General features: G+C 41.4%; 2 protein-coding genes across 3 annotated transcripts; both read right to left on the reverse strand.

Annotated features, from left to right (window-relative positions):
* Positions 1–6,679: 6,679 nt before the first annotated feature.
* On the reverse strand, positions 6,680–18,584 carry ZFP69B (ZFP69 zinc finger protein B). The gene is made up of 6 exons (XM_036102861.2): positions 18,477–18,584; positions 17,575–17,989; positions 14,906–14,991; positions 13,037–13,163; positions 12,679–12,774; positions 6,680–8,805 (listed from the first exon to the last, which is right to left on the reverse strand). The coding sequence occupies exons 2-6, from the start codon at positions 17,699–17,701 to the stop codon at positions 7,637–7,639; spliced, it is 1,605 nt and encodes a 534-aa protein (XP_035958754.1). The 5' UTR covers positions 17,702–17,989; positions 18,477–18,584; the 3' UTR covers positions 6,680–7,636.
* A 25,101-nt stretch (positions 18,585–43,685) lies between these two features.
* On the reverse strand, positions 43,686–90,679 carry SMAP2 (small ArfGAP2). 2 transcript variants are annotated; one of them, XM_078073325.1, is made up of 13 exons: positions 90,158–90,678; positions 83,053–83,157; positions 81,177–81,249; positions 80,702–80,805; positions 60,073–60,206; positions 58,708–58,793; positions 57,647–57,725; positions 54,310–54,396; positions 53,211–53,292; positions 52,083–52,192; positions 51,129–51,294; positions 50,354–50,670; positions 43,686–45,070 (listed from the first exon to the last, which is right to left on the reverse strand). In XM_078073325.1, the coding sequence occupies exons 6-13, from the start codon at positions 58,788–58,790 to the stop codon at positions 44,945–44,947; spliced, it is 1,050 nt and encodes a 349-aa protein (XP_077929451.1). In that variant the 5' UTR covers positions 58,791–58,793; positions 60,073–60,206; positions 80,702–80,805; positions 81,177–81,249; positions 83,053–83,157; positions 90,158–90,678; the 3' UTR covers positions 43,686–44,944. The 2 variants fall into 2 exon arrangements, with proteins under 2 accessions (XP_077929451.1, XP_035958767.1); XM_036102874.2 differs by lacking the exons at positions 80,702–80,805; positions 81,177–81,249; positions 83,053–83,157 and having other exon boundaries at positions 90,158–90,679.
* Positions 90,680–110,701: the final 20,022 nt, after the last annotated feature.

Consider the following 110,701-nt stretch of genomic DNA (forward strand, 5'->3'; position numbering starts at 1 on the left):
TAGATAATGTTAAACAAATTCAACCCAGTACAGTTGAAGATCTAATTGGCTTTATTGATTCATGAATGGGGTAGCATCCCATCTAGCAAGTAGAGGGGAGCACTAGGGAGGGAGTTGTATAAAATAGAAGGTTTTTATAGGAGGGAGGGTGTGGCGAGGAAGTTGCTAGCAAAGGAAAAGAAAGGATTGTTTCAGGTAAGGTCACCTTCTCTTAAGGGTTAGAGCTGGGGGTCTGATTAGGTGGATTACCTCATTTACCTTTGGGGGATGGAGAGGGCCCATGTGACATATTAGCTTAGTGGTGCCAGATCACAAAATTCCCGGTTGACTTGTTAAAGACTATTTCTGGGGGTGGTTGGAATTCTAATTAGCTTAGCTATTAAGCCCCAGTTTAATGACTTGGCCTAGGTGGCCCCATTTTGAGCCTGTGGTTTTCTTTTTAATGATAAAAAATAGAGAAATTAGTAACACCCCAGATGATGGTAAGGGTTATGAGGGAACAGTGTGTGGAAATGGGATAATGAAGACTTTCTCTTTCTGATAATAGTGGGGCTAGGATATTTCTATCAACTCACCTCAGAAAACAATAAAATTAAAAACTGAAGTCTGGGGTTGCCTGGGTGGCTCAGTTGATTAAGCATCTAACTCTTGGTTTTGACTCAGGTCATGATTTCAGGGTTGGGAGATCGAGCCCCACATCAGGCATAGAATCTGCTTGAGACTCTCTCTCATTGTCTCTCTCTCTCCCTCTCAGAAAAAAAAAAGGAAAAAAAGTCTGGAATATATATTTTTAATGTTCTTAAAGGAGTGCATTAGTTTGCTAGGACTGTCACAACAAAATACCACAGACCGGGTGGCTTTAAACAACAGACATTTATTTTCTCACAGTTCTGGAGGCTAGAAGTCCAGGATCCAGGTGTCAGCAGAGATAGGGAAACTGAAGGGACTCCATTTTAGAAAGTCTCCATCTCTGCTGTTTCCTTGCTAGGCCCCATTTACTCGTGTTCTGTCTTTCACCTTGCATCTGAGTAAACCAAGGAAGCTCTATGTTCCCACTCCAAAGGGGAAGCAAGAAAGTTAATAATTCCCTGAGTTTCATCCTCGGCTCCCACATACCTGATTACATCTAAGAAGAACTGGATCCTGAGCTCCAGGACATTAGCTTTGAACAAACCTCCGCCAACACTGGCATCCATACCCTCTATCTTCAGTGATTTATAGAATAACAGCTATTGTTCACTGACACCTTTAATCAGACCTGGATTCCTAAAGGAACACATATCCTGGACCTCTTTCCAATATAAACACCTAACACCAAGCAACATAGAGATTCGCTTCTCCTTTTATGAGTCTCCCAGACACTCTGTCTAATATACTCTATCACTTACACTATTCAATATACTCTGCTCTCACTTCCTCCTGGCTTGAGCTTGATTTCTATCCTGTGCAAAGCAGAGGACCCTCTTGGCTGGTCCTGCGGGACCCCCTCTGGGTCCTCAGACCAGGCCTGCCTACGTCAGCAGAGTTGGTTTCTCCTGAGGCCTTACTGCTTGGCTGCAAATGGCTGCCTCATTCTATGTCCTCACATGGTCTTTCCTCTGTGTGCTTGCAGGCCCCTGGTGTCTCTCTGTGTGTCCAAATTTCCTCTTCTTATAAGGACACCGGTCAGGTTGGATTAGAGCATACCCTAATGACTCGTTTTCTCTTAATCACTTCTTTAAAGTGATTAATAAATTTAATCAGTCACATTCTAAGGTACTAGAGGTTAGGGTTTCAACATATGAATTTGGCAAGGACAGGGGAGGACACAATTCTGCCCGTAACAAAGTGTCTAAGAGAGGGCAAAAAAGAGAAAGTCAGGATCCAGGAGGTAATCCAACTTGTAAAATGCTTTTTTGCCCTGAGGAAAGGTGTTAACTACATATGTATATGCAGTGGAGGACGTTTGCAGCTGCATAACTAAAAGCTGGGTAGGGAGAGAAGGGAGGACATGACTGTTGTAACGGTCAGTGAAGAAGTGATATGGCATTGGTACAAGTGGGTTGGAAGAATTTTTCAAACTGGGTACTAGAGTGTGTCCACTGGAAAGAAATACATCCAAAAATTGTGTGTGTGTGTGGTAAAACACATAACATAAAATTTACCATCTTAACCACTTTTAAGTGTATAGTTCCATAGCATTAACTATATTCACATTGTGAAACAGACCTCCAGAACTTTTTCAGATTTTTGAAAATTTGAAACTCTATACCCATTAAACAAGAACTCCACCTGTCACCCTCCCTCTAGTCCCTGGGAATGGCCATTCTACTGTTTCTATGAATTTGACTACTTTTGATACTTTATATAAATGGAATCATATGATGTTGTCTTTTTAAAAGATTTTTTATTTTAGAGAAAGACAGAGAATGTGGTGAGTGGAGGGGGGAGGAGCAGAGGGGGAGGGAGAGGGAGAAAAAATCACAAGCAGACTCCCCACTGAGCATGGAGCCCAATGCAGGGCTCAATCCCACGACCCCGAGATCATGACCTGAGCAAAAAACAAGAGTCAGATGCTTAACCATCTGAGCCACCCAGGCGCCCCACAATGTCTTTTTAAATCAACATTTTAACATTGGTATATCTGGGTTCTGTCATATTTGTATTCTTTATACATGTCTGTGATTTCATAAATGAGCATTTACTTTTTTTATCACAAGCAGAGAAGCCATAAAATGCAATATTAATAGTTTCTGGGTTTGAGTGGTTATGTGTACCTGGCATAATAAACCTGTTGTGTAGCGTCTATTAAAAGTGCCTCTTGACAGATGAAAAAGTAAGATTAAGTTTGACTAAGATCACAAAGCTAGGGGTGGTAGAGTTGGAATTTGAATACATATTTTTATGATTCCTGAATGCAAACTCTTTATCACTCTGTTATGAAGGCTTAGGATCTGAGCACAACCTAATATTCAGTGAAAAAAAATTGCAGTTCCAAAAGCAGCTAAACCATGATCCTAATTATGTAAAAGCACACACAAAGAAGACTCAAAATAACAAAAATAATCCTCTATGTTATCCCTGTAATGAAGGAGGGTGAAACATTATTTTAGCTCTACAGTAATACTGCTGTACTGAATTGTCCAGGTTGGTGCTCCCCGCCAACCTCCAAACACCACCCACAAGTATTACATTTTCAATATTCTGAGAAAATTAGTGAAACCTGTAACCAAAGTGTTAATGGGACTAATTGTAGCTGCAGACTAATAAGTGCAACTGCAAATTTTTACCCTTTTTGTTTGCCTTTAAATTTCCCAGACTCTCCTGGGAGAGGCAGATTTGAGATCTGCCCTCCCGTCTCCTCATTTTGCCGCCTCTAGAATAACCCCTTTCCTTGCTGCATACTCAATGCCTGATTGTCTTTGCTATCCATTAGGTGGATGAACTTGGGTTAGGTTACAAATTTGGGGAGGAGCTCTTTGTGCATGGTTCGTTGGCCTCAGCCTGTAACAGGAGTCCGGTGGTGAGTCTTAGCTGCTGCCTAGACTCTTTGTCCTGGGGACCATCCCCAGCCCCTCCCCCCCATTGGGTGCCTCCTGCTCAATTTAACTCTTGTGGCAAGGAAACAGTTTTGGGTTTGGTTTGGACAGAGATCTCTGGATGAGTTTCATATGGAGAGCATGTGAGCTTCTTTCTTTCTCCTGTTTGGTTTAGATCTTAGATTTCTTCTTCCCATTCAGATGCCTCCAAATAGGGGGTTTTGGTTCTCTTAGCTTCCTTTTCTAAAAAGTTGATGAGGAAGTTGTTTGGTTGAGTTGGGGAAGCCCAGGCTTTGGGGAGGAATCAATGCTCACAGAGGTTGGGCTTCATTTGGTTTGTTTGTTGCTGCATCTTCTGGTATCTTTGGATAAAACTGGCTATGTTCTCACTGGAAAATGGGAAATGGCAATTTGATCCCCCCATGCAGCCCTTTGGGCTGTATTTTCCAAAACTGGACAATCATTTTTTGTAATGCTGCTTGGCCACAACACAGAGAAAAATGACCAATGAATGGATCCATACATTATAATACCATCTTGCCATTAGATTTGTTTTGTAAAAAGGAGACATTTGGAAATTGGGCCTTTAAGATTTTGCTCGCATCTTGTTTGTGTACTTTTGTGTCCATGAATATTATAAATGTGAGATATTTTCTCTACCCCAGGGTGGTATTGCTAAAATTAATTTATAAAAGAGCTCTATTTAGTTGGTTTAAAGTAAGTGCTTGTAGGAGTTGGGTATTCTAAAACTCAAAGATAGAAACTAACCCAAATGTTTTATAAGTTCACATGATCTTGGAAAATATTCAGTATTAAAGCTAATTTAAGGTTGTTGGCTTAATCAAATGGACATGTCTTTAGAATTATCAGCATTATATATAAAACTTTCACTCTGCTTATGTTTACTGGAATTCAAATAAGTTCATGTTATCTCCATTGCAAAATTTGTCAGGAAAGGGGAAAAAAAAAACCTTAGAGCTTTGATGCCTCATGAAGTTTTATGGGTGACCTGAGAACAAACAAGCAGATGTGATGCAAGAAAAGTGAGACTGGTTATTTAAAGAGAGAAAACTTAGGACAAAATCTGGATGTAAAAAGTAAAGTTGTATGTTTGTGAGAAGGGAATCTGGAAAGGAATTTTGCACGGGGTCAGGACTAAGATTGTGGTGATTAATATGTAAAAAAAAGTTTATTAGGGAGTGATCAACACGCGGAAAAGAGAAGGGAGAGTAGGAGAGCAAGATGAGGCAGAAGTTGAGCAGTCATACAATATCGACAGGAGCCTTCATTGACTCTGAGGAGTTCTAAAAGTTGGATTACCCTTCAGAACCATCCTAAATTGGGGCAAAAGGGCTGGACTTTTATAATAGTCATTGGATGTAACAACCTGGGCAGAGGGTATGCCCTTTGACAAGGCAGCTGTCTTCAGTTAAGGCAGCCTCTGATGGTGTGTGAGTTGAGGACTATGGGCTACATTCCCTGCAGCACAGAGTCCTTCATTCCTAATGGGGATTCTGGTCAGCACGTCACAGCACCCACCACGAAAACTCAGATCCGTGCAGCACCCTGCACGTCCTTGTCTCAGTAAGTATATATCAACATGGGAGATGACAGGGAGGAAAAAGGAAGGTCTGCATGATTTTTTAAAAAGTTCATCTTGTTGGGGCACCTGGGTGGCTCAGCCGGTTAAGCATCTGCCTTCGGCTCAGGTCATGGTCTCAGGGTCCTGGGATGGGGCACCGGGTGAGGCTCCCTGCTCAGTGGGAGCCTGCTTCTCCCTCTCCCTCTGCCCCTCCACTCCTGCTCTCTTTCTCCAATAAATAAATAAAAATCTTTAAAAAAAATTCATCTTGTTGGAATGAGTTTTTTTTTTTTTAAGATTTTATTTATTTGACAGAGAGATACACAGCGAGAGAGGGAACACAAGCAGGGGGAGTGGGAGAGGGAGAAGCAGGCCTCCCACCGAGCAGGGAGCCTGATGCGGGGCTCGATCCCAGGACCCTGGGATCATGACCTGAGCCGAAGGCAGACACTTAACGACTGAGCCACCCAGGCGCCCCGAAATAAATGAGTTTTAATATTGGAAGTACACTAGTATAAGATTGGAATTTGGTTTTTCTGTTAAAATGGTAGTTTTCTTAGGTTATTAGTTTAAGTTGTAAACAAAGATTATTCTATATCTTTAATCAGCCTAGAAAAACAAAGTTTCTAAGTTTTGTCTTTAAAATGGAATCTTCTCAACATTAAGCTAAATTTTATTAGCAATGATGTAATCCTCTGCATTTGCCTTTAGAATCTTATTGCCACCTTGGCTAATAGATAATTATTTTTAATTTTTTTTAAAGATTTGAGAGAGAGAGAGAGAGAAGGGGCAGGCAGAGGGAGAGGGAGAGAGAACCTCACGTAGACTCCCTACTGAGCATGGAGCCTGACACAGGGCTCCATCTCATGACCCTGAGGTCATGACCTCACCTGAAAGCAAAAGTCGACGCTCAACCAACTGAGCCACTCAAGCGCCTACTAAGTTGTTAAATGATCTATAATCTTACTTAGGCATGTACTTGAAAATCTTCTGATATTTCAGATAAAATTCCCAAAATTCAACTTCTAAATGAAGTCTTTTTGACTAATTAGGCTTATTTGGTATGTCAAGTCACATGGGAAACATTGTCAAATAAGTGATGATAAACCTCCTCAGGTTATATTTTATAGTTGAATGCTAGAACTCTTCCAGAAATTATATAAAATTTCTAAGGTTTTAATATGACATTATAGCAGGACACATCAAAAGTTCCAGCAAAGCAGGGGCGCCTGGGTGGCTCAGTTGTTAGGCGTCTGCCTTCGGCTCAGGTCATGTTCCCAGGGTCCTGGGATCGAGCCCCGCATCGGGCTCCCTGCTCCGCGGGAAGCCTGCTTCTCCCCCTCCCACTCCCCCTGCTTGTGTTCCCTCTCTTGCTGTGTCTCTCTCTGTAAAATAAATAAATAAAATCTTTAAAAAAAAAGTTCCAGCAAAGCAGATTTAAAAAAAAAAGAACAACCCTATATGACCAATCACTATTCTTGCTGTGCTTGCTCGGGGGCGAGAGGGGGACGGTTATTTATGTGCTGTACAGCAGGAATGGTAAACTGCAGCTCTCAGGCTAAAAGCAACCAAACACCAATTTTTTGCATGAAGTTTATTGTTTATTGGAACAGAGCTACACCCATTCATTTAGGTCAGTGGTTTTCAAGTACTTCATGAGTACAATCTTAACCCCCAGGGCACATCTAGCAACATCTGGAGACATTTTTGGTTGTTACGGGGCGGGAGGGGAACTATTGGCATCTGTTACTGGCAACTTGTGGCCAGAGATACTGCTAACCCCACTGTTGTGCACAGGACAGCTGCCTAAAACATCTGGCCCAAAATATCAGCAGTGCCAAGGCTGAGATACCCTGGTTTATAGGTTTCTCTGGATGTTTTTGCACTAACATTGTAGAGTTGAGCGGTCTGACAGAGCTCATATGACCCACAATACCTAACATGCTTACCATCTGGCCCTTTATGGAAAGTTTGCCAATTCTCTACAAGAAACCATAAAATATACTTAAGTTATTTCCTGTGTAGTAGGTTATCTATCAATTCTAGAAAGCTTCAACATTATTTCTTCTAGAAATGAGCCAACCAATATTTTTTTATACCTCTTCTAGCCATTTAAAGGTCTATAGTAAAAAATTATACTTTATATTTTATTCTGATTTAAGGGATATTTAAAACAGTGATTCTCAAAAGCCAATCCAAGTATCAGTAACTTTCCATGATGAACTTTTCACTGGCCCATAATGAAATGAGAAAAATAAAGACAAATTTTGGAGATTTTTATAAAGCTAACTTAATTCAATGTTAAGTGTTATTCCTAATGATTACATCCTTCCTATATTTAAAAATATTAAAATGCCCTTTCTTTTCTGAATCAATGTTGGTAAAAGGTAGTTTCTTTAATATGGCAAAACTGATAGTTGTAACATTGGATCAAGTCGTTAAAAAAATTCATTGCTTCTTGAAATCCAAAAGTCAGAAGACCTCTGATTTAGAGGCTTTTGTTCCATTATGAGGATTCTTTGATGTTGAACATATGTCACATATCATTGCTGAAGGTATTTCTTAAGTGTGTTTTGCAATGTCTAATAAGTGATGAACTACAGCTGAAGGCTTTTCCACATTCATTACAATCGTAAGGTTTTTCTCCAGTATGAATTCTCTGATGTTTAGCAAAGGATGAATCATGCCTAAAGGCTTTCCCACAATGACTGCATTCATAAGGTTTCACTCCCGTGTGGACTCTCTGATGAATAGAAAGATGAATTCTCTGGCTAAAGGCTTTCCCACATTCCTTACATTTATATGGTCTTTCCCCAGTATGAGTTCTCTGGTGTTGAGTTAGGTACGTGCTATGGCTGAAGGTTTTACTGCATACATTACAAATGTAGGGTTTCACACCCGTATGAATAATCTCATGTTGCCTAAGGTGTCTAATCTGGAAAAATGCTTTTCCACAGTCTTTGCAGGTGAAAGGTTTATCTCTAACATGAGTTCTCAGATGCTGGATCAGCCCAATGCTCTGGCTGAATGCTTTCTCACATATGCCACATTCATAGGGCTTCTCCCCAGTATGGATTCTAACATGTTGAGTAAGAGATGAGGGATGTCTGAAGGTTTTCCCACATTCCTTACATTCATAGGGTTTCTCACCAGTATGGATTCTCTGATGTGGAATAAGGGATGAACTTTGGCTAAAGGCTTTTCCACATTCTTTACATCGGAAAGGTTTCTCTCCAGTATGAATTCTCATGTGTTCTGTAAGATGAATGAGCTGTTTGAAGATTTTTTCACAAATATTACATTCAAAAGTTTTCATTCTTGTATAACTCCTTGAATGATTGATCAAATCTAAATTGTATCTACTTCTCTTTCTAGACATACCATATTTATGGTCTTTTTTTCTTGGAGGACCTTCTGGTCCAGGAATAACTTTTGAGCTCACATTAATACTTTTCTCAAATCTGTTAGATTCTCGGCCTCTCTCCTGGGTGAGTGTTTTCTCATGGGTCAAGGGGATTTGCCCCTCACCCATTCCTTGGTTTTCCTGGTGGCTTTCTAACTTATCACATTTGGAGACTCTTCCCAATGTGGAATATAAAGTGCTTCCTCTCGTGGACTGTTCCTTCATTAGGCCATGGTGTAATTCTTCCCCTGAAATATCATTCTTTAAGGTTGACTCCCTGGTTTCTGTTTTATTCTCCAAGTCTGAAAGAAATCCCAAAATACAAATGACCCACATTCAGTGCACTTTATTTTTTTTTAAAGATTTTATTTATTTATTTGACAGAGAGAGAAATAGCGAGAGCAGGAACACAAGTGGGGGGGTGGGAGAGGGAGAAGCAGACTCCCCACTGAGCAGGGAGCCTGATGCGGGGCTCGATCCCAGGACCCTGGGACCATGACCTGAGCTGAAGGCAGATGCTTAATGACTGAGCCACCCAGACGCCCCTTCAGTCCCTTCAGTGCACTTTAAAAAATAAATGGCCATAGAGGGGGAAAATGAACATGTACTAAGCATAGCAACCTTGGACTATCTTCAAATGTAGTTCTGCCCCCTTTAAAGCTAATATAAAAGGAAATGAAGAAATGGTCAAAAGAAAGAAGCTTTTAGAGTATGGAAGGGGACTTCCAGGAATTGGGAGGAGTTCATCCATGTGATTTCCAGAAGGAAGTGCGCTAAGAAGAGAGCATTGTTGTAAGGGTAAATATCAAGAGATAAGATTAAGGAACACAGGATTATAGTGCCATATCATCTCAAGTCCATATTTCTATGACAAAATTTTCTCTATTAAAATAAGTTTTTTCGGGGTGCCTAGGTGACTCAGTTGGTTAAGCGACTGCCTTCGGCTCAGGTCATGATCCTGGAGTCCCGGGATCGAGTCCCACATCGGGCTCCCTGCTCAGCTGGGAGTCTGCTTCTCCCTCTAACCCTCCCCCCTCTCATGCTCTCTCTCTCATTCTCTTTCTCAAATAAATAAATAAAATCTTTAAAAAAAAAAGTTTTTTTCAAGTATTTATCTCATACTTTCTACACATTAAAATAAAACATTAAATAATATAGGAGAATAGCCTCTCTCAATCTCATCTCCATTCCCTTAGTCTCTTAGGATTTTGGAATACATCCATTTAGATATTCCCAACAGTATGTATATGTGAATGTGTACATTTATGTATGTATGGTCACAAATATACATTTGCACAAAAAAGGATATATATAGTTCTGCATCTGTTTTGTTTTTTATTCAACTATATCTCATGGGCCCCCTTCTGTCTGTACATTTAGATTTATCTCATTCTTTTTAACAAGTGCAATGCATCCCACTGCATTCCACTGGTGGGCGTATCATAATTTGACTTTTCTTTACTGAAAAATATTTAGGTTGTCTCCAGTTTTTCATGTTATCATTATGCAAACATTTGTTTACACTCCTGTCAATATTTCATAGGATTTACTAAAGAGGAATTACTGGGTTCTGGATATGTGTGCTCTCAGTAGACGTGGGTGCCCGTAGAGGAAGAATCTCTACAGGGAATAAGGAGTCACTTAACTTTTCAGGGTAAGAACAAGAAAAATGTCATATTTCAAGAGGTCAAATCTGACAGTAACATTCAAAATGATTCAGAAAAATAATAAAACATCAAAAATACAACTAAAAATCATAGTAATAGACATGAAATGATGGGAACTTGGCTTGGCACTGCGTCAACAAAGATGAAGAGGAGAAGAAGGGGCACCTGGGTGGTTCAGTCGGTTAAGCATTTGCTTTCGGCTCAGGTCATGATCCCAGGGTCCTAGGATTAAGTCCTGCATCAGACTCCTTGCTCAGCTGGGAGCCTGCTTCTCCCTCTGCCTGCTTGTGCTCTTTCTCCCCCTCTCTCTCTGACAAATAAATAAATAAATAAATAAAATCTTTAAAAACAGGGGTGCCGGGGTGGCTCAGTTGGTTAAGCGTCTGCCTTTAGCTCAGGTCATGATCCCAGGGTCCTGGGATCGAGGCCCGCATCGGGCTCCCTGCTCAGCGGGAAGCCTGCTTCTCCCTCTCCATCTGCCTGCCGCTTCCCCTACTTGTGCTCTCTTTCTCTGTGTCAAATAAATAAATAAAATCTTTAAAAAAAATAACAAATAAAAATAATTTTAAAAAAGAAGAGGAAAAGTGGATCTACTAGCAGGTAATATCAGAGAAGCATGAGAAATGAGGTAGCACTGAGAGTAGAAAAACATGATACATTCTTGCTGATACCATGATTTTTGTTCTTTGAGACTAAAAGAATAGGAGGAGTCAGGATGAGAAATTTGCTTGGGAGAGAAGACGGTCTCTGTTTTCAGATGTATTGGGTTTGAAGTGACAACAGTGCATCTAGACAGAGATGTCCTAAATACCAGGGGTATGTGGGAATAGAGTTCATATGGATGTATGAGACAAAGATGAAAATATGGAAAATATAGGTGTCAAGGAACAAGTGAAACCATCACAATGCACTTGTGGGCATTTGTGCGGATATAAAACAGCAGCGTAAAAGACAGAGGCCCCTCAGGGATTGTGGCAGACACTGTTGGATATTCACCAAAATCTGTTCTTCCCATTTCTGGACACGCAGCTACACTATATTTCCCAATCTTCATTTTGATTTGAGTTAAGGGACAAAGGTTTCTCCCATAAGTGACTCAAGAGTGAAAGTCACGTGAACCACTCCAGGCTGGCCCATTAAAGCTCCCAGATGGGATTCCTGCGTGCTCTTATCCTGCTGCTGGCTATCCTTAGATGAGGAGCAGGTCCTAGGGGATGGTGCAGCCACCGTGTGGGAGAAATCTCAATCCCAGATCCGCTAGGTGGAAAAGAACTGGCCATTGGCCTAACCAGTTCCCCTAGACCAGCGTATGAGCAAGAAATTCCTATTCCATTTGAGCCACATTTTAAAGTCTATCTGCTATAGTCGTTTAGCCTATCCTAACAGAGGTGGAAATGATGTATCTGCATTAAAAAGAATATTGATGGGGCACCTGGGTGGCTCAGTCGTTGAGCGTCTGCCTTCAGCTCAGGTCATGGGCCCAGGGTCCTGGGATCGAGTCCCACATCAGGCTCCCTGCTCCGTGGGAAGCCTGCTTCTCCCTCTCCCATTCCCCCTGCTTGTGTCCCCTCTCTCGCTGTGTCTCTCTCTGTCGAATAAATGAATAAAATCTTTAAAAAAAAAAAAAAAAGGATACTGATGAGAAGCACTGAAAAGGCAATAAGAGAGATAGAGGAGATAAAAATTATTAAACTGGCTGGTGGAGGAAAGGACAGATACCAAGAAGGTGGTGAGGTCTATGAACCTAATGCCGCTGTGTAGAATAGCGCCGTAAGAACACAAACTGTGGAGTCAGGAGGATTCGAATTCAAATACCAACTCCACCAACCAGTAGCTAAGTGATGCTGGACAAATTTCTTAACCTGTGAGTCTTCTTTTCCTCCTCTGTAAGATGTGGCTAACGTAGGCACAGGACTCACAGAGGCCACCTGGATGAACAGCTGTCGTTATTACTGTTCTTAGATGAAGAAGGCTGTTAAAAGCTGTTTGATTTGGTAAGAAGGAATTCTGTGGGGATTTCTCACAGAGTCCTAAGTTATCTGAAATAAAAAGTTAAACTATACAAGTTAAAAAGAAAATCAGAATTGAAACTATGATTACAGAGTAAGATTCAGGAAAAAATTTTAAAAGGAATCGTGAGAGTGAGATCCATGATAAAATGACATGAGAATCTGGTGAAAGGTGCTGTCCTTAATGAGACGAGACCCATGAATACCTGAATGGACAGGAGAAAGAAGCTATGATCAGGGCAAGGTTTGGAATACTGGAGAAAGCAAGAAAATCATGAAAGTCAGGTCAGGAGAATTAGTCAAGAAAACTAACCCTGATGAGAAAGGCATCTCTTTCCCCAATACTCCAGAGAAACTAATGAGAAGAGGCAAATGCAGGTGGTAATCAGGTTTCTCGTGGGTCCCATCCAGATAGCATGGTCTCCCCCACAGCCTGGAGAAGGCTTCAAGTGGAGCTCTCCAGTAAACATGACAAAGGCCCCAACTGCCTTGCTCTTACCTGAACTTGGACTTCCTGAAATCTCTCTCTCGATCAGCCATGGCTCTTCTCCTTTCTCCAGCTGGGAAATCACACCAGGTTTGGAGAGCTGATATCCTGCTCATGAAGAAGAAAACACTGCATGTGCTGAGGTCAAAGAGCCATCCCAAGAATTTAAAGATAGTTCTTTGGTATTCAGGCCTGCTGAGGGGTAGAGTAGAAAGACCAGGGCAGAAAAGACCACAGCTATCCTGACTTGCTGTTTAGAGGGAACTAGAAAGCTCTATCATAACCCAAAGCCCAAGCATAGCACTTCGGTTAGAAATAAAGATTTTCTTCCAACAGGCAGGTTCTGGTTGTAAGGGGAACTCATCCTTACCCACGGAGACCAGGTTCCCATAGTTCTCCAGCATCACCTCCCGGTATAGATTCCGGTGAGCAGGGGCCAGTTGCCCCCACTCCTCCTGGGTGAAGTCCACAGATATGTCCTTGAAGGTCAATAGTCCCTAGAATATCAAATATGTTCCTTTTCAGTTCTAATACTGCCTACATGCTAAGAGATTCTAGCCAAGTCTACTTGGACACTCTCTTGAAAATTGGTTGGCTGACTCTGCAGGAGGTTACAAACAACGCAGAAAGCATATAAGTTGTCTTTTGCAACTTATCATTTGGCTGAAGGAGAAATACTCATGAAATATTAAAGAAGGTCTCAGAGCAGTATACAATAATTTGGATTAAGGACAATAAAGATCAGGAATATTTGAGGAAAGGGAGAGTTCAGAGAAGACAGGGACCTTTGTCAGGCTGAGAGAATTGGTTAAAATGAGAACATTTCAGCATAGGTAAAATACCATTAGCTGGGTATTAGTAAGAAAAGTACGTGAGAACAGCACATTCCTGGAGGGAGCATGAATTCTGCCTAGTAAGGAAGATTTGACCAAAGCAGATACCATGTTGTGAAGTACAAGAGCCTGTCATGTATGATCCACACAAATTAAATAACCATTTTATGATTATTTTTAAAAATATTACCAAATGCAAAGAGAACCCAGAAGCCAGAAGGTTAAGATAGTAACACATTCCTTAAGTATAAAGATGACTCTAATGCTTTTTATGTATTATAAATAAGTCTGGAAGGCATTTCAGGCCTATTGGGCTGGCAATAGCATCCACATTTAACCCATTAGAAAACTGAATTTGAGGAATGTTAAAGATATGGGATTAAACCCTATACCATGTTATTTTGGAAACTAAGATCACTCCACTATAAAAGTCTTCTGTTCTCTAAGAATATCTCCTTCTATATTGATTTTCTGATTACTCTATTTTCTGAGTTTCCCTATGATTTGGGGGTTTGATAGCACAGAGCTTTGCCTGCTGCCAATGGTTTTCTGATTAGCTCATTTATGATACACAGACACTATTAAACTGCTCTTGGAAGTTTTCCTTTCTTTTCTGGTCAGCCTATTTAGTGTGTGCCCTTCATGACCTGCCAGTAACTACTCTACTCATTTCCTTTTTCATCTACAATTCTGCTCCAAAATATGACCAGTAATCCTCTCTTAAAGGTCATTAATGAAATGCATTACATCTCCAAGAATGTCAGAACCGCATTCTGTTAATTTTTAAATGTTGCTTAAAAAGTTTTACATATAAAACTAATGATGTGCTATATTGAATTTAAGTTAAAAAAAAAAATGTTTTACAATGTTTGTCTTTCCCCTAGATGACACTGTGAGGTTTCAGGGCAAGAACTACATTACATACTTTTACACACACACATACACACACAACCCAGGACAATTTTTATTTTTTATTTTTACTTTTTCAAATTTTTATTTAAATTCTAGTTAGAATATAGAATATAGTGTAATATTGGTTTCAGGAGTAGAATTTAGTGATTCATCACTTACATATAACACCCAGTGCTCATCATAACAAGTGTACTCCTTAATACCCATCACCCATTTAGCCCATCCCCCACGATTTTTAAATGTGTTGGATAAATGGCCAGAGGTTTGTCTGAAACAAGAAGGTTCCTCAGGAACCTTCTATTATGGTGAACCTCCTATTATGAGGAACCATCTACTATTGGTGGGAAAATTACCAGTGAAATGAATCAATGTGGCCTGGTTTAGAACAGGCTAAGAAAATCCAACCCAGCAAGTTAAACCAAAGAAAATCAAAGTCCAGGGCTCTTAAAATCTGAGAAACAAGTTCAAGCAAGTGACAGGAAACTCCAACCCACCTGAGATTCCACTGTCGAGGGCCTAGAGGTGACTTCATCCTCGAGACTTTCTCCCTGGGTCTCATCAACATCCTGAGAGAGCAAAACTGAGAAAGGAGAAGAGCCATGAGGTTTACATCTCCCCAAACAGAAAAACAGCTTGCAGACCTGCTGAACACGGCTCCTCTCTCAAAACATTCACAGAGAGGGACACTTAGAGCAACTCAGCGCAGACTGGAGCCTCCTTAATGAAAAGGAGCTACAGGGCACTGCTTAGGGCATTAATACTCCCCAATGGTCAACACTGGTCCAGAAGCACAGATCTACTGGGCCACTCCTCTGTTCAAAAATCCTCAAAGCTTCCCCACTGATAAGAAAGAAAAATCCAAATACCTGCCCATGGATTTCAAGATCCTCCACAACCAGTCCATCGTTGCTTCTCTACCCTCCTTCATCCACTGGACTCACCCACCCACATAGCCCCAGTCACCCTTCTTTGAACATACCTCCTAGTCGGTGAAAAACTGAGATATCCTTCTGGACCGGTTCAGGTGAAGTTTTCCCAAACACTCTTAATGAGAAGAAAGCTTCTTCTTCCCTGTACTCTTCCAAAGCTTGTTTTTATCTCTGCTTAGATATCGATCTCAGACTGCCTCCTGTTATATTTATTTATATAATTATCTCCCTCAGTTGAATATTAGTATGAATATATGGGTAGCAACTATCTGGTTCATTTTTTTTTCTATCTGCTAAACTGTTAAGCATAACACCCTGCCAGGTTGCTAGAATTCCAATACTGGCTGAATTTAGGTATTAAAAATATGAACTAGGAATTAAGGCAAATAAATTGTTGTCCTTATATTTTTTCCCAACTTTTTATCATTAATATTGAACACCCATATATCCACCACCTATATTCAATGATTGTTAACGTCTGCCATATTTGCTTCATCTATCGATATATTTTTTGAACCTTTTCAAAGTTGCAGACATCATGATACTTCATCTCTAATTACTTCAAATTAGGATCTTCTTCATAATCCTAATACCATTTATCACACCTAAGCAAGTTAACAATTCATATTCAGATTTCCTCAACTCTTCTCAAACTGTCTTTTATTCTGGATTTATTCCAACCCAGGAGCCAACCACGGTTCACACATTCAAAGTGGTTGTTATTTGTAGTCTCTCTAGAATAGTACTTCCCTCTTTTTTCTTGACGTTGGCTTCTTAAGAAACCAACAGTCTGTGCTAGGGTTTACCTTACTTGTCAATCCCCTGTATTTTCTTTAAGCCAGAAATTCAGCCTTTAAGCTCAATTTAGGACCAGGTTAAATATTTTGGCAGGAATTCTTCATGAGTGATACTAATGTGCTTTTTATTACACTACCCAGAAAACACAAAATGTGAGGTTATCCCATCATTGACACACTTGGTTAAGAGAGTGACCACCACGGGCACCTGGGTGGCTCAGATGGTTAAGCATTTGCCTTTGGCTCAGGTCATGATCCCAGGGTCCTGGGATCAAGCCCCACTCCTCACTCCTGCTCAGTGAGGAGTCTGCTTCTTCCTCTCCCTCCTAAGTAAATAAATAAAATCTCAAAAAAAAAAAAAAGAAAAAGAAAAAGACAGTGACCACCAGATATCGCCACTGGAAAAGAATGTTCTTTCCTTAGCATTTAGCAAGTAATTTATGGGAGCAATACTTTGGCACCCTGTAAATACCCTGCCCCATTAGCTTTTCAATTATTTCACTTATAGTAAAATAGTTTATCATTCCTTCTACTCTTTTTATTGGCAGATATTTTCTGTAAAAAGCTTTCCCTCAGCAATTGCAAATAATCTAAAACGCAAGGTAAATGCATTCTTCGTTCCCATAATAATTTATTTCCAAAGTAAGAAATCAGTGTATGAATCACCACCACTGTTGGTAAATGAGTCTTTCCCCTTTCTCTATTTTTTTTTTTTTAAGATTTTATTTATTTGTTTGACAGACAGAGACACAGCGAGAGAGGGAACACAAGCAGGGGGAGTGGGAGAGGGAGAAGCAGGCTTCCCACAGAGCAGGGAGCCCAATGCAGGGCTCGATCCCAGGACCCTGGGATCATGACCTGAGCCGAAGGCAGACCCTTAACGACTGAGCCACCCAGGCGCCCCTCCCCTTTCTTTATTTTAAGTGTCATCATGAACTTATGGAATTTTATTTATTCAAGGTGTTACAATCAATCTGGATACTTAATAGTCCTAAGTTTGTCCAAACCTGCCATCCTGCTGGTACATGTCCATTAGTCTCTGGACTCTTCCTTGCTTTCTAGCACAAGATACTCCAGGCTCACCTGTGCTTTCCCTGCTGCCTTCTACTTCTGACCTAGCCACCTAGTGCCTGGACAGGTCTCTCATTTGATTCAAATTTCCTCACTGTAAAATAAAGAAAATCAGGCAAGTCTTCCTTGCCCCACATGGGGAAAATGAAAAGAAATAACATATACAGTCATGATACTTAGATATCGGGTTCAAGTTGAACCTACAGTATTATTCAGGAAAATTCCAGGCCAGGAGCCATAATCAAGAATCAAGAGACGTTTTACCCAATTGCCTCCCCAAGGGATGCTTCCGCTCAGCTGTCTACCTTCCTTCTCATACTAGAGGACGCTGCTTTTCCTCCTTCCCGCCAACCAGCCTATTCTCACCTTCTCCTTCAAACATCTTAGTCACATCCTCCCACAGAGGCGCCCCCTCCTTGGCCTTCTTTGGATGGCGCAACTTCACCCAGGTGCTGGCCTCCATGGGCAGGGTGATGAGTAGCTGCTGTAGCATGATGACTTCAGCACTCCTTTATGGGGCTCTCTGTCTCAGCCCACAAAGCAGAAGGTCCTATTTGGCTTGGCCACTTTGATAAGCAAACTGCTGGAAACTCGGGCTTCCCAGTTGTGCTGGAGTCCTCCACTCTGGCGCACCTGGGAACATACAGTACCAAAATCCGGAGTCTGGACCTTTTAAATGTCTAGGCTCGCAAGGAACATCTCGTCTTGAGCGCTGTCTCCTTAGCAAGCAGCTGGAGGCTCCAGGTTTCTAAGCAGCCACCTCTACAGCCCCCTGGTGATACTGGACAGAAAACATTAGTCAGCAAAAGGATCTAGAAAGTTCAGTCGCACAGTCAGAATTCTAGAACTTACACCAATAGTGATTATTTTTTACAAAAGGTACATGAAGACGGTGGATATACACAGCCCACGCGGTCCAAACCACGGTACTGGTGTCATGGAACACAAAGAGATGAATAAAGCCCAGTTCTTTGTTGTGGGTAGTACTCTGTTTAAACTAGTCTTGAGATTTGAAATCCCAAAGGCGCTGGGCTTGAACCCCAGCTCCTTCGCTTCGCTTGGCCGTGGCAAATCACGGAACCCCTGCAATCCCGTCTCCTCCTCCCGCAACGGAGAGAATAAACCTTTCTCCAGGCCTGGACCTCGCGGGCTTTGTCTGAGCGCGACCCCGGGCCGCCGGGCGCACCACGCGCCACGGGGGCCCGCAGGCGGGGCGGAGCCGGCGCTTCCCGTCGCCCCGCCCCAGACCCGGCGCAGCCCCCGCTCACCCCGCTGGCCGGCTCGCCCCGCTCGCCCTCGCCCCCTCGCCCGGCGGCCGGCAGCCCTCCACGCAGCGCCGAGATGCTCCCACGTAGCGCAGCCGTGGCCGGTGCGCCTGCGCGGCAGCGGCCTCCGCGCGTGGTTCCCAGCGTCCTCCGGGGCAGCCTCCGGCTCGCGGCGCTTCCCGGCATGCTCGCCGGGAGGCCCTGTCACTCCGTCACTCCGTCACTCCGGGCTCGCTGCTGCGCCGGATCCCAACCAGGGGGGATGCAGCCCCACTCCTGCGGAAGGAGACGGAGCCGGTGCTCTTGTCCCCACCCAATCTACTGAATAGAGCCGTCTCCCTTCTGCCGGCAAGAGGCAAGTGAATGTTTCCCTGGGGAGATTGGAAACCCTTGACAAAAGGGAAACATCTCTGTCACCTTTTTGTCCAAACAACATTGCTCTAAACGAATCCATAGCACTTTTACTTCATATGTACGTGGAAAAGACTGAAAATGGAATGGAATCCTGTGTTTTATTAAAAGACTACCATGATCACGTCGTTTTTGTGCTAGCATTTAATAAATTCTTATGTTAATTGCTTTCCTTGTATTTCTGAAATGCCAGAAAATACACAAAAGCAAGATAATTATTACCTAGAATCTCATCAAGCAGAGATAAGCATCGCTAACATTTGGTGCAGACTTACCTACACAACCACCCCCCCCACCGCACACACACCCCATGTTTTCTTCATGCATTTTTATGTATTCTCTACAAAAATGATTATACTGTAATGCACTTTTATTGGTGGGTTTTGTCTCAACAGAATAGGAGTACATCATTCTTTTTTTTTTTTTTTTTAAGATTTTATTTATTTATTTGACAGAGAGACACAGCAGGAGAGGGAACATAAGCAGGGGGAGTGGGAGAGGGAGAAGCAGGCTTCCAGCCGAGCAGGGAGCCTGATGCAGGGCTCTATCCCAGGATCCTGAGATCATGACCTGAGCTGAAGGCAGACGCCCAACCAACTGAGCCACCCAGGCGTCCCCAAGTACATCATTCTAAATACACTTCTACATCAATAGCTTACAAAAACTTTAGAAAACAGAATGAAACTATGTACTTGCTAGCTGCTGTGGACTGAATCTTTGTGTCTCCCCGCCCACCTCTGCAATTTCATATGTTGAAGCCCTAACCCCCTATTGTAGCTGTATTTGAAGTGAGGGAGTAATTATGATTAAATAAAGCCATAAGGTGGAGCCCTGGTCCCATAGGATTAGTGTCCTTGTAAGAAGAGACACCAGAGGTCTCACTCACTCTCTGAAGGTGCAGGCAATGAGGAAAAATCATGTGAGGATTTAGCAAGAAGGTGCCATCTACATGCCAGGAAGAGTTCTCATGCTAAACTGACCCTGCCAGACCTTGATCTGGAACTTCTAGCCTCACAAATGTGAGAAAATAAATTTCTGTTGTTTAAGCCACCCGGTCTATGATATTTAGTTATAACAGCCCAAGGAGATTAATGCACTTGGCATACAGTATTTACACAGCATGAGGCTTTGTTCTCAGTGCATTACATATTTTAACCTGTTTAATCCTTTAATACCCTCTGAGGCAATTCCCAGTTTGCAGATAAGAAAACAGGTTTGGAAAAATTAAGTAACTTGCCCTGCAATATACACTCTGCAGGTGGTGAATCCAGGCAGTCTATGCTCCCATTCACTGCCTAACAAAAACACTGCATGAAATAGAGTAAAATGTTGGGGTAGGTAGTGATACATGGATGCACACTGTAAAATTACTTCAACTTTTCTGTATGTTTGAATATTTTCATAATAAAATGTTAGAAAATATAGCTAAGAATAAACAAGAATTATGTGGGACATTATAAATAAAACTACAAAAGTTACTGATTTAAATAGAATAGTGACAAGCACCACATTCATGGATTGAAATAGAGCATTCTACATATGTCACTTTTCCTCCACGTTAATGCTCCTCCACTAAATCTCAACTTTTCTTTCTACTCAATTAAATGACTCTAAAGTTAACTTGGAATGGTAGGTATTCTAGAATGGCCAATAAAATTGTGCAACAATAATAAAGTCAGACTTGCCCTACCAAGATGATATAAGATATTATATTATAGAGGGACAATAATCAAGATAAAACTAGTGCCAAAATACACTCATAAATTAGTGAAATGATTTTGGAAGCCCAAAACCAGACTTGATAATTTATTTAAATTTAATATATTATAAAAGTGACATTTCAGGGACTCCTGGGTGGCTCAGTTGGTAAAGGGTCTGCCTTCAGCTCAGGTCATGATGCCAGGGTCCTGGGATGAGCCCTGTGCCAGGCTCCTTGCTTAGTGGGGAGTCTGCTTTTCCCTCTCCCTCTGCCTCTCTCCCTGCTTGTGCTCTCTCTCACACACTCTCTCTCTCTAATAAATGAAAAATAAAATCTTACAAAAAAGTGACATTTCAAATTGGTGGGGTAATGATGGATTGTTCAGTAAAAGGCATTAGGTCATTAGTTAGCCATTTGGGGGAATTGTATTAGTCTGCTTGGGCTGCTACAACAAAATACTATAGACGGATGACTTAAACAGCAGAAAAAAATTTTAAAAGATTATATTCATTTATTTGTCAGAGAGAGGGAGCACAAACAGGGGGGCAGCAGGCAGAGGGAGAAACAGGCTCCCCGCTGAGCAAGGAGCCCGATGCAGGACTCCATCCCAGAACCCTGGGATCATGACCTGAGCCAAAGGCAGATGCTTAACCGACTGAGCCACCCAGGCATTCCTAAACAGCAGAAATTTGTTCTCTCACAGTTTTGGAGGTTGGGAAGTCCAAAGTCAAGGTGCTGGCAACGTAGGTTGCAATCTGAGGCCTCTTCTCTTGCTTTGTAGGTGGGTGCCTTCTCACTGTGTGCTCACATGACCTCTTTTTGTGTGCGTATGGGAAGAGAGAAGGAGCTCTTTGGTATTTCTTCTAATAAAGACACTAATCCTATCCTTATGACCTCATTTAACCTTAAATACTTCCATAAAGGCCCTATCTCCAAATACAGTCACTTTGGGGTTTCAACATGAATTTGAATTTGGCTGGGACACCAAACACTGTCTATAACAGGAACAAATCAAATGGGGTTTCTACTACACATGTTATGTATCATGTGATTTCGGGAAAGTTAAGCTTTGCTTTAAAACAAAAGCAAAGCTATTGAAATACTCAAAGAAAGGTGACTCTATACATAGTTTTGTGAGTAAGCCTCTTTTATTTGCAAGTAACAAGTTCACCAGAATTGCTTTCTAAGTTAAAAGGATGATGGTTGTGGTGGTGGTGGTGGTGATAATAATTGGAAGGATTCCGGAGTGTCTTTGGAAATCCAAGGAAGAAGTGATTAGCCCAGTCTGTGGAAGGTTAGAGACCAGTGTATCTGGTTGGTGCCCAAGGGATGCCCTCTACACTCTACACCACCACCCTTAATATGGTTCAGTTTTAGTAACTCCAAGTGTCTGATGCTCAATTCAAAATTCTAGATCTTGGCAATATCATTTAATTAGTGAGCTGTGACCAGGTGGGCAAGCAGTGTCCTAGTAGACCTGGTTTCTGGGCACTCACCCCCATGAGTAGGGGGCAGTTCTCAACAAAGGAGAAGTGTTCCAGACTGAAAAAAAATATGTATGTTCCTTGAATCATTTAATGACACAAGAAACTTTAATGCTAAAACATGATTTTTTAAGTACAAAAAAGAACAAATAAATAAATTTATGACTATTCAAATGTTCTAAGTAAAATATTAGCAAATAGAATCAACAATGCATTAAAGACATAATATATATGACCAAGCAAGGTCAAGAGCAAAACCATATGATCATGTCAATAGTCAATGAAAAAGGCATTAATAATCTTTAGCAGTCATTACTAATATACCTTTATTTGTTTAACAAGTAGTTATAGAGCACTTACTCTTTGTCAACTATTGTTCTAATTAATATACTGAAAACTCAAGGTAAAATAGGAATAGAAGGAAACTACTTGAATATAAAAAAAGACTATTTACAAAAGACCATAGCAAATAGTATTCTAAAATGATGCAACACTAAAACCATTTTGATTAAAATCAGAAAATTGCCAGCACATTATTTTTTAACATTGTCTTGGAGGATTATCAAATACAATAATATAAGGAAGCTAGCAAAAATATTGGAAAAGAACAGTTAGAGCTATAAATATCCTTTTGCTGATAATATGATACATGATAGACCATCTAGAAAAACCTAAGTCTTGAATAAAAACTACTAAAATAAATAGACTTTCATGTGAGGGACTTGCCTTGTAAGAAATACACAGAAAACAAATATCTTTCTCGCTCTAGAAATGAGCATCTAGGGGTACCCGGATGGCTCCGTTGGTTAAGCAACTGACTCTTGATTTCGGCTCAGGTCATGATCTCAGGGGCCTGGGATAGAGCCCCGCATTGGGCTCCGTGCTCAGGTAAAGTCTGCTTGTCCCTCCCCTTCTGCTCCTCCCTCCTGCTCATGTTCTCTCTCTCTCTCAAATAAATTAATAAAATCTTTTTTTTTTTAAAGAAAGTAATGAGCATCTAGAATGAAATGTAGATGAAAGCAGTGAAAACAAACATTATTAAAAGCCATAAAACAAGATTTGAATAAATGTAAAAAAGTATATTACACTTGAGGGACATTTGCTATCATAATGGTCAAGTAATATAAAACTTCATTGCAATTCCTATTAGGATTCCAACAGAGTTTCACTTTGATTTCTGAATTAGATAAAAAGATCTTAAGATTCATATGCAAGAATAAGGTCCATGAAGAGACAAAAATTCTCTTTTTTGGAAAGAGAAAAGGAAAAGAACAGTGATGGAGGACTTGCCTTCCAGATATTACAACATACTGAAAAGTTGTTACAGCCATGTAATTATGATACTGATGAGAAATGACAAAGAAAACCAACGTGAAAGACTAGGGAATCCAAAAATAGGTTCTGGTTTATATAAGATTTTAGTAAATGACAAATATGGTAGTTTAATAAATGAAGCTTATAGAATTTTAGTATTTAGCATCTGAAAGTAAATAAAAATGGATCTCTATCTTAACCCATATTAAGAAATAATGCCAGTTGCATTAAACGCTTACATGTAAAAACAGAACAAAAATCTTACAAGAAAAAAAAATCTTGCAAGAAAATCCAAGAAAGTAGATACATAATCTAACAGTGGGAGAAATGCTTTTAACCAAGTCTGGGAACCTAATTAACATGCTTGACTATATAAAAATTAAAAAGCTTTGTAAGCAAAAGATGCCTGAAACAAAGTCAATATGACACAAAATATATTTGTAATGCAGATGGCAGACACAACAGGTCTTTGATTGACTCTAAAATACCATTTATGTTAAAATACACCATTATGTATGTACCACTAATACAGAAAAATCCTGCTATTAAATTAATGCACAATGCTTTCTTTAGCTTAGAATTTTATGTTACACTTAATGAAAGAGCTCTTTAGATTACTTTTACACATCGATTTTTATCACATCTCATGCTGCTGGGTTTCTATGCCTTTATGAACATGACAGTTTTTTCATTGTAATGCCAAGTCACTCTGTAACTATTAGGACAGTTAAAATAGTAATTAAACTCAACACATCTAGTACCAACAGTGCACATAGCTGATGCCTGGGCAATCACAGTCAATGACAACAATATCTCAACTGCTGATTTCAGATTAGCTTCAGCCACGTAAAAGGGGTGGGAGCAGAGGGAGAAAAAATAACCCCACAGGACAATGGGCAAAGGATATAATTAGATAAATCAGAGAAGAGAAATCCAAATAGCAAGCATATGAAAAATAGCCAAACATGGAAATTAAAAGTCATAATGAGATACCACTTTATACCCAAATTGGTCAAAAATAAGAAGTATAACAGCTATTGCAAATGGGACTGTAGAGAGAGAACATTCCCATACATTGCTAATAGAAGTGTGTACCAGGGCGCCTGAGTGGCTCAGGCGGTTAAGCGTCGGACTCTTGATTTTGGCTCAGGTCATGATCTCAGGGTCCTGGGATCAAGCCCCACATGGGAGTCTGCTTGAAGATTCTTTCCTTCTCCCTCTTCCGTTCCCTCTGCCCCTTCCCCTGCTCATGCATTCTCTCTCTCTCTCAAATAAATAAATTTTTTTTTTAAAAGTATGCACCAGCCTTTTGGAAATCAATCTGTCAATATCTCTTAAAATAAAAAATATATACTTCTTTTGACAAAGCATTCCTGCTCCCCAGGATCTATCCCTTGGAAACAAAAGCACTGTTACAAAGGACAACAGTAGGAGGGTGGTTACTGCAGAACTGTTTCCCAAGAGTACAGAAACTGCTGAATAAATCATGATACACCCACACACCAAGGCCCTGTAAAAGAATTAGAGCTATACATCACTTGGCAGGATTTCTGTGGGATTTTTTTAAAAGATTTATTTATTTGAGAGAGAGCATGAGTGCATGTGCGAACAAGGTGGGGGGCACGGAGGAAGAGGTAGAGAGAGAATCTCAAGCAGACTCTCTACTGAGTGTGGAGCCCCCTTCAGGGCTCGATTCCAGGACCCTGAGATCATGACATAAGCCAAAATCAAGAGTTGGCCACTTTACCGACTGAGCCACCCACGCACCCCTCCATGAGATATTTTTAAGTGAGAAAGTATTAGATAAAGCCATATGAGCTTCCTGGCATGTAATCAGTTTTAACATACAAAAAGGCAATTTCATATGATTAAGCTTAATAATTATCCCATAAATATGTAGTCGTGTGTGTGTGTGTATATGCACATATATACATATGCATACACAATAATGAGGGTTATCTGAATATAGAGTATAGAGAAAAATATATACTAGGTTGTTAACACATACAAATGAAACAAAAAGAATATAACGTGATCTAAAAGAAGGCTATTATAACACTGAGCTTGAACTGCGGATTTATGCCAAATGATGTTAGCTGTATCCTCTTGAAGCTCTCAAATCCCTTTTTTATTTCAAAAAATGTATTCAACAAGAGAACGATTTGTCTACTGTAAATAGGAAAGCAGCAATGCCATAAAATATGATAAAAATATTAAATCCAAGAAATTAAACTTTTAAATATTTTTGCTTTAAGATCGTATTTATTTACTTGAGAGAGAGAGAATGAGCATGAGCGGGGGGCAGGGGCAGAGAGAGAGGGAGAAGCAGACTCCCACTGAGCAGGGAGCCAGATGTGGGGTTCGATCCCAAGACGACAGGATCACGGCCTGAGCCGAAGGCAGACACCCAACGACTGAGCCACCTAGAAGAAATTAAACTTTTAAATAAAACAATTACTAAATCCAGTCAACTTTAAAAAAAATATATTTTTTTAAGATTTTATTTAATTGTCAGAGAGAGAGCACAAACAAGCAAGGGGAGCTGCAGGCAGAGGGAGAAGCAGGCTCCCTGCTGAGCAGGGAGCCTGATGCAGGACTCAATGCCAGGACCCCGGGATCATGACCTGAGCCAAAGGCAGACACTTAACCAACTGAGCCACCCAGGCGTCCCCTAAATCCAGTCAATTTTTAAAGTACATATCTGAAAATAAATTTCTCAATGCAAGAACAGAATTGTTTATCAATGTAAAAGGGGAGAGAGATTTAGGTTGATGTCACTTACTTGAAAAAATGAAAGAAAGAAAGAAATGGGCTTCTATATTAATAAGAAGTTTCTGTTTTTCCATTTTGATATAAGCCAGCCCTGGAAATCCATGCATAGTGTATGAGGGCAAGATACTTAACTGTATTCTCTGATGGAGCTAGAAACTCACCAAAATAATCAGAAATTTTTGTTTAATAAACTTATTTCAATAGTACATCTAATTCAATATCTAGAATACATTCTTCAAAATATATCCAGTTATTTGCTTATGTCTACAAAGATGTTGGGGAAAGGGCTCCTCATCTAGTCATCTCCACCATTAGATTCAGAAAACCCTTATGAAGACATTTTATCAAGTCTTTCAAATGTCTTTTCATAATCTTCAAAATATAGACCCAGGGAGTAGTTCAGATGAGTTAATAACCGTATCATCCAAAGAAAAGGTCCCAGTTCACCATTTGAAAGAGGCATGCCCCCCAACTCCAGTTACACAATATTGAATTTAATGCACTCGATCCCTCAGTTGGAAAACAGGTTTAAACCTTGCCTTGCGGGACTGAATTTAGATTGTTCACGTTGTCAACATTTTGAAAGAGAAAAAGAAGTAATTCAGCCAGCAAAATCGAGTTTATTCAGAATAGCAGAGAAATTGCAATTCAGGATAAGCAAACGGTGGTGCACCACAGGCAGGTCTCAAGAACAAAGGAGGAGAGCATCCTTTTAAAGAGGAAAGAAGGAAGTTGGGAGGGGCTGTTTTGAACCAAAGCTCTTTGAAGGAAAATGAGAGTTCAGGTGGTGGTAGCTTCTCAGTGGCTTGCAGGAGGTGGAAGTCGTGGTGGCCTCTCACAGGCTGTTGCCAGGCACCAGCTGCCGGCTGAGTGTTGCCCTTCTTCCTGTTGGGTTATGCAAACTGTGACTAGTGATGCTCAAGTGAGAGCCCTCCCTTCGTGGCTTCCCAACTCCGATTTTGAGTTAGGTTTCCTTCACACATTATCACAGAGTGATAAATATATCTTGAGCTGGTGCCTCTTAGGCACATGCTCTCACAACGTATATGTGTTCCAGAAAGACGAAGTCATTTTATCATCGTGAAGAGACAAATGGGGGTTCTTCTGTGGGAAAACCAATGAGCTTCTGAATGAAACAGAAGCTGTTTTGAAATCATTGCCCATCTCTTCATGGAACTGAGAAAAAGGGAGAATTCAGTGACCCACTCTCATATGACTATCGTAACAGCTTCAGGAGGTACTTGTCATACATGTTCATCCCCAGGTTCTCCTTGTGCATAAACAGTATATTTTATTCAAGACACCACAACTGCTCATATTTTCATTACAGTTTTCATTCTTATCTCTTAGAAATACCTTTTTTTTTTTCTTTACCACTGATTTATGATTGGGTCAAAAGGAAATTAATGTTATCAATAAGGAGTCAAGCCCAATTCCAATTTACAATGATATAGCCTTCTACACATTTTCTGTAACAAACGATTGTCAACTTCCAGCAGAAGAATGCTGAAGAGAATGAAGAAGAAATCCAGGCTAGCACTCATAATCATCTCTACTATCCATGCTTTCCAAGCATTTTGGATGGAAAATGTATTTACAGTAGCTAATGCTGTCTGTGTTCTGTGCATATCCTTCAGACTTTCCAGTGTGCTCCAGTGGATGGCAGCTGCCAGGGTCTGCACCTCTATGCCTGAGACTGGGCTGCCTCCAATGTCCAGGGATTAATACTGACTACCCTCCCACCACCCCAACCACCAGCCCTCAGCCAGTGACTCTTGACGTTGGCCCAGTCTGCTCACCACTAGGTGGCATAATTCTGAGGTTTGTATTTTGCAGTTTCCCAGAGTTTTGGTGAGACTAAGCTCTTTTCTCCAACAGTGGTAACTAGCTGAACAGTATGTGCTTTACTGGCTGTCTTCCTTTGCCTGTCTTATTTCCCCCACTTCCTGACTGGTATTTCCTGTGTTTCCCAAATACACTACTTGCACTCCATCCTTGTCTCAGAGTCGGCTTCGGAGAGAACCCAGATCAGTCATTGAAAGCGTGAACAATGATCCTGTCAGTTACACAGTCCTTGTAAGGTGAGTTATCATGCCTTACCAGGCTGCATTACCCTCATCCCAAGCAATAACCTTGAAATTGCAATTTTCAGTACCAGTTCTAATTCTTCTAGTACACATTAAAAATGGATACATAGACAATTCATCAAGCTATACATTTATAATTTGTATACTTTCCTATATGTAGGATACACTTTAATTCAACAGTTAAAAAGATAAATATGTAACAATTAAAATTGTGTTTCAAAATCACAGTCACCCCTGGCTCTGAGCTTCTGCTTCCAGTGAATTCATTCAGCTTATAAGTCATCTTGCCACTCCACTTAAATAATCCAGAATTTTGCTGGAGTCCTTCTTTCTTTTCAGGGAACAACCTTCACTAACACATGAGAGTAAACAGAAGTTATTCTTTCTTCTCTGATCTTCTCTGGAACAATCTCCAGAGTTGTTGTTTTTTTGTTTTTTTTAAGATTTTATTTATTTATTTGACAGAGAGAGAGACACAGCGAGAGAGGGAACACAAGCAGGGGGAGTGGGAGAGGGAGAAGCAGGCTTCCCGCCAAGCCGGGAGCCTAATGCGGGGCTTGATCCCAGGACCCTGGTATCATGACCTGAGCCGAAGGCAGACGCTTAATGACTGAGCCACCCAGGTGCCCCAATCTCCAGAGTTATGTTTGCAGCTACTGGTTTCACTAGAGGTGGGTCCTCACAGCTAATGCCCCTTCTCCATCCTTGGAAACAATGGGACAGAACAAAGCCATCTTCATCTTGCTTTCCTTAAGCCCCCACAAAGTGAATAAACCAGACACTATAGTTTTGTGACACTTTTTATGGAAGAATCAGGGAAATTCAGAACTCAATTTGTAATTAACTTGAACTGTCTTAAAGAGAAAGTACTTGACAACATGGGACTTCTCAAGGACTGTGGTCACAACTCCCATCCCACAGGTACCCTTTGCTTTGAGGCTCTAAGTCTGCAATTCCCTCCCCTGGGAAAACAAGATACCTTCACAAAAAAAGGGTCTCATCCCCTGGCCTTTCTGCCTTCCCAGTCTTTGTCTTGTGGTCTTACGTCTAAATAACGGGAACAGATGCAATGCATGTATTTGGCTACACTCCCTCACAAGATCCCATCATAACACAGAGAAAGGGATTTGAAACCAAAGCCATAAACTCACAGGGACAAACTGAATGAAGAAGAGAAAAACAACAATAAATTTCGGAAACTAGAAAATGGATGGATGAATGATGACAGACTTATGAGTTCTGAAAAGGCTGGATCTGAGGCAAGCGGTGGAGAAGGCCAAGAAGCAATCCAATTTAACAGTGTGGAATCCCAAAAAGCAAAGCAATGGGTTGCCTGGGGTAACCTCTGAACATGGGGAGTGAAAGTGATCTAAAAAAAGAATACTGATTGCAAATCTATTGCAGAAGCAGTTAGATTTCCAGCACCCCTACACTATCTAGTCAAGTGACTATCCTTTTACTTCTCTGCAGGAGCCTGAAAGAGTAGTCTCAGGAGAGGATAAAACAAAAGGGTCTCTGACCTGAAGGACACCAGGCACATTTGAGGCAATGAAAGAGGAAATGGGGCAAGGATAAATGAAAATGTACACATTGAACTTGAGACTCCCAACCTTCTTTCCAGAATGTTTCCACCCAAGTCTATATTCCCTGGGCAACAAATTAGAAAAAAAAGAAAAGTCTCCAGTGATTCCAATCGGCCTATGAGAAAACAATCTAAGTGTATTGACATTGGGGGTTCCCCAAGGATATGGCCCAGGCAGACCACCACCCAGTTCATGATGGGCAGCTCTGGTCTCATGGCACCTAGATCTCATGATCTGGGATTCAATCTGCACCAGGGCCAGGTGGGGAAATATTTACTTGCCAAAGAGGACATAGCTTCAAAAACCATAGTTGCTTCCTTGGTGGTTCTTTAATTGGGGCTGTAAGAGTCTCCATAAGATATCCTGATCTGCTACTGATGTAAGGGATCATAAGGGCTGAGGGCAGAGCTGCCCGTAGCCTGAACTAGAAGAAACCCCTCTTATTCTGGGCTCTACTTGAAGTAGGCTGCTTTTCAGGTCAGTCCAATAATTGGCTGGGCCAACACACCCATCTACAATATATGTGCTTAACAAATCCAAAGAGACTCACCAAGTACTGCACTTCTCTTTTAATACAGAGGGTAGAGAGTTCAGGACTTTAAAGGAATTATCCCAACATGCTAAAATAATTCAGTAATGTGGCTGGATTCCCTATAGATTGGATTATGGTACAGATTGTCTTTTACTTCCTGCTTAAAACAACAAGAATCACTTACAATCTTTCATAGTTTCCATGAATCAAGAATTTAGACAGGGCACAGTGCAGACAGTTTGCCTTTGCTCTATGACATTGGGAGCCTAACTGAAAAACTCAAAGGCAAAAAGTTGGAGTCTGAAGGTTTATTCATTACCAAATATGGTGGCTGAGTTTGAAGAGCAAGAATCCTGAGGTGGACGGGGAATGGTAAGCCATATTTCCCTTTCATAACCTAGCCTCGGAGGTCACACTGGGTCATATCTGCTGCATTCTATTGGTCAAGGTAGTTATAAAGGTCTACTCATTCAAGGGGAGAGAAAATGACCTCACCTTTCAATGGAAGAATGCTAATGTCACCTTATAAGATGAACATGTGTGATGGGATATGCATTGGGGAGCCATCTCTGGAAAATATAATCTATCATAGTGATGCAGTCAAAGCCTCTATAGACTAATTTGGCATAGATCTAAGAGCTGGCCTATTCTCCAGATGGGATGGTAAACTCATACTGCTGTTCTATCGGGTGTCACCAAATTGCTTCTGATATTTTTTCAAAAATATACAATAGGGATAGATGCTCCCTCCCAAATTATCATGGTAATAGTTGTCTATCAGGTGTCATGCACTATCCTGATTTGATTCAATAAGGAAATGACTTCCGGAATAGCAGCTGCAATAGGTATCACTCAGTTTGGAGCTGTTAGTATGATTAAGTTAACGATAATCTACTGTCATTCTCCCAAACCCATCCATCTGCTGCACCAGCTAGACTGACAAGTTAAATGGACATGTGATGGAAATCAGCACTGCTGCATCTGTTATGTCTCTCTGGTAACACTAATCCCTACAATTCCCCCAGAGATGTAGTACTGTTACTGATTCATTAGTTTGGCAGAGAAGAGCTCTAGGAGCTTCCTCTTCTCCATTCATTTCTTTTTTTTTTTAATTTTATTTTATTATGTTATGTTAATCACCATACAATACATCATTAGTTTTTGATGTGGTGATCCACGATTCATTGTTTTCGTATAACACCCAGTGCTCCATGCAGTATGTGCCCTCCTTAATACCCATCACCAGGCTAACCCATCCCCCCACCCCCCTCCCCTCTAAAACCCTCAGTTTGTTTCTCAGAGTCCATAGTCTCTCATGGTTCATTTCTTCCCCCAATTTCCCCCCCTTCATTTTCCCCTTCCTTCTCCTAATGTCCTCCATGCTATTCCTTATGTTCCACAAACCATATGATAATTGACTTTCTCTGCTTGACGTATTTCACTTAGCATAATCTCCTCCAGTCCCATCCATGTTGATGTAAAAGTTGGGTATTCATCCTTTCTGATGGCTGAATAATATTCCATTGTATATATGGACCACATCTTCTTTATCCATTCATCTGTTGAAGGGCATCTCGGCTCTTTCCACAGTTTGGCTATTGCGGACATTGCTGCTATGAACATTGGGGTGCATACAGCCCTTCTTTTCACTACATCTGTGTCTTTGGGGTAAATACCCAGGAGTGCAATTGCTGGGTCATAGGGTAGCTCTATTTTTAAATTTTTGAGGAACCTCCACACTGTTTTCCAAAGTGGCTGTACCAACTTGCATTCCCACCAACAGTGTAAGAGGGTTCCCCTTTCTCCACAACCTCTCCAACATTTGTTGTTTCTTTCCCTGTCCATTTTTGCCATTCTAACTGGTGTAAGGTGGTATCTCAATGTGGTTTTGATTTGAATTTCCCTGATGGCTAATGATGATGAACATTTTTTCGTGTGTCTGTTAGCCATTTGTATGTCTTCTTCAGAGAAGTGTCTGTTCATGTCTTCTGCCCATTTTTTGACTTGATTATTTGTTTTTTGGGTGTTGAGTTTGAGAAGTTCTTTATAGATCTTGGACACCAGCCCTTCATCTGTAGTGTCATTTGCAAATATCTTCTCCCATTCTGTGGGTTGCCTCTTTGTTTTGTTGACTGTTTCCTTTGCTGTGCAGAAGCTTTTTGTCTGGATGAAGTCTCAAAAGTTCATTTTTGCTTTTGTTTCACTAGCTTTGGAGATGTGTCTTGAAAGAAGTTGCTGTGGCTGATGTCAAAGAGGTTATTGCCTATGTTCTCCTCTAGGATTTTGATGGATTCCTGTCTCACATTGAGGTCTTTCATCCATTTTGAGTTTATCTTTGTGTATGGTGTTAGAGAATGGTCGAGTTTCATTCTTTTGCATGTGGCTGTCCAATTTTCCCAGCACCATTTATTGAAGACTGTCTTTTTTCCATCGCATGTTTTTTCCTGCTTTGTCGAAGATTATTTGACCATAGAGTTGAGGGTCCATATCTGGGTTCTCTATTCTGTTCCATTGGTCTATATGTCTGTTTTTGTGCCAGTACCATGCTGTCTTGGTGATCATTGCTTTGTAATATAGCTTGAAATCGGGCAACGTGATGCCTCCAACTTTGTTTTTCTTTTTCAACATTTCCTTGGCAATTCGGGGTCTTTTCTGATTCCATACAAATTTTAGGATTGTTTGTTCCAGCACTTTGAAAAATGTCATTGGAATTTTGATCGGGATGGCATTGAAGGTATAGATTGCTCTGGGTAGCATAGACATTTTAACAATGTTTATTCTTCCGATCCATGAGCATGGAATATTTTTCCATCTTTTTGTGTCTTCTTCAATTTCTTTCATGAGTGTTCTGTAGTTCCTAGAGTATAGATCCTTTACCTCTTTGGTTAGGTTTATTCTGAGGTATCTTATGATTTTTGGTGCTATTGTAAATGGAATTGTTTCTCTAATTTCTCTTTCTACAGTTGCATTGTTAGTGTATAAGAAAGCAACTGATTTCTGTGCATTGATTTTGTATCCTGCCACATTACTGAATTGCTGTATGAGTTCTAGTAATTTGGGAGTGGAGTCTTTTGGATTTTCCACATAAAGTATCATGCCATCTGCAAAGAGAGAGAGTTTGACTTCTTCTTTGCCAATTTGAATACCTTTTATTTCTTTTTGTTGTCTGATTGCTGTTGCTAGGACTTCTAGTACTATGTTGAACAATAGTGGCGAGAGTGGGCATCCTTGATGTGTTCCTGATCTTAAGGGAAAGGCTCTCAGCTTTTCCCCATTGAGGATGATATTCACTGTGGGTTTTTCATAGATGGATTTTATGAACTTGAGGAATGTTCCCTCTATCCCTATACTCTGAAGAGTTTTAATCAGGAAAGGATGCTGTATTTTGTCAAATGCTTTTTCTGCATCAACTGAGAGGACCATATGGTTCTTCTCTCTCCTCTTATTAATGTGTTCTATCATATTGCTTGATTTGCAAATGTTGAACCACTCTTGCATCCTGGGGATAAATCCCACTTGGTCATGGTGGATGATCTTTTTAATGTATTGTTGGATCCTATTAGCTAGGATTCTGTTGAGGATTTTGGAGTCCATATTCATCAGGGATATCAGTCTGAAATTCTCCTTTTTGATGGGGTCTTTGCCTGGTTTGGGGATTAAGGTAATGCTGGCCTCATAGAATGAGTGTGGAAGCTTTCCTTCTGTTTCTATTTTTTGAAACAGCTTCAAGAGAATAGGTATTATTTCTTCTTTGAATGTTTGGCAGAATTCCCCAGGGAATCCATCAGGCCCTGGACTCTTGTTTTTTGGGAGGTTTTTGATCACTGCTTCAATCTTGTTACTGGTTATTGGCCTATTCAGGTTGTCAATTTCTTCCTGTTTCAATCAGTTTATAGGTTCCCAGGAAGGCATCCATTTCATCCAGATTGCTCAGTTTATTGGCATATAGTTGTTGATAATAATTTCTAATAATTGTTTCTATTTCCTTGGTGTTAGTTGTGATCTCTCCCCTTTCATTCATAATTTTATTAATTTGGGTCCTTTCTCTTTTCTTTTGGATAAGTCTGGCCAGTGGTTTATCGATCTTATTAATTCTTTCAAAGAACCAGCTTCTAGTTTCGTTGATCTGATCTACTGTGCTTCTGGTTTCTAATTCATTGATCTCTGCTCTAATCTTAATTATTTCTCTTCTAATGCATGCCTTAGGCATCGTTTGTTGCTTTTTCTCTAGTTCTTTAAGGTGTGGAGTTAGTTGGTGAATTCGGGATTTTTCTTTTTTTTTTTAAGATTTTATTTATTTATTTGACAGAGAGAGAGAGACAGCGAGAGAGGGAACACAAGAAGGGGGCGTGGGAGAGGGAGAAGCAGGCTTCTGTTTTTTTGAGTGAGGCTTGGATGGCTATGTATTTCCCCCTTAGGACCGCCTTTGCAGTATCCCATAGGTTTTGGACCGATGTGTTTTCATTCTCATTGGTTTCCATAAATTGTTTAAGTTCTTCTTTGATTTCCTGTTGACCCAAACATTCTTGAGCAGAGTAGTCTTTAGCTTCCAAGTGTTTGAATTTCTGCCAAATTTTTTCTTTGATTGAGTTCCAGTTTTAAAGCATTATGGTCTGAGAATATGCAGGGAATAATCTCAGTCTTTTGGTATCAGTTGAGACCTGATTTGTGACCCAGTATGTGGTCTATTCCAGTGAAAGTTCCATGTGCGCTCGAGAAGAATGAGTATTCTGTTGTTTTAGGGTGGAATGTTCTGTATATGTCGATGAGATTCATCTGGTCCAGTGTGTCATTCAAAGCTCTTGTTTCTTTGTTGATTTTCTGCTTAGATGATCTGTCTATTGCTGAGAGTGGAGTATTGAGGTCTTCTACAATTAACGTATTTTTATCAATATGACTCTTTATTTTGGTTAACAGTTGGCTTATGTATATGGCTGCTCCCATGTTGGGGGCATAGATACTTACAATTGTTAGATCTTCTTGTTGGATAGACCCTTTAAGAATGATATAGTGTCCTTCTGTGTCTCTAACTAGTCTTTAGCTTAAAATCTAATTTGTCTGATATAAGAATTGCTACCCCAGCTTTCTTTTGAGGTCCGTTGGCATGGAAGATGGATCTCCAGCCCTTCACTTTCAGTCTGGATGTATCTTTAGGTTCAAAATGAGTCTCTTATAGACAGCATATGGATGGGTCCTGTCTTTTTATCCAGTCTGCAATCCTGTGCCGTTTTATGGAAGCATTTAGGCCATTCATATTGAGAGTGATTATTGAAAGATATGAATTTATTGTCATCATGTTGCCTGTGAAGACCTTGTTTTTATAGATTGTCCCTGTAAATTTCTATTGTATATCACTCTTGGGGTCTTTCTCCTTTTATAGAACCCCCCTTAATATTTCTTGCAGGGCCAGCTTAGTGGTCACATATTCTTTCAGCTTCTGCCGGTCTTGGAAGCTCTGCATCTCTCCATCCATTCTAAATGACAGCCTTGCTGGAAAAAGTATTCTTGGCTGCATGTTCTTCTCATTTAGTACCCTGAATATGTCTTGCCAGGCCTTTCTGGCTTGCCAGGTCTCTGTGGATAGGTCTGACGTTATTCTGATGTTCCTCCCTCTGTACGTAAGGAATCTCTTCCCCCTAACTGCCCTTAAGATGGTTTCCTTGGTTCTAAGATTTGCGAGTTTTACTATTACATGCTGGGGTGTTGGCCTGTTTTCCTTGATCTTGGGAGGGGTCCTCTCTGCCTCTAGGGCATGAATGTTTGTTTCATTCACCAGATTAGGGAAGTTCTCAGCTATGATTTGCTCAAATATATCTTCTAGTCCTCTCTCTCTCTCCACCCCTCTGGGATTCCAATAATTCTGACATTGGAATGTTTCATAGTGTCACTTATTTCTCAGATTCTATTTTCATGGATTCTGAGTTGTTTTTCCCTGGCCTCCTCTTTTCCCTTTTTATCTATTAAATTGTCTTCCAGGTCACTAATTCATTCTTCTGCCTCACTTACCCTAGCTGTTAGATTATCTAGATTAGATTAGATCTCATTAATAGCATTTTTAAATTCTGCCAATTCAGCTTTCATTTCTGCCCTTAGAGACTCTATGTTGCCATTACTCGATTTCTCCATTCTAGCTATTGTCTTCACAATTGCTAGCCTGAATTCCATCTCCAACATCTTGGTTATATCTGAATCCATTTATAAATCTGTGGCATAAATCATAATCTCTGAGTCTTTCCTATTTTGGGGGTTCCTCCTCCTAGTCATTCTGTTGAGGGGTGGTTGAGGGAATGTATAGAGTCCAAATTATTGTCACAATCCAAGCAAGATGCACCTGTTTTCTAGGGACCTTAGGGTTGCTGGCCTCTTGTTTTCCCAGCCTGTCTTCTGGGGGAGGTGCCTGCCGCGCTGTTACTCAGGCAATCCTGTTTGGGCAGAGTTGCCCTGCCTCCTGTGGTGGGGGATGGGCTCAGTGGAAACCGGTTTTTGGGGGGCTTTTGTTCTCTGGCGGCTTTCCCTGGTGGCTTTCTGCGTCTCTTCTAAGAGTCAGAGCAGAAGAGACCGTTTACAACCCTCTGCCTCAGAGCAGAGAGATCGCAGACTGTTCTTCAGTGAACTCTCCAGCCACAGTCTCTCCGTTTCTGTCTGTGCTGCTATAAACAGGGTCCTGGGTTGTGCACCCCTCCGCAGAGCTCCCAGTCCTCGCCTCCAGGTCGGGGCACGTCTCTGCCCTTTGTGCTTCTAAAACCGCCAGCCACCCCCAGTTCACACAGGCGACCTCGCCACTCGAGAGGCTATCACTCACCGGTGGTGCAGGATCCCCTTGGCCAGGCTCCCTCCCGCTGCCGTTTATCCTCTGATATCTGCCCACAGAATCACGGCACCCCGCTTCGAACCTCGAAACCCACCACCCGCGATATTCTGTTTGTAGAGATCCAGATCTATCTTTTTACATCTGATTTCGTGGGTGTTCAGCTGGTAGATATCCAGCTCAATTCTGGGGACCAGTTGGAATAGGGTCCCCTACTCCTCCGTCATCTTTTTTCCAACCTCTCTCCATTCCTTTTTTTTTTTTTAAGGTTTAATTTATTTATTTTGACAGAGACACAGCGAGAGAGGGAACACAAGCAGGGGGAGTGGGAGAGGGAGAAGCAGACTGACATTAAATCTAAAATCTGTATTAGGTGCATCCATATTAATAAATACCACCATCTTTCTCTTCTTGATTGAACACCCTCACTATTTTCGTATGAATGCATTTTCTTTTTGCCAGTGACTGTATAAGCCCCTTCCTCTGTATTATTTGCTGCCTGGTGTGATATGATGTACCCAAAATAAATTATGAGATATTCCTGCCAACATATTTAACCTGAATCTAATTGGACCTCTAGACCTAATTTTCAGTTTCCAGGTAGATCAAAAATGTAGAACTTTCTACCAATTGGCTTGAGCCCTTCAAAAAGTTGATGGCATGGGGAAAAAAGATGGCACTGTTCCAAACTAAAAGAAATCAAATAGACATAGTAATCAAATGCAATGCACAAACCTAGATTAGATCTTGTTTTTTTTTTTAAAGCAACAAAAGACATTCTTGGGATAAGTGGCAAAAATTGAAAATGGACTGAATTTTAGGTGATATGGAATTATTTACAATGGTATGAAAATGGTGGTTATATAGACTGTATCATTCTTAGGAGGGGCATGCTCAAATATTTAGGGATGAAGCATCAGTATGCCTACAGCATACTTTCAAATGATATAGTGAAAAATGTGTTCAACCTGAAGTTTGTGAGATTCCTCTATGTGGTTGTATAGAACTGTAGTGGTTGTATAGAACTGTAGTTTGATCATTTCCATTGCTGTTTAGTATTCTGTTTATGACTATACCACAGTTTATTCATTTTTCTGTTGATGGACATTTGGACATTTGGGCACTTGTATCCGTTAGTACTCCCACCAGTTGTGTAGGAGAGTTCACCAGTTGTGTAGGAGAGTTGCTCCACATTCTTGTCAACATTTGGATTATCTTTTTCCATTTTAGCCATTCTGGTAGGTATTTAGTAATGTCTCACTGTGGTTTTATTTGTATTTCCCTAATTACTAATGAGATTGGGCATCTCTTCATATATTTGTTAGTCATTTGGGTCTCCCCCTGAAGTGGCCAGTCAGGCCTCCATTGCCTAGTTTTTACTAGGTTGGCTCTCTTTCTTATTTTGCAGGAGTTCTTCATATATTCTGGATACAAGCCCTTTATCATGTGTTTCAAATATATTCTCTAATTCTGTGGCAAGCCTTTCCACCGTCTTAATGGAATCTTTTGATAAACAGTTCTTATTTTTAATCTAGCCAACTTTATAAATCTCTTCATGATTAGTGCTTTTTAACTCCTGTTTCAGTGTTTTTCCTTCTGCCATGAATAAGATATTCTCTATTACCTTTTAGGAGCTTTACCATTTTAATTTCACATTCAGATGTGCAATCCACCTAGAACTAATTTTCGTTATGGTCTGAGGAAGAGGGTCAACTTGCACTTTCTTTCTATCTGTATATCTAATGTTCCAGCCTCCTTTATTTGGATGACTTTTCTTTCACTGCTCTGAATTGCCACTTCCATAAATCAATGTGTATCAGGCTGTTTCTGGGTTTTGTATTCTATTCTGTTGGTCTGTGTCTATTTTGTACCAGTTCCACCCTGTCTTACACTACTTTCATAACAAATCTTAAAATCTGGTAGTGTAATCTCCCCAAATGTTTGTTCTTTTTCCAAAATCATCATTCTATTTTAGGTCCTTTGCATTTCCATATAAATTTTAGAATCAGACTGTCAGTTCCTACAAAAAAAAGCCCAGTGGAGATTTGTTTTATGCACTGGTGGTAGATTGGCTCTTTCTCCTTGAAGTTCTATAAATTTTTGCTTTATTTTGAAGTTTTAAAAATGCATACTGGTTTAGAATTATATTTTCCTTGTGAATTGAACCTTTAATTATTACACAGAAATCCTGTTTCTAATAATGCTGTCTTAAAGTCTATTTTGTCAACATATTGATCCCTGCTTACTTTTGATTATTTGCCTGCTTTCTTTTTCCATTCTTTTATTTTAAACATTTTCTGTCCTTATACTTCAGGCAAGACTCAAAGAGACTTTCACTAAAGGAACTTCAAAGGATATACTTCAGTTGAAGGAAAATGGTCTTAGAAGAAAGGTCTAGGATGCCAGAAAATGGATTTTAATTATCCAATCTGACAACCTCAATATCTTAAATACTCCATTTATTGTATTTTTATTTTTATTTGTTCCACTTTTCTGTGCTTACTTTGTAAATAAGATTTTATTTATTTATTTGAGAGAGAATGAGAGAGTGGGGAGAGGGGCAGGGGGGGAGAAGGAGAGGGAAAGAATCTCAAGCAGACTCCATGCTGAGCACAGAGCCAACCTGGGGCTCAATCTCACGACTCTGAGATCAGGACCTGATTTGAAACCAAGGGTCGGATGCTTAACCGACTGAGCCACTCAGGTACCCCTCTATGCTTCTTTTTTATTCTTACTTTGCCTGAAGCTTGCATTTTCTTATTTCTTATTCCAAGGTTCCCTCTTCTTTGGTTTGTGATTTACACACTCTATTTCTATTCTTAAGAGTAACTCTTAAAACCTGCCGTGTATATTTAACTGAATAGAGCCTGTTTCTCTACTTTTTCAACTCCTACAATTCACTCTTTAACCCACCATTCTCTGGCTTCTGGTCCCACCATTCCACTAAAACCGCTTCTGCAGAAGTTTCCAAATGCTGAATTCAATGGTCCTTTTATCAATCTGTATCTCAATGGATTTCCCTGCTAATTTGATATTTGTGATCATCCCTCCTTCTTGATATTCTAGTCCCCAGGGATCCTTGACATTGCACTTTCTTGGGAGTTTTTTGCTTTGCTTTGCTTTCCTTACTTCTCTGACTCCTCCTCCTCATTCCCACACCACCTCGTCTCCTTCTTGGGCCTTTCCTCCTTAACCCTGATTAGAAATGAGTATTTCCCCCAAGATACTGTGTCCAGCCCACTGCTCTTAATTTAAAAATCCATCCTATATGATCCCCTCCACCCCCACGGCATCAATTACCAGCCTCCATGGGGCTGACTCTCAAGTTCATTTCTCCATCTTAGCTTCTTCCTTGAACAAACCTGAGATTCAAATCCATTTCTAGCTGGTCAACCAGACCTGGATATATCACAGGCATTGCAAATTCAACATGCTTAAAACCAAATTTCTAATTTTCTATATCTCCCCTCTGAAAGGGAAAAGCCAGCTTCTCCTCCTGTAAATTCTCTCTCACACACGCTAGAAACATGGGAGATTTGATTCCTTCCTCTCCCTCCATCCCACATCTCATCTCCATTCTACTTCCTAAAATATTTTTTCTGGTTGTTTTTCCCAAATAGTATTCTATAGTTATTAGGTATTCCAGAAAAAAAAAAAATTGATTTCATGGAAAAATAAGTCTTGGTAAATGCTAGAAAAGCCATGAAAAAAGGGTCTTTACTAATGAGAATGAGAAGACAAGCCACAGTCTGGGAGAAACTATATGCAAAAAAACAAAAACAAACAAAAAAACACCTCTGAAAAAGGACTGTTATCCAAAATACAGAAATAACTCTTAAAACTCAACACTAAGAAAACAACCTGATTTTTAAAATAAGCAAAGACCTGAACAGACACCTCACTAAGGAAGGTATATAGATGCCAAGTAAGCATCTGAAAATATGTTCAACATCAGGTTACTAGGGGATTGCAAGTTAAAACAATGACATACCACTATGCACTTATTAGAATGGCCAAAATAAAAAATACTGACAATGCCAAATGCTGATGAGGACGCAGAGCAACGGGAACTCTCATTCATTGCTGATGGGAATGCAACATAGTTCAGCCACTTTGGAAGAGTTTGGCAGTTTCTTACAAAAGATATCATACTCTTAATATATGATTCAGTGATCATACTCCATACTATTTACCCAAATGACTGGGAAAGTACTCCATACTATTTACCCAAATAAAAACCTGCACTTGGATGTTTACAGCAACTTTACAATTTTCAAAACTTGGAAGCAACCAAGATGTCTGTCAGTAATTGATAAACCATGGTATATCCAGACAATGAAATACTATTCAGTGCTACAAAAAAATGAGCTCTCAAGCCATGAAGAGATATGGAAGAATCTTAAATGCATATTTCTAAGTGAAAGAAGTCAATCTGAAAAGGCTACATGTTCCATGACTCCAACTGTATGACATTCTGAAAAAGGCAAAACTATGGAGACAGTAAAACAAAAACAAAACCGTGTGTGTGTGTGTGTGTGTGTGTGTGTGTGTGTGTGTATCTCAGTGGGTGCCAGGGGCTAGAGAAGAGGGAGGGATGAATAGGCAGAGCACAGAGGATTTGTACCACTGTGGCATGGGATGCCAATAGTGAAGGAGGTTGTGGGAATGGGGAATAGGGGGCATATGGGAACTCCATACTTTCCACTCAATTTTGCTGTGAACCTAAAACTGCATTCAATAAAGTCTATTAATTTTTTAAATTATTTTTCATATCATTACTATGTGGATAATATATTCTAGATGCACAAGAGGTGACAGAACATGCAGTCTTTCCCAAACTTATTTCAGCGTTTTTGTGGAACACCTTTTAGCATCTCACATGCCTCATAAGCTGCTTATGAGCTGCTGCTTTGAGCCACTCCATTCTCCCCTACCCCCACCTACCATGGCCCTAGTTCAGTTTTTGCCTTCTGTCTGCTCCCCTAGGTCTGGTCTTGTTCCCTCAAACACATTGTTCTCCACAATGCAAGGGTGACCTGCCTAAAACTCAACTCTGACAATGTCACTCCACCATTCATAACACTAAGGCCAAACTCCCTCCTAGGGTATATAGGAAGCACCCATGATCTGGCTTGGCCACACCTCAGTCTCCTCTCTCCCCATACCAACTCACATCAGACCTTACAAACATTGCACTGCTTGTGCTTCCCCAAATGAGTTGTGTTCTTGCAGATGTCATCTTTGTTCCCAGGGTACTATCTGTCTGGAATACTCTTCTCCCCACTCCCATCCAACCTGCTGGTTAACTCCTACCTCTCCTTTAGGACTCAGCTCAACGCCCTTATCCTTAGAGAGTTTCCCCTGATTGGGCTAGGAGCCCCTTAGCTCCCATAATCCACCATCTAAGCAATTCTAAGTCTGTTGCCCTGTGAGACTGTGAGCTTCTTAAGAGCAGGAACAATGTCAGATTCATTTTTCCTGATCTGTTGTTCCCAAATTCTAAAAGCTGATGGGCCCCCAAGGCTCAGTCCTCTTCTCACTATGCTTTCTCCTTAGGTATTTCATCTGATCTCATGGCTTTACATACCATCCATACCCTGATGACTCCCAGACTGATAGCCCCAGCCAAACAATTTCCAACGCAGACATTTACACTTGCTCTATTCTTTTTCCAGATCTCCACATGAGTGGCTGCTTATTCAGGTCTCAGTTCAAATGTAACTTTCTGACTACTCATTCTTAGCGGTCCCACACCCACTCTCTCCCCTTAACTTGTCTTACCTTGTATCTGAAATTAAATAGTTTACTTGTTTATTGTCTGTCTCTCCCACCATACCATCCCATGAAATTGGCAAGTATTGATTCATTGCTTTATTCCAGAGCCTATGACATATTTGACACATTGTAAAAACACTTATTAAATACTTGTTGAATGAATTAATGCCCAACATAGGTCTGGCACATAATACTTGTTGACATTCGAATGCTAAGGGTCCAATACTGTGCAGAATGTACCACAGGAATTGCTTCATTTGACCTTAAATATGACCATTAGCTCCATTTTACACTGAGACCCAAGGGTTCAGTAGCTTGCCCGGGAAGGAACATGAATACTGGCAGCCTGATCCAGAGCTTACTTTCTTCACCACTGCGCTATCCTCTCATTTACCTCTGGAAGTACTTAAAAGATGTACTCAAAGGAAAGAAGGGAGGGAGGGAGGAAGGGAGGCGGGTCTCAGCTTCTCTATCTGGTGGGGGAGAAAAGGACTTCTAGTTTCGATGTTCTGTGGCTCTAGCAGGAGCAGATATCCACACTTCCCTCAGCTCACAACTCTAGACACCACTGGACAAAGGACAGGGGTCCCCCTTCTGACTGCCTGAGCCTGGTCCCAGTCCTTGGGCATCCCCAGTATAAAATTTTTTAAAACACAGGAAGTGGGGGAACTGCTCCTGGAAAGCAGAAAACCAAGATGTAACTCAACCTCCTCCATGAGTGATACACAGTAACAGCCAAGCAAAGGGTCCTTCCCTGCAATATTTATTAAGGAATTTACACATACACAGGAGAAAGGCAACCAGGAATTGTGGTTCCCACAGGTGAAATCTTTTAAGCAAAGTTTTCTCGTTTTAATTTTCAGGTAGGGTGAACAATGACTGACAGGAAAGCTGTCCAGGCTCTCTGCCTCACACACCTGGAGAAGGTGGGGAAACAGAGCAGCCTGGGATACACAGGCATGAAAGAGTGACTGGCAGATTGGGGCGGCGGGGGGGGAAGGGAGCTATGCATGAGATTGCAATTTTTTTTTTAACTATATGAAAAAGTGGCAACAGTTTTAGGCTGTTGATAAATTAACTCCTCTCTGTGTAAACCTAAAACAAAAACAAAACACCCAGAGCAGATGGGGAAAGAGTGGGAGGTGAAACACACACACACACACACACACACACACACACACACACACACACACAAGCAGTACACACATTAAGCTGTGCATTCCCACTGGAGGGGCTGGTCCTCCAGCCATAGAGCCAGATCCCACTGCAGGTAGGATGGAGGCGGGGCAGGGTGTGTGTTCTTGTGCAGGACCTTTGTAAAGTCTTTGGTGCTAATAAAGGCTGACTGAAGCCATGAGTCCTGAAGCCTCAGGTCCAGAAAGCATTTCAGGGCAAAGTAGAGTAATATTTTTGCTCATCCTCACAGGAGGGGGTTTGCCTCAGCCCAGGGCTAGGGCTAACCTGATCTAAGACCCAAGGAGTATTTAATTTGATTTCAGTACTTTCTTCATTCCCATAAATTATGGGAGCACGATGTCTCCCTCTTCAACCAAAAATTTAAACATGTAGAAATAGCTTAGCAACACATACAGAAGTACCTCTGAACCCTCCCCCCTTTGCCTAAAAGACAACACGTCCAGACCTTTCTGAGAGTCTGATAGGAGGTTTAACCTCAGGGGAAAGGTACTCAAAGGTGTGCACCTTTCTCCCAGTTTAAGTGCCTTCTGCCAACAATTCCTAAGGTGCTGGTACCAGGAGAGGACGGGTTGAGGCTGCAGAGGAAGTCGGGATGGCTAGGGGACACGTACAACATAGAGCAACAGAGAGGTCTGCGTGTCCGGGAAGCGGCTGGGCTGGGCAGAATGCCAAACCCCAAACAACAGATTGAGCAATTTCTAAACCAAACAGAGAGGTAGGAAAAGGGGATGGGATGGGGGAGTTGGGGAAAGAGGAAAACTGGGAGAGAGAGGGTTGATGAGAGTGGTAGCCATACAGGTGTTTTGTTTTTACTTCCACATCTGAGGGCTGAGAGTCTGATTTGCTGCCTGTCCATTTCCGCCGCTCATCGACTGTCCATAGCTCAGCACGCCATGGGCTCCACAGAAGTTCATCCCAGCCATCTGCTGGGTCATCTGAAAGGGAGAGAGGAGACTTTCAGACCAGGCTGTGGGCATGCAGCCAATTACTGCAAAAAGGCAGGGGAGGAGTCTTTCCGTCTGCGGGGAGGGGTTGAACAGGACAAAGGGAAACTGTTATGGTACAGATCTGCCCTGAACCTTAATAGATCATTTTGAGGGCTCCAGACCACGTAAATGAAGGACTTCTCAGAAGGGAGGTGTTGACAGAGACTAATGCTCAGGGAGGGAAAGGAGTCCTGGAGCTAGTCAACATCAAAGCAGCATGAGACGTTATTCTTTTTCCTTTCTAGTCTCTCATCCTAAAAAGAAGGGGCCTATTGTTAACTTGCCAGCCCCGAGAGTATGCAGACGAGCCCCCAGAGCAGCGCTCCTGTCTTATGTCCAGGAGAGTTATTACTGTCAGTGCCACTGAAAGTGGTTGTGCATGCTCAAGCCGAGAGAAAAGGAAAAAGAAACTGGACTGTTTGGAATGAACAAAGGAAGGCAAAAAAAAAAGAAAAAGAGAAAAAAGACCAATGGGTCTTCGGTGTGTGAGAGCGGAAGTTGCTGGGAGAAAAGAACCAGTGGAATAAGGTCTGGGTGGGGCTGGGGCCTCTTTATGAATGAGACTGAAAGACTGGCCTCTGGCAGTGAAGAGAGGAAACTATTTATCAAGAAAAATGCCTTAAATTTCCCAAGCCCGGGACATTTCTGTGTAAGTTCTTTTTCTTGAGGAGAAGGGCTATTTTTCTCCCACCAACTTTTTTTTTTAAGATTTTATTTATTTATTTGACAGAGAGAGACACAGTGAGAGAGGGGACACAAGGAGAGGGAGAAGCAGGCTCCCCGGCTGAGCAAGGAGCCTGATACGGGACTCGATCCCAGGACCCTGGGATCATGACCCGAGCCGAAGGCAGATGCTCAACCGACTGAGCCACCCAGGCGTCCCACCCACCAACTTTTTAAAAGAAAACCTCAAGCTTATAGAAAAGTTGAAAGAACAATATAATGGAACCCATGTATCCTTCCTTAAATTCACAACTGTTAACAGCTTGCCCCATTTTTTCTCTGAGATCTATATATCTTGTATGGGACCTTCATACATATATATGTGTACATGTTTGATGCGCACTGAAAACTGCAGATGTCCTGACATTTCACCTTTTAGTAAGTCAGGAGGCATCTCAGAAGAAAGAACACTTTCCTGGACCCACAATACAAGAAATTTAATATGAATACAATACTCTAATATAGGTTACATTTCATTTTCATATCTCCTTAGTCTCCTTTAATACAGAAAAGTTTCCCCACCACTTTTTCTTTCCTGACATTGTTTTTGGAATCCAGTCCAATTATTTTGCAGAAAATCCTTCCATTTGGATTTATCTCACATTTTCTCATGATTGGATCCAAGTTAAACATGAAGTGATATCGTGTCCTTCTCAGTACAAGATACCAGGAAGCACGTGATGTTCATTTGTCCCATTGTTGGTAACCTTACATTTGAGCACCCGCTACCACGGGTAGTATCCACCATGGTTTGTTTGGTTTTTTTTTATTGTAATTAGTAAGTAATCTAAAGGGTATTTCTTTGAGAATATGTGAATATCCTGTTCTTTCTACAATTACCAGTTGCCATTTTTCTGTAAAGAAGGCTTTCCCTCCCTCTTTCCTACACCCATTTCAAAAAATGTATCACTATGGACTCATGGGATTCATTTCCTTTAGTGTTATAATCCATCAGTGTCATTCCTATTGATGTTCAACTTGTCCCATATTTGGACAGTGGGAGCCTCCAGAAGTTGGCTCATGTGTCCTTTTGACATGTTCTCACCAGTTTCATAGCACTTCATTACTTATACAAATAAACATGAAGGACTGAAAATAGCAAATTAAAATCCCAACTATGAAAGCTAGAAAAAGAAGATCAGAGTAAGTCAAAAGGCAGATATAAAAGGAAATAATAAAGATAAACCAGAAATTGAGGTCAAAAACAAGCAAAGAAAAAATGTAGAATAAATAAAACAAAATCCGGTGGGTTTTTTATATATGTATATGTATAATTAACAAAATAGACCACTAGTTAACCTAATAGAAAGGGCAAGGGAGAAGGAAACCACAAACATACAAAATAAGACATGACAAGGGAGAAATAACCATTGAAACAGGAAACTTTAAAAAATCATGAGACAGACTGCTTGGCTTAACCTTTGATAAATGAATTTGAAACTCCTGATAAATTAGCTAATCTAGGTAAACAGAGTTTTCCAAAGCTGACTTTCATAGAACAAAGAGAGAATGCTATCAAAGAATTACTACATAAAAAAGCAGAAGGCCTGCACAATTGCACGTGGGAATTCTACCCAATCTCCAAAGACCTTTATTATGTAAACTCTTCCAGACTACAGAGAAAGGGAAACATGAAAATAGTTTTTATACAGCAGGTGAACATTGTCACCCAAACCTGAGAAAGACAGCATGTGCACGCATACGTGTGGGCACGCACACATGCCACTCCGACTCTGCCCATCTTTGTGTTCAGACTTTAAATCACTTTGTTTCAGTGGATTTTTTTGTATCTAGTATAAAATTAGGCATTGCTTTGTAAGCCAATTTAAACATCTTTTTCTTTTCATAGAAGAGCTACCTGTTGATATGACTGATGTTTGGTCTTAATTCTATCATGTTACATTTTTACTGTGTTTGTTGTATTTGCTGTACTTCATAGTCTATGTATTCCATTTTGTTGTAAAGTATTCCTTTGGTATTTATAAAGCTTCATTTTTTGTTCTAGTGGTTACCTTTATACTAATAATTTCTGTCTGTTGCTTCCTTTATTCTGTACTCAAGCTTCTACCATTTGGCGTGTCAGCTTATTACACCCTTTAACTTCCACCTATTTCCTATGCAACCATCAATTTATCCTACCTCCTCCTTTTTACCTTCTCCTCCTCTTTTTTTATCTTCTCCTCCTGTTACCATTGTTTGTTCTGAGTAAAACATATGATTTTCTATCCTTGTCATTACCTTAGTTTTAGTCTTAGATTCTCAATTAAACATTTATTCACCATCAGTCCTTTTGCCAAAATGTCCCCACTCATCTCTTAGATGGATGAAGCTTATCTTCTGGTAGATTGCACAGGAAAGATTTATAAGTATGATATTCTCTGATTTCTTGCATGTTTAAGATTTTTTAAACGCCTCAATCCTTGAAGGATAGCTTGTCTGGCTGTAAAATACTTGTCTCACATGTATGTGAGTATCTTGAAAATACTACTCCCATTGCTTTTTTTTTTTTTTTTTTTAATGTTGCTGTTAGAAGTCTAATGTCAAGCTGAGTGTTCTTTTTTTCTTTAAAAAATGGCAGATCTGGGGGGATGGGAGGTAAAAAGAGGGTTGGAGCCCTGAGAATTTTTCTTGTTCCATAAAATCTAAAAGTTTACTGGGATGTATGTTAGAGTTGACCATTCTGGGTCAGCTTTGCCATACACAGTGGGCTCCTTCAATATTATATTGAAGTTTTTTATTTATAGGATATTTTCTTGTATTATAGATTTAAATATATTAATTCTGCTCCACTATTTAGTTTTTCTTCTTTGGAGTCTCCAAATATATTTATGTTAGGCCTTCTTTGCTTAATTTCTACATTACCTTCTCTTGGATTTATTTTCCTGCTTCCTATATTTAGTTTCCATTCTCTGACCTGTGTCATACCTTTCTCCAATGGCAAATATATTTTCAGTTGAATCTATTCTCCTTTGGCTAACTTGTAATTCAGACTTTATTTCTAAGATAATTGTGTCTTTCTTCAATTTCTTTCCTGAATTCAATAAAGTTTCATTTCATAACTTCCAGTTTTTTGTCCATTTTGGTTCTAAGTTTTTAAATTTCTGATTCAAGCTGTTTCGTCTTCAAGTGTTAAAGGACATTTCATTCACGTTGGTGGCTTGTGTAACAGTTTTCTTCTGTTCATGGATGTTTTGGGAGGGAGAATTTTCATTTCTTGATATGTTTTGATTTTCATTTTCTATTTTCTTCTCATAGCAGTTTGTATAAATGTCACCTGCCACTTTCTATTTATTTTGTAGTGCCTTATTTTTCCGAATCAGGAATAATAGGTGTGAGAGTTCCAGGAGGCTTACTAGATTTCTTAGTTCAAGAGCACCCTCTTCTGTTGGTATAGTGAAATTATTTGGAAGGAGGGGAGAGGATGGTTTATCTTCTCATTTTGTGATTCCTTTTTCCATTTCTCATTTCTTACTTTCCCTTCACTACCAGGTCCCCAAAGAGCACCTCTTCCTTCTAAGTCACCCCCATAGGGGAGGCCTGGGTGGCTCAGTCGGTTAAGCATCCAGCTCTCAGTTCTGGCTCAGGTCATGAGGGTCGTGAGATCAAGCCGAGTCAGGCTCCACGCTGGCTGGGCATGGGGCCTGCTTAAGATTCCAAGTCACCCAGGGCGCCTGGGTGGCTCAGATGGTTAAGCGCCTGCCTTCGGCTCAGGTCATGATCCCAGGGTCCTGGGATTGAGCCCTGCATTGGGCTCCCCGCTTAGTGGGGGGCCTGCTTCTCCCCCTTCCTCTGCTTCTCCCCCTACTCTCTCTCTCTGTATCTCTGTGTCTCAAATGAATAAATAAAAAAAAAATCTTAAAAAAAAAAAAAAGATTCCAAGTCACCCCCATTACCCTAGAAACAATGCTTTTCCAGAGCTACCACCTTTAGCCCCATATATTTCAAGCCCCTCATTTTCGATTCTCCACACAACTAGAGTTCTAATTGCTAAGTCTCAGACCTTTTCTCATCATGCCTCTAATCAGGGTAGGTCTTCTTTCCAGGGAGTGATTTTATCTATGTTCTGTCACCTCCAGGCCCTGCTCCCTCTGCTCTTTCCACATAGTCACTCTTATGCTGGCTCTGCCGGATCTGGGTGTTTACTGCCATGTAATTTGAAGTTTGCAGTATTCTGTCTACTAGATGTGGCAGTCATGGGTTATGAGTGGTTTTATTTGCATTCCTTATTTACCTATATAGGGTTTTTAAAATTTTTGTTTTGAGGAATGTGTGGAGAAATTTAGATTGAGGCAATTACCCTCATTCTACAGTAACCCAGAACTCCTCAGAAAGTCTGACATTAGGTAGACCTTCTAGGAAAAAAAAGGGTGGGGAAGGGTGGCAAACCTAAGAATGTCTCTGCATTATCTCCTTTATGTTATAAGGGTTCAAAGGATAAGGGAGTGATGACGTGAGACAGCCTTGAGGAAGGCTCAAAACTCTTGTCCCGAGGAAAATGGGGTAGCTTACCTGAGTAAGGTTCCACTGCAGCTGCTGAGCTGGCTGAACCCCATACATAGTCTGCGGCACAGCTGCCATGCCTGCCATGTAGCCAGCCTGCTGGGTGGTCATCATTCCGTTTGGCACACCCATCATTGAAGCCTGCATGCCACCCATATAGCCTGCAGGCATGGCCATGGGGGCAACCATGCCAGAAGCTCCTGGCTGAGCTACCATGCCTACTGGCGGGGGCATCATGCTCCCCATTATGCTGTTAGGAGGTGTGACCCCAGGGAAGCTGGGGTAGGCTGTGGGATACGCCATCTGAGCCGGAGCCATGAACATTGCTGCCAAGAAAACAAACAGAGAACTATTTAAGAGGAAAGTGTACCAAGTCAGTCCAAACCCACTGGCTACTCCTTTCTGGCTAAAATTTCTCAGTAGCATTTCTACTCAACTCAGAATGCTCTTTTACATAGCAGAACACTTAGATTCCCTACAAGACTTGCAGTGGCTTACCAGTGGACTGCTGACCTAGCCACTTTCCTTTCAGAGTCTGGGTCCAGACCTTGAGTCAGACTTCATAGAGGTGTGACACCAGACCCCACAAAAGTATGGCTCTGAATTACATTAATATCTACCTCCTGACACTTTGTAGCTTCACAAAGAAAGTCATGTTCAGGCCTGTTTAGGGTATAATGTCCTGGGCCCCCAAAGCAACTACCCTCTATTACAACAAATAATTCCTGCACATAAGTCCTCATGTCTCTATCTAGTATAATGCCACCACCCCCATGAAACCTACCTTGGGCAGGCATTTGAGGTGTCTGGGATCCATACAGTGAAAGGATGGAGTCTTTAGAGAGTTGTTTCTTGCCTGTTTCTTCTGATTTGCTCCCTGGCTCTGGAAACAGGTTCAGGTTTTCAGGAACAGAGCCAGCACTCCCTGGAGTTGGCATGGAACCTACAACCTTAGGGCAAAGAGAGCAGGGGGAGAGGGGAGAATTGAAACGGTCCTCACAGAGGTCTCGGTAAGGACCACCCTCATTTCTCTGCTGCTTCTACATTCATGGGCAAGTGAATAGCTTCCTGACATTTCTACCACACAAATATTGAAAACACCTGATAGTTAAGCTCTGGTACCATTCTTTATTCTACAGTCGAACAATGTGATTTGGTGAAAAACAAACAAACAAACAAAAATCTACAAATGACGCAGTCACAGAGAACTGAGTTTAGATCCCAGCACAGCCATTTACTAGTTGCATAACGAGAGGCTAGTCATAACTTTTCTGAATTAATGTTTCCTCATCTATAAAATACCCATTTTGCAGGGCTGTGGTAAATATTTTCGGTTATAAAAGAAATATGCAAATGGATATACAAAATCGCCTAGCGCTGTGCCTGGTTATAAGCAGGTATTCCACAAATGGTAGCCATTAACAGTTTCAAGTCTTTCACACCTCCAAATTCTCTGGCAGTAACCCTCATGCTGGGGAGCTGACCTAAGTACCATCCTTTACAGTGTGACACACCTTCAACAGAAGCCCCACTCAAAGGACCCACTTTTTGGGGGGGCAGGAGACAAAATGGAATGATAGTAATCCTAGGCTGTAACAGAGATGACAGGGTTAAGGGAAGAATCAAGAATTAAGAAAACCAAAGTCCAATTCCATCAAGGAAGTATGAACTGGTTCCATATTATCAAAATTATTCTTTTCAGAATGTTCTTTAATTCTAAGGCGCCCACATGACTCACCTTTCTGGAAACTGAAGAAGAGGGGGATGGAACAGAAGCCAAAAGGTCTAAATCCTTCTCTAGGGTATTGCTGGTCTTACTGTTTGCCATGGAGCAGGACACAGGAGCATCTGGAAAGAGAGAGCAAAGCTCAACTGTAGCACTGCTCATTAAGCCCATGCCTTCCTTCTATTCTAGACACAAAGCAGACAGAGAAAACCTATATGCTCCATCAGGGACCTGGAAATCTAGGCTTCAGAAACCATTTAGCTTGGATGGGGCATCTCAAAAAAGGCTTCACCTTACCTTCCCAGGAGCATGCTGGAGAAGCCTGTGGCCCAGCTGTCTGGCATGGGGCAGCAGAAACCCAGACCTGAAGGCTATATCAGCCTCCTAGCAAAGGGGCTGGCTGGCTCCCTTCTGGCTATATGAGGCAGAAAGCTGTGTAGCTTTCATTTCTTTTTTTCAGAGATAAATGGAAGGTATAGAAATTATAAACCTAAATAGCCAATAACCCAAATCAGCAGAAATGCACTGAAACCAAAGTACAGCCGTGATATCTGCGAAAGATAAAGAATAGGTTCTATTTCTGAAAGGGGCAGAACCACTAGTTCAGGGTTTCAAAGGTTTGGAGAAAAATAACCACAAGGTTAATAGGCCATCTCAGAAACAGGATGCACCTGAAAAATGAGAGGGATGGGGACATGGCTCCTGGGTGCTGGTTTAGTGAAACTTGCTAACATTTACTGAATGCTTAGTTTGTGCCAGGCAAGGGGCAAAGAGCTTGAAAGGAACGATCTCATTGAATCCTCCCAACAACACTTTTGAAGTAGAGATGGTTATCATCCTTATGACACAGATTAGGAAAGCAATGTTCAGAGGTTAAGTAAACTAACCATGGTCACAAAGATAGTAAGTGGCAGAGATGGGACTCTGACTCCAAACCACTACGCTATACTGTCGCTCTGAAAAGTGTAAACACTTCTTAGAATGACTGCTCAGATGTAAAACAACAGGAAAAACATGAGAGAACAATCTTAGCGATGAAGACACAAACTGAAGAATCCCATCACTACCTATCTTCCCAGGGTGACAGAGAATTCATCATAATGTGTAAGATTATGGAAGTGGGAAAAGTCTGACTCTTACCAAGGCCCAACAAATCCATGACAGGGGCTGAGGATTTCGGGGAGCTTTTCCGAGGTAGCTGTGGATCTTCTTTTTTCTGTGGCTAAGGTGAAAATATGTTAAAGAAAGAAATAAGCAGGTGTTTTTGAACGCTTTTTTTCCTTCATTACTGTAAAGCCACAGGTGTTCTTGTGGTATTCCTCAGAGTTCCAAAGAAAGAAAACTCAGGAAGTGTCAGGCGAAAGAATCACGTCAGGAAGCACAAGTGCATAAACCAAACCTAAAGTGAAAAAGATATCATCTGTGCTTGTTTGGCTTTCTGAAACCAAGACAACCACAGATCAGGAGAACCAACAAAAACAGCAGGTTTTGATCCCAGGAAAAGCTAAGAATAAAGATAGGTGTCTGGTGGTGTAAGAGCCGAGAGCCAACAAATCTCCCAGTGATTAGAAAAACTTTAATACCAAAAGGGAGATCAGTTTAAAGATTACCTAATTCACTCTGCCCGTATCATTAATGACTGGGTTCTGCAGACAGTACGATTCAGAATGATAATCAAAGACGCTTCCTTAAGCAAATAGTAAAAAGTCCTCTCTCCCAAGATGCCAAGCTCTTATATTAGAGTATCCACTACTACAGCCACAATGTCCTGTGAAAAAAGAAAGGTGTCTACTTCAAGATGACAAAGCAAGAATACAAGAGGGATTAAAACGGATCAGTATGGCCTGGCTTCGGACTGTTCTTAACTGCAACAGGAAAATGAGGTAGAGAGCGTCTAATGAGAGGATGCATGTAGCATCTGCCTCAGGAGGCGTCACACAGTCACGGCATTCTGGCATGGACCGTGCCTCTTGCTCAGATGGGACAGATGCAGTTCCCAAACCCCCAACTGGCCCCAGAAAGAAGCATCACAGAGCAGATCAGGCAACAGCAAGGCAATGGGAAAGCATCAGAAATGGCAGCCGGCAATCTAATCTAAATGTGGAACCCTTTGGCCCCAGGTAAAATGGTGCAATATGCTACCAACCCCACCCCACCCACCAGAAATCCTCCTTCCCCTCCCCTCCGCATATAAACACATCCGAGGCCATCCACCTAGTGCAAAAACTTTCCCACTTACCATTTTAACTTTCTCAAAAACAACAGGTTCCATTTTTTTCTCTGGAGCTGGTTCACTTCCTCTTTTCCACTTGTCATCTTTTTCTTTCTATATAATGATTTAACAAAACAAGACAAAGAACACAGGCCCCATGGTGACTAACAGTTTGACAAATTATTAATTCCAAATGTGCAAAAAGGACAGAAAAAGTTCCTACTGAATCTGATGCAGGAGTCTGACAAACTTGGGGGTTTCTTTGTACGGGGCATGAGAGCTGGTCTCTTCCACATTAGCCTCAATACTGTAACAGGCATCTTTCACATCTCATTAAGTACCTCCTTGTTCTAACTCACCTATGACTCCTGAAATGTGAGTCCAGGCTACCTACAGAAGTGAAAAACGTTTCACCAGTTGGCTGCCCCTTTGGGACCCAAGTTTAACTTGCTCATCCTTTGAGGGGTCCCCCCTCATCTTGGTACACCAGTAAATAAATTCGTGTTCATCTTGACATACATCCTCTGTGATTTTAAATTCAATCATAAGTCCTCTCAATCTTCATCTCCTTTTTTTAAAATCAGAAAATAAACTGTAATTTCAAGCTTAAAGATTAGGAAAACAAAAAATTAAGGAAATAAGGCAAAAAAAAAAAAGAGTAAAAGGATTAAAGTATCCCTTTTAGGGTGTCCTGAATGAGTTGCCTGAATAAAATAAAAAAGCACATCAAAAATAAAAGGTTAGAAAGTCTCAGTTTTTGTTGCTTCCAGAGGCAGTTTCATAATACTTTCATAGATTATAATGTTATTGGTCTCATTTTTAACATCAAATGAACATCTAAATGCAAAACAGAACCACAGAGTAAACTTAAGAACACGGACCTATAAAAGGAAGTACATTCAAAAAAATATTCAGCCTTGCCAATGATCAAAAAGTGAGATCTAAAATACTTTTTTGAGGGGAGAAAGATCTCAAAAATAATACCTAATGATAGGGATGGAGTAAAACTAGCTCTCTTCTACAATGCTGAGAAGACAGCATAAAACAGTACAACTTCTGGGAAGTATACTGGCAAAAGTAGGAAGAGACAAATACTGAATCCCTTTGACCTCGATAATACCGTATCTTGTAATGTATCTTAAGAAAATAATCCAAAATATGGAAATATAACCTTATGCACCAAGAACTTCATCCCAGAATTATTTATGCTGAAGAAAAATTTAAACAACCTTTCTTGTCTTCTATATTGTCTTCTCCACAGAAGGAGAATGGTAAAATATACTGTGATCTAGTAACTCACTGAAGGGTGCAACAATTAAAAGTTATGAACATTATATAAGTAACATAAAAATACATGATATGCTAAATTGAACGAAAATAGTAGACAATCTATATAACTATTATAATTGTGCCTCCTAAAAGTAACTACAAAAAAGAGGTTACACACCAAGGTGATCATCACTGGTAAAGATGATAAAGGTAGGCATGGATTTTCCACTTTAATTTTCATATTATCTGTAATATGATATTATAATCACAAAGAACACATGTGACTATGTCTGTTTCATACATGACGTAATGCTTTAATACAGAACACTTTATTTCTTGAAGTGAAAAATGCTTTATCTGTCCATTTAAAAATAATACTCTAACAGAGCCACTTTTTTTCAATTTGATATTAACTGTCTTCACTTAGCAAATATTAATTCTTGGCATATAAATCTTCACAAGAATATTTTTAAAAACTAAGTACATCAAATAAAAATTCTTGGGATAGCTTTTTGGTAAACAGGAGGTATTTCTTTCCTAAGTGAAAACATTCAGTGAGTAAAACAGGCTGTTTACATGGGTACAGTACACCAGCAACATAATTCTGAATGAATAGTATCTTCACATGGCAACTCTTCCCTCCTCCCCCATCTTCTGGAGTATCTCAGATACTCTTTTCTGACCTCATCTGATTTCATATCTTTTGGTACAATGAACAGAGCTAAGCAGACAGACTACAATTTTCTATAAATCAAAGGAAATGTGTGTGCTTTGGTTCCAAACTCTTTTTGATGATGCCATCCAAGCTGTGGCTGTACACTGGGTTGATTCTTTCGTGGAACAGTTATGACAAATTCCAAGTCCCTTTTCTGGATGACTATGAAGTAAGAGTCCTTCACACTAAGTTGAGAAGGAATTATCTTTACTTAACTAAATGTAGTACCTTGCACTTACTTGCCTACATTGAAACTCACCTACTAGTTGATGCCCCTTTTCACACAAGCCCAAAAGATCAATCTGGAGCAGATTCCAATTAGTTTGACTTTAAATAACCTGGAAGGACTTAGAGCCCTGTATATCCTCCGTTAAAATACAAAACTAGATAGATGATAGATAGATAGGACTCATGCTAGAGCTGGAGAATCCCATACTCTCTATACTTCTGTAGCTAAAGAAATAGTCAGTTATTCCTAAGCAAGTTTACTATAGAATTTATCAAAGGCTTTTTTAGGTTGTCATACTGGTTCCTCTTTAGTTGTCATTAGTCAGGTGCCTTTTCTTCTTCCGGAAACCTTTTGTATTTCCTCCTGTATGTTATACTTGTCCTAGTTACACTGTATTTCAGATCCTAACCACAAGCCTAGGATGGAAAGTGAGCTTGGCAACTGGTAGTCTCTTTCTTTCTTTTTTTTTTTTAAGATTTTTTTTTTAAAGATTTTATTTATTTATTTGACAGAGAGAGACACAGTGAGAGAAGGAACACAAGCTGGGGAAGTGGGAGAGGGAGAAGCAGACTCCCCGCTGAGCAGGGAGCCCGATGCAGGGCTCGATCCCAGGACCCTGGGATCATGACCTGAGCCGAAGGCAGATGCTTAATGATGGAGCCACTCAGGCACCCCTGGTAGTCTCTTTCTAAAGCCCTTCTCAGGAACAGGGTCCCACTGTGTCCATTGACACACTGGAAATACACACTGGTCAAACTGAAGAAAACTTTGGTGATTTAATTAATTTTGTTGACTTCATTTACAGAAAAAAATACATATATACACAGACATTTATACAAATATATACACACACATATTACAGCTTGATCCAGTATGCCCAACATGTCCATTTGAAGAAATAATTTGGAACTGGGAATCACTTGCACCTAAATACAGATCAAGGCAAAGAACTCACTGATGGTTTGCCCTGTCTGTCCCTGACACAAAAGTCTGCTCCATGATATCTCATGGCCTTGATTCAATAACTGGCTTTTTTCTACTTTTTTTAAATGATTCTGGAGTATTTCAGTAGCTCTTCTCAAATTCTTCCCTGGCCTGATTTATAAGCAAATTACTCATTTTGAACAAAGCTTGAAAGATTTATAACCAACCCTAAAGGCATTGATGTCCAAACTTCGGTCCATGTATTTCTTCTTCTCATATTTATCTCGAATAAATCCCTCGACAGCTCTGCAAAAAGCTTATTAAGGATAAATCAAACAAATCTTTCCCACAGTATGACTCTAAAAGGTCCATCTGTATTCATTGGAATGTTGTTCTCCTCTCTCCCTCCTGCCTGGTTTCTCCATATGGCTCCTGTTTCTTCACATGCAGTTTCCCTGACCAAAACCTTAAAATGCTCCCTTCACAGTTACTGCAGGGAATCACCATTTCCTATGATTTTCCTTCAGGATAATGATAGCAGCAAATGGGATTAATCTTCATATTGACATCAGAGGAACCCGTGGCTCTTCTAGAATACAGGTAAAGCAGTCAATTATCTATTTTAAAGCCCTTGGGTCAAAGACCTTAAACAAAGGCACATGAGTGCCCCTTAAAACTATAAGCCCTTGAGCCCCACTACCAGATTCTGATCAGTGTCTCTTCTGCAGGGCCCCAAAACTGCATTTTAACAGGTTCCACCAGTACCCAACAAAAAGCTAACTCTAACAAGACAGTCTACAAACCATATTTTAAGAAGCACTGCCTTTAGGGGGTTTGGTTTTGTGAGTAGGGTGCTATCCCCTGTTGAGGGGATGGGGGAAGAAAGTTATTGATTAACTGGTCAATAACAGTTCATTCTTTCACATAGGACATAGAAAAGGCATTAAAAATGAATGGTAGTTTTGCTGATTCAATACAGCAATCTATTCTTTTTAGCACACAATATTTTCAAAGATCGAAAAACTATCAGACATGTCACTTTATGGGAGAATTCACAGTGAACCACTGCAGTCTTAATTCCTGAATGAGTCTTCCCCATGTGACAGCACCATTCCGATATTAGAAAGTATAAATATGCTTTCTGTATGTGTTGGTGGCAGGAGAGAGAAAAGCAAGACTGACTAAACCACATAGAGATGGCCCGGTCAGATCAAGGGGCTTGAGTCTTGTGACTCTCCCAAAACACAAAAATACCAGTTAGCCTTCTAAGTTGCTCCAGAAAAGATACGGGTCTATTTGAGGTCGCCGAAAAGTCTCAGGAAGGTAGGCTTCATAAAGTCGGTTTGCCTTTCCATTCCCCATCTCTTGCATGCACTGCAATCAAAGAGATGTGGAAACATGGAATGTCAGATGAGGAAAGACTTGAAAAACTTCTCGCCCAACTGCAGCATTTTACAATTGAAGAACCAACCTGACAGTGGCAGAACCAAGATCTATGTGCATACTCTGATTTCCAGTCCACAATTCTCTCTACTCTATTGCCAATCATTTGCCTCCACGGTTGTCCTTCCCACCCCCCACCCCCTAGTGCTTTTTATTGAAAAATTTGTCTGACAAGATATATTTAATTCAGTAATAACTCAAGACTCCATTTGAAAGCCCAAGACACATAACTACCAATTAAAATGTCTACTTGATAGGCAATAATCAGTACCTAATCAGGTAGGCAATAATTGAGCAATAACTACAATTCTGAGTTTATACTATTAATTAATCTATTCAGCTTTATTACGAAGAAGTGTGTTTCCCATTAGGCCTTTGAAACAGATTCCTTAACGCTTGTGAGGGACAAATCCCAGAATTTTTTAAATCTTCAAATTTCCAAATACCTCCATGGCATGTAATTTCCTTCATAAGATACAGTAAAGTGTAACTGAAAAATACAACTAATCTTTTAGACTTTTAGTGAATCTATAAAAGCAGTCTAAAGTAATTTCTAAAGCCCTTTTCTGGTTAAGAAAACCTCTTATTTCCATCACCAACTTTAGCAACTGTTTTCCTTGGATCCTTTCTTCCCACCCCCAAACCCCCCCAAAAAAAGAAAAAAAGTTTTAATTACTTTTAAAAGTTTTGATGTGGGAAGAGAATAGAGAAGAATGAAGCCACATAGAGGTGCAGATCTTAAGCCAGCTAGACTCGCTAACTTAAGTGTCTTACTCCCAGCCCACCAACCTAACAGCAAGCAAGATTCATACACATATTTTAGCGATAAAATATTATTTTTTTAAGTTGGAGGATTTGTGTGTGTGTGTGCGTGCGTGACTATATAAAACTACAAATGTTAGATCTGCACATGCCAAGGGCCTTAGAAAATAATCCAAAGATCCCCCTATAAACCTTGGGGGTATATCCATGGGGTCCTAGACCATAGACTTTGGGTTTTGAAGGAGGTAACATATGGGTAGAATAACTTATATCTTAAATAGAAAGAGTAAAAATTTCTCTGTTAAGGTATAAGAATCTGACATAAGTGTTTCACAACTAAATTTTTCTTTATCTTCACCTTTGTGCCCAGTATGACTGAAATTCATATGGAACTACTCTTACATGGAAATACGGGAGCAGCTGACTCACTGTTGGGCTATGTAAGTACCTGAATCTGTTCTTGAGTCCACTGGTCGAGGTTAACTGATTTTACCCTGGATATGTGCACCCCCAGATTCCTGTGGATTCCAGCACATCGAATGCAGATGAATACACCAATGTTCCAGGAGGCCCATCGTGGCCCTGTGAAGGTGAGGAACAGGGCAATAAAATACAAATTAAAACAACATTCAAGGCCCAAGCTGGAATACTTAGATTATCAGACAACATTTCTGCTAGAACATAAATGAGAGAAATGTTACCACATTCACCTTTTTTATTGGTTTTGTTCACTCCTCCATGGATCAGCGCTTTTTTTTTTTTTTTATTTAAGTTTAGCTTAAATTTAAGGGTACAGTACTATGGTTTTTTTAGTATATTCACACAGTTGTGCAACCATTACCACTATTTAATTCCAAAACATTTTCATCCCCCCAAAAAGAAATTGCAAACCCATTAAAAGGCACTCCCCATTTCCTCTCAATTCCTCCCCACCAGGCCCCTGGCAACCACAAATCTCTCTGTCTCTATAGATTTGCCAATTCTCAATATTTCATGTAAGTGGAGTTATGCAGTATGTGGGCATGTGTGTATGGAGCAGCTTTTTACAGTGTCCGATAATGTGACTGCTAAAATGCAGATGTTATAATACTGTACTTATATAAAAAAAAATCCCAGGAGAATAGTGCAAAGTCATGTCACATTCTATTTAGTATCTTGCATGAATAGCCTTCTCTCAAGAACCTTTTCAATGATTGTGGAGCCTGGATTCAGTTTTCCTACTAGGAAAAAAGATACAGACATGCCATGCCAGCCCAAGTCTCAGCCTGAAATTTAAAACTTTGTTTATCTTCCCCTCCCCACCAGGCCTATAAAATATGCATCCTGATTAACTTAATAGGATCCTCTCCCCTTGAGCTGCTGTCCCTAGTTTACCCAACTACATAATTATCTCAATTCAAGACTGTCAAATAACAAAGATGCTTATTGCAATAAAAAAGAAATCTCAGGTACACATTTTAATACAAAACTGTTACATAATCTCCCATCCCTTGCCAACTTTGTTTATTCTAATAATCACTCCGGAAAATCATCAAACTCCTCTCATAGTTTTTATACAGGAAAAAAACAACTTGCTTTTATATGATACCTGCCAAAAAATTACTGAAAAACCACTAATATTTCCTTCTCCATCATTCCACTAGGCAGAAATTTACCACATAAAATAAGCATGATATCAAAGTCAGAGGCTGCAATATAGTGAAAAGACACCAAATGATTTTTTACAGAGATAAACAGGATCTGTTGGAAGAGCCAAGGGTACCAGACTTCAATTCTGCCAGACACAATTACTTGGTTGGTCTGCAGGTTTTGACAGCCATTTTAATGAAACAATGCTAGAATCATGTGGCAGAAAATTATTCTTAGAAATCTGAATTCACGATTATTATTAATAAGAACGTAATTTTCGGGCGCCTGGGTGGCTCAGTTGGTTAAGCAACTGCCTTCGGCTCAGGTCATGATCCTGGAGTCCCGGGATCGAGTCCCGCATCGGACTCCCTGCTCAGCGGGGAGTCTGCTTCTCCCTCTGATCCTCCCCCTCTCATGCTCTCTGTCTCCCATTCTCTCTCTCAGATAAATAAATAAAAAATCTTTAAAAAAAAAAAAAATTTAAAGAACGTAATTTTCTTAGTATCATTCAGATATTATGGCAAATACTGTAAATACAGAAAGCTCAAATCCTCCCTATAACCACCAGGTGGTGTACTCTGCCTGAAATTTTATCCCAGTATCTTCTGATTGCTACTATCTTTTTTTTTTATTATGTTATGTTAATCACCATACATTACATCATTAGTTTTTGATATAGTGTTCCATGATTCATTGTTTGTGCATAACACCCAGTGCTCCATGCAGAACGTGCCCTCCTTAATACCCACCACCAGGCCAAGCCATCCCCCCACCCCCCTCCCCTCTAGAACCCTCAGTTTGTTTTTCAGAGTCCATAGTCTCTCATGGTTCGTCTCCCCTTCCGATTCCCCCACCCTTCATTCTTTCCCTCCTGCTATCTTTTTTTTTTTTTTTTTTAACATATAATGTATTCTTTGTTTCAGAGGTACAGGTCTGTGATTCAACAGTCTTACACAATTCACAGCGCTCACCATAGCACATACCCTCCCTGGTGTCCATCACCCAGGCACCCCATCCCTCCCACCCGCCCCCACTCCAGCAACCCTCAGTTTGTTTCCTGAGATTAAGAATTCCTCATATTAGTGAGGTCATATGATACATGTCTTTCTCTGATTGACTTATTTCACTCCTGATTGCTACTATCTTGATAGGCTCAGATTTATCTTCTAAAAAGACCTTCAGTCCCTTGAAATCCCTAAATGGATTTGCATAGCAGGTCTGCCATACACTTGATACTAGCAAATGATGAACACACGTCTTTCACTGGTGGGAAACTATATAAAAACAAAATAAAAGGCCTCCACAGATATGAATGAGGTTTCTTAGGGTGTCGTGTGTCTACATCGGGCTACAGTTTTCATAAAGGAATACAGGTAAGATTTAAGTTATATGGGATTAAAAATGGGACCAAAAGCTAATATTTCATGTTTCTTTACCATTTTCTCTTTGCTCTAGATTCTAGAACACATAACGAGATAGTTAAAATATATTTGTTTGCTAACACAATCAGAAGCCACAACACTAACTAAAAGTTAGCTATGGAATGTTACGCTATTTGCTTCCAGGCCCTAAGTCCACAGAAGGTGATTCCCAATCATCTAAGCCACTGTCACAGCTGTGGAATTTCTCCAGCTCCCATTACAGAGTATGTAAAGTCCCTTTGCCTCTGAGGAATACAAGACCAAGACCTGATACTCTGGAGCCACTAACAAGGCCTCAGTACAAAAATGCAGGCAATAATATTTTCATGAAAATTCGGAGAGCCTCCTCTACTCCCCTCCCACATCTGTCCACAACCTTTTCCCAGTGAAATAGTGATAGTTCTAGCTCAGACACTCAGCCTCCTTTAGTTTTAAGCCACTAGATTGATTAGTCAATAACTACATGCTCACTCCATAAAAGATTATGAAACTGGATAAGAGGAAAACACAAAAGACAAAAGTTACTCTATATGGCTGAAAATGTGGAAAACGGTGTTATTAAAAGTACAATTTTTGCATCCAGAAAAAGCTTAGGTTTGAATGTTAGCTCCATTAATAATTAGCTGTGTGACCTTCAGAGAGATACTTAAACTTGCTAATAAGCCTCAGTTTCATCATCTATAAAATGTGTACCTCACAGAATACAGAGGGATAATAATAGAAGAGAGCTACATGTAATAACATGGTATAGCATGAGATTTCCAGAACCCACTTCCCATTCATCATCTTCCCTGTAAAGGCTAGTTAACTCATTAATATGCATATACCAACACTCTATGCAACACCACAGAATGCTTCTTTTCAGACAGGAATAGGAGTTCCAGTCTTAAAATGTTAGAACCAAAATTGACTGACTGAACATCTGAAAGAAAAAATTTGCCCTGGATCCAATTTCAAATCTTCTAAAAAACATGAAATTTTATAAGCAAATTCCTTTATCTCCCTGAAAATATTCCTTGAAAATATACTATTTAACCCCCACCTATTCCCCTTCCCTGCTGTACTCCCCCACCCTGCCTTTGTGCCCACACATGTATTCACGACACATACAAAGGCCCCAAACTGTCAACCTGACATACCTGGATTCCACGGTACCTGGGATTGCTGCAACAGGCCAGCCTACTTAAATCTGGTAAACTTGCAAAGATAAAAACAATTGTTCAATACACACTGGTCATGGCAATGAAGGAGGAAATACAAAAGATACCCCTTCGAAGCTGAAAATGGAGACTCTGAGAGGCAATATTCTCAACTATTTTGAAAGCAAACAGGATAGAGAAGCGATATAAACTGGTAGTAATTAGCATAACACAAGAACAAGGTCATGACTAAGTGAGCATATTCCACAGGTGCTGAAGAGCAGGTTCCAGAAGCATTAAGTAATGGTAAAAAAACTAACATACAACCACTCTGCAGTAAGCAATCAGTGAAAATTTTAAAAGTATATGGATTTGGTTGATCTGTCAAGAATTTGACTGTGGTAAGTACCAGCCCAGGATCAGGGAAATCTGGGCTTACACTGAGTAGTTGCATATGTTCTGACAAGTCTCTCTAGGGCTTATGTTTCCATTTGTAAAACGGAAAGCATGTAAGTAAATCTTATTTACATTCAACTACTGGACAGCTTCTACATACCAACTGTTGCTGCCCCGCTGTAAATTTCCTTTGCTGCTGTAACTTCCCCCACCAGCAGACTGCTAGTCTTAGAGGGTTCTGGACTTGAGAGGTCAGTAGAAAGAAAAAAAGTAGAGTTACAGACAGCTTGAAGCTACTATTATAATAATTACAGCTTGTTGATCTCTAACCTATGGAGTTCCAAACAAATAAATATTGAGCAAAGGAAAAACACACTGATACATCGATGGCTACACATACTGAGACTTGCCAGCATCCTGGAGCAGTTGAAAAGATCTTCAACAGGAAGGGTCAAGGAAGAAAAAAATCCCTTCCATCTCACATCCAAGCCCTGTTGAATCTACCCTGGAAACTCCCCAAATCTATCAATCTCTACTTAAACCTATCTCACCTATAAACATTCATTCTTTGAACATTATTTACTGAGTACCTACTATGTGTCAAACACTCTGCCTGCTTAGGTACTAGGGATACAAAGGCAGAGACAGTACAAATGAGATCCCCTGATTCAAAGAGCTCACAGACTGACTAACTGGTCTCTAGCCTCCTACCAGAATAATCTTTCTAAAACTCAAATCTGTACACATCAGAACCCTGAATATAAACCTTACACAGGTCTCATATAGAGATGAGAAAATGTAAACTGGTGCGAATTTTCTGAATGGCATATTCCAAACTAAGCTCTCAATCTCTTGCCACAAAACCTGCTCTTCCTCCATCCTTCTTAGGATCTTAGTCAATTACACCTCCACCCATTCAACTGCATCAGTCAGAAATGTATACCTTTCTCTCTCAACCCTCCATATCTACACCATCACCAAGGCTGAAATCTCTCTCAGTTCAGTTTCCCTTCTCTCCATCGGCAACCCTATTTCTCTAATTCAAAGTCTCCAGATCTCCTGGACTAGTGCAATATCCTTCTGATGTCTCTCCATTTTTACTTTGATGTTCTCTTCCCCTCTAGCCCCAAACCAAAACCATTCTCCACAAAACAGCCAGCTTGAACTCTTAGAGAAGCACAAGCAACCTTGTCATTCAGCTGTGTAAAACCTTTCTGTGAAAGGCTTCCTACTATCACTGTTGGATTAAAGAACAAAATGCTTAACATGGTCTCCAAAGTCTATGTGATCTGGCCCATGCCCACTTCCCCAGCCTCCCAATTCCAATACCAGTCTTCTTTCATTTCCTCAAAGCACCAACATGTTCCTTACTTAGGGCTTTTGGCCTTTGTACACACGGACCCCACTGCCTGAAAAGCTCTTTCCCCAACCACCATCCGCCACTTGTAGCCTGGTCAACTCCTATATATATCAAAGGTCTCAGCTGTAAAGTTTCTTCCTCAAAGGAACCTTTCCTTGGCCCCCCAATCTAAACCAGATGATATTCTCTCTTCCGTCTTTTCTTCTGGTTTTTGCATTTTACTATAGAAAATTTCAAATGCACAAAAGCAGAGTATAATTAACCATCACCTTCTGCAATTATCAATCTCTGGTCAATGGTTTTTCAGCTATACTCCCACACTTTCCCTTTCTCCCAACCTTGGAACATTTTGAAGCAAATCTCAAATATCATACCATTTGATCTGCACATAATTTGGTGGAAATCAGTAAAAGATAGGACTTTTTAAAGGTTACAAACTTTCATTTACCATTTGCTTTTTCCTAAGTCGTACCACACTTTATCATATTTTTATTTGTGTGATGGTTTAACACATTTTTTCCACTAAACCATGAGTGCCACAAGAGCAGACAGCAGATCTGGGCATACATACCACAGTTCCTCAGAGAGGTAAATATTTAAAAGTAAGTAAATCCTTTGACTCCCCCCTCCCAACCCATTCAATTCATCAGGGAAAGAACAGGTAAGACTTCATTAGGGAAACAACAGGTCAAGAACACAACTATATTAAGAACATTCATTAATATATTAAGAATAATTTAATAAAAATTAGAAACGACAGATTACATAAATGTAACTTTCTAATATATAAGTATTTCCATGTTATACTATTTTTTTAAAAGATTTTATTTTTAAGTAATCTCTAACACCCAACATGAGGCTCGAACCCACAACCCCCAGATCAAGAGCTGCACGCTCCATTGACTTGAGCCAGCCAGGTTGCCCCCATGTTATACTAATCTTAAAATCCAGTTTTTTTTTTAAGATTTTATTTATTTATTTGACAGAGAGAGACACAGGAGAGAGGGAACACAAGCAGAGGGAGTGGGAGAGGGAGAAGCAGGCTTTCTGCTGAACAGGGAGCCCAATGCAGGGCTCGATCCCAGGACCCTGGGATCATGACCTGAGCCTAAGGTAGACGCTTAACGACTGAGCCACCCAGGCGCCCCTGTTTTGTTTTTTTTTTTAAAGATTTTATTTATTTATTTGAGAGAGAGAGACAGTGAGAGAGGGAATACAAGCAGGGGGAGTGGGAGAGGGAGAAGCAGGCTTCCCCCTGAGCAGGGAGCCTGATGTGGGGCTCCATGCGGGGCTTGATCCCAGGACCCTGGGATCATGACCCAAGCCGAAGGCAGATGCTTAACGACTGAGCCACCCAGGCGCCCCTTAAAATCTAGTTTTAAAACAGTATATGCAGAACAATTCCATTTTAAAGAGTGTGATTAAATATATACATATGCACAGAAAAAATGTCTAGAAGAACATATGTAAAATATTAAAAGCTATTATTTCTGGGTAGTAGGGTTGTGAAATATCTATTTTCTTCTCTATATTTTTATGTACTCACTGAATTGTTTGCAATGAATTTCTATTACTTTTGTAATGAGAAAAAAAGAGTACAGATATTTGAAAAACAACACAGCCATCCATGACTTCTTATTGGCTGCAGGAGAGGCTGAAACACCTTAACACGACATATAAAACCCTCTAGGAACTTGTGCTTTACTCATGCTGAGCAAATCATCATTCTGAAATTTGACATGTACTCATACCTGTTTACCGACACCTTTCTTCCTACCTGGAATGGCTTTCTCCCTATATCCTGCTTCACAAACTTCAAAATCCAGTCCAATGTCCCCTCCTCTGTGAGGCCCTCTAATGGAATAAATCTTGGCCTTTTTTATGGCTAATAGTCACTGTATGCTTTGCTCTTCTAATATTTAATATCCTATTATAGCTAGTTGCTTACAAGTCTCTTTTGCCCTAAATAGACTGTGAGCTCTAGAAGGCAAGGACCACACTCCTTCATTATTTATCCCAAATGTTTAGCCCAATACTTGCAAATAGTACATCCAAAATTAGTATTTGTTAAATGAAGTCCTCAATAAGATAAAAGTATATATAATTTTTTTCCTGTTTTGCAAAATGAAGGGAGATGTTTTCAAACACCTTAATGGTGAAGCTACCACACAGAAAAGGGATTAGGTTACTTTGGTGAGGCTCCAAAGGCAGAAGTAGCACCAGTGAGTAGAAGTTAATTTTAGCACAGTCTGGGGAAGAAATTTGTAACAATCAAGGCTGTGCGAAAACAAATGCAGCCTATCCAGAGATGGTAGAATCCAGTGAGTACAGGTGTTGAAGCAGAGGCTGGATGAGCATCTCTCAGGGACTGCAGAGACACGATCCCTGCACAGTGGATGGGCAAACCACGAGCCCCAAGGTCACTTCTACGCCACAGTTCTACTAGGTGATTTGTAGGTAATTGGTGGGGGGGGGGGGTCCCTTCCTGCTTGACATTCAATGGCTCTGAAAATGCAGCATGAGATAATCAATTTATGAAGATGTTAGGTTTTGATGAACCTAAAGAACTGAATCAAATTCAGTGTCTGGAGCCTGTGACTGGCACTGAAAACTGGTCTGAATGTGATAGACACTTGAGGAAGAAGCTAAATCAACAAACTCTGGTTTGAAAACAGAGGTTATTTGACTTGGCCCATCATTAACTCCAACACAAAATTTGGGAGTCAAAGTGATGAAGAAGCAGTGATTATGTGAAGAACAATTCTCAATGATAGTTACCTCAGTTCCAATCATCATGTCCCTTCACCCCCTGATTCACTACAAAGAATACACACAAACACCAGGGCCATCTTGGAAAAAGTAAGTAAGGCTGCTGAGAGGTACATTCACCAGCCTATTTTCATCTCTACAAAAGAAAATTCACTTAGTTCCCATTTCTAAAATAACAATAAACAGTAACTTTTAATTGTGTATGTACAAACATTTTAAGGAACCATCAGATCAAAATAAGGGCTTACTCAATCAACCTCTGCTCTCAGGATGTTCTGCAAGAGAAGTTCCTTTCCATCTGGTCTGTCTTACAAGAATGCTGTTTCCTTTTACAAAAAGAGACACTGTCCACATTCATGTACTTGAAAAAAGCAGAAGTTAAGCTTTTTAAATGTTTGAGACAAAGCAAATTGAAACTTTTCTGAGATTGATTAGAGAATAAAAGTAAATACTACACCAAGGAATTTTAAATTGAGAAATCAGAGGTAGAAAGAACCTTAGAAGTCACTGAGTCTAATCCCTCACTGAATGCAGGAGATCCTTCTACAGGAGACCACCTGGGTCCTCCTTGAACAGCTCCAGTGCTAAGTCAGTTATGTACCCACTTCAAAAGGTAGTCACATTTACTGTTAGATGGCAATCACTATTAGAGATGCCTTCCTAATACTGAGTCCCATTATTCTGCATTTTTATCTCCTGGTGCTGCTTCTAGACTCCTCCTGTATTTATATAAAATAACAAGGTATGCAAGATAAAGATGGAACTTAAGATAGCAGCTACTCAGGGGTGCTTGGGTAGCTCAGTCAGTTAAGCATTTGACTTTTGGTTTCAGCTCAGGTCATGATCTCGGGGTCCTGAGATCAAGCCCCACGTTGGGCTGCATGCTTGGTGCAGTCTGCTTGTCCATCTCCCTCCCCCTCTTCTCCTCCCCGCTCTCTCTCTCTCTCTCAAATAGGTAAATAAAATCCTAAAAAAAAAAAAAAAAAAAAAAAAAAAGATAGCATCTACTCATGCACCCAACCAAATACGCGACAGATGAACCAACTCAATCCAGGAGGTCAGTGATAGAACAGAGACAGCAATCGGATTGCTATGACATCAGTGGAGATGAAGCAAAGCGACATTATCCTCCTACCAGGAAACCCAAAAAGGGTTAGTTATGTACAACACTAAGCACTCGTTGATGAAATGATTAGTCAATCTACGTTTAAACTTATTTCAGCAGTTAAAATGTCTTTTCTCTAAGACATTAAAGCTAAGAAATCAACAGGGAAGCAGACATTCTTCATCTTTCCGTAGGTGTTAGCAGCGCTTACAGACCTGGATTTGCCTTGACTTTGCTCAGCCCTGGGCAAGGGAGGACCAAAAAATTAAATACAACTGAAAAAGAGCCTAAAGGAATCAGTCCAAAAATAATAACATAGCCAAAGGGCCAGGGGCCAAAACAAGGCACATGTCTACAGCTGGGTGCAGCAGCTTTCCTCGGCAACTTTATACGGTGGCTATTCATTTCCTTGATATCCTAGCAAAACTAGTACTTGCTCTGAACTAGTCCAAAACATGCTTGTACGTATCTCATGTTATTTACTTAGCCCTGGCTAGCCACACAGTTAAAGATAGGGGTTATCTAAACTGTGCCACTAATCAGCTGTTTGACTTCAGGCAAGTCAATTCACTTCTCCAAGAGTCAATTTCCTTACCTAGATAAGATTATCTCTGAAACCTACCTCTTCTCAAAGGTAGTAACAGTATCTCTAAAATTCATTGAGCTACTCTGAAAAGACTCAAAGAAGGGCAGTTAACTTTTAGTTATTTTAGGTCCGCACCACTCTTACTTTCCTGGTTAGTAGTAGGTAGGGATTCAATGTAGTTTAGGCTGTAACTCTTCTTTCTGTCTGTCCCAGCAGTGGAGAACTAGTGCATACTTAGGTGATGTTTCTGGTAATAAAAAACTACCAAATCAACCAATCTGTACCATTATTACTCAACTCTTCAGAATACTTCAGAAGGGAAAGGGCAGGTCCTCCTACGGCCTTTTTTTTTTTTTTACTCTGAAAAGGACATTCTGGCAAGGTATGTTCTGATGATGTTATCACCCCATTCAAAGACATGTAACTGGACCCCCATGGCCAAGTGAACTTTAAACTCCTAAGTGTAGCTTAAATTTTTGCCTGATCTGGGCCTTTCTAGAATCAATTCTTATTACTCCTCTCACCTCTATATACCAATAACCTTAAAACTGTGTGTACAGGTACCAGCTGCTATGTTCCAGCCACACACAGAAATGTCTGAAGGTAAATCCTACCCACAGACACCCAGAGGCCTTTTTCACATTCAGGAACAGGACACAGGCAGAGGGACTCCTGGGTGAGGTGAGTCCCTGATTCCAACCAGAGGGCCTCCAGCCAGTCCTGGAATGGCTGTGCAGTATTCTTGGTGGTGCTGTCTGAAAGCTTGAGACAAGGTCCAAGTCTCTTGGGGTTTCCCTGGGAGGTTCTGGTATGTGCTGCTATGATTGTTTTTATAGTAAAGAACCAACACATTTTAAGGAGGGAAAAAGAGCTAGTTAAAAGATTTTCTGCCCGGGGTTGAAGAATCTCATAAAGTCAGTGAGAAGATTCAGCTGATTACACAAGCTGATGCCTCCAGTGGAGGCCAGTCCTCTGATGTTACAAACATAGAGTACGGCAAAAATAAATAAATAAATAAATAAATAAATAAAAATGGCCACCTCTTCACTTAAAGACAAAATAATAGGCTTTCTTGAAAAAGAACAGAAAAGTGAGCCCCCTAAGCTTTCATTTCATGCAGGGATGACAGCTTGCCTTCAAGGACAACACATGGTCACCCAAAGATACATCAAAATCTCTCCAATTCCTACTGACTGGTGCCAAAAACACTAAAAGCATCTTGGAAGAATGTAAAACAACTTCAGAGGAAAAGAATGGATGGTATGGTTGAAAATACTTATCTTCAGGAAAGCCTAGAGCTGCTTTCCCAGGAAGCCGCAGGGTGGAAGCAAAGAGCGTGGGAACAGAAGGGAAAAAACGCTTGAAAACTCAGACACAAATGAAATAGGTTGTAAATGATACAGAGAGCCAGCTAAAAATCTCTGAATGAAACTGTGCTGGAGATGATACACCTGCCTGCTCTCTTTAGAGATGCATGAATGACGGCAATTTGGGATTAGACAAAAAGAGTGGATCAGAAAATGGACCACCTAGATTTTGAGTCCAAAGTCGACTGAAGAAACGCCTCCATGACTTAAATGTCCCCTTAAAAAGGCCTGAAGGGAAAAAGCTAGGAACATTTAAAAAATTATGTGAAGAAAATCAAATGAAAAAAGAGCTTACACATCCAACGAGAAATTTCCAAACTGAGCAAGCATCTTTGCAATTTGAAGATTCACAGCTTGGAAGTGAAATTCAAGAGCTTTAGCTGAAACTTCGAACACTGACCCAACTACAGCAAGAACATATAATGAAACGTGCAGAAAGCTAATCCATGAGGTAATGTACTGCTTAGAAATGAAGAAACTTCCCAAAGTATATGAAAACACCAGCGGTATACACCAGAAGTGCAGCTCCTATGGAGAGAGGGCCAAAGACCTAGAGAGAGAACTGGAAAGAAACACTTCCTCTGCCAAAGATGGATTATGTCCCATGAGAAAAAAGCTCAACAAAGTTGGTTGGCATCCCTGTCGACTGAGAGGAAACCTCAATGAGCTAAGAAAAGAAACTGGTCATAGCAGACAAAAATTGGCTAAAAGAGAGTTTAAATTTCAACGTCCCCCCAGTGGCTATTCAACAAGCAGAGGCCTGAAAGGGCCAGGGCATCCCTCTCTTCATCAGGTTCCCCAGAAAGGAGGAGGGTTAAACCATGAGGCCAAAGGGACTCAGGGTCACATGCAGGTTTGATTTAGCTTCTACAGCAGCTGCCCCCTGAACATCCACAGCCATCCATGGGACATCTGCCTATTTCTCTCTTTAAAAGTAATTCTGATTTATCTCTTTTTAGGAAATGGCTGTTATTTAATGGATGCTACATTTGCTCTCATTATAATTCCTAAGATACTACTTAATATCATTCTTAGGAACATGTTATTTCCAATTCATTGGACTCTCCAGAATTGGACCGTACGACTACTGCACTTTGATGGAAATAAAATATCCACTATTACTTAAACCATTAAACTGAAGTTTGACACGACCACGTAGAGATACTTGAAACAATACAGGAAATGCAATGAGCTGTTATTTAAAAATCTACAAAAGTAACTTAACATTTATCTCAATAAATTTTGATTAATTTTAAAAAACAACGCAACACAGGGGTGCCCGGGTGGCTTAGTCAGTTAAGCATCTGACTCTTGATTTCAGCTCAGGTCATGATCTCAGGGTCGTGAGATCAAACCCCAAGATGGGCTCCATGCCCAGCACGGAATCTGCTGGAGATTCTCTCTCTCTCTCCCTCTGCCCCTCCCCCCTCTAAAAAACAAACACACAAAAACAATACAACACAAACAAAAAGTAAACGACACCCCCAGCTAAACTTAGTAATGTTTATATTCGTTTAGCCCTAAATTCATAGATGAATTTAGGGGAATTAACTTCTTGCAATTATTTGTTTCTTTCTTTTTTTTTTCTTTTAAAGATTTTATTCATTTATTTGACAGAGAGAGAGACAGCGGGAGAGGGAACCACAAACAGGGGGAGTGGGAGAGGGAGAAGCAGGCTTCCCACGGAGCAGGGAGCCCGATGCGGGGCTCGATCCCAGGACCCTGGGATCATGACCCGAGCCGAAGGCAGACGCTTAACGACTGAGCCACCCAGGCACCCCGCAATTATTTGTTTCTTAATTTTTAAATTTCCTTTTAACCATTGTTACTTCATTTAGAATGTGCTTTGCTATAAAAAAAAATATGCTTTGCTGTTTAACTGTTTTTAAATTTTAAGGTAGTCAAAATAAAAGTTTTCCCTTCTAAAAGAAAAACCAGTAAACACAGTTCTTGTTAAATAAATGCTCCCATGAGAGAGCAGTATACAAGTTGTCCTACATGCTGCTGGGCCTCCAAGTGGGCAGCCCCACTCTTTCTGGAGAACTTTCATTTCCACTTGGAGGATGAGGTCTCTTACTGTGTCAACAACCTCAGGAAGAGGCCTGGATGCCTAACTACAGAGAAATGAGTAAAAGAGCCCCATGTGAGCAGCAGCACAAAAAGGCTAATTTGGCTTTTACCTCAGGTCAAGTTCTCTAGAGAGTAAACTCCTGGGTGGTGGATCCTTAGATAGCACCTTTCTCCTGGAGGAGAGCGTGGTGCTCAGCAAAAAGAAATCAAGCAAAGTAACCAGGAAGCTACTCTGGTCCCATAAAGCTAAGGCATAGAGACCTCAGGATCAGGAAGTAGAAGAGGGACTAGGAACAAACCAAGGTAGGATCAACAATTAAATTTTGAAAGGGTGATTATTTTTTAGTCCAAAAATAGTGGATTATTTTTTAGGGGTGTATATTTTGTAATAAATTCCCTTTTTTGTTCTCCCTTTGTACTCAAAGTTCTAAACAGTCTTAACAGGGTTAAAGGGAAAGAATCAAAGGAAGTGATTTGTGTCTGTATGAGCCAGAGCTTTAGAACAGAGATGGCAACATGAAGAAAGCATCGCTAATCCAGAAGAAGCAACCCCAAGTGGGGAAGAGAAGCAGGACACATTGGAGCTACCTGGGCAACCCGTCATTTCTACTTTGGACTCTCCTTCCTGAATTCATATTTTGGAGGTTCTAAATTTTGGTCAGTAAGGAAAACTGGACTACTTATACTTTCCTGATTAACTTGGGATCTCTCACAAATAGCTGTACCTGGGATATTACTTGTATTTGCAAAACATCATTTTGTGAAAATCTTGCCCTATCCACTTTCCCAATCAAGCCTCTTCTTCCTGCCCTGGTTCCCAGAGAATCTTGTTGTCCTGTGGCACTCATCTATGGTTTTTTGTTGTTGGGTTTTATTTTTATTTTTGTTTATTTCTGTAAGCTCCTTTATGTAACAACTAATTTAGTATACTTTTTTAAAACCTAGTATTTTTCTTATGTGGACTTGAGGTTTAAATTGCTTATGACTCAGAAAATCACACAAAGGTAATTTAAATATCCTACATAGAAAGTTAGGGAAAGGGTATCCTTAATGCTCTTTGCCTCCTGGTTAGCCCATGATATTTTGGCTCTAGCCAATTTCCTCTGCACAAAGACTCTGCTTAAAGCATTTATGAATAAGACAGAAGAGTGGCAGCTGAGACATGGCGTCTCCAAAAAGGGAGGGAAGAAATAAAAAAATAGCTGCTTTCATTGGGGGCAGGAAGGAGATTGTTTCATTAGGAGCTAAACAGTGAGACTATCTCAGTACGAACAATTGTTTGGCTTGAAGGCTCTATGTGGGCAATTACTCCAGCAAAGGCTCAGCTGGGATGGAACACGGAGCCTGCCAGGACCGAGGGATAGGGACTGACACAGGCTTAAGTGTCTCAATCATGGCTTTGGGATCCCACAGCATCCCAGTAAGGATGCTCACAAAACATACTCTAACCCAGTCGGCAAACAGCATCATTCTGTACCTAACCCAGTCAAGACCGGATTTGCAAGAAATGAGGAAAAGATGGCACCGGGGGCGGGGGGGATGCAAAGTTATTCAACCTAAAATCAACATATTACAGCAAAAGTAACAAGTATTAAAATTAGATCTCATAAGATAACTAGTACATTTCAATCACTACCTCAATGGCTAACAGCAGGTTGTGGGGAGGAGGTGGTGAGGGAGGGATCACTGAGCTAAAAGCTAGGCAATCATTTCAAAGTCGGCCAGGTGGACCTGATATTTCGAAACTTGATATTATAATTAAATGAATTTCCTATCACTCATGACCTAACTTCAGGTAACAAAAGCTCACTTGATTCACTAGAAGTCATTGTCTTCACCCTCTAGGGACATTTACTTCTGTACATTTTTTAGGTTCTTTCAGGTTAAAGCCTTAACTTCCTCTTGGCAACAACCAGCATCTACTCAGATTCTGAAAAAAATACTGAAGATGCAAAGTGAGCCTGCCCAGTTAGGAAAGGCGTATCTTGAAAAGAAGCCACTAAAGAAGAGTGATATAGCTCTTGACCAATGAGGTTGCTCTTCATTCTCCATCCCCAGCATGGGTAATAAGCAGAAGAGGAACAATATGAAAATAGGTAATTAAAAATAGCCCACCTTCAAACAGCACCACTCTCCTCTTTCTGAAGCAATGCCTCTCAACTGAAGCAATTTCCCCCAAGGGGCAATGTCAACGTCTGGAGACATTTTTAGTTGTCACAAGTGGTGGGGGGTGGGGGTGGGGGCAGAGAATGCTACTGGCATCTAGTGGGCAAGGCCAGGGATGGTGGTAAACATCCTATGAGGCACAGGACAACCTCTCAACAAAGAAGTATCCAAAATATCAACAGTGCTGAGGTTGAGAAGTCCTCTACAGGAATCATTTCTAGGCCATTTAGTTTGAACATTTAGATATAGAATTCCAAAATTGGAAAGAACTTTAAGGATTATCTAGTCAAGCACAGTTGGGGAAACTAAGGTCCAGAGAGGCCAAGTCATTTAACCAAGTTCATAGGAGAAATTACCAGGTAGGCTGGAATTAGAATCATCTTTATACACCCCCAAATATGTGTTATACATGGATGCTCAATAATGGTCGCTAAATTGATATCCTGCTCTTTAGGTGGTCTTTTCTATTATAACAAACAATTCACTCTCTGCTGCCTGGAAGCCCAACATCTGAGATTGTGTATGAAGGCTTATTCACACCCCTTCTTACCCATATTCTTCTTCCTCAAAGGAAGCCCAGAAGTGGAGAATATACTAGAGCTCAAGAACAAGTGGCCAGGCAGAATATGCCTTTCAATTATTTGAAGGGAGGCTCATGCCTTTCTGCCAGAAGGAGGCTTTTTACACAAAACCTGAGTCCACAAACAAACCCTTGTGCAAGACCACGAACACATGACGTTCTCTCCCCAACGGTGTGCAGTAGCTTTCCTAACACATCAGAGGAGCCCCAACCAATGGCAAACAGATGGAAAATCAGTGCCAGTTTAACTGAGTCACAACCGTATCCAAACAAGCTAGAGGACTTTCATTTCCAAACAAACATTAGACTAGAAATTAATTCTGGGATCAAAGTACAGACGGTCGCATGTTAGTCATCAAAACAGCCCTGGCTTAAGGGAGGAGAACAAAGGGTGAAGATTTGGCTCTTTCAAAAAGAAAACACTACCATGTTTAAAAACTAGATATTTCAGAATTGGGTATAATGAGATTCGGGTCAGGTGTGGTGCAAGGGGGTGGGCCAAATATTAGCGGTACGGATAGAAAGGTCCTGCAAAAAGAACAGTGTGTAGAAGAATCCAGGGTAGGTCTCTAGGAAAAAAATCACAGCTTCAAAAGAGCTAAAGTAAGGTTCTTCAAATTAAACAAACCTGTTCCGGTGGGTACAAGAAGAGCTTCTAAAACTGCTGCAAGGTTATTATTAATTTCTGCAGCACCTGAGAACAGTGTCTAAATATTTACTCCCATCCCACAAAAAGGCTAAAGGAGTGCTTTTTCAGCCTCCTGTTTCACACCCCATGCTACATTTCTCCCAAGATGCAAGATGATGTGCCACACTACAACCTCCTACTGAGAGGGCAGAGTACTAGCTTCGTGACTGGTTCCAGCTTTCAATGTGGCACGGATGCCAAAAGCACAAAAAAAAGAAAGGGCACAAAGAAACTACAACAAAGCAACCATGAAATTCACCTGCTTGGCTTCCTGGAATGTCACAGATCTTCAAATATCTGAGTTAACAGCATGAGAATAACTTTCAGAAGACAAAAAAAGAATATGATCTGAACACACATTAAAAGAATAACAGTGTTCACGATGGAGGCATAGACACTATGTGTCAGATGCTGCCCATTAGGCATACAGATATACATGGGACACAGTCCCTGTCTTGATGGAATTTATAGTCCAAGGAAAGCTCTTATTAAAAAAAGAAGCAGGGGTGGGGCGCCTGGGTGGCTCAGTTGGTTAAGCGACTGCCTTCGGCTCAGGTCATGATCCTGGAGTCCCAGGATCGAGTTCCGCATCGGGCTCCCTGCTCGGCAGGGAGTCTGCTTCTCCCTCTGACCCTCCTCCCTCTCATGCTCTCTGTCTCTCATTCTCTCTCTCGCAAATAAATAAATAAAATCTTTAAAAAAAAAAAAAAAAGAAGAAGAAGCAGGGGTGCCTGGGTGGCTCAGTCGGTTAAACGCCCAACTCTTGGTTTCGGCTCAGGTCATGATCTCAGGGTCTGGAGATTGAGCCCCACGTCGGGCTCTGTGCTCAGTGCAGAGTTTGCTTAAGACTGTCTCTCCCTCTTCCCCTGCTCTCTCTCAAATAAATAAATCTCAAAAAAAAAAAAAAAAAAAGAACTAAAAAACCCCCCAAAACAAACAAAAACACGGTAGTATTAACCCGTTTCTACCAATGTAGGACCTCTAATCCATCTTCCCAGTGGACTGGGTAAGTGAAGGAGGACTGTATGAACAACATTAAGATGCTGATCAATACACAACAATATTTCCATATATCAACCATATAATGTGGAAGACTATGCATGAGATAAGAATATATGTTGGCCCATCTTTCTGTGATCACGTTCCATAAATCTGTTCCTTATGGTCAAGCCAGGATTCTCCACAGCTCTCCACTCTTTGCCTCAACAGATGTCCACTACAGTGAAGCAGTTCAGAATGACAACCCCATAGCAAGGTTGTCTCTGCATGGGCTCAGCCCAGAGGACTTCCTGACAACTTTTTAAAATTAGAGGGCCCACGTGACCACTCACCTCTGAACACATAATCCATTAGTCTAACAGCAATACAAAAATTTACATTGTACCATTGTTTATAATATTGAAAAACTAAAAATTCTAATGTCCAACAATTGGGCAAAAGTTAAATAAGTAATGACATATTCAAATGATGGAATATAATAAAGGTATTTAAATGTTTTTAATGTCATGAAAAATGCTTATGATAAATGTTAAGCAAAACAATAATGACATAAAATTATTATGGAATAAGCGCAAGTAAAAAAGAAATGGATGATAGGGATTTTGTGAAGTATCTTCTCCATCATTATATTTTTTCATACTTCACAAAGATTTTTTTCACAAATGAGTAATTTTCAAAAGCAGAAAAAAAATAAAGTGTTCGCTTTTTTAAAAAGATTTTATTTATTTATTTATTTATTTATTTATTTATGAGACAGAGTGCTCGGGAGTGGGGTTGGGGGGGATAGGGACAAAAAGACTCTGTGCTGAGCGTGGAACCTGAAGGGGTGACAGAATGGGGTGGGGTGGGGGGTGCTTGAGCCCACGACCGAGATCATGACCTGAGCCAAAATCAAGAGTCGGCTGTCCAAACTACTGAACCACCCAGATGCCCCAAAGTGCTTTTTTAAAAAATAGCATTTAGGGGCACCCGGGTGGCTCAGTCGTTAAGCGTCTGCCTTCAGCTCAGGTCATGATCCCAGGGTCCTGGGATCGAGCCCCGCATCGGGCTCCCTGCTTGGCGGGAAGCCTGCTTCTCCCTCTCCCACTCCCCCTGCTTGTGTTCCCTCTCTTGCTGCGTCTCTCTCTGTCAAATAAATAAATAAAATCTTTAAAAAAATAAAAAAAATAAATAAATAGCATTTAATGATGTTTAGCTAATAAGCGTAAGGATGATCACGCCTCCCCACTCCCCAATATCCCACAAGACAAAAAATAACTGGTCTATGGTAATGAATCTTTTTTCTTCCTTCAATGCATTAAGAAGTCTAATGAAACTGAGCCCTATTTTTACTCTGCCCACAGTATGGATCCTTGATTTGAGTCACTTGTGTCAGACTCCTGTTCAGAAACGAGGCTCAGAACAAAGTCAGAATGCTCAGAGGAACTGCTTTGGAATCTTCCTTCCAATGCTGCTTTAAGGATTCTTCCCTTCTCTCACCTACAAGCTGGGATGTTAACATAGCACTCACACTTCAGGAAAGAGTTTTTCTCACAATTCTCCTCCGTCTAAAATAGCTCCTCTAACCAAACTCCTCAGGCCTACCTTCAGAGAGACAGGGTCCCCGGTTCCAAACAGCTTTCTTTCAACAAATATGCTTTCAACATAGCAGAAGAGCCTGAATCTTTCCCACTCTTTCTTTCTCAAATCAGCGGTCACACTTATATTGGTTTCCATTAACTGTGCTGTTTATTGCTATTTTGAATAAAAGTGTCATGGTAAGAACAGGGAATTTCCTTCCTATTTCTCACTGAAGGGCTTGTGACAGTTATAACCCAAGTGGTAAAGTATCAATAAGAAGACACCAGCACCCTCTCCTTTCTGAGCTTTATACTGCAGCATGTTACCCGCTCACATAGAAAATTCTGTAAGATTATTTTTTGGAGGCATAAGAACAAAAGCAACCATCTAAACAATATTAAGACAAAATGTTTAACTTAAGGCTTGAAACACCAGAGAACTCATTTCTAAATCTACACACTGGGGGACTTCCAGTAAGGCAAGGAAAGAGGAAGAAGCTGAACAACAAAATGTACTTTCAGTGCACTTCAGGAAGTAATGTTGTAGGATTAATATCAGTAAACCTGAATTTAAAGATGTAAGCTCTGCAGTAGAGGCTTGGGGATTTTATGGTCTTCCCAAAACTAGCTGTGAAAGACAGTATGCTTGTTTGAAAAAAAAAAAGAAAAAGAAAAGGTTCTCTATTTTCTCAAATCACTATGCTAGGCCAGGCTTATCGACTATAGCTGAGTGGAGGTCTCTCTTACTCCTGCTTTGCCTTATTACTTTTGACACATCATAAAATGAGAACATTACACATTTATTTTTTGGGTGAGGAGAAAGGACATGGAGCCTGAGGGATCCAGTTCTCATTGTTTCAAATTAAGAAATTTCTTTTTGAAAGTCCTGACTTGAAATTTAAAAAAAAAAATCAACATTCTCCAATTGGGCTTATGAAATCCAAAACTTTCTAAATAAATTGTATCCTACATGCATTTAAAAGCACCCAGAATACCCATAGGAAATATGCAAACTGGGGCAGCGGGGGAGAGGGCTATGGTCAACAAAAATGGTCGGAGAACTACTTAACATTACTTGAAAATGAAAAGTAGCAGCAACATTAAAATCTTATTACTACCCAGTGATATGTTACAAAGGTGGGATTCCAGGGCAAGTTTCAGCCACACATGAGGGAGGATGGGGAAGGGGGGCGGGGCAGAGGAGTGTTAGACAAACTGAAGACAACCGCCAGGGCAACCTTACACTGATGGATGGCCACAGCTGAAGGCAGATTTGGCTCATCTCTGGGGTTTTCCACTGGGAAGGGACCAGCAGTTCAGTCATCAATGGACCAGCATCCACAAAGCCTGTGGGGAAATACAGGAGCCAGAAGAGTGGGGTAGGGAAGGAGAAAGTTTGGAAAATGGAAGAGTCAAATACAGTAGCAAAATGTTGTAATTATTAAACATGAGGCTTCAAAAATGCATAGATGTACCTCTTAAACTGAAATGAACTGGCTGAAAAGAACTGGTACTCTGGGAAGCAGTCTGATATGCTTTTTAGAACCAAATTACTTTTTAATGACATCTGTGAATTATACCTGCCAAGAGGAAATTAATTTTTGGAGGAAAGAGAAAAACAATGAAACCTACGCAATTTTTATAGATGGTAACTTTACTCAGAGTCCTCTACATGTGGCCCCTGTGGAAAATAACAGCCTAAGAAGAAACATACTCACACTCTACTGAAAACCTTCGCTGGCCTAGTTCCACCAAGTCCATTAATGTAGCAGGGGCCCAAAGGCAGGTGACCTGATTGACAAAAAAAAGCCCTTCTAGAAAGTGCCAAACTTCTATCACGTAGCTCATTAAACACTTTATAATCAAGAAGAAAACTACTAGCGATAACTTGGAAAGCTTGGCCTTGAAATGGGGCAGCAGCAACCTCCCTTGTAAAACAAAAAATACTTTTCAGGTCCAGAAGAAAGTTGATCCAGTGGTCTTACCTCCCTCCCCCAGTGCTAACCTACCTAAAGTCGTGGGGGAAAAACCCCAGACAAACCAATAAGACTAGTTAAAATGATGTGGCACAAGGAAAATTAGGTCTATTGCAATTACCTTAACATTAACTGTCAAGGAAAGTCTAATCTGTACCACGAGGCTGCAATCCTCAAAACTCTCTTTGTACATCTTATGTGTTGACTCAAGTCTTTCAGTTGTAGATGGGACAAGCTCAATGTATGTGTGTACATACATATATGTACACACACACACACACACACACAGTCATGCCCAAGGCATCCCAAAATCAACAGGATGGGAAACTTATTTCCTGAGTAACCAAATTGATAAACTGCCCCTGGAAGATTCAACAGAAGCCAATTTTCCTAGACACACATCCTAATTATTTAGGCAATGACTGAGTTGTTACATTACTTCCTGGGACTAATTATTGTTTCAGCAACAGTTAAGATTCTTTAGAAGCACAAGAGGTTGTATCTGCCTGAAAACCCTTCTTATCTCTGGTCCAAAATAACTCAACTATTACCTCCAAGGACAAAGAATTACATCTTGGGAGATTTTTTTTTTTTAAAGTGCTTTGTGCCTCTGCCTGTTTCCACTTAGATCTTACCCTTGCTCCACTCTGTCAGTGGGAGCTACATCTCCCAGGCTCCCCTGCCAACCAATTTCTGGGTAAGTTCCATCAATGGGAGGTAACAATAAGGATAAGATGGAGGAGGAGGAGGGAAGCCAGGGTAATGCTCTCTTAACAGGGTCACAGTTCCAGCTGCCACCAAACGGCTTTTCTTTCCATGCTTCTAGCTCGCACCAGATAGCTCAGACTTCAGGCCTTTGGTATCACCAGCACCTTCTAATTTCCTTAGGGGCACGCTAGCTCCCAGGTGTTGTTAATCTCTGGGTTGCCTCACCAGCCCATTTACCTTCTAGGCTCTTATATCATCCATGTAACCTATTCTGTATATTAAATTCCCTCTGTTTGGGACGCCTGGGTGGCTCAGTCAGTTAAGCATCTGCCTTCGGCTCAGGTCGTGATCCCAGGTCCTGGGAATGAGCCCCACATTGGGCTCCCTGCTCAGTGGGGAGTCTGCTTCTCCCTCTCCTCCCCGCTTGCTCTCTTGCTCTCTCTCTCTCTTTCAAATAAATAAATAAAATCTTTAAAAAAATGAATTCCCTCTGCTTGTACTATCTACAGTGGGGTCTGTTTCTCTGCTAGGTCCCCAACTTTAAAATATGTTTTAAAACTTAGGTTTCTTAAGAATTAAACAAATATTCAGATAACCTGTTAAAGATTTCTTCTAGTAAGAAACAAAAGATTTATAGATGACAAGATCAATTCATTCATTCAAACAAATATTTACTAAGAGCTACATCTATACCAAGCACTACTCTAGGTGCTGGAAATACTACAGTGAGTAAAACAGGCACAACCACCCCTGCCCTCATGGAGCTTACATTCTAGCGGACATGTTAACAGTGGCACAGTATAATTTTTTAAAAATTTATCAATATAGGAATATTTCTTTAACAACAGAGGAATTTGGTTAAAGTAAATTAACTTTAAGGTGTTCTACTCTACATAGATTTGGTTCCTACCTTTTCAGTGTGGTAAGCTGAACTGTCACATTCCAGGGGCCAACACAGAACTTCTTCAAAATTAGTATCTACTTAAACTGTCCACTTGCTCAAAGAGAAGTACAACTGTGATAAGGATTTAAGCAGACACAATAACAGAAGTTAGGCACTGTACGCTTAGAATGTAAAACATATGTGTGCTTTATGCAGATTCCTGCTTGGCATCTCTACAGGGATATCATTTGGAGGAGTTGAGTCTGAGTCCATTTAACAAGTCATTTTGTCCCTTGTCTGTGCCATAGGTAGGGTCCATCAACATAACATACAGAGCCAGCTGCAATGTGGATAATGAGTAAAGTGCAGCAGTCACTAATTGCATGACGTCATTTCCAAGATGGAATTTTCAGGCAGAAGAATAGAAACAGACAATGACTCATGTGGTGAACAGTTATATAGACAACTGTGCCCAAGAAAGCTGCCACCTACATATCATAATGACATCAGATGAAAAATGCAGAAAGTAGTTTTCTGATTTATTGGAAAGCAATAGGTTTGCTGAAAAGTATACTGAGAGATCAGGCTGCAGCTACCTGCTTACACCTCCTAAGCACTGAGCAACCAAGAGCACACATCAAATATTCAGCACTCTTAGACCACTTGAGTATTAAGCATGCTCAGCCTCAAAAATCAATGTCAACTCCAGAAGTGACATATCTACCGCTGGCATTTCACTAGACTTTTCTAAGATAATTTAATGTACTTGCGTACACTTCCATGTTGGTCTTGTGGGCACAATACTGAGACCGTTCTTACTACTCATCAGTTAGAAAACATTTCATGTCTTTAATACTTATAATTTCATTTGAGTAGTAGGTGGACTTCCAATAGTATGGGCTTCTTACACAATAGAGAGTCTAAAGCATATTCATAATCCCAATACTATAAAGCAAATCAACTACAGGGCTAGAATTTTAACCTTATTGGCCCCTGCCTACCTTTATCCCTTGCCACTCCCCAACATGTAGTTAAAATATACTAGAGAATCCTCCCACCCACCCACACACTCAATACCTTGGAGGCTTTGCACATTCTGTTTCCTCTGCTTCCAAGGCCAAGTTCCCTAAATTCACCTGGCAAAGTCACGCTTATCATTCAAGACACAGCTTACTTGTCTCTTTGAAGCCATGACTTCCTGAGGCAGACTAGTGTGCTTTCTCCAGAGCTTTCATTTCTCCCTGCACACAATGCCATGATAATACTACACTGCATCATTTATCAGTTTACACATCTGCTTCCCCATTCAACTGTATGATCCTTCGGACCAAAGACAGGGCCTTTGAATCTACCACATATCCTGATACGGTGTCTGACACCAAGTAAGTGCTTAACAAATATTTTCAGAATGAATATATATAGTGTGGGATTGCAGGCTTGCAGAGTTCCCCCTAAACGATAAGGCATTTTCTACTCTCTATCCCACTGCCACAGAATGATATTTAAAGGACAAGGAGAACAAATAGGAAAGTATCTCCCAGGGAACAAGCTTAACAAGTTGATATTAAAAGACAATCTAATGAGGACTTTGATAAATTACTTTCACTGTAACTGTGTCAACCCAACCATGACTGTTCGAGTTAAGGTGCATTAGCTGTAAAAACCCAGAAAAGGGGCGCCTGGGTGGCTCAGTCGTTAAGCATATGCCTTCGGCTCAGGTCATGATCCCAGGATCCTGGGATCAAGCCCCGCATCAGGCTCCCTGCTCAGCGGGAAGCCTGCTTCTCCCTCTCCCACTCCCCCTGCTTGTGTTCCCTCTCTCACTGTGTCTCTCTCTGTCAAATAAATAAATAAAGTCTTTTAAAAAAATAAAAATAAAAATAAAAAACCCAGAAAAGTTATTTGATCTTGGCTGGAGAAGGGTGTTTAACAACTAGAGATGGACACAAAACTTCTGTTGTCTAGATCTGATGGAATTTTTTTCAACCTCTCAAAAGGTGCCACAGATACAGGTAAAATAATTAAAAATTGATAGGAAAGTTCATGTTCTAAGGAATGCTAGTTAACAAGCAATGACTTAGCTATCTATCAACACAAAACAAATATAAAGCAAAGCTAGAGATTAATTTACTGAAGTTAAAATTTAGGACTACTGTAGAAAATTTGTACACAAAGATTCCCTGGTCTAATCTTTCATACAAGTTTAAAGAGTGAGGAAACATCCAAAGACCATCCTCAAGGGTACCATAAAGTACATTTGCAAAAGTGCCAGAACCCCCATATATAGGAAATGGTTTTGGCTTAAAGACTAGGGAATTACTGGGTGAGTCATTCTAACCATGGCTTCCAGTAACCAGAGTACTTAAGGGAATAAAGTCATAAAGTGAAACAAATAAAACCAAGATAGAATAAATAAGACCAGCAATGGTGGTAATAAGTAATGCTTACATTTGTGTAACACTTTAGTTACCAGGCACTTTCATTTTTCAAATGAGGAAAATTAAACTGAGAAAGTTCAGTGCAGTACTGAAGGTCACAAAGCTAAAATAAGCTGAGTGAAAGAGTTTAACTGGATGTTTCAACATCAAGTCGACAGCCCCTTCCATTACTTTGCTTCTGTGCCACCTGAAAGGTGGGCTTATTTGAGCTATGGATGGGCCTAGGACACTTTCTAAGATGACTTCATCAAGAGCAGATGTTTCCAAATCACTTAAGCATCTCTTTCAACTTAATCAAGATAACCTAGGTATAGCCTTAGAACTGCAAGGAGCACTGGGTGTTATACGCAAACAATGAATCATGGAACACTACATCAAAAACTAATGATGTAATGTATGGTGATTAACATAATGTAATAAAAAAAAAAGAAAATCCCTTGAAAGAATGAAGAAGCTCTTTAATGTGCATGGAGAGAGCACTTTCATGCTTTCCACGTTATACTGCTGATTGAAAAATGCAAGGTGCCGTGGACTGTGAGCAATACACTACTACTTGCATAAAAGCACTGCAAAAGAATATATTTAAATGTAGTTGCTTGCCTGTGCATATATTATCTCTTAAAAGTCCCATAAGAAATTACCAAAAGTGGTTACTTCTAGGAAGGGAAAATGGTGGCTAAGGGACCAGGAATAAGAACACAACTTTTCATTGTATATACTCGCCTTTGAACCTTTTATATTTTGAACACATGAAAGTGCTACCTTTTCCGAAAAGCATATTTAAATCTAAGAGTATGTAGTGGAAACTGGAACAGAGGCAATAGTTAGGTAATTCAAGGTAAAACATTTCAGAGGTATGATGTAGCAGAAGGGAAAAGTACAAAATATTACAAAGTTTCTGTCAAACTCCAGAATTCTAAGTGGTGTTTCACAGTCTGAAGTATGAAGTAAATATTCCACAAGACCATCAAATCTCTTATATTTTAATTCTTTGTTCATTAAAAAGCTCTCAAATTCTTACAAACCTTGGTACTGAGAAAGTAATATCCCAATAGTGGACACAGGTATCCAGGTCATCAGAAAGACAGATCCTTACATGGTAAATAAGATAGTGCCTAGTTTAAACCAGTCTCTGAAGAGGTTGATTAGCAGCTATTCCAGGCACACTGATAAAACATGGAACCGCAGAGCTAAAGATTAAGCCTTGGACTAGTACAACCTCACAAGGGTCTATCCAAAAATGGGACCCAGCCTAAACTATGTAGAGTTACCACTGACATATCTGGAATTTTTAGTATGTTTGTCCTTTGTCCTATCACTACTTAAGTCAGTCCAAAAATTTACCCTAAAGGTCACAATGTCTTTGGGTGATGAGGAAACTGTATCTTTGGGCCTAAAAGTAAGTCAAAGCATTTTTTAAAAGGCAATATCTAAGCAGCTTTCTCTGCCACACAGGAATCACTTCAGTGCCTTAGGGATCCCAGAAACCCGTGAGTCTTATGCTCAAGAGAGTTAAAAATCCCAGGATCAACAAAACTTGTACTATGTAAAGAAAACACATGCTTGTTCTCTACTCTGATGTTCACATTACACATCCAAAGATAATCACATCCTTAAACAAGTGTATTTAAAAGAAGAGCCATTGCCAAAGGGTTATTTTAGAACATCAGAAAAATACTGCTCATAGGTCTGCAGTCCAGGGCTACATCATCTGATTTAATATTAATAGATTAGCACTCACTCACCAGGTCCTGTACAATTAGCTCTCAATTTTCTAAGAAACAACATGAGACACAGGGATAAACTCAGATCCAAATCTCATTTTCCAAACCTAATAGTTTTTAAATACCTCTTCCCACTACATGTATTTTTTACCAGAGCTAACAGGTAACTTAATCTGATATGAGTGTCTCTTCCTACCATGATCCAGTAGTTGTCTGTATGATCATTATGACAACCAAAATTGGGGAAAAGGAGGAGGAAAATTAGTGAGAAGGGTTGAAAATGTGGAAGGAGTTAGATAATACACAAACTGGATAAACTGAGGCCTAAACAACATGTTATTTAACTGAATTGAAAGATGACTGACACCTTGTCATTTCATGTTTAATACAATGGCCAATTCACTGAGGCCACCAAGCCAAAATGTAAAACTAATTTGTGAAGAGAAATCATTTCAGGAACCAGGATTCTACCATTGACAGCAGTTAATAAAGTTTACAACCCAGCAGTTACTAGTTCTCATCAAGAATTAACTACTGTTTCATTATCTGATCCCCAGTAATGCTATTGATAAAAAGCAATGGAAAATTTGGGGGAAGAAGTGATGAATCAAGCTCTCTCTTCCATATGTTATATTTCATTGGAATATGAGTAAGTATGAGTGGTAGGAGAAATGGGATGTTGGGGGTAGTCATCAAAATGGCATTTGACTCCCCAAATGTAGCAATGCTCACTCTAGTAGGTTGCTTCACTGTGACTCAAGATCTGTCAATTGAGGTCATAAGGGAATTTGAGTAAAGCCAGGAAATAATACTCCTAAACTTTAAACTGAATCTTCCAAAATGTCTAGGACAAGATTTAACAAGAGTCAACTAGAAGAAATTAACCTATTCAACATAAATGGATTCTAAAATATTTTTTAAATCAAATTCTTGCTAAGGCAAAAATGCAGGAAAGAAGTCTGGGCACATGGGGCGCCTGGGTGGCTCAGTTGGTTAAGCGACTGCCTTCGGCTCAGGTCATGGTCTCAGGGTCCTGGGATCGAGTCCCGCATCAGGCTCCCTGCTCGGCGGGAAGCCTGCTTCTCCCTCTCCCACTCCCCCTGCTTGTGTTCCCTCTCTCACTGTCTCTCTCTCTGTCAAATAAATAAAAAAAAAAAGAAGTCTGGGCACATGTTTTCCTAAAAGTACATGCCATTTATTTATTGGCAGAGGACATTAAAATATACTACTAGATGTTTAAATCAATGTATCGTTCCCCTGTTCTCCTTACATAACCTTATTTTTCTAAAATAAAAGGTAATTACCTAAAGGCATCAATTAGGCATGTACTTCCTTTCTCAATATTGATAAACACAAACACATTTGAATCTTTGTTGTATACTACGCACCCAATATGCTACATGCCAAACGACTGTGGTAAATCCACTGCATTATGAACAGAAGCAAATTAACAATAGCTCCCATAACTATGCCCTTCTCCCCAAAGGGAAAAGAATTTTCCCAACTTCTCCAATTACATCCCAAAGAATTCAGAAAGAAAATAAGGAAACAAAATATTTACAGAAGTTTGTATCTATAAATTCTGAGTGCTAATAACCAAGCTTTCACTTATAACCAAGCTTTCCTATCGTACTGATCTTTAATTGGATCAAATCATGCACCTTGGAGGGCACAGCACACAAAGATTAAATGGCTCTAACAATATACAATGATCATATTTCACCTTTGGAAGGGTAATGACCACGGAAGCAACAAATCTGATGCATCCCCTGCCTCCTTCTCTCCACTGATTAAACGGATCCTGCACTACAGCCACAATCTGCTAGTTTCAGCCACCGCACGCGCGCGCGCGCGCGCACACACACACACACACACACCGGCTCCAACGCACTCCACCGCCAGGGCTAGGCTGTCTAGAAATCCGCACTGTGTCACTGCATAAGGCAGGTTCCCACTTCACACATCCAGGAAGAAGAAAGCCACCTATGCACTCTGTCAGATCTCAGCAGGACTGTAAAATGACACAAGGAGCTGCTAAGCAAATAGCGGGCAGCAACAATCACCACCTTAAAAAATTATTTAAGCGGTTTTCCTGCCGTCATCTCACTTCCCTCGTCTCCCTCTCTCTTCCTCCCCCTCTCTCAGCCTCTTCCCCCCCCTCCCCGTCCCCGCCTACACACACACACACTGCAGTTCATCCCTCAGCTTTGCAAGTGGAAGGCGGTGAGCTCCAGGCTGCCTCTGGGAACGACAGCCGGCCCAGAACTCATTCGGAGCCCTGACATACCGACATTCTCACCTGCACACACCACCCCCACCCCCACCATCACTGGCTCCCCCTCCCCCTAAGCACTCACACTCGCCCACACACACACACACATACACACACACACACCCTGCAGTTCATCACTCGGCTTTGCAAGTGGAAAGCGGTGAGCTCCAGGCTGCCTCTGGGAACGACAGCCGGCCCAGAACTCATTCGGAGCCCTGACATACCGACATTCTCACCTGCACACACCACCCCCACCCCCACCATCACCGGCTCCCCCTCCCCCTAAGCACTCACACTCGCCCACACACACACACACATACACACACACACACACTGCAGTTCATCACTCGGCTTTGCAAGTGGAAGGCGGTGAGCTCCAGGCTGCCTCTGGGAACGACAGCCGGCCCAGAACTCATTCGGAGCCCTGACATACCGACATTCTCACCTGCACACACCACCCCCACCCCCACCATCACTGGCTCCCCCTCCCCCTAAGCACTCACACTCGCCCTCGCAGCCTCTCCCCACACAGATCGCGGCGCCGCAGAACACCCAGGAGCCTCCTCAGCCAGAGGAGCACGCCTTACCATTTAACAGGATTCGGGCGGCCTAAGCTCCAGAAACCCCCTCCCCACACAGGCCACGTCCCAGGCACGGCCGGAGGCTGGACCCCTCGCCCGCCGGGAGGGATGCGCTACCTTTGGACTGGCAGTCCGCACAGAACTTGTTATCCTCCTCCAGCAGCAGGTTGGCCAGGACCGCCTGGTACCGATCCACGTCCTTCACCGACTTGCCCGTCATGGCCAGGGTGCCGGCGGGGGCAGAGGGCGACGCGCCCTCCCCGCCCCCAGAAACCCCTGCCTCAGTCGCGAGGTGAGGACTCCCGGTCCCCCACCCAGGGGCACCTCCTGAGCGGGGGAAAGCCCTCCCCACCCCCCCGGGCCAGGCCCGGCGCCCCTTCTCTCGTCAGGCGCGCCCGCCCCCCACTCTGCAGCCCCTCAGTGCGGCGCCCCCTGGCGGGCTCAGGGAAAGGCCCGAGTCCAGAGGAGGCTGCCGGACTAGAGACCTTCAGCTCAGGCAAACGGGGCGCGCAGAGACGACCCCCTCGCCGGCCTGTCTGCGGGCCGTGTGTCCCGCGCCTCGGTTTCCCTGGCAGCTGCCGCCTGCTCGGCCACCACCTCGGCCGCCTACTTCCGGCAGCTCTTCCTCTCCACCTCCACCCAGCCCAGCCCGCGCATGCGCCCCGCCCCTACCGCGTCGCACAGGGCTCTTTCCTCGGCTCCGCCTCTCAGGAACCAATCGGGGCAGAAGTGAGGGGCGGAGCTTGGGGGTGGGTGGAGGGAGGAGTGGGCACGCCTCTTGCATGTCCTTGGAAAAGAATGAATGGAGCCTGGCAGAAAGCGAGTGTAGGGAGTGGAAGAAAGTGAAGGAAAACAGCAATTAACATTTGCTGAGTTCTTACTATGTGCCAGGCTCTGTGTTAAGCGCTTTATATGAATTATCCTAATATAATCCTCAAAACGTCTCTATGAGTTAAATATTTATCATTCTTATGTAACCTGAGGGTTGTGGCTACTCCAAAGTCATCCAGCTTATTCTTTTCTTCAATAGCCAAATGGAGGATCCAACCTCCTAATCCAGGATAAGGGGGACAGCACATCCTCCCCAAGTTTTCAGAGGATTCTGGTCACCTCTCACTGCTCCCACTGAATTCTGGGTTCCTGTTCATTACATTTCCTGCCATCTTTGGACATTGTTTACCTGGTGCCTGGATACTTTCTTTCATCTCTTAAATCCTCCCCAAACAGTGCAGTTTTGTGCAGCAGACTTTCACTGAAGGTTATTTGGAGGGATGTGGTGGAGAGGAAGGGTGATTACAGCAAAACACACAATAGAGAACTACTTAAAATGACTAGTAAACATCAGTGTCCAGGGACGCCTGGGTGGTTCAGTCAGTTAAGCATCTGCCTTCAGCTTAGGTCATGATCCCAGGGTCCTGGGATCGAGTCCTGCATTGGGCTCCTTGGCTCAGTGGGGAGCCTGCTTCCCCTCTGCCTGCAGCTCCCCCTGCTTGTATTCTCTCTCTCTCTCTCCCAAATAAATAAATAAATCTTTAAAAAAAACAAAAATAAAAAAATAAACATCAGCCCTCACTACTCAGAACTCCTCCACAAAAGTCCTTTTCTTGGGGTGCCTGGGTGTCTCACATGGTTAAGCAGCTGACTCTTGATTTCAGCTCAGGTCATGATCTCAGTGTCCTGGGATCAGCCCCACATGGGGCTCCGTGCTCAGTAGGGATTCTGCTTGAGGTTTCTCTCTCTGCCCCTCCCCTCACTCACCCTCTCTCACTCTCTTTCTAAAATAAACAAATAAATCTTAAAAAAAAAAAAAAAGGTCCTTTTCTTTAGGGATTCACCTGCTCCCTGGCAAATGTTTTCATTCATTCATTTACTCAGCAAATTGTTACTGAGAAACTTCTAAGTATCAGGCACTGGACTAGGGGAAAGGGACCAACATGATTCAATTAATGGTTTTAAAAGAGCACTCTGGCTGCCATGGGAAGAATGGATCAAGGAAACTGATTAAAAACAGATGCTCACAGTTCTCTTGAGTGAAACCCTCCCCTCCATCTTTTTACTTTCTCCCAAGCCCAAGCTTCCCTCAAAACTTCCATCTCATCAGAGGAAAACCAACATTTTCTATTACTTTATTAATCAAAATTGTTTAATACTCCATCTAAACCTCTTCCTTTCTAGCCATGCCTAGGAGACTTGATTTTCGTAAACACGTAAGTTCATTAAGGTATTTTTCCTAAACAAAATCTCAGTTATTTCTCTAGAAGGAATTTTGCATTTCTCCTGAGCGAATTTTCTCAACCTGCAACCAGTTTGTAATCAACTTTCTTACTTTGACTTATTTAACGTTTCTGACTTTAACACGTGTTTTATAAATGAGCAAACTGAGACTTGGAATAATGAACTCCCTCATCTAGTGAGTAGTAGAGCTGGGATTTTTAACGCAGATGTCTGTAATTCCAGAGCCTTAGTACTGTCAGTTTTTGCTTATGTTATTTTTATAATCCTCAGAAAAACCCACTAAGATAGGTATTACCATAATCATGTTTCAAGAAATGATGAAACAGAGGCTCAAGCTGATGGAATGGAGGCTCAAGATTACCCAGTTAATTGTAGTAAATGTGCCTTAGTTCAATCCTCCTCATCTCCATCCCTTCACTATGCAAATAGCCTTCCTGCCTTAGTCTAACCCTAGTTCAATTTGATTTTTCACCCCACTCTCTGGAGAGCACTTTCTCAATAGCAAATCTGATTGAATCACATCCTCCTGCTTAAAACTCCTTTAGTGACTCTCAATCATCTCTGACCATGCCTCTCAAATTTTCCCATCTAGTGAGAGACTGCCGTCTGTTTACAGGACCAGAATGACTGGGTTTAAATCTTCAGCTTCATCTTTACGGTCTATGTGACTTTGATCAAGTTACTTAACCTCTCTGTACCTCAGTTATTTCATCTATAAAATGGGGATGATGATGATATTAATAGTACCTATTTCATAGAATTATTATGAGGCTTAACTGAGTTAATGACTATAATATATTTAGAACAGCTCTTGCCACAAAGTGAGTGAGAGACTATTAATTCTCTTCAGTAAATATTGCTGACTTTCTGCCTTCTGGCCACATGGTAGGATTTTATTTCCTGGCCCTCTCATGGTTGGATGTGGCCAATGAGTTTGAGCAGAAAGGACACGTGTCACTTCACACCCAAATCATTTATTTGCTGCTTTGAGACTCCTCTGATTCTCTTTCCCTCTGGCATGGCAACCATCGACATTCAAAATGGTGGTTGTCTTAGTTCAGAATGCTATAACTGTAGACCGGGTGGCTTATAAACAACAGAATATATTTCTCACAATTCTGGAGACTGAGAAGTCTGAGATCAACATACCAACAGATTTCATGCCTGGTGAAATCCCCACTTCCTAGTTCATAAGCTGTCAATTTCCACAGCCTGACACTCTTGGAAGAGCCTTGATTTTCCAATGCTGATGGAGCCCACTAAGAGAAAGCTGGTGTCTATGTCAACAGCACTACTTCTTGGTATTCATAGCACCAGGACTCCTCGGGATTCCAGGCAATCCCTTGCCAAGAAGGAAAGAATGACCTCTCCCCAACTCTGTGTCACACATTGTCATTTGGGCCCCAAACTACTTGTGTGCAGCATCACAGTCTTTGTTAAAGACAGCTTGGCTGGCTTTTGAACCTCTCCCTCTAATCTAGGGGATCAGGCCCATCACCAGGGACCCGAGGAGCCTAATGGGAACAGACTTCATGCCATACCAACCTGCTTCTTCGAAACAGTTTGTGCCCCCTACTTCTACTAAATATCTCCCCCTTCCCTCCTCACCCCTGGTTCTACAATATCACCGCCCATTACCATCAGCCAGCACAGATTCTGGGAGAGGGAGGAGGCAGAGCTGTCTGTAGTGTTGTCTGAATCCCAGCCTAACTCAGCACCATTGCAATCTCGATGTATTGTCCCCAGGGGCATACTAATGACCAGACATCACACATGAGCAGTTGCATTCCAACTATGTACTGATGCAGGAAAGTGGGCACCTATAGCCATATTTCTTGCATTTTCAGGGCCTACAAGGGACTGAGCAAGTATATACCTGGCCTGGGCCTACTCTGGGGACCCTGTTGTATAATGAGAGAAACTCACCCCTCACCACATAGCAGGACACTGGGGGAAAAGACAAGATCTTAAGTTTCCAGGAAGGAAAAAACAAGTCACATGAAAAGGATCAAGAGGGACACCTGGGTGGCTCAATCGGTTAAGCGACTGCCTTCCACTCAGGTCATGATCCCAGGGTCCTGGGATCAAGCCCCACATTGGACTCCCTGCTCAGCGGAGCCTGTTTCTCCCTCTGCCTGCCACTCCCCCTGCTTGTGCTCGCTCTCTCTCTGACAAATAAATAAATAAATAAATAAATAAATAAATAAATAAAATCTTAAAAAAAAAAAAGAAAAGAAAAGGATCAGGAATCAGAGTGGCACAGAGTTCTCAACAGCAACTCTGGGAGCCGGGAGACAATGGAACATTGCCTTTAAAATTCTGAGGAAAAAGAGTCACCAACCCAGAATCCCATGCCAGCCAAAGCATTCCTCTAGAGGCAGTGTTGAACAGAGACACTTCTAGATACACTAGATTTCAAACTTTCACCTCCTGTGCTGGCTGTGCCCCCTTGCCCCTCCACATCCATTCCACTCTTCACCCTACTCTGTGCCCCCAGAGGCCAACTCTGTGTGAGACATGCACTCGACTCCAGGGCAGGCTCCTTCTGATTGGCTTCAGCCAATAGGAGGCATGACTGGGAAATCAGAGGGCAGAGGTGGAGAGAGGTTGAGCTCTTTTCTCTGCTCCCTCCCTGCTGGCAGAACCATCACATCCCTAAATGACAGCTAGAGTCTTGTGAGCATGGCCCTCTCTTACAGCTGAGGTTCTTCTGGAAATACCCTCTCCTCTTGCCCTTTCAGGCTTTGGGGATAACAGCTTTTGGCTGTTGCTAGCCCCAACATATATCATGTCCCTTGTTGGTGTTTCCAACCCTGCCCATACTTTTTTAAATGGTCCTTTCTTTAGGGGTGCCTGGGTGGCTCAGTCAGTTAAGCATCTGACTCTTGATTTCAGCTCAGGTCTTGGTCTCAGAGTCGTGAATTCAAGCCTTACATTGGGCTCCGTGCTGGGCATGGAGACTACTTAAACAAACAAACGAACAAACAAACAAACAAAACCCTGGGGCGCCTAGGTGGCTCAGTTGTTAAGCATCTGCCTTAGGCTCAGGTCATGATCCGAGGGTCCGGGGATCCAGCCCTGCATCGGGCTCCCTGCTCAGCTCCCTCTGCCTCTGCCTCTCCCCCTGCGTTTGCTCTCTCACCCTCTCTGTCAAATAAATAAATAAAATCTTTAAAAAAAAAAAAAAGTCCTTTCTGTAAACTCTCTTCAATTGCCTCTTTTGCATTGGCCATATGATTCCTCTTGGAACTCTAACCAGGTCACCTCCCTTGCATATCTTGTCAAAAATGACAGAGTAAACCAAGAAAAAGGAAAACACCAAATCCGGAAAACACAGCACTTAGCACAGAAAAAGACCCAGTGTGCTGGTGAAGGGGGATTCCAGGGTGATGGTTATGCAGAATGCCTGCTCCTGATTGGAGCCGGGGACAGAAACGTTAGAACAGACAGCATCAGGAAGAATGAAATGTATAGATGAGCTGATGTGTGGGAACTAAAAGGAAGTTCTCTTCTGTCAGAGGATACGTGGATGGATTAATCAGAGATTCGTAGAAAATGAAGCGAATAAAAAATGGGGTGATTATTGACTCCAAGGGGAAAAAAGTCTAACCAGAAAAGAGATGTAATCAAAGTTTATCTGTCAATACTATTTAGTCATAATATTACAGACCTCAAGCATTAATTTAACAAAATGTGGGAGAGGAAGTTTATGGCACAGAAAGGGGGTAGAATATATAAAAAGAAATCTGAATTCTTATCTTCCATAGCAGGAAGTGAATAAACAAAGATGAAAAGGTATATAATGGTAGTATAAGCATGTCATTTAGGTAAATTTGTAAATTCCAGAAGAAATTTACAAAAGTTGAGAATGGTTGCCTTGGAGGAGTAGGCATCAGGGTGGGTAAGGATGGGGCAGGGCATTATCACGTGTCATTATACGCCTTGTATAACTACTTGACTTTTTAACTATGTACGAGTTTCACTTTGATTAAAAAAATTTTAATTAACCTAATATTTTTAAAACCCCACAATCTTACCATTATGAATGCTCATTGATGCTAAGAGATGTTTCAAACTATTTCCTGTTGAGGCAGTTTTTACTCCATGCTAAGTTAGCCTTGGATGAGCATTCCTCTGGATTTTTCTCTCCTTTTGCCCATTCCACAGTGCCCAGCTCTCTGTAAGTCCAGAATGCTTTTGAAGATACATCATAAGAAACCCAACTAACCATAGCTTAAATAAACAGTGGCTTTTTGACAGAACAAGAAATCCAGAGGCAGGGCAGTTACTTACATTTATTCAGCTTCCTGACAAGGCCATCAGCATCCAGACTCTATCATCCTGTTTTGCCATCATCAGCCTGTGGAATTTTCATCCTCATGTTCAGTGGATCTCATAGTGTGTTTCCAGCCCAACAGCAGCAGCATCACCTGGAAATTTGTTAGAAATGCTCATTCCCAGTCCTACTCCAGACCTAGAAACCAGTAACTCTGGGGGTGAGGCATAGCAGTCTATACTTTAAGAAGCCCTCTGGATGGTACTGATGCACACTCAAGTTTGAGACCACTGTTCATGCAAATCGCCTCATGGTCACAAAATAGTTGCCACAGTTCCAAACATCACAACATCTTTGAAGGCAGGAGGAAGGGAAAAGGAATGTCTCCAAATCTGGTTGTTCCTTTTATCAGGAAAGCAAAACTTTTCCTAGAAACTCCCAACAGACTTTCCCTTAGGACTCCTGGGCCAAAACTAGATTTCATGGCTCAACACCTAACTACAAAGGCAGCCAGGAAAGCATGGATCTAGCTTTCCAGCCCCTTCAGTGGGAGGCAGCAGGAGAGAAAGGGCTGGGAATGGCTGTGGCCAGCCAGAAGACAACATCTGCCACAGGGCCTATGGTTGTCAGGGCCACAGATAACAGCACTCCTGAACCCCACCTGGGAGAACAGCAGAAGATCTTAACACTCATCTGCAAAAGTAGGCTTAGAACTTCCAAATTCTTCCAATGGGAAAATCTAAGACATAGAATCTCATTCTTACTGATGTTATCTGCCTCTCATGGAATAGTGGCTCTGATCATAATTCATTATGTCAAAAGAATCCCTTTCCATCAGAAATGAGCAGGGGAAAGAACAAGAGGGAAGAGAGGGAAAAAAAAAAAAAAAAAAAAAAAAAAAAAAAAAAAAACCCTGTCCAGCCACATTGGCTTAAAGAAAAACTTCTTATATTTTAACATAGAGATTTGACGTTGTGACCACTTTGATACCATTGACAAAGCAGCCCATCAAAATACCCTGTTTGGATGCACATCACACAAAAAAAGAAGTGCTTAACTCTGCCTTAATAGAGTTAATCACAGTTTCCAGGCAATCAGGGAGAACATGCCAGGCAGGGAGATTAGCATGCATGAAAGTGCAGAAGTGAGAAAGGAGAATTGCAAATTGTTAGGGAGGATGTATGTGGTGAGCATCAGGAGAAGCTGGAGAAGCAGAGGTCAGATCACAAAGGGCCTTGTGTGCTGGGCTGAGGTTGGACTCCACAGTTTTCCTAATATCATTAAAGCTCAGAGAGTATCTTTATCTGGGTCCACAGATGGACTTTGGGACTTTGTCAACACTCTGCAATTCATGACAAGTTTCATGGCTGTGTGGGTATATGTACTTTTCTGAGGAGTGGGTGCTAGATTTGCAAAGACATGTGTAACCCAGACTAATTTAGGAATTACTTCTTTAAGGAGTCAAGGAATTAGTCATTTTTTTTTTTATCACCAGAATAAATTCAGACTCTAGATTCTAGATCCAGGTTAACTAGAAAAGGACAGAGCTCAGACTAGAACCAGGATTCCATTTTCCCATCCAGAGCCCTCTCCTTTGCAATTTTTGCAATGGACAATCTCCAAGAAGTGCCAAGAGAAGGACAGGTTCTCCTCCAGTATGTGAGAAATGCTAGCCAGGTCACAGAGTTCCTTCTCTCTCCAAAAACCTCTCAGTCCTGTCTCTGTCACCATTCCCATACAATGAGAAAGGAAGGGATGGGACATCTGTGAAGAGAGATCTACTGACTTTCCATCACAGCTGGGACACTCCAGAATGGCACCCCAGGAAGGCACCACAAAATGGAACAGGAGTGGATTTTTCCAAGGGAAGTGGGATGAGTGCAACGGAATTTGTCCATGATTTACCCCTGTGATTCCTGGCAAAGAGTAGGATCACTGGGTCTGCTCCCAACCTTGAGTCTTCCGAAGTCTCATCTCTGGAGGCTTGCGATCATTATTTGTAATGAGTGGGCAAGCACAGTGGGTGGGGCAGAATATTATCACTTATTTTTCTTAACTCAAAAAGAAATTACTTTACAAAAATCACGGTGAACAACAGAAGTTTAAAAACATTTGTTTTAGAAGAGGACACAGAAATGTCCTTCACATGACTAAACCTGCTCACCAATGATGTTATTTTGGTTCTTTTGGATTAATTCCTGAGTTTTATGTTCTTAGCCCTTTAGGTACCACACTTTGGAAATATTCATCCAAGTAGACTCAACAGACCTCAACAGTTAGTGCCCTTGATTAGGTAGGAACAACCCCTGACCCAGCGAGTCGGGGCCCTACTTACCCAAACATATGACAGAACTAGTGCCTGAACAGGAAGTGGCCCAGATTTGCAAACTACCACACAAATTCTGTTTTGCACCGTCTTCCTCTTGGTTTTGTCTCTTACCAGAAAGACATGTCAGCCCACTTTCCTCTATTCCCAAAGTCCTCACTGATTCCTGGACCTCTTCTGGTCATGCTCTTATGGTGTCATGGGGTAGGGACCTCAGGTTTGTTCATTGCCCTTTGTACCCTTTGCTAATCTCCAACATGGTGTGATGCGTCAGATCTGAGTCCTGCATATCTGGTGCTAATGCACCCTGAGGCACAGCTGGTTCTGTCTGGGTACGCTGCTGATCCCTGCTGAACGACATGGCCGGGGAAACCAGTGATTTCTCTGCTGGCTCACCTGGCCTGGTCTCTGGTACTAATGATGTGCGGCTATTGGCTTCCTCCTGTGGTGCACTCAGTACATTCAGAGCACCTAGCTGGGCTACCATTCCATGGCTTTTTGAGACTGGGATCCCATGGCCAAATACCTGCTCCTCCTCACTAGAGGGAGATTCACCCCCACAGCCTCTCAGAGGGCTGGAGAGTCCACCCCACCAACCTCAACCCTGTGGAATGGTTGAAGACAACACTTCTCTTCTTTCTGACTTACCAGCCCTCTGCCGTTTCCAACAGCTGTCTATGAGCTACCATTTTGGGAAATGTGCACCTGTAAGTGACCTGAGAAAGGATGGGGGAAGGGTGCTGGGACTGCTGAGAAAATATCATGAGGATTAGAAATTATAAAGAGCCCCCTCCATTTATTCGATGTGTGACCTCAGACAAGCAAGTTACTTAACCTCTATGTGCCTCAGTGTCCTCATCCTTAACATGGGATTAGAAGAATAGTTACAAAAATTTGAAATAATGTATGAGATGGATCTGGGATATTGTAAGTATTTAACAAGTGATGTCTATCTTTATTATTAACTAAGAACAGCAGAGCTCTTTTGCCCTCCACTTTATCACTGAAGTCATAAAAGCTTATGCATTAAACAACACAGCAGCAACATCAACAACAAAAAGCAGAAATAGTGATCTCAGAAAAATTCACAGAAATGCATTTGTGAGAGAATTTAATAAATTAAAAGTCCCAGTAGAAAAGCAGGGTGGGTGATATGAGCAGGCACTTTGATTAAAGAAAAAAAATGATCAATAAACATGAAAAAATTTGCTCTCACTAGAAAGAAATATGAATTAATGGAATAATAAAATCAGTTTCATCTGTCATGTTGGCAGAGGTTTTAAAATTATGATACCCTCATCTGGGCTGGAGATAGAAAACCAGTAATCTTATATATCGCTGGAGGGAGGGATATGTGACTTATTTACCCAAATCTGGGGAACAATTCAGGAATATATATTAGATGTCTTAGAATAGTGCATATCCATGATGATTACAGTTTTAGGAATTTATCCTAAAGCAGTAATTATAGCTGAATGCAAGGATATTCTTTAAGCACTATTTATAATACTGAAAAATTGGAAACACACCAAAATCAATTTTTAAAAGGTGACTATCTAGAGGTTACCACCACAGAGTTTCCTAAGGATAAAAACTATAGTAGAAACACTATATCTAAAACTAATGATGTAATGTATGGGGATTAACATAATAATAAAAAATTAAAAAAAAAACTATAGTAGAATTCCCATGTACAAAAGAATTAAATCTATATGTTAAAAAAATCAAAAAGTATATTTAAAAGCAAGCAACAAACTGGAAAAATATGTACCACAAAATTGGCAAATTAAGATCCTACCACTACAAATTAAAAAGCCCTCATAGAAAAATAGACAAAGAGTTAGTTCTCTGAAGGCAATTCACAGAAAAGGTATAAATGGTTAATAAACGTAAGAAAAATATTTAGCCTTATTAAAAGAAAGGCACCAAGTCAGCAAAAGAAGTTTAATTATAATACCCAGTGCTGTTAAGGATATAGGGAACTATATACTTTCACTTATTGGAAGTTTAAATTGCTTTAAAAAATTTTTCTGGAAAACCACCAGCAGTATATTAAATAGCTTTAAAAAAAAAATCAGACCCTGTGTTCCAATGCTAGCACTCTACAAAGGAAACAATCCCAAAAATCCATAAAGAATTACGTATTGTAACTCTCCTCACAGCATCATTCACAGTTTTGCAAATGTAGAAGCTAGTTAAGTAATGTATTTCTGTAGGGGTGGAGGGGGAGGGCAGGGAGACCAGTTGCATTGGTCTCCTCTAGCGCCTCATGCCTATTCTGGTGGACACCACAGATAGATATAAAAATGATTTGAGGGACGCCTGTGTGGCTCAGTCAGTTAAGCGTCTGCCTTCGGCTCAGGTCATGATCCCAGGGTCCTGGGATCGAGCCCCGCATCAGCCTTCCTGCTCAGCGGGGAGCCTGCTTCTCCCTCTCCCACTCCCCCTGCCTGTGCTCTCTCTCTCTCTCTCTCAAATAAATAAATAAAATCTTAAAAAAAAAAAATAAAGAGAAAGGGTGAGTCTAGTCAATAGCAGAACTTTTGTTTTGCAAGTTTGGGGCCAGAGCTGAATTGCTTAAGATATAATGAGAGAGAAAGAGAACACTTGCCCCAATAGGCCTTCTTCTCCAAACTTTCTTTTTATAGTATTCATCCTCTCTGCTAAATAAATTTCTGAATAAATTTAGAATAAATATTTAAAGACTCTTGGCTTAAGTGGTGCCAAATTAATATCCTGCCCCAGACACTCAAGGAAACATCCAGTGTGTTTCTGCTTATCTGCACAGTGCAGCCAAAACATCACTTTCATTGTTGCAGGCTCAGTACTGAGCACTCTAAAAAAAGCTTACAGAATGAGTAAGTAATGGGATGCAGTAGAATGGAGACATGACTGGTTCTTTCAGAGAGATGTAATAGGAAACTTGGAACCTAAAAAAGAAGACCGTGACATAAGCCCATTTTGTAAACTGGGGTGTTCCGTTCTCAGCCGGCTGCTTCCTGCCGTAGGGGGGCCAGCATGACCCGGTGGAAATAGCTCAGAACTGAGATTCAAGAAAGCTGATTTCTTTTTTTTCTTTTCTTTTTTTTAAGATTTTATTTATTTATTTGACAGAGAGAGACACCACGAGAGAGGGAACACAAGCAGGGGGAGTGAGAGAGGGAGAAGCAAGCTTCCCGAGGAGCAGGGAGCCCGATGCGGGGCTCGATCCCAGGACCCTGGGATCATGACCTGAGCTGAAGGCAGATGCCTAATGACTGAGCCACCCAGGCGCCCCAAGAAAGCTGATTTCTTTCTTTTTTTGAAATTTTAATGCCAGCATTAACATACACAGTGATTCAACAATTCCATACATTAGTGCTCATCATGATAAATGTCCTCTTCATCCCCTTCACCTATTTCACCCATCCCCCTACCCACCTCCCCTCTGGTAACCATCGGTTTGCTCTCTATAGTTAAGAGTCTTTTTTTGGTTTGTCCCTTTTTTTCTTTGTTCGTGTGTTTTGTTTCTTAAATTCCACACGTGAGTGAAATCATATGGTATTTGTCTTTCTCTGACTTATTTCACTTTACATTATACCCTCTAGATTCATTCATGTCATTGCAAATGGCAAGATTTCATTCTTTTTTGTGGCTGAGTAATATTCCTGTGTGTGTGTGTGTGTGTGTGTGTGTGTGTGTGTGTGCGCGCGTGCACGCGCACATATACATACCACATCTTTATCTTTTCATCTACCGATGGACACTTGGGTTACCTCCATATGTTGGCTATTGTAAATAATGCTGCAGTAAACATAGGGGTGCTTATATCTTTTCAAATTAGTGTCTTCATATTCTTTTTTTTAAAGATTTTTTTATTTTATTTATTTATTTGGGAGAGAGAGAGAGCACAAGAAGTAGGGTCAGAGGGTGAAGCAGACTCCCTGCTGAGCAGGGGGCCCGATGCAGGACTCAAACCCGGGACTCCGGGATTATGACCTGAGCCAAAGGCAGTCGCTTAACCAACTGAGCCCCCAGGCGCCCCAGTGTTTTCATATTCTTTGAGTAAACAGCCAGTAGTAGAATTATCAGATCAAATGGTCTATTGTTAATTTTTTGAGGAATCTCCATACTGTTTTCCACAGTGTCTGCACCTCTTTGCATTCCCACCAAAGGGTTCCTTTTTCTCCACATCCTCACCAACACTTATTGTTTCTCATGTTATTGATTTTAACCATTCTGACAGGTGTGAGGTGATATCTCACTGTAGTTTTGATTTGCATTCCCCTGATGATGAGTGATGTTGAGCATCCTTTCATGTGTCTGTTGGCCCTCTGTATGTCTTCTCTGGAAAAATATCTGTTCATGTCTTCTGCCCATTTTTAATTGGATTATTTGGGTTTTTTGGTGTTGAGTTGTATAAGTTTTTCATATATTTTGGATACTAACCCTTTACCTGATATGTCATTTGCAAATACCTTTTCCCATTTAGTAAGCTGTCTTTTAGTTTTGTTCCTTGTTTCCTTCACTGTGCAGAAGCTTTTTATTTTGGTGTGGTTCCAATAGTTTATTTTTGCTTTTGCTTCCCTTGCCTCAGGAGACATATCTAGAAAGAAGTTGCTACAGCCAATGTCAGAGAAATTACTGCCTGTGCTCTCTTCTAGGATTTTTATAGTTTCAGGTTTCACATTTAGGTCTTCAATCCATGTTGAGTTTATTTTTGTGTATGGTGTAAGAAAGTGATCCAGTTTCATTCTTTTGCAGGTAGCTAGCCAGTTTCCCCAACACCATTTAGAGACTTTCTTTTTCCCATTGCATATTCTTGCCTCCTTTGTCATAGATTAATTGACCATATAATCATGGGCTAATTTATTGTATCTTCCGTTCTATTGATCTATGTGCCTATTTTTGTGCCAGTACCATACTGTTTTGATTTCTACAGCTTTGTAGTATATCTTGCAATCTAGGATTGTGATACCTCAAGTTTTGTTCTTTTTCAAGGTTGCTTTGGCTATTTGGAGTCTTTTGTGTCATACAAATTTTAGGATTATTTGTCCTGGTCCTGTAAAAATTGCTATTGGTATTTTGATAAGGATTGCATTAAATGTATAGATTGCTGGGGCCCTCGGTGGCTCAGTCTGTTAGGCGGCTGACTCTTGATTTTGGCTCAGGTCATGATGTGGTTGTGAGATTGAGCTGAGCCCCATGTCAAGGTCCACACTCAGCTTGTCCCTCTCCCTCTGCTCCTCCCCCACTCATGCTTTCTCAATCTCTAAAATAAATAAATAAATTTTTTTTAAATGTGTAGATTACTTTGGGTAGTATAGACATTTTTTTTTAAGATTTTTTTTTATTTATTTGACAGAGACAGCACAAGCAGAGGGAGAGAGAGGGAGAAGCAGGCTCCCTGCTGAGCAAGGAGTTCGATGTGGGACTCGATCCCAGGACCCTGGGATCATGACCCGAGCCGAAGGCAGCCGCTTAACTGACTGAGCCACCCAGGCGCCCCTCCCCTTTCTCCCTCCTCCACTCTTTCCTTTCTCTTTCTACCTTCTAAAGGCTTCCCACATCCCTTGGCTCGTGGCCCCCTCCACAACCCAGGGAAGGCTTCCGGAAGAGGATGATGCCTAAACTTGACCTGAAGAACAGTAAGAGTGAGCTAGCTGAGCCGTGATCTTGATGGCATCATGGAAACTGCGAGGCTGCCAACAGCCAGTGTGGCTGCCCAGCAGGGTGCTTGAGGCGCGAGGGAGGGAAGGGTGGGAGGTAGTGTTTAACAGCAAGAACAACCAGATCACAAAAGTTGTTCTAGATCAGCCCAAGTAGGAATTTGGTCTGTATCCCGAAGTCCATGGGGAGCCATTACAAGTTTTAAACAGGAGACAAACATGACCAATTCTGTTCGGAGAGACCACATTGGCTAACACTTGGAGGGTGTGTGGGCAGAAAAATGCTCCTTCCAGATGTCCATGTCCCAGTCCCAGGAACCAGTGAATATGTTACAGGACACGGCAGAAGGAGCTTTGTTTGGGTGATTAAATTAAAGCTCTTGAGGAGACTGTCCTGGATTAACCAGCTGGGCTCGACGTAACCACAAGCATCTGTGAAAGTGGACGAGGGAGGAAGAAGAGAGAAGCAGAGGAGATTTTGTGATGGAAGACTGGTCAAAGATGTATCGTTGCTGGCTTTGGGGATGGAAGAAGGGGGCCACAAGCCAAGGGATGTGGGAAGCCTTTAGAAGGTAGAAAGAGAAAGGAAATAGACTCCTCTAGAGTCTCCAGAAAGGAAGGCAGACCTGTTCACATTTTGATTTTATCCCGGTTTGATAGGACTATGGATGTTAAAGGATGTTAAAGGCTCTGCGCATAACAGCTAAGAAGAAAATGAGGAACACGTTATTGGAAACCCATTCCATAGTAGCAAGAAGCCTCGAATCGCATGTCCTGCAGTCATGTGGAAAGCAGTATTTATGAACAATGAAGTTGGGTATTTAGCTGAGAAGATTTCCAAGCAAAGCATTGAAGGGTGTGGCCTGGCTTCTTGCTGCTCGTGGTAAACAGGAGGGGACACAGATACACTGAGAAAAGAACCATCAAACAAAAATGAACCGGGAGGGGCGCCTGGGTGGCTCAGTCGTTAAGCGGCTGCCTTCGGCTCACGTCATGGTCCCAGGGTCCTGGGATCAAGCCCCATATCGGGCTCCCTGCTCCTCGGGAGGCCTGCTTCTCCCTCTCTCACTCCCCCTGCTTGTGTTCCCTCTCTCGCGGTGTCTCTCTCTGTCAAATAAATAAAACCTTAAAAAAAAAAAAAACGAACGGGGGCTTGGTGATGTAGGGGAATTCGCAGCCTATCTAGATTGCAAATGATATTAAAATGAAGAGAGTCACTGTCAGGAAAAGGGTGCTCTAGAGAAAAAGCTGAGGGTGTGACTTTAGCATCTCTGAAAGATCCGAAGGTCCAAGTAGGTGGTCACGTAAAAGGCTTTTTGAAGAGCTTTAGTGTGTGACTCATAGATCACATCAGCTGTCTCAACAGACAAAAACAGAAATGGGATTATCCAGGGAACATCTGTGAAGGAGCCTCTGGTGTAAGGGAGCGAATCTCTGAGACATACACCAGAGACCCACAAGGTTCTTGAGACTTTTATACCGGGAGAAACAGTGGAACCCGGACTGAAAGGAACAGAGAGAGTCTGAAATGAAAGAAGGCTGCAGGACTCCCAAAATTCTGCAGGCAGGAGACAATGGTCCGGCTGAAAGTGGGTACTGTCTTTCATGAGAAGGAAAAAAAATGACTCAGAGGGCTGAGCCTTGAGCTACAGAGTGTTATCTTAGGCCTTGAAGCTTAATGGAGTTTGTCCAACCTAATTTTGAAATTACATGGAAACCATGACTCCTTTATTTCTTCCATTTTCTCTCTGTTTGCACAGGAATGTCTGTAACTGTGACCATATGCCAGTCCTGACATTCTATTCTGGGAGCAGAGAACTTGTTTTCTAGTTTCATGGGTCCACAGATAGAGAGGAGCTCCACCCCGGCATAGATTACACTGAGTCTCACCGGATACCTAATAGAGATGATATTGCTGATAAGACACGGGAATGTGAGCTGATGAGATTTAGATTTTGGACTTTGAGTTGATACTTTAATGGGCTGAGACTTTGAGGCACTTTTGGGAACTGTTTGGAAAGAGGTAAGTGTATTTTACATGTAGGTCAGACAAATATTGGGGGGTCAGAGAGAGGACTGTGGTAGGCAGAATAGGAACCCTCCAAGGATGTCCACACCTTAATCCCCAGAACCTGTGGATTTATTTGTTAGATTACATGGCAAGAGGGTCTTTGTAGATATAATTAAGTTAAGGATCTTGTGATGGAGAGATTATCCTAGATTATCTGAGTGGGTCCAGTGCAAACACAAGGGTCCTTAAAAGTAGAAGATGAAAACAGAAAAGTAGAGGGACATCCAACTAAGGGAGAATGATCAGAGAGATGTAACTTTTCTGCCTTTGAAGATAGAGGAAGGGGGTCATAAATCAAGGAATGTGGGAAGCCTCTAAAAGGTAAAAGTGTTAGGAAATGGACTCTCCCCTAGAGCTTCCAGAAGGGAACACAAGAAGTAAAGAAGGGTAAAACTGAAGCCGAGAGTCAAATTCAGAGGTGGCTGTAATAATCCAAGCAAAAGAGGATGGTGTCCAGGGTGAGGCAGTTGCAGTGGGGAGAGAGAGAGAGGTGGAAGGATTAGATAGACATATATGAGTGTTGTGACTGGAGCGTGGTGATAAAACCAGGGGAGAAAAGAGGGTAGAGTCAAGGCTGACACCCATATTTTTGGCGTAAGCAATAGGATAGAGAAACCATTGGCTGTGTAGGCCACACAGGAAGAAGAGCGGGTTTGGGAGCCAACAGATAATTCCATTTTGAACATATCAACGGCCTACAGAACATCCAAGAGGCAGTTGGATAAGCGGGGCTGAAGCTCTGCAGAAGACATAGAGGTGATAGTTAAAGTCGGAGGAGGGGGTAAGATGGGCCAGGAAGAACATGGGGAGTAGGAAGAGAAGAACAGGACAGGATGCTTCAGACTGGTAAGCAGGTGTGCAGAGAAAGGAAACCCACAAAGGAGCCTCAGAAGGAACATCTAGAGAGGTAAGAGGAAAACCACGGGAAAATAGCTCATGGAAGTCAGCATCACAGTCTGTCAATGTTGCACCTGCACTGGGAGAGAATCAGATGGAACAAATAGGGGGTCAGGTGGAACCAGGAGCATGATTGGGCAGCTCAGAGGAGTTTGGAGGAGCTCTGCTCTAGTGCAAGAAGCAAGTACAGTGGTTGGCACTTTCTGCCCAGGCAAATGAGGGCGGCCAGAGTACAGGTGAGCAAACCTGCTGACTGGAGCTCAGCCTAGAATGGGTACCTGGTTCCCTTCCAGGAAGGGATTCTAGCAGGGAAGGGGGACCATGTCACCTACACTGTGTTCTAAACACTAGCCCTGTTCCCTGCCTTTGCTTACAAAGTTCCTTCTGCCTAAAATAAATATCCAAAGCTTGCTTGGCACTGTGCTAAGCACTTCTGGGACATCAAGAGGCATTAGTGTTCTCCCCATCTTACAAATGAAGAAACCGGGGCGCCTGGGTGGTTCAGTCATTAAGCACCTGCCTTCGGCTCAGGTCATGGTCCCAGGGTCCTGGGATCGAGTTCCGCATCAGGCTCCCCCTCAGCGGGAAGTCTGCTTCTCCCTCTCCCACTCCCCCTGCTTATGTTCCCTCTCTGGCTGTCTCTCTCTGTCAAATAAATAAATAAAAGCTTTAAAAAAAATAATTAAAAAAAAAAAACAGGGGCGCCTGGGTGGCTCAGTCGTTAAGCGTCTGCCTTCGGCTCAGGTCATGATCCCAGGGTCCTGGGATTGAGCCCCACATCGGGCTCCCTGCTCGGCGGGAAGCCTGCTTCTCCCTCTCCCATTCCCCCTGCTTGTATTCCCTCTCTCGCTGTGTCTCTCTCTGTCAAATAAATAAATAAAATCTTAAAAAAAAAAAGAAAACACAAATGAAGAAACCGAGACTCAAAGCGGCGAAATGACTTGCCCAAGGTCACACGATCAAGACACAAGTCTAGCCGAATACAAACTCTAAGCTCTAATTCCGCAAAAGCCATGATCTCTCCCTCCCTGAGTTCCCACCGTGTTTTATTTTCTTCTCTCCCCCTTTCATCTCCCTATGAATTTTTCTCCCTGAGAAAAGGGCTTTTATTCAACTTGTCAGGTTGTCGGCATTGTGTATTGCAGCAAAGAACCACTAGGTGGCGCCAGAGTACCAGACAGCCTGATTTCCTGCTGACCAGGGGTTGGACTCCCTGAAGAACGGGGGAACCGCGGCGGGGACGAGGGGTTGCGTAGGGAGGACAAGGGAGCCTGGCCTTTACTTCTTGCTCTCCACGCCCACCCCTCCTCCCCATCAGAGCTGGGGAGGAAACAGCAAGAGATTCGAAGATTAGGGATTAGAGGTCTGAGGATTGTAAAATGGAGTGGCCCAGGCCTCAAGTCAAACAGAAGATTCTAAGAATTGAGGACCAGCAAAATAAAAGCTTGTGGCAAGCTTGTGGCTGGGGCTGGATTTCAGCCTTTTTTTTTTTTTTTTTTTTTTGCGCGGAGCCCAAACTGCTCTGATCTTCGGGGAAAAGGGAGGAAATGCACATAATTGGTACTCACCATGAGCCAGAAATGGTGGAAATACAACTGGGTGCCCTTGGGAAAACCACTTATTCCTCTAAGCCTCAGTCTTTACATAAAATGGGGTTAATCACGGGACCTACTTCATTGAGGACTTAAGGTTGTTGACTGAAGGACTTTGAGGTTGTGAGGACTTAACAAAAGGCACAGAACAGACTAGTACACTGTCTGACCTATAGCAGGTGCTCAGTAAGTATGATTATAAATATACAATAATTATAATAATATAAATATGTAAGTGATACATTTTATTATTAGTAACTAGTAGTTCTGAGGGGAGTCTGGCTGGCTCAGTCCGTGGAGCATGCGACTCTTGGTCTCGGGGCTGCAAGTTCAAGCCCCACATTGGGTGTAGAGCTTACTTTAAAAAAATAAAATAAAATCTTTGCAATAATTAGTAGTTCCTAGCTGCCCTTTTTATGATTATGTCAATTATTTATTTATTTCCTCACACTATAGACCTGATACATAGCAGGTCCTTGGGAAATATTAGTGGAATAAAACATTAAAAAAATGAATTTCATTCATGTTCTCTGGGCTACTCCAGCTTGTAGAGTCTGGAAGAGGTGGAGTCTTTAAGGACCCACTAAGGATAACCACACCCAGAACAGTGCCTGGGGACAGAGGAAATGCTTAGTAAGTACTTTAGAGAGGAGAGAGGGAATGAGGAAGGAAGGAAATGAGGGAGGAAGAGAGAAAGGAAGGAAAGAGGAATGAAAGAAAAGCTTAAGGAGGTTTTGAGTTAAGCTAAGGATCTCTAAGAAGGGGCTGCAAACAGGATCCTTTGCAAAATGCTTAGTAGAGAGTTAATATCAATATATGCTAGGCCCCCACGGTCCTCCAAATTTCCCCCAAATACAGCCCTCAGCACACTTCTTGCTTATTTGAGCCCTTGTCCCCCAGTGTGAGCTCTGTGAAGGCAGGAACTGTGTCTATATTACTCAAAAGTATACATACCTTGTACAAAGCAGATGTTCACTAAATAGTTGTTTAATTGCTAAAGTGGGCTGAGTTCCAGTTCTGATCATGGTGTAGTAAATTGTCAAAATATGTAACAGAAAACTGTAAAGTGGCCAAAAGCAAGCATAAACTGGAGGAGGATTCAGCATTTAAAAGAAGGGAACCACACTAGATATGGTCCACATTGATATGGATTGTCTGCCAAGGGGATCCCTTAGTCTTCACAGCACAGACAAGCTAAAATTCAAGTAAAAATCCAGGATTCTATGGGTTTGATGAATCAGAAGACAGAGTTCAGGGCAGCCACAGTGGCTAAAAGATTGAGGGAAAACCTCCCAAAACAAAAAAGCCACAAGGAGGGATGGCCAAAAATCTGTCCATCAACTCCCTTCGAATTCAAGGCTAACCCCTGAATTGCACAGGCACAGACAAGACTCCAAATAACCCACGTGGAAATCAGTGATTGGGAGGATGAAAGAACTGAGCCAAGATTTCAGCTGCTGCCCACTGCAAGGAAGACAGTTTGGAGCTTAAGTTATGCCAACGTAGAAGTGCTTGGTAAACACCTGGAGCATTCTATTGAAGTCCCAGAAGGTGATATAGGAGAAAATCCTATTTCGTGTAACTAAGAGATATACCTGAGGATTAGGAGCAAAGCT

This window comes from Halichoerus grypus, chromosome 5, assembly GCF_964656455.1.
Source record: "Halichoerus grypus chromosome 5, mHalGry1.hap1.1, whole genome shotgun sequence".
NCBI classification, from domain to species: Eukaryota; Metazoa; Chordata; class Mammalia; order Carnivora; family Phocidae; genus Halichoerus; species Halichoerus grypus.

What these genes read in the sequence shown, in the direction of transcription:
- ZFP69B (XM_036102861.2), bottom strand. Translation starts at nt 17,701, where the DNA reads ATGCTACAGCAGCTACTCATCACCCTGCCCATGGAGGCCAGCACCTGG. An exon ending in CCTCGACAGTGGAATCTCAG is followed by an intron (nt 13,164 to 14,905) that starts GTGGGTTGGAGT and finishes TTGATATTCTAG; the next exon opens with GGACTATTGACCTTCAAGGA. An exon ending in TTCAGGAAGTCCAAGTTCAG is followed by an intron (nt 8,806 to 12,678) that starts GTAAGAGCAAGG and finishes GATTTCTTTCAG; the next exon opens with ACTTGGAGAATAAAACAGAA.
- SMAP2 (XM_036102874.2), bottom strand. Translation starts at nt 90,260, where the DNA reads ATGACGGGCAAGTCGGTGAAGGACGTGGATCGGTACCAGGCGGTCCTG. An exon ending in CGGCGACCTCAAATAGACCC is followed by an intron (nt 57,726 to 58,707) that starts GTATCTTTTCTG and finishes AGCTTTTTGCAG; the next exon opens with AGCTGTCGAGGGATTTATTC. An exon ending in TGGACATCAATGCCTTTAGG is followed by an intron (nt 54,397 to 57,646) that starts GTTGGTTATAAA and finishes ATCATTATATAG; the next exon opens with AAAGAAAAAGATGACAAGTG.